The sequence below is a fragment of the Copadichromis virginalis genome, linkage group LG23 (assembly GCF_057382275.1).
Source record: "Copadichromis virginalis isolate Kocher_CV1m ecotype Utaka linkage group LG23, C_Virginalis_male_GT1.1, whole genome shotgun sequence".
In the NCBI taxonomy this organism is placed as follows: Eukaryota; Metazoa; Chordata; class Actinopteri; order Cichliformes; family Cichlidae; genus Copadichromis; species Copadichromis virginalis.
In genome coordinates, this window is record NC_140639.1 from 45443257 (window position 1) to 45568528 (window position 125272).

At 40.8% G+C, this 125272-nt stretch overlaps 2 protein-coding genes across 5 annotated transcripts; one reads left to right on the forward strand and one right to left on the reverse strand.

Moving 5' to 3' along the window:
• Positions 1 to 45966: 45966 nt before the first annotated feature.
• Positions 45967 to 60378, reverse strand: tubgcp3 (tubulin gamma complex component 3). Of its 3 annotated transcripts, XM_085448744.1 has the most exons (23): positions 60148 to 60377; positions 58979 to 59086; positions 58078 to 58145; positions 57419 to 57496; positions 56769 to 56977; positions 54922 to 55100; positions 54254 to 54366; positions 52976 to 53101; positions 52777 to 52845; positions 52557 to 52689; positions 52295 to 52461; positions 50288 to 50398; positions 50063 to 50171; positions 49136 to 49325; positions 48916 to 49051; positions 48755 to 48823; positions 48517 to 48652; positions 48250 to 48338; positions 48023 to 48154; positions 47784 to 47924; positions 47564 to 47680; positions 47357 to 47451; positions 45967 to 46096 (listed from the first exon to the last, which is right to left on the reverse strand). In XM_085448744.1, the coding sequence occupies exons 1-23, from the start codon at positions 60221 to 60223 to the stop codon at positions 46030 to 46032; spliced, it is 2718 nt and encodes a 905-aa protein (XP_085304870.1). In that variant the 5' UTR covers positions 60224 to 60377; the 3' UTR covers positions 45967 to 46029. The 3 variants fall into 3 exon arrangements, with proteins under 3 accessions (XP_085304870.1, XP_085304869.1, XP_085304868.1); XM_085448743.1 differs by lacking the exon at positions 45967 to 46096 and having other exon boundaries at positions 46142 to 47451; positions 52557 to 52683; positions 60148 to 60378; XM_085448742.1 differs by lacking the exon at positions 45967 to 46096 and having other exon boundaries at positions 46142 to 47451; positions 60148 to 60378.
• Positions 60379 to 61464: 1086 nt separating this feature from the next.
• Positions 61465 to 115482, forward strand: atp11a (ATPase phospholipid transporting 11A). Of its 2 annotated transcripts, XM_085447755.1 has the most exons (32): positions 61465 to 61849; positions 88397 to 88519; positions 92533 to 92622; positions 93247 to 93327; positions 93440 to 93547; positions 94015 to 94143; positions 94426 to 94529; positions 94679 to 94726; positions 95530 to 95594; positions 95717 to 95798; positions 97014 to 97164; positions 97247 to 97444; positions 97556 to 97669; positions 98814 to 98873; positions 98952 to 99118; positions 99263 to 99334; positions 99489 to 99562; positions 99675 to 99778; positions 100932 to 101113; positions 101686 to 101937; positions 102021 to 102198; positions 102301 to 102403; positions 102687 to 102832; positions 103089 to 103148; positions 103228 to 103355; positions 104006 to 104141; positions 105400 to 105423; positions 106809 to 106874; positions 106960 to 107063; positions 107188 to 107353; positions 108866 to 108955; positions 110234 to 110298. In XM_085447755.1, exons 1-31 carry the CDS (start codon positions 61805 to 61807, stop codon positions 108941 to 108943), a joined length of 3438 nt encoding a protein of 1145 aa, XP_085303881.1. In that variant the 5' UTR covers positions 61465 to 61804; the 3' UTR covers positions 108944 to 108955; positions 110234 to 110298. The 2 variants fall into 2 exon arrangements, with proteins under 2 accessions (XP_085303881.1, XP_085303880.1); XM_085447754.1 differs by lacking the exon at positions 108866 to 108955 and having other exon boundaries at positions 110234 to 115482.
• The last annotated feature ends 9790 nt before the right edge of the window (positions 115483 to 125272 follow it).

The window sequence follows — 125272 nt, forward strand, 5'->3', positions numbered from 1 at the left end:
TATATAGATATCTAGCTAGCTAAATGAGTGCCTCTCATTCATCTCCAGCTAAGAGAGCTGTGAGCTTGCAGGGCGGCTGTAGATTTGTGTTAAACCCTCAGCCTTCCTGGAATTCGCCAAGGTTTACTGAAGATTTCCCCAAATTCTCAGAGTGGTTTGACTCCAGCTCTGCTCTGCCTGACGTTACTTTGGATATTGTTGATAAGGAAGACGTCTTTGACTGGTGTTGTGATCGTCTCACATCGAAGAAACGTGGATGTATCGTTTATTGACTACTCGTCGTGTCACACTAGGGGTTAGTAATAAAAAAAAAAAGGTTTAAAAAAAGAATAAAAATAAAAATAAACCAGGTCTGTGAACTCCCTTTTTTATTTCTTAATGTGTCCGGTGTTGCCTGTGTCAAAGCAGAACCTTTTTAATGGCGCTATAGAGGACGATGTTTTTGTACTTAACAACCATTAGGAGATACAACTGGTAACAAGGCTCCAGGACAGCAGCTGCTTTTCATTGAATTATTGTCAAGCGACTAATTTGCGCTTCGCTGCTGGCAGAGGGGAAAAAGATCGACTTAGAGAGGGAACCGAACCTTCCTCTATTCAGAGAGCTTGTTAGGTTACCAGCAGGGGTCCCATCCTGTGAAAGCAGCTATTAAAGATCTACGGGACATGCTCAAGAATTAATGATGGCTGAGGCCACTGAAAAATGGCCCGGTTTCCTGGCTACTGACCAAATATAGAGCTTCAATAGTGTTTCCAGGCTGGTAATCACAGCTCCTGGTTCAAACAACGAAGGCACAATTACTGTCAGCTTCTCAGTGAGAGATTCCTCTCCACCGGGTGGGTAGCCGTGTAGCGGGGCTACAGTCACGAAACGTCTAGCAGGCGTCTCAGCACAGGAAGAGAGTATCTGATTTAATTAGAAGCGAGCAATCGCGACAGCCCGGGTCATTTTTAATTTCCACGTACCAGTACCGCTCGTGTTCTTGTGGCAGGTACACATGTAGCCATCTTATTTTGTCCTCTGTGAACTGTAGCTTCTGGAAAAAAACAAAACAAGACGAGACATAGCAGGGCAAAAAAGAAAAAAATGCTTTTGTGACTCGACCACTGCGGTGCAGGTGCACTTTAGAGACACAGGAACATGTAATGGCTAGCACTGTACTCCTGATGTAGCCTGTCTCCCTCAGGTTTCTTTTTTTCTGTTCTACTTTATTCCTCTTACAAAAGACTGCCTTATTACATCTGAATCTGCAACGAGACAGTAAACGCGCTCTCCTCCCAGCTGTTTCTTTCTCTGAACACTCTCATCCCACACACGCAGCAGATAGTCACTCCTCATCCTATTTTACTTTTCAATTATCCTTTGATCCCCAATCTTCTGTTCACTGTAACTATGCTAGCTTTCACTCTCTGCTCGTCTTGTAATCATGCAGCCAGAGAACTTATCCCTCCACAACCACCCCCCCAATTCCTGGTCCTCCTCCACCCTCCCCAGTCTTTCTCACTCTCTCTGTTTGGACAGTTTCTCCACCTGTTGCATGGTTTTCAAAAGAGGAAAGACGATGGGGGCTAATGCATGTGGTTATGTAGGAAATGTGCTCTCGAAACAAAACAAACATTTACAGCATAGCACCGGTGAAGCATTGCCTCTGGCTCATCCCTGCCGTCGGTTAGCACTGGTCATTTATTAAGTATTATAGGATCAGTTTCCAGTGGCATCAGAGACGACTCACAAAGAAATATTGTTTTTTTTTTTAAAACACTATCCATCATTGCAATTTCACTAATATTGTTACACTAATGCAAGTCTTAGTCTTAATACTTTAAGCAGGCCATCAATATTTAATTCAATGCCTGAGAGTAAGAAACGTTACAGTTGTGACATGAAAATAAGATTGTTGAATGAGTGCCTTTGCTTTTAATAGTGATGGCAGATTAGAGATTAGGTTGTTTTAGTTAAACTGTTCCCCCTATTCCTAAAACACAGTAATCTTCTGTGACTCGAAAATAGCAAAGCCAGAATTGACTCAGAAGATTTTCTTCCTCACTCAGTGGCTGGATTGTGGTGTGTGAGTATACTCAGAGGCCAGGCTCTAAAAAAACACCTTTCTTAGTCAGAATATATCATCTCTATGTTACCTGGCACCCAGCTGGTGCTGCTTTTTTCTGAAGTCACAAAGACAACAGCTTTTCATGCAGTTACATTCTTTTCATGCAGTTAGTTATTTTCTTTTTACTTTTTTAAATCAAATAAAACATATTTTATGAGCCAATTAGTGACTAAACTACCCAGGCTTTTCCCACTGATAGCCTTGAAACAGCAAGAGTGTGTATATACACTTACTAAGTTGAACAGATGTAACTCACATAAAAGCAAAGTTAAGATGAAGAATAACAAAACCACAGCCGGTTGTATCTCCCCAGTGCAAGCCATGCAGGCTATGAGCCAAAAGCAAAGTGCAGCTCGTGCTAACTTTAAAGGAGATTCCTCTGTCTGTCAGTAAATGTACAGTTACCTTTACATATATAAATATATATATATATGTATAAATATATCTTATGCAAACAGAGTTTGTCTGCACTGTACAGTTTGTGTCCAATCCATTGTATACACAATGAAAACAAAGATATTGAATAAAGGATTTATAGAAAGGAAGCGTGACTGGGCTGATTCATTGATTGATTTTAAATGCTTTGATTGATTTCTCACATTTCAGTCCACTGTGTTTACATTCATTTATAAAAGCCCCTTAATACTGGGGAGGGATCGATACACCACCACTGCGATATTTTTTTAGAATGGCAATGTTGTATGAATACTTGGGACACCAATTATCTGTATTTTTATTTAATAAATTAAAATACTACAAACAAGAGGGCTCCACCATCCTCAGGTAACGTAAACCATCAAACGCTGGAAACACTTAGCTTGACAAAGCAGTCTGCTAATTCAGCACAGAAGTATAAACAGGACAGCAATCTCTACAAAAAGTAAACAAATAAATAAACCAGTGGTCATTGTAATTATATACATACAACCAATTGCAACTCATTTGGACTACATGGTTGCCTGGAGCTTGAGGCGATTGCACAGGTCGCCTAAAATGAGGCAACCTTTCTGCAACCAGTTGCAGTCTGACTTGGGCTGACTGCAATCGCTCGCAAAAAGTTTTTCAAATGTCTATTTTATAAATGCAGACAGATTGCCAACATGTTGCCATCAGTCTGAATGAATCCTTGTCTATGAACACAACTCGAGGGCACTCGACTCAACTGTTTGTATTCTGGCTATGGTCATGTGAAATAGGAAGGTTGCTGAGTGCAAATGTAATAGTTAAATGTGAATTTCTGTGTGTGGAGACAACAACAGATATGAGTTTTGAGTTAATTGCTGAATTATCAGAAACAGATTGCATGTAATTGCCAACTTGACACATTCAATCACAGACTGACTGTGTTATGGCAACATTTACAGCAGGTTTTACTAACAGTCTCATTTTTCAGCCAAAAAATAAGTGAAGTGAGATAACGTTCTTATTGGATAAAACAGATATTGGTGAAGTTTACCTTTGAGGACATTTTTTTGTAGGATATTGAAAATTTTTTTTAAATTGCAGTAATATTTTATTGTGACTGTCTGATGATTCCCACCTTCATCTAGAAGAAGGTGAAAATACAAAAGCCTGTTTTACATCATGTCTGAACTAAAATTCTCCTGCAAAACTGCCTGTTTCACTGTTTTTTAAATTATAAACGCTTGGTCTCTGGTGCTCAGCCTGATGCAAATGCTTCAGATGCAATGCTTTCAGACCAGAAAACACTGGCTCATTCAAAATACATCGATTCGGAGGTGTGGGACCGGCCTAGACGTCAGTATGTGTGAATACTTTTGACTCATCATCATGAAAGTAAGATGTGGAGTACGCAGACATCGCAGAACACCTGCCGCCACCTCAATTCTGTTGTTGTTCCCCGAATTTCATTAAGCTGTGATCAGTAAATGTCAGAAGAAGCGGTTTTTCTCCTTTACGCAAACCAGTCTCGTATTTTTTTTGAGAAAAAAGGAAAACGAGACAAAAAGAACGTCTAGCACGAGAATTTGAATTTGCTACAAACCTATAATTAATTAAATGACCTCAAACAAATAAACCCAGAGCCTTGGGGGCTACTTGCTTCCTGGCTGCCAGATCAGCCTTGGAGACAGACACACACACACACACACACACACACACACACACACACAGAATTACCATCACTCAGTTTCTACAATGCAGACTTTAATGGAAGTACCACTGAAGTGCTCCACTGTCAGACAGATAGCTGGAAAGACAGATAGACACAGACAGATACTGCAGGTTGACAGATATAACACACACACACACACACACACACACACACACACACACACACACACACACACACACACACACACACACACACACACACACACACACACACACACGTTGCATCACCTGCCTCCTCTAAATAGCAGATGAACAAGCAAATACTGCAATTACAGTTTTTTACAGATGCTAGGACACATTTCTCAATACTTAGGTCACGTTTGCAAAACTCACACAGTGAGCACAACAGAAGTCTATGTGGGCTAAACTGAGGACCAGTTATCATTGTTTTGGCACAAAATGCTTTCAATGACTACATCTCTCAAATTTCATGAATTATCTTCTCACTCAGACACAACAACTGCCAAAAATCTTTGTACGGACAGGACATTTTGCATGTGCTTACATACTGTTTTCAAAACTGTTAAACTCATGGTCAAAACAATAACACAATGCAAAACTTGAAAAGACAGCAAAATCCAACGGCAATATTTTATTGAAACATATTTTAAATCTAAAAATGCAGTTTAACCAGCCACAGCTGATTCTCATTGTAGATGAACATCTACACAGTTGTTACTCCTTCAATTTTTCAACTCCTTCTGGCAGCCAGAAGATTCTTTCCTAGGTGCATTACCCTAGATGACATAAGATGTGATGTGGATGAGAACCTGTGGCCAAATGGAGGAGACCGAGTAGATTAGCATTACTATTGTATGTGTATCAGTGGATGGTGTGTATACAAATTCTTGTATTTTGGGATTACTTAGTGCAAAAAAATAAAAATACAGAAACAAATATTAACGAATTCTGCATGATGTCTGATTCATTCCAGTAACATATATTGAAATTATAAACAGAGATGTGTCCTTGTTTTACACAAGAAAACACTGTGTAATGCTACATGTTGTTAGTGTTTTTCAGGTCATTGTTTTGTGGGTGACAAAGTGTGTTTGTCGGCTGTCAACCTTTGCTAGTGTTCTGGAAGAATGAGTTTATTTGAGACCTGAATGAAGTGTTTTGGTAGTTGTAGTGCATTTTGAATGTGAAATGAACTGCTTTGCCAAGCTGACGGTCAGTTAGGAGGATTGTGTGAAGAGTTTTGCAAAAGTGACCTAAGTATTGAGAAATGTGTCCTAGCGTCTCTAAAAAACTGTAAGTGGATATAATTATAATTTGCATATGTAAATGTAATGTAAATGAAGTGTTCTCTGAAGAATAACACAGTGCTTAATTAGGGGTTAGCTCTCCAGCTTTAACTATAGCATTAAAAAACTGCAACTTCAGCTCTCCTTCAAGCTGAAACTCGTTCTAATTCCACGCAAGTTTCTTTTTAGAACTATGATTAAGAATGATATTTCTTCCATCACACCATAGTTATTTATTATTATTTTTTAGGCATTTTGTTGCACTATCTGGAATATTCTCATGCGCGCAGTGACATTGAGGCTTTCTTTCGTGGTGAAATCAGAGGCCCCCTGCATAAATTTAGGCTTTGACTTCCGTGCTTTCATGGTACCGCACTGTGTAATTCATCACTCTGCAGATAAATTCAATTAGACTAGTTAAATATGAGCAAAGCGATAGTAAGATCAGATTTAGCTGCTCGTTTGGATTTCTTCCATCTTCATGTATCTGTAAGCGTGGACCTCAGCATGGAGCGTTTTATCTTGTGAGGACGAGATAACATATCCTGCTTTATTGATATTACCGTACCTGGAGGAAGTGTCGTCTGCATTCTGGAAACATCCATCTTCCTCCTTTTCGCGTTTATCGTGGATGAAGTTGATGATGAGGCCTAGATATATATAAACAAGGGTTTTGATCATTATACCATTCAGTTTATTTATGAAGCTCGTGCTTGTTTTTAAGCGTTAGTTCTGAAAATATTAAGTGACAACAATGTGGAAAAAGCCAACAAAGAACCCGCCAAACACTACGATTCCTTGGATGGCTATTTAGGTTCCCACAGCCTCCCATGCTAAAATTCTAAACTCTGAAGCAGCAACAAAGATGTTTGCAGACTGGTAGGAAAATAGAGTTTGGCCCCTGTAGCTAATTTCTCCTTTAATGAAAAATATCTATAAACTTCCTTGTGACTATTTAAAGTGGTCTTGATGTTATCATAGCAGATTATCTGATTATCTGAAAGTGGTGAAAAAAGAAAGCTATCTGGCACTTCCGTTGATCCATCTATTGTGAAACCTTCCACTGTGACTATCGGAACTGGTTCTAGGAATAGTAAGTGAAATTACACAAGGACTGCAATCAGTGGCAACAGGCCTGATGGAGTGATGAATCCAAATTGAAAGGTTTTGGTTAAAATTGTCTTCAATATGTACATAACATCACAACAGTGTCCACAGCAATCTCTAAAGCATGGTGGAGACTAAATCATGGTTTGTGCTGCATTTCAGCCTTTGGTGTTGGAGATCTTATCAAAGATCAAGAGATCAAAGGATGAAGCACCAGCTTATTTTGTCAGCATGACAATGATCCCAATCATGGATTGGCCTCCCCAGAGCCTGGACCTCAACATCACTGAAGCAGTGTGGGATCATGTTAAAAGGGAATAGAACAAAGGGCAGAAACATCCAAAGAAGAGCTTTGAATGTCCTTCAAGAAGCCCTAAGATTGTTTACAGATATGACAACCTCTGTTTTTGCCTTATATACTGTATTTCCACATATAGTTAGCCCTAGTTCCCATTTTTCTAGCAAAATATGAAGAAATGAGGAGCGTGTGAAGCATTTTACACAGAATTTTCTAGCCCCTTTAAATTGTATTAATACTTAGGTTAAAGGTTTGGTAACTGTGAGTGACATGTATATAAAAAGCTTTTGATACGTTACAACATTCTATTTTGATTTCTAAATTGTATAATTATGGTGTGAGAGGAGTGGCATTGACTTGGTTAAGGAGTTATTTAGAAAATAGGTCGCAATATGTACATTATCTCGGTAACACCTCTGAAAGATTGAAGATTGTATTTGGCGTTCCTCAAGTTTCTATTTTGGGACCTAAACTTTTAAATTTATATATTAATGATATCTGTGACGTATCAAAAAGGTTAAATTCTATTTTATTTGCAGATGACACAAATTTTTATTGCTCTGGAGAGAATTTGAAAGATTTGGTTGAAATTATGACTTCTGAGATGTTAAGATTAAAAATATGGTTTGATGTAAATAAATTATCTTTGAATCTGACAAAAACGAAATTCATGATATTTGGCAATCGTGTAAAGGAGGATGAAGTCATTATGTCCATTGATGGAGAATTGATTGATAGAGTTACTGAATTTCGTTCTTTGGGTGTAATAGTAGATGAAAATTTGACGTGGAAATCACATATTGAGTATATTAGAAAGAAGATGGTTAAAAACATTTATATTTTGGGAAATGTAAGAGATTTATTAGACTATAAAACAATGCGCATTTTATATTTCTCATTGTTTTTCTCATATTTTAGTTACTGTATTGAAGTCTGGGGGAATACATATGAGAATACTATAAAACCTCTAAACTTATTAAAGAAGAAAGTGATACGAATGATTCATAATGTTAAATATAGAGAACATACAAATAAATTATTTATAAAATCGAAATTATTAAAATTAGGAGATTTAGTGAAATTACGGACACTATTAATTATGTTTAAGGCTAAAAATAATATTTTGCCCTTTAAGTTACAAAGAGTATTTTTATTGTGCTCAGGGGGAGAAGATAGCAGAAGGAAATTTTATTTTAAGCATCAGCTAGCTAGGACTACACAAAGATTAATGAGTCCAACGGTTAGGGGTATACGACTGTGGAACTCACTTCATTATAATTTAAAGAATTGTATAAATTTACATTATTTTAAAAAGTGTTACATGCTTAAAACGATAACTCGATATGAAGAATGTGAATGAAATTGGAGTTCATTGAAAAAGGATCCATTATAATTTTTTGTTTTATTTATTTTAATTTTATTTTTCTCCTTGTTACTATGTGTAGTGGTATATTCTGATTGTAAATTTGTTGTTTGGTTTAGGTTAGGACTGGAGATAAATGTTAATGTTAGTTTGTTCCCTGATTTTTGGTGCCTACTTGTAATATAAATTGGATTGTAGATAGGGGGCAGGGTTTAATAAGAATATTTTCTTCTTCCTGCTCCTTTTCACACATGGTTGTAGTGCTTTTTGATAGAAAGTGTGGTTGGTTTGTTTGAATTGTTGTACCAAGTGTGAAATAAATAAAGAAATGAAATGAAATGAAAAGATGCTTAAATTTAAAAGTTTTTGCACATGTTTAGACATATACAAATAAATAGCTGAATGGATAAATTATGAGTGGACCCAATAAATGTGTCTCGACCCAACCCCCATGAAATCACGCTGGCCACCAGCTAAAGTGAAACTCCATTATTCACAAAGCAAAATGGCAGAGCAGTAATCTCTTATTAAAAAGCAGCCAATTATAGCCAGAAAGAAAAATGGCATTTTGTTATCACATAACACGAAATGTTTCGATTTCCCGTCCTTTTTGATTAATTTCATTAAAACAGCATCGAGTTGGGATTTTCGGTCTCTTATCTGCCTGCCACGCACACGCACACACCCCACACACGTGCAGGGATAGTATGCAGCAGTGTGTGTTTGAGGTGGCAATGAAAACTCACTTGAGAGCCTGTTTCTGTCTGCCTCATTATCATCAAAGACAACAGGCACTCCAGCACACACATACATACACACACACAGACACACACAGGCGAGCGTCATAGACGGTTTCCATTGCAATCATGGCCACTTGAAGCTGCAATGCCCCTCTCCGCTGCCTGTCACGTGAAAACCTTGCATCCCCTAAGCTGTCAACAACTGTGAAACTGAGCAAAGGAGGGCAGCCCGGAGCTTTAACCCACAGTGTTTGTTTTCAGTTCCCCGGCACTGTTCTGCGGTAGGAATTTCCCGAGAACAGAGGAATGTGCGATCCATTAATTTCACTGAAATATGAAGTATGATAGAGCAACATTGTGAGGTTTTCACACAACAGCCGCATTATATAATGACAGTCTGTGGTTTCATTATATCCCCATGGCAACCAGGCTGCTGTCAGTCACTGAAAGGTTAAGATCAAACCCCATACTCTTTTTATCACCATTTGACTGATGTTGTTTTCTCTCCCTCTCTCTCTCACTCTCCGGGCTCTCTTTAGATTATCCCAGGACACAAAAACATCCCAGTGAGGCCCAGGATGATGATCATAATATATAAGACACTGCTACTCATGTGTATTAATATCCAGATTCTTCGTTATATTTGAAAACCCAGTTTTCATTGACAATCTAAGCCTCCTCTGACCGAAAGCATATAGATCAAAGTCTTCAGAGTGGCACCTGTCATACAGTTGCTGTCACTCACTCTTGTCATCTCTTTGCTGCTCTTGCTCTTCCCCACTTCATTCCCCTTTTTTACCCATCTTTCTTCTCCTTCTCAGTCCTCCCTCTCTCTCTTCGTCTTCATAATAAGAAAAGGAAAGGAAAAGTTGATTGAAGAAAGAGAAAGAGGAGAGGATGGAATAATTCATCTCTCAGGTGATAAGTGACATTTGATGGACACACACACACACACACTCTCACACACACACACACACACACACACACACACACACACACACACACACACACACACACACACGGAGCAGGGTAGGGTAGCATCCAGCCAAGCAAGCATGCTATCTGAATACTGATCAGCCAATCAGAGGCCATTTCTGCCGGGCACCAGAGATACTTGTTGGCAACCATGGCAACCGAGAAAGCATCATAGCTGAGAGGAAAAGAAGTGCAGCTGTGTGTGTGTGTGTGTGTGTGTGTGACAGTACATAATGTTAAAATGATCACTTCCACATTGTTTGTTATGAAACTTTCAAAGTTTAAACAGAAGCGCACATAAAAAAAAAATTTGCAGGTGCAAGTGTTGCATTTGGAGGAGAAATTTATTTTGAGTGAAGAAAAGCTGAATTTGAGTGAACAAATTTCATTGCTGTGTGCAAAAAATGTATTTCAGTGTTTGCTATTATCCACACACACACAATAGCAGCCCCTCTCGCTCAGTTTTTGCACTTTCGCAATGTGTTGCTTGCGCTCTCAACATTTCTGCCCGTGCCCGCTCAACTCTTTCTATACTCCGTTATATGTGTGCCACAAAACCAGCCAATCACAGACTTGGATGCAAAAAAATCTGATTGGCTGTTTTGGTCTCCAAACAGCTCGAAATGACGAAATGCAATATCCCAGAATCCATTTCGCCCAAAACTCAAACGAGGCAGTCAACATGGAACACAGAGTGGCGGAGTTTGAAATATTACTCTTTCTGGGTCACAAAATAAACTTTTAAGATATTTTCATGCGAGAATGGTGCTGTGTTAACTTCAAATATCTGCTCGATTTATCAAGACATCACATATTTGCATAAGTGCTCTAACGTTTTCGGAGAACCTGCTACCCACCAGCTGACCGGGTGGTCACTCGGGTTAAACATAATATATAAGGCTGAACTGACAAGAAATCAGCCGACTGCACCACCAGGTATTATAGGAAAAACCATAAAGCCTTTGAACAAAAACAATCGCTGTTGTGACAGTGATGTACACTGTCTTGTTGGTATATATGTATGATTTGTATCACCTTCATGTTTCCCTCTCACCACATATACAAACCGATATCATGACCAGCAGCTTTTACAGCTGTGGCTCCAGCAAACATCAGCTGATACTAGAAAGTAATATTAAATAAATTCTAACATCAGCTGATCAAGCTTAAACATGCTGCTGTTGTTTAGCGCAACATCCGCTGGTTTCCTATTTTGGGCAAAGTGGGCGATAAACAAACGAGAGAGATGATCAGCTGATCATTTCATGATTCAGTTTCATGATTGAAGTAGCAACAGGAGAGGGAGGGGAGAGAATGACAGAAGAAGAGGCAGCTGACAGTGTAAAGACAGAATAACTCCAGCTTTGTGTCTTTTTCCATTCTAGCTGAAGTCCGGGACAAATCACGTTCCTTTTCCCCTCAATACAGATGTATTGTAATTGGTCCAGCCCAGAGTTGATCATGACCAATTGGCTAATCCACCACCTTTCATTGTTTATACCGTTACAAAAACAAACAAACAAACATAAAAATGAAAAATCACCATCGGCCCACCGGGCAAATGAGCGGTATGCACAATGGCAGTCCAGCTCTGCGGTCAGCTAGTGGGTAACAGGCATCTCCGAAAACGTTAGAGCACTTGTGCAAATATGTGATGTCTTGATAAATCAAGCAGATATTTGAAGTTAACACGGCACCATTCTCGCATGAAAATATCTTAAAAGTTTATTTTGTGACCCAGAAAGAGTAATATTTCAAACTCCGCCACTCTGTTCCGTGTTGACTGCCTCGTTTGAGTTTTGGGCGAAATGGATTCTGGGATATTGCATTTCGTCATTTCGAGCTGATTGGAGACCAAAACAGCCAATCAGATTTTTTGGCATCCAAGTCTGTGATTGGCTGGTTTCGTGGCACACATATAATGGTGTACCAGTGTTGCCTACTTAGCGACTTTGTTGCTATATTTAGCGAGTTTTCAGACCCCCTTAGCGACATTTTTTTTATAAAAAGCGACTAGCGACAAATCTGGCGACTTTTTCTGGTATTATTGGAGACTTATTTATGACGACTTTTTGACGTGAAAACGCGTATCGCTCTTACGCTCAACAAGCAGCGGTGCTGCTGTGGGCACCTCGCCGTGCCAAAGCGTTCACAGGTGGAGGATAGTCCTCCCCCAGTTGCTATCAGGGCAGGAGACGTTCACACACCTGTGCGTCCAAACGGCAAATGAATCGCGCATGGGCGAAGCCGCTGCTCCCATACTGACTGTAATGCGGTCAGTTCTTCTTTTACTGTTATGCTGTTTTGTGGATCACAAGGTTTAAAACTACTTATAAACACACACTCTCACACACAAAGTAACTCCACCAGACTGCCAGGTCACTTTTGCCGGTCCAGGCCCGGATAAAGGAGCAGGGTTGGAATTGTGACAATAATTGCTAAAAGAAATTTAATTTGTAGTTCTAAATAAATTCTAACTGCATTTAGGACGTTTTTTACTCACTTTATGTCTCTTCCACGATGTTATTTCTCTCTCCAACAGCGTAGGTTACAATTACATTAGCATGACCGATTATGCAAATTAGGCAATGACGTCATTTGGCGACTTCTTGCGACTTTTCGACAGCCAATAGCGATTTTCCTTACTGAGGAGTTGGCAACACTGCGGTGTACAGATAGAGTTGAGCGCGCACGGGCAGAAATGTTGAGAGCGCGAGCAACACATTGGGAGCAAGCGCAAATGCAAAAAGTGAGCGAGAGGGGCTGCTATTGTGTGTGTGTGTGTGGATAACAGCAAACACTGAAATACATTTCTTGCACGCAGCAATGACTTTTGTTCACTCAAATTTAGCTTTTCTTCGCTCAAAATAAATTTCTCCTCAAAATGCAACACTTGCAACTGCAATTTTTTTTACGTGCACTCAAACTTCTTTTACGTGCGCTCAGAATAGTGGCAAAAAAATAACGCCATACAGCTCCTCCACTCTCCTCTTCCCACTCTTTAGAAGTGCACAGTTACTTGTCAGCATCAAGCATTACTGCAACCGGAGCACCAAGGGGCAACTTGTGCCTGTTTGTGCTACACCAGCCACCTCAGAATGGCAGTGTTTTACGCCCCGGGATGAGAACGCGCTGTTACAATTTTAAAAGAAGGCAGTACGTCAAAGTGTTTTCAGTTCACTCTTTCCCAGAGGCACGTGTGACAGCTAGAAGCGCTCAGTTTGCGCTCCAGAATATTTGGTTTTGCCGCCTTTAAAAACCAAGTTCGACATCCCCAATCCACTGAGACCGATTTAGTTATTCAGCTGAATTTAAACCTAAAAATGATTTGAAGCACAATGAACTCATTTATTTGGAAATGCTGCTGCAGCTTTCTCCTGAAGAAAACTTCAGACTTTATTTCCACTTGACATCACTGCTCTCTGTGATTTGGTGCACGTGATCAAACCTGTTGCTGGCTTCAGTCTGGACAGGGGGTCACGCTTTGATGACTGCGAAACATCCCATTATCTGAGAGGCTCTGAAAGAGAGAAAAGAGAACAAAATTAAAGACAGAGAGAGCCTTTGTCTGGACTGCTTCGGCAATATTGTTCTCAACTGTCATGCAAATGAGGAGCAGTGGACTGAGGAAAACATTGGGGAAACGGACAGAGTGGGAGGGAGAGAGTTATTGAAATTTATTATTCCATATGGAAGCACCATTGTTCATCATTAAAAGGTAGATGTAACCCTGGAATGGCTAACGTTTATCCTCACTTTCCCACAGCATACCTAACAATGAAACGCACAGTAAAATGAGTGCAATTAAAACATGGCACTTCCTTTATGTGTCCCCCAGTATTTTTCACATTTGGAGATTATTATAGCACAGAACCGCTTCATGCACATGCACAAATAGCCTTATTTACTCATCCAATCCCCAAGATTTAGGTTTCTCTGCACACCCCATCCATGCTGGCAGAAACACTCTCTCACACAGCAGTGAGTCACAGGGAGGTTTTCACAGTAATCACGTCCACTTCAAGCCAATGCATCACTTATCATCTCTGTTGTGCTGCGTCGTGTTTAGCTTTGACCACTGAACACTACCCACTATTGTACTGCCAAACAGACAAACCACAAGCATATTTACCTTGAGAATTTGGGGGCACGAGCGGCGTCTTTCACCCGGCACTTGATCAGGATCAGCTTGGTCATGAACTGCATGCACTTTCAAAGGATGAACTGTAAGCCAGGTGGAAATTTGAAGGATTATTGAGTGGAATGTTATCCTTCCTTTAACCCTCAGTTGTAATATCCTCGGATTAACGTTTAACAAGTGTTTCTTTGAATCTTTTGGATTAGCCACAAAGCCCGAGTAGTCAGAGTCTGTCCTTACTACACAAAAAGCAGCACGTATAAAAAGAACTGTGTTTAAATTTATCCGAAAAGAACATCCAACAATGTAGTTTTCTTTTTTCTTCAACTGATTGCTTTTTAGGTCAAAAGTGAACCAAATCTCTCACTACAAAAGCACCAGTACCCAGTTGGATTACAGTTTTTTTCAGTCGCTAACAAGCGTTTGTCCAAACAGTTGTCACATTTGCAAAACTCTAAACACAATTAGCACAGCATCGGTCTGTTGTGGCCATACCATTCACACATTTCATGTCGTGTTCACCCAATATGCAGTCAGTGAACACATTTCCACAATGCTTACATTTTCTTAACAGACAAGCTATACCTCCCAACAAAATTATGGACTGTTTTTGTAGTATGTACGAATGTTAACACACAACATCCCACAATAGCAAAAACAATATTCTAAACCTTAGATACAGTATAAAAACCTCTGCTTCTGCAATGATATCAGTACAAAACCAATATCAATATCAAAAATATATCTCAGCTGATAATAAACAAACAATTGAATAATTGACACACAGCTGATTTATGTTGGGTAAATTGGGCCAACCACAGCTTCTTCCATTCTGGCTTAGACTCAGTGGGGTTTATAAGGCAAGACCTTGAGGAGTGATGTTTTTGGAAACAAAAAAAAAAGACAAACACTGTAATGTCTGGTCGAGGAAGAGTAAGAGCAAAGGGCCCAGGGAGAAGAGCAGGCCCAAGGAGAGGGCAAGGTAGAGGTGTAAGAATGCGTGGTGGTGGCATTCCAAGGGCTGCAAGAACAGTAGTCAGTGATGAAATTCATGCCACTATCATTGACCATGTAATCAACCATGGTCTTTCACTAAGAGAGGCTGGTGAAAGAGTGCAGCCCAATTTGAGGCGGTCAACGGTTGCCTCCATTATACGCATCTTTCAACAAACCAACAGGTAAGTATTGCATTTTACATGGATTGTTTCTATTCTCACTTGACATGTCAATATGGTCATACAGTAATGCATATGTTGAATTTTTTGTCTTTCTAAAGAATGCAACGTCTTCCACCCTCTGGGGGAAGAGGAAAGCTCCTCAGTAATGATCAGGAGCTTGCCATTGTAGAAATGGTTACTGCAAATAATGCAATAAAACTGCGTGAAATTCAAACTAGAATTGTGGCGGACCATGAGATATTTGACAATATCGATAGAATCAGCCTCACAACCATTACGCGGACATTGTCCAAACACAGAGTGCGGATGAAGCAGCTCTACACTGTTCCCTTTGAGAGGAACAGTGAGAGGGTCAAGGAGCTACGACGACAATATGTCCAGGTATAGTGTATATTCAATCCAATGTCCAGTTCTATAAGCTTTGCACTTTGCAAGTAGGTAACCTACACAATACTAGGTTACAGTACAGTATGGTATACAGTAATAACATGACTTACATAAACTTTGTTTCAGAGAGTTATGGAATTGGAGGCCAACCAGGCCCCTCATGAATTCATATACATCAATGAGGCAGGATTCAATCTGGCCAAAAGGCGTCGACGTGGACGAAATGTAATTGGAAAAAGGGCCACAGTTGATGTGCCAGGACAGAGAGGGGCAAACATTACCATGTGTGCAGCAATTGCAAATGCAGGATTACTCCTTCACAGATGTCAGGTTGGACCCTATAATACAGAGCGCTTGCTTGCCTTTCTCAATGATCTCCACCAGCGCCTGGTTCCAGAGCAGGGTCCGGAGGGTGAAAACATGAGGACCTTTGTAATTACCTGGGACAATGTGGCTTTCCATCACTCGCAAGCAATAACAACATGGTTTGAAGTCCACCCAAGACTGGTAAGTCTCTTCCTTCCACCCTATTCACCTTTCCTCAACCCCATAGAGGAGTTTTTTTCTGCATGGAGGTGGAAGGTTTATGACCATCAGCCACATGACCAGATGTCCCTCCTTGAAGCCATGGATGCTGGCTCCAGGGACATCACAGTTGACGATTGCCAAGGGTGGATCCGACATACCAGGCGGTTTTATCCCAGGTGCATCGACTTGGATAACATCAGATGTGATGAAAACATGTGGCCTAACCCTGAAGATCGCAGAGATTAGATGCAAATTTTTTGCCTTTTTTTAGCCCCCCTCCCCCCCTTTTATCTTGGCTTTTTGCTGTTGTTTTTTTGTTCAGAATGCTCTTGTGTGTTTCATGGATATTTTGTTCACTGTAAGCAATACTGTAGAACTTTCTCTGTCCTATCATACCGTGTTTCTACTGTACCTCCTGTAGTAAACAGTAAAGAAACAGAAACTTGTTTGCTTTTTACTGGAATGCTTTTGAATGTGAACATTACTGTACATGTGGACATACAGTTACCAACCAAGACATTTCTGGTGTCAAAATGGTGGATTGCATGTTTCGCATGCAAATACCTGTTTCTGTAAAACTGAAACATAAAAGTCTATGCAGTTTTTGTAATGTCAATAATAGCCAGTATTTTGAAACAAGGTGTACTTTGATTGACTGCATGTACCTTGTGAGGTGAAAACAAGTGTTATTCTTTGACAGACTAATTTCATTTTGAGTCAGATTTATAGTGTTTTTGTACAGTTAGTGTGTGCAGAGAAAGATGTGTTCTATTTTGAAATGAAGAGTTAATATATATTTAACAAAATGTATTTTTGAGAAGAAAATTATCCATTTGGCCAATTGTGTTTTGTAGGTGTGAGTCTGTGTTAAGAGTTTAGAAAAAGTATCTGAAGTATGGGTAGGCGCTTGTTAGCGATTGAAAAAAACTGTAAACCAGAAGGCCAGAAAAAGTCGTGAATAGGTTAAATAATCTTCTTCTTCTAATCTTCTCTGAACCTCTTTGGAGCTAAAGCTAGAACAGTCTTCCTCTTACAAAATTACAGTTTTTTACAGACGCTAGGACACATTTCACAATACTTAGGTCACTTTTGCAAAACTCTTCACACAATTCTCCTAACTGACCTTCAGCTTGGCAAAGCAGTTCATTTCACATTCAAAATGCACTACAACTACCAAAACACTTTATTCAGGTCTCAAATAAACTCATTCTTCCAGAACACTAGCAAAGGTTGACAGCCGACAAACACACTTTGTCACCCACAAAACAATGACCTGAAAAACACTAACAACATGTAGCATTACACAGTGTTTTCTTGTGTAAAACAAGGACACATCTCTGTTTATAATTTCAATATATGTTACTGGAATGAATCAGACATCATGCAGAATTCGTTAATATTTGTTTCTGTATTTTTATTTTTTTGCACTAAGTAATCCCAAAATACAAGAATTTGTATACACACCATCCACTGATACACATACAATAGTAATGCTAATCTACTCGGTCTCCTCCATTTGGCCACAGGTTCTCATCCACATCACATCTTATGTCATCTAGGGCAATGCACCTAGGAAAGAATCTTCTGGCTGCCAGAATTGAAGGAGTTGAAAAATTGAAGGAGTAACACCTGTGTAGATGTTCATCTACAATGAGAATCAGCTGTGGCTGGTTAAACTGCATTTTTAGATTTAAAATATGTTTCAATAAAATATTGCTGTTGAATTTTGCTGTCTTTTCAAGTTTTGCATTGTGTTATTGTTTTGGTCATAAGTTTAACAGTTTTGAAAACAGTATGTAAGCACATGCAAAATGTCCTGTCCGTACAAAGATTTTTGGCAGTTGTTGTGTCTGAGTGAGAAGATAATTCATGAAATTTGAGAGATGTAGTCATTGAATGCATTTTGTGCCAAAACAATGATAACTGATCCTCAGTTTAGCCCACATAGACTTCTGTTGTGCTCACTGTGTGAGGAGTTTTGCAAACGTGACCTAAGTATTGAGAAATGTGTCCTAGCGTCTGTAAAAAACTGTAAGGTAGAATTACCTTAAACCTACATTTCTTCTAATGCCAGCAGGGGGCGACTCAGAACAAGTCCAACTGTATATGGGAAAACTGCCCTACTTGTTCATGGTCGACTCAATGATTGCATGGTGTCCAGGTTCTTTGGAGTCCAAAACAAGCCCAAATCATTGCTGCTCCACCACCGTGTCTGACAGTTGTTTTGAGGTGTTTGTGCTGATATGCTGCTTAGTTTTCTCCAAACGCGCCACTGTGGATTATGGCCAAACACCTCAACTTTGATCTCATCTGTCCAAAGGACATTGTTCCAGAACTTCATAAGGCTAAGCTGTGTTCTTTTCAGAGAGAAGGGATTTTTTTTTCCAGCAACCCTTCGAAACAAGCCATGCTTGCTTAGGCTTTTGTTATTTTCACTGTCATGAACTTTATCATTTAACATGCTAAGGCCTGTAGAGTCTGAGATGTAGCTCTGACTGCAGGGTTTAGCCCACTTTGTTGACAGATGACCTTGTGCTTTTAAGCTGTAATCGCCTACCCAACATTTTATTGCACAAGCAACAGGAAAACCCGGGGAAAATATTCCTTTAAACTCCTAAATTGTGGGAGCTGCTGCTTTATGTTTGGATTTGTGCGAGTAGGGTTACTGGTAGTGATGTGTCGGTCACGAATGAAACGGCTCTTAGATCCGGATCTTTGAAGTGAACGACGCGAGCCCGCTCCTTCTTGGGAGCCGTGGTTTTTTTTTTTTTTCTTTCTCTCACCCTCTCTCTTGCACTTTTTTGCCGCTTCACTCCGCACGTGAGCCTTGCTGCTTAGCGCTGGGAAGAGGGGGGAGGGGCGGTAGTTACACTCGCAGTAGCACAGGAACAGAGCGGGAGGGAAAGAGAGAGGCAGCCGACAGACACAACAGGAGATAAGATGTACCACAACGTAAGGAGTGCTCTGACACGTTGATAAATATGTTTTTTTCCTTTCTCGCAGTCGATTAGATGAGATGATAAGGCTGTATGCCGGAGGTAGCCAACAGGTATCGACAGGCCAAGCGGAATGCGGCTCGAGCAGTGGCTGAAGCAAAAACTCGGGTGTGGGAGGAGTTCGGAGAGGCCATGGAAAAAGACTTTCGGACTGCCTCGAAGAGATTCTGGCAAACCGTCAGACGTCTCAGGAGGGGAAAGCGGTGCTCTACCTGCACTGTGTATAGTGCTGGCGGAGCGCTGCTGACGTCGACTGAGAAAATTGTCAGGGGGTGGAAGGAATACTTCGAGGACCTCCTTAATCCCACTGACACGTCTTCCGAGGAGGAAGCAGAGTCTGGGGATGAGGGGAATGACCCGCCAATTTCCGGGGGCGAGGTCACTGAGGCAGTTAAACAACTCCTTGGTGGCAGAGCCCCTGGTGTTGATGAGGTCCGCCCCGAGTTCCTGAAGGCTCTGGACGTTGTAGGGCTGTCCTGGTTGACACGCCTCTGCAATGTTGCGTGGAGATCAGGGGCAGTACCTGTGGACTGGCAGACCGGGGTGGTGGTCCCCATCTTTAAGAAAGGGGACCGGAGGGTGTGTTCCAACTACAGGGGGATCACACTCCTCAGCCTCCCTGGGAAAGTCTATGCCAGGGTGCTGGAAAGGAGAGTTCGTCCGTTAGTCGAACCTCGGATACAGGAGGAACAATGCGGTCTTCGTCCTGGTCGCGGAACACTGGACCAGCTCTTTATCCTCTCCAGGATACTTGAGGGTGCATGGGAGTTTGCCCAACCAGTCTACATGTGTTTTGTGGACTTGGAGAAGGCATTCGACCGTGTCCCTCGGGGTGTCCTGTGGGAGGTGTTGCGGGAATATGGGGTGTCTGGCCCATTGCTACGGGCCATTCGATCCCTATACAACCGTTGCAAGAGCTTGGTTCGCATTGCCGGCAATAAGTCGGACTCGTTCCCGGTGGGTGATGGGCTCCGCCAGGGCTGCCCTTTGTCTCCGGTTCTGTTCATAATTTTTATGGACAGGATTTCTAGGCGCAGCCAAGTGGCGGAGGGCTTTCGCTTTGGTGGCCTCAGAATCTCATCTCTGATTTTTGCAGATGATGTGGTTCTGTTGGCTTCATCGGGTGAGGGCCTCCAGCTCGCACTGGAACGGTTCGCAGCCGAGTGTGAAGCAGCGGGAATGAGGATCAGCACCTCCAAATCTGAGGCCATGGTTCTCAGCCGGAAGAGGGTGGAGTGCCCACTCCGGGTCGGGGATGAGTTCCTGCCCCAAGTGGAGGAGTTCAAGTATCTCGGGGTCTTGTTCGCGAGTGATGGGAGAAGGGAGCCGGAGATCGACAGACGGATTGGGGCTGCAGCTGGTGAAGAGGGAGCTGAGTGTAAAAGCGAAGCTCTCAATTTACCGGTCGATCTACGTCCCTACCCTCACCTATGGCCACGAGCTGTGGGTAGTGACCGAAAGAACGAGATCGCGGATACAAGCGGCAGAAATGAGCTTCCTCCGAAGGGTGGCTGGCCTCTCCCTTAGAGATAGGGTGAGAAGTTCGGCCATCCGGGAGGGGCTCAGAGTAGAGCAGCTGCTGCTCCACATCGAAAGGAGCCAGCTGAGGTGGTTCGGGCATCTGACAAGGATGCCCCCTGGGCGCCTCCTGGGTGAGGTGTTCCAGGCATGTCCCACCGGGAGGAGGCCCCGGGGCAGACCCAGGACATGCTGGAGAGATTATATCTCTCGGCTGGCTTGGGAACGCCTTGGTATTCCCCCGGATAAGCTGGAGGAGGTGGCTGGGGAGAGGGAGGTCTGGGCCTCTTTGCTTAGGCTGCTGCCCCCGCGACCCGGCCCCGGACAAAGCGGATGAGGATGGATGGATGGATGGATGGATGGATGGATGGATGGATGGAAAGAGAGAGAAAGAGAGCCAGGGACAACAACGTCACATTGGAAAGGTATAGTAATCATCCACAACTATTTTCAGTTGCGGATGATAAAAGATTCACAAAGTTTATTCATGCAGGCCCATATGACAGAGAATGTGCATCTTCTTTTTGTTTTCATATTTATATTTAATTGTGTTGTGGTTTGCAGTGTTTTGTGTTGTTTCACTTTAAATTTGTTTAAAAGGAAAAAGCTGAAAATTTAAATAGTTAAAAGTTGAAATGTAAACATGTTTTTGTATTATATGATTTATTTATTACATTTTATGTGAAGTGAATAAATAAAAGCATATTTACGGTGGCCCCTAGAGACAAAGCACGTACAAATTCCAAAACATGTACAAACACAACAGAAGTGCTCCAGGATGCTAGGCGCAGTGTTGAGCTTTTGTTACCTAGAGGCTACACAAGCCAGCAAGTACCAACGACCGGATTTGGTGTGTGGTAGTAACAGGTAAATGAACATTTTTTTAAATTATTTGAATATATGAGTGCCTGTGTACAAATACACAAACAATACACGTATGCTTTCAATTGTGTAATTTAAATGATCTAGGGAGCTCTGTTTTGGAAGTTCAGTTAATGCTAGAAGTGTGTTTTGGAGTTTGTACATGTTTTGTCTCTAGGGGCCACCATATATATTTATATATAAACATATATATAAATAAAACCACTGTTTTTTTTGTTTGTTTGTTTACATTAGTAATTCCTTTTGTGCATAGTTTTATATTGTTGTTAATAATAAATAAATTAAAGCAACAAAATAACCTGAAGAGCCGGTTTGGAGCCGAAAGAGTCGGATCTTTTTAGTGAGCCGAGCCGAAAGAGCCGGTTCTCTAAAAAGAGCCGGAAATCCCATCACTAGTTATTAGACAGACCGATGGGGGGAGAATAGAGAAAGGGAGGAGTGGATTATTACGAGATTTTGAAGGGCACCTCGGCAGGTTTAATATTGAAGTTAGAAAGAAGCCTCAATATCAGAATTCATAAATATTGTATTTCATTTCACTGTGATTTCCCTGGCTGGCTCTCATCAGAGAAACACACACCAATATCCTATTATAATTTGAGATATTCAAATCTTCTATCATTGAGCTGCCTCATCAGCTCTTAACTCACTAATAAGACGCTCAAACAAATTCTAGTTGGAGTGCTTGGCTTTGTGGGGTCGTTAGCAAGTCTCAGTCAGGGGGCTTCCTAATTTAAAACATCTGGAATGTGTGTATATTCACAGTTATGTGTATGACCAATACACTGCATTCATTTGCATTTCTTTCCTGGAGTTTATGAATATTCCATGCAGTAATATACAGCAATTTCGAAAAGATATATATGAGACATATAGAAAGCAGGTGTGAAAATGGAGCTGTTCCACCAGTAAGAAGACCTCATTAAAAACATAGTTGACCTCTATAATAAAAATGACAGAAATATGCATATGGAAAGATGTGCTCTACATCTATTCATGTAAACATGGAGTGAATTTAATGTTTTTTTTTCTCTCTAAAAAACCAACAACATAATTTTCAACAAGACTTGTAGTCAGCCTGGGGTGAGTGTGGTTGAAGGAGTGAGCACAGGGAAAACAAAGGCAGCTCTATATATTCCCAGCAATGTTTTATTGCTATTGTTATTATTATTATTATTGATTTCTTTTTAAATTCATTTAGGAATAAAATGAATTTATCAATGGGCGGATGGTGTTTCCCCCCCATTAGTAAGCACTAATAGAATTGCAGCAGCTTATGTTAATAATCATTTACCAAACAATAACTCATGGATGCATGCCTCGTGTGTTGCACTGGGAGATAAGAGATGTTGCAAATGTCATTTTGCACATGAAACGTCCTGCATCCAAGGTGCACATTAGAACAGGATGAGACAGGCGCCTCTGCCTTCTTTATGGCTCGAACGACGTAACAATGTTTGCTGACATAAATCTGTTACAGTGGAACAAATGTAAAGCTGTGCCAGCTCAGACATGCTGTGGGTCACCTCCTTAATGCCCACTGACATCTTGAGGTCTTCTTCAAAGTGCTGCCACACAAACAGCGGACAGCACCTCTTAATGAGTGCAGCAATTTGCAGCTTCTTGAGGATGAATAAGGGGTTTGTCTCCGCTGTGGAACGATCACTGTGGGAATGGGAAAGAAGAGCAAGATGGTTCCAAGTGGAAAAAAGAACCAACGACAGGTTAGTCAGCATGCTGGTTCATTCACAAAACAGCTGAGCTATAGCAGGTAGGAGCCATATCGAGCGCCTTTTTTTCCTCCCCACATTTTTAGAGAGGGGCTTTTGAAGTCACAGCTCCGTGGACTGAGAGAAAGAGGGAGGGCGCACTTCCTTTGGAGATTTCTGAGAATAGGCCCGCTTTATTTCTGTCTACCTCTTTACTTCTGCGTACAAGGGGAAAAAATGGACTGAGGAGAGAGAGAGAGAGTCAGGCAGACAGAGAGATCAATGCCTGACTGCAGCACAAACAGCAAGAAAAATAAAGTGTTTTTCTTTTCTGTTAGGGAGCAGTAGGTGTGCGGGCATGGTGACCTTGGCAACCGGGAAGTGGAGCACAACATGATGCGTGTGTGTGTGTGTGTCACGGGCAGGGGAGGAGGTCAACATTTCCAAATGGTAAAATCAATAGTTCTTCACTTACAGACGTGCAACGTGTGTTTTCAAAATAAAAGCCGCTCGGCCCTACATTCGAGCAGCTACTTCAGGCACACAATAGGTAAGAAGCTTTTTAGCCCGATGAGTCAGATGGTTTTGTCAGCTGATGACGATGATGTGAGACACATCGAACCTTCCAGCAGTTTCACCCGTGGGTGCAGCCGCCACTCAACCATTTCAGCCCGTTCACAGCAGGTAATTGTCCAGATCTGTGCGGTGTTTGTTGTGCCAAAAAGTGGTCTTCTTCCAAACACTAATTTCCAATGTTTCCGTGTGTTTTTATTTTTTATGTGCAATGTCTTTACTTATATTGGTTAATATACTTTAGTGAGCAGGATTTACGACGAGGTCATATATGAAAAATTTTAATGAAGATCTCAGCCTGGGTGTTTATTGTCTTATGTAGTCTGGAAGATGAGTGGATGGTGGGGTGGGTGCAGTTTTCTCTGTGGTGGGGTTGGGTGGACTGTCCCGGGCTCTGTGGGGCCGGGCGGCGCTGCTGCACTGGGCCCGGTCTGGATGGGCCTGGGCCCCCTTTCCCTGGTGGGTCGCGGAGTATGGGGGTGCCTACTGGGGTCAGCGGGGGAGCTGGCCCCAGGGAGGGGTCACTTGCCCCTCCCTTCCTTCCCTCCCCATCTCCAGCCGCCTCCCTCTTCCCGCTCCACCACAACCACCCACACATGCAGGGCCTTGGAGTAGGGGTATGTCACCAGGGTGCAGAGGAGGCTACCCCCCCCTCTGTCCCCTTCTGGCTGCCTCTGCCTCAATTTTATCCCACAACTTAGACATTCACATTACTCACACTCTCATTACACATACATATAGGATCTTGGGGATGGGCACGATACACGGAGTCCAAAGTACCATCAGGGTGTACACCCCACCCCTGGCATCGTTGCCCACCTCTCAATTTTAAATACACGTAGACATTGAGGGCTAGCAGGAGGGACCATGCGCTTACCTGCTGCTCTCTGGCAGGTAGCTCCAAGCCCTCCTGGGTTTTAAATGCACCTTAGAACACACATGCATCAACATTACAATGAGCGGGTGGAGGGAGGTTCGGAGTCTTCTCTCACCCCCGTTCTCTGCGACCTGCTGGAGCAGGGGGGCTAGGACTAGGAGGAGGAGTTGGCCGTCCGACTGCGGTCTGGAGTGTGGAGCCTTCCTGCTGCTGCGGAGTCGGGGCGGTCTGCCTCCCCCCACCGCAGGGAAAAGGGAAACACCACCTGGGTCTGGGTGCAGTTCCCCCCTCCAGGGGCGGGGGTACCTAGACCCGGTTTGTAGAGTACGCTTGGGGAGTGTGATCGTGTGTACAACGTCTCTTTATGTCTGTCTCCACGTTGGTTGAGTGTGGAGTAAGTGCATATGAGAGCATGAGGGTGGGAATGGATGTTTGTATATGTGTGTGCCTGTATGTCTGTGTCTATATGTCAGGTTGGGTGTCAGGCGCCACCTCTCTGGGGACATCTCAGGCCCTCCAAGGTTTGGAGGCCTATCTCCCCCTACCACCACTTCCCCTGCCAGTGGCGGACTCCCTCAGACATCGGTGCGTTGGTGGTTCTTTGTGTCCGGGGATGGGCGTCCAGGTACACACCGGCTCACTCCTTGGCGGCCGCTTATCGGGGCCTGGAGCCTGGGGCTCGCTCGGGCCACTTCGGTGGTGGGGTGCCCCCGGCCTCTCGGCCTGGGGCTCGGTCACTCAGGCGCAGCTGGCTGCCGGCGGAGCTCACGGGCGCGTCACTGCAACTCCCCCTGGCTTCTGCTCCGCGGCTGCTGAGTGAGCCCTCATCTGGGACTCTCCTCAGCTCTTTCCGGGACAGTGGCGCGGCTGCCCCTCTGTTGGTCTTCCTTGGTCTCTTGTGTTCTGGGGGCCTCTGGATGTCTGGAGTTTTGATCTCCTCCACACCTGCTTCACGCCCTGGAGGACGGGGCTGTGGCCCCCCCACACCCTCTAGCAGATTATTACATGAAGGAACCTTTTAAAAAAAAAAACAAGCGCGTCCATGCTCACAGGTGTACACACGGGTGATCACACCCACAAACTACACCCTTTTTGGCTCCTACCTCAAAGCACACTGTGTTCTGTTGATCTTATGTGCTGCACAATAATGTTTAACATTTAGTATTTACTGTCATATTCCCATATATCATTGTGATGTTGTTTATTCTATTACTCTTGTTCTCTTCTGCTTGCTTTCTTTTTTCTTTCTCAGCAGGTGATCCAGGTGATTGATATATGCATTTTTTTTCTCTGCCCGTTCTGTTGGTTTTTGTCTTTTGCCCTTCTCCCCCGTCCCTCTTCTCAGCTGTTTCTCTTTCCCTCTTTCTTTCTCCCCTTCTTTCCCCCAGTCAAGTCTGTCCCGTATTCAGTAAGTGAAAATAAAATAAACAATAAAAGGTGAATCAAATGGACCATTACGGCAAGGCTGGGATGGTCAGTTTGGTAAAGTAAATCCGTTGGGCATCTTTCTTTGCCTTTAGACAACAATTCTGATGGCAAAAGAGCCAAACGGGACAGGCCAAAAAAAAAAAAAAAAAAAAAAAAAAAAAAAAAAAAAATTTAATGGCCTGTTTTCCAAGTATCTTATCTTAGTATCTGTCTATTATTGTATCTGCATTATAGCCAATCTGGTCCTCTTTGGCCACTTATAATTAACTTTACAGAACTATTGTTATATTTGTTACAATTTCAGCTAAAGTCTTGGCCAGATCACGCTTAAAAATACATTTTTAACATCAAAGAGATTTTTAAACTGGATAAATAAAGGATATCTAAAAGTCACTTTGCCAAAAACTAATTGTGGCATTCTTGTGACACGAATATTGTTTGTGGCTCAAGATGACTTGATATCATTCATGATGGATACATTTGACATATATTTCCCATATTACTTACTTACAGCAGTTTAAATACAGACAATAACTTTGGCAAAATACTGGAAATCAGTTTTTGGCACAGCTGTTATGCAATTAGGTAAAATCGTAGAAAAGGAGGGGAGGGGGAAATAAAGAACCTAACTTTGTTAAGCTGCTCTGGTTGACATTTTTTCTAACATTTCGCTCGGGCTGTTGTCAAAGCCATGAGATGATTTGGGGCTTTGGAAGAGGAGGTAATACATTAACAGGTACACTGATCACAGTTTGTCTTCAAAACTGCCGGAAACACAGCATATAACAAATCACTGCCTCTCCAGCGGATAACACATGGAACCATTACGGAGACAGTCAGCAGCATTTATGGGCCTTTGTGTTGAGCTGTATTACAAGAAAATCAACTTAAGAGCACCTGCAATACTTTAGAATGATGGACTGCTGTTCCGCATAATCATATCAGCCTAGGAATAAGACTGATGTTTAAAACTGTGAATATCTCTGGCATAATACTTTGAATCCTTTAAAACCCTTAATGCTCTTGTTATTTATTTATTTTTATTAAATACTTTGTAATCTAAAGTGTTTTGGTCTTCAGTGAGTGTCACTCTGAGTCTGTACCTAATGCAGAAAAGGTGGCAGGAACAGTGTAGGACTAATATTACATCTTAGTCACACCTTTGGCTGTACAATGGCTGTAATAAACTACTTTTGCTGTGTTACATGTTTGGATTATAATGTAACTGCTACACTTCCATCCATTCATCCATGTTAATTAAATGCTAGGTTGTAGCATATCCAGGGTTTTGGAGGGCAGCACAGATGGAGCCAACAACAACAGCTTGGTGGAATCGATTCTAAATATTATTTGTGTTATGTAAAAGTGGGGGGAAAGTATTTAGAATGTACATGAATAAAAGTTATAGAAGCTTAGTTATATAATAAAAATACAGTCAGTGTATCAAAAGTAAAAATACTCATTATGTATGATGGCACAATTGAATTGGATAATAATTATTGATCCACTGATGTCTCTTCAACCATGCAGCAGTCGATGATTTTGATTACTTTTATAGTTTAATCTATGCTAATGCAATTAATCTGCAAAATAATAAGTAACCTGACCTTTAAAATAAATGGTATGGAGTAGAAAACACAATATTTGCATCCAAATATAGTAGAGTAAAAGCAGAAATCAGCAAATGTAAAAACACTTAAACATGTACTTCAGCAAGGTACCTCTGTAAATTGACTGTATTATGTTCCTGCAGGTCCTGTCCAGGCTCTCATCCAGTGGTGTTGGGCACTGTATAATTAACAGTACTCTAGTCCAGTGGCAGACATACAGACACACCACTGAGAGTATCCCAGTTGTCATAGGGTGAACGGTGTGGAACACCCTGGACAGGTTGGCAGTCTATCGCAGGCCCAACACGGAAAGACCAGAATTACCAATTAAACTCACAAGCATGTGTTTGGACTTCACAAGGAAGCTCGAGTATCCAGAAGGAAGCCACGCAAGCATAGGGAAGAACATGAAAACTCTACACAAGAAGGTCCCAGATGACTGGTGGATTCAATCTCAGGACTCTGTATCTCAGGACACTTCTTCTTCTTCTTAAAAAAATCTCACTGTTGTTGCATACTTTTGAAATAAAAGGATCAAAAAAGGTTTTCATGCCTCATCACCTTTTTTTTTTTTTTTTTTTAAAGGTTTCTTCCTGTTAAAACTGAGTTTTTCCTTTCCACTGTTCAGGCCAATTGCCCGATCATATGAGGTTGTATAATTGTTTGGGTTTTCTCTGCATTATTTTAGGGTCTTTGCCTTAGAATATAAAGTGTGTTGAGGCAACTTTTGGTGCTATATAAAAAAACTGAACTGAATTGAAATTAAAAGGATTGTTATGGGGAGCATATCAAAAGCAAGATCATTGTAGCATATTTACCTTTCTTGAATAAGCAGTAAACACAAAGCTGAGGTGATGCAATTCCTGTCTTCAGTCATAAACAACTTCAAGTTCTGGACAATTGGACCACCTTCTCAGAAAAATGAGTGTAGGTTTCGGATCTAACCAGTGTCTGTTTGACTCTGAGCTTCGACATTAATGTTTTGATTTAGTGCCTTTGTACCCCAGGAGAATAACACACAGAGAGTTTCCCCCTCATTTTCCACTGCGTGATAATTAGCAGCTGCTGTACAAACTAGACATGTGTTGAATATTTTCTGAGTAAACTAATTATTAACCAAATGAATTCGTGTGCTTATTCCCAGGACGCCATGCCAAGAATGTATATTTGTCAAAATGACCTTTGCATTTGTCTCGTGTGCACACAGATGTATCATCCTCATGTATAGCCCTCGGACTGAACAGTAGAGGAACAATGATGACATACCATCTTTTGTTTTCACTGCTTAAAATATGCGACAGATAGGCAAAACAAACCCACCCTTTTCCTCCCACGTCCCTCTGTCTGTCGATCTGGCTCTCCCTCTGTTTTTGCTGTCTGTCAGCGTTGGAGACGATGGCATTTCCAGTCTGCAGACAGCTTCTCCCATCAGGCCTCATGACTGACGCTGGAACTCTTGTGCATGCGCATGAATACAAGAGCGATAATAAACGATTCTCTGCTCGTACTTTAATGTGTCCATCAATCCATTTCGCCATCTTGGCTGAATAAATATCTTTAAAGCAGCTGCGGCTTGCCCTGCACAAATGTCACACCCAGTAACTGAAATCGCACTGGCTTAATGGGCGGTGGTGTCAATCAGCTGTTTGTCCATCCAGCACTTTGTTCCACTGCATTAAATCTCAACAACCTTTTTTTCACTAGATGTCATGAGTGGGATACAGTATCAGAGTTCCACTTCAGATTTATAGCAGTGAATATTGGGCAACCTACTGAGACTAATGCCTATAGAAAGAAGTTGACTTTTCAGAGACAATTCTCATTTTCCCGCCATCACCAACACTCTGTGCACCGGCTGTCTTCATGACCTTTTTGAGAGTATCACACCTGGAGAGTTCACAAGATGATTTGCCTCACACGCTTTACTCTGGAATATTTGAACAGCGAAGTTGCATCATTCCCAAATGAGCACATGCACAGTGCTGATAAACCGCAGGTGGGAAACAGCAGTGAAAATGTCACCAGTGCTTCTTCTAGCTCCAGAGTAAAGGTAGATTTGAAAAGGAATGACACAAAGAGGGTTGTCTAAAAAAATCTCTATTCATCAAGTGCAATCAGACAGTCCAATCATTCATGTCCTCCATTTCACAGGCACAGTGTAAAAGTGCAACTCAATCAAAAGTCAGTCAGTCAGTGCATTCTGGCATTCATGCAATGTCCATATATAGCCCTAGATCTATATTATACAGTTTATAATTTCATTTTTTATATTTTTACCAATATGTTTGATAGTTTTGGACAGTCCCAAAAGATATATAGTCTCCCACCCAGCCTCAGCTACATTGCATCTTTTTCGCACAGACTGTAGATCTTTTGAAATTTTTAATAATTAAACGCTGCTCACTAATTTATAACTATTGACCCAGTCTGCACATATGGGGGGCATTACAGTTTAGCTTGTGATGGGGTTTTTTTTGTTTGTTTTTTAATCAATCTAATATAATTTACAATAATACAGAGAAACCCCAATAATCAGACAAACCTCCATGAGCAAGAACTTGGTGAGAGTGGGAAAGAAAAACACCCTTTTAACAGGAAGAAACCTCCAGCAGAACCAGGCTCAAGGAGGGGCGGGGCTACCTGCTGTGAGCGGTTAGGATGAGGGGAGGGAGACAGGACAGATACGTTGTTAGATTTATAATTAAATATGGATGCCAAACAAAAACGTGGCAATAAAGAGGTTGATGTGAAACTTCAAATGTTTAAAAATCTGTGGCAAGAAGACAACAGGTACAGTATAACACAAGCACACCATCAACTATTCACTGTTCCAGAGGAAATGTCTTGGCTTCCTCTTCTCCCTGCTTTCACTTTTTTTTTAACAGAAACAGGAGGAAGACAGAAATGTGAGCTTCTTAAAAACTTCAGCTGTATTAAAAAAAGCAGAGAAAGAAAGAAAGCTCACATCAGTGGGACAGCGAGAGGAATCTGTCACAGCTTTGCACAGCAGGGCAAATTGTTTTCAATGTTGTAGCTCATTTTTCATCAGGAGGAGTGAGATAAGAAATTATTTAAATTCTGTAAAAGTCTCTTACCAGATCTGAACCTAAGATACTTTATATCAGGCGTGTGAAACAGCCAGAATCGGCCCAGTAAACAAGCTAATTTGCACCCCTGGACTGCTTTAAAAAATGTGAAGGAGGACTTTTAACATCCATCCATCCATTCGCTTCCGCTTATCCTTTACAGGGTCGCGGGGGGTGCTGGAGCCTATCCCAGCTGTCATAGGGCGAGAGGCGGGGTACACCCTGGACAGGTCGCCAGTCTGTCACAGGGGGACTTTTAACAGTGTTTTTTAATACATTTTTTAGCTTTTCCTGCTGACAAAGATCTCTCACGTGGTCAGTCACACTACAACAAAGTAATCAAGTAATACATAAAATGACAGAAAAGGGTTTTTTCACATTCTAGTATAGAAGTTGCAGCTTTTTCTGGGTTGTCAAAAAAAAAAGAAAAAGGGCATTTTTCACAAATTAACAAAAACTTTCTGTTTCATGATTACAGGACAGTCGATGTGTGATGAGCAACCAGAACCTCTAAGGTCATAGTTGTGCTGACATATTTCTTTAATTTACCACAGCATCATTATTTTTATCATGTCAAAAAACTGAAATGTACTTCTGAAATTATACTTCTTTTTCTTATATTAAGACAAAATGCATACTTAAACCAACACAAAGAGCAGTGTTTACTGGTTTGGCCCACTTGAGATCTATCATCTCACTTGAGTTTGACATCCCTGCTCAACATGGACCATCTACAAGTTACACCCACAGGAGCTTTTCAGCCATGGAAGCACATGCCATGAAGCTCCCGGCACACGGTTTTTGTGCTGATGTTAATCCCAGTGGAGGTTTGGAGTTCTTTGTGTCGCTACAAAGCTGTGTCACTGTGGTTCCTAAACATTTCCACTTTGCAGAAATACCACTTAAAGCTGGTGTGGAACATCAAAGAGAGGAAAAAAATTCACAAACTGATTTGTTCCAGTGGTGACATGCTGTTATAGCACCACACTTTAATTCACTGAGCTCTTTAGAACAACCCATTCTTTTACAAATGTTTAAAAAAGGTCGTCTAAATAGCTGAATTCAAAGATTAAGATGTGTGACCCAATAGTTTTTGTCCATAATGTTTACCGCAGATGAGGTTTATTACTTATCAGTGACACTATCGATGTCACAATGAGCCCTAAATCAGCGGCATGCTTACTCTGTATTTATTACAGGTTTAGCATGTGAGACTGTAAGGCCATATAATTCACTGTAGTAGGAGCAGCACACTGCAGCCATGAGTATAACTTGACAGCTCCCAGCCAAGACTGCATTGTCACGGCTCTCTGCAGCCTGTTGACAGGCAGCTCTGCTGTCCTGTGGACACTGAGGAGCTACAGCACCATCCACAACTGAAAATCATTTGATCCGGGGGTGATGGCAACTCAGCTGGAACTGTCGACATGTTGTCTGCTCCACGTGTTGAATAGTCTTCCCTTGTCTGAACGGTTGGCCGCCCACAGAGGTGGCCTGATTCTTTTCCAGGCTGAAAGTGAGGAGGGAGATATCATCAAAAATGAAAAGCTGAAAGTACGCATTTAGAAGCGGAAAACACCGTCCTCTCCTTTGAGTTTTCCACCCAAATCTACCGACCTCTCAGTTGTTAAATCAACACAGCACATTTGGACTAAGTATCAGAGGAACCAAACAAGGTCTCACTGCTTTTTCCAAGAGAAAGAGATGTGGTGATGACAGCTGAGACAAGGGCTTACTCAAAGAATCCAGAAGTGCCGGCGATGGTACGGGTGCGTGAGGCTTGCTTAAAATTCAAAATACAAAAGTACAGAGCGAAGCTGTCAAGAAGTAGATGTGTGCAGTAGAAGGGTAATGCAAGAGAGAGAAGGAGCAGAAAATATAGTAACCCTGCTGCAACATGAAGAAATCCAGCTGAGCTGAAGTAAGCTCACCTGCCCAAGTGTTTGAAGGTGGAAAGCTGGTGAGATGAGAGGCAGAGAAGAAGCACGTAAGATGGAGCAAACACGGATTAACAAGTGCAGGTGAAGGGCTCCTTTAATACCCGAGCGTCTCTTTATGAGTTATCTCCCGAGCCTTCCTCGTTCTGGTCTGAAGTTTTGTTTCAACCTTGTTTTTTTGGGGTTTTTTTGCTGGGTGTGTTCTCTGATCTGATTCTCTCCAAAAATTTAAGCTGTCAGCAACTGGAAGACTCAAACGAAATCATCCCCCCTTTCTAGTGTCCCTTTATGTGTTGTCTTTAATATAATGTTTGTCATTTTTTTCCCTTTTGAGGAACTAAAGAAATGTACACCTTCTCTTGTGAGACTTCAAAGAAAAGAAGGAAGCGCTGCACATTCAGAGTAACTCTGCTGCAATCTTTTCTGGTTTCCACACACTCCCACCTGACTGACACTGACAGCATTTACTACATCATATGTGGTTTTCAGCAATGATCAGAATGGATGCTAGTCCTATGTTTTTAACCACACATTGAATGTTACCATTCATCATTTATGGTAAAAATGGCAAAAATGGCAGAAAATTACCAGGATATTTCTCTTTTTATTCTTTTCTTTAAAAAGAAATATTTAATTTTTTAAGCTCTCAGATGCTTTCTTTTTCTTAAATAAGAACTCCCAAAAATAGACTGCCCTCTGCACGAGTTAAAACTTTCACAGTTTTGTTATAATAATAATAAAAAAAATTTTTTTAACAAAAGAAACAAAGTAACAGTTTTTACATAAAACTAGAGATGGCACGATACCACTTTTCTTATGTCCGATACGATACCGATATCATAAATTTGGATATCTGCCGATACCGATATGAATCCGATATAGTGTTTTTTAATCAATAAAACTGTTTTTTAAATATCTTGCTGCATTTTGTATAAGTTCATACTCAAGTTTAAATAAACAACAACACTAAAGCTATTCTGCTATACCTGTATATAAAAAAATACACTGCATCTCAAAATATTTCATAGTTCAGCAGTACTGATCAATCTAATAAACCTAAACCTACTCAATCCTTCCTATTCTGGTATTTTAAAGAGTACTTAGCAGAAATATTAAGCAACCTAACTAATAGGGTTGCAAACTCCCAGCAAAAAAAAAAAAATAGGGAACCACCCTCCATCTCATGATGCTTATTCAACGTATTCAACTTTAATTTGATGCAGTGTGAAAAGCAAATACACAGAAATCAATTTATTTTGAAGAATAATTAAATAGATTCAACATCTTTCTTCATCTGAATTGCAGACTGCACAGATCACACCTTCCTAAAGGAAAAAGTACTATAGCTTACTAGGGTATATTAGACTTAATAGTTACTATATAGGGAGTGCAGAATTATTAGGAAAGTTGTATTTTTGAGGAATAATTTTATTATTGAACAACAACCATGTTCTCAATGAACCCAAAAAACTCATTAATATCAAAGCTGAATGTTTTTGGAAGTCGTTTTTAGTTTGTTTTTAGTTTTAGCTATTTTAGGGGGATATCTGTGTGTGCAGGTGACTATTACTGTGCATAATTATTAGGCAACTTAACAAAAAACAAATATATACCCATTTCAATTATTTATTTTTACCAGTGAAACCAATATAACATCTCCACATTCACAAATATACATTTCTGACATTCAAAAACAAAACAAAAACAAATCAGCGACCAATATAGCCACCTCTCTTTGCAAGGACACTCAAAAGCCTGCCATCCATGGATTCTGTCAGTGTTTTGATCTGTTCACCATCAACATTGCGTGCAGCAGCAACCACAGCCTCCCAGACACTGTTCAGAGAGGTGTACTGTTTTCCCTCCTTGTAAATCTCACATTTGATGATGGACCACAGGTTCTCAATGGGGTTCAGATTAGGTGAACAAGGTGGCCATGTCATTAGTTTTTCTTCTTTTATACCCTTTCTTGCCAGCCACGCTGTGGAGTACTTGGACGCGTGTGATGGAGCATTGTCCTGCATGAAAATCATGTTTTTCTTGAAGGATGCAGACTTCTTCCTGTACCACTGCTTGAAGAAGGTGTCTTCCAGAAACTGGCAGTAGGACTGGGAGTTGAGCTTGACTCCATCCTCAACCCGAAAAGGCCCCACAAGCTCATCTTTGATGATACCAGCCCAAACCAGTACTCCACCTCCACCTTGCTGGCGTCTGAGTCGGACTGGAGCTCTCTGCCCTTTACCAATCCAGCCACGGGCCCATCCATCTGGCCCATCAAGACTCACTCTCATTTCATCAGTCCATAAAACCTTAGAAAAACCAGTCTTGAGATATTTCTTGGCCCAGTCTTGACGTTTCAGCTTGTGTGTCTTGTTCAGTGGTGGTCGTCTTTCAGCCTTTCTTACCTTGGCCATGTCTCTGAGTATTGCACACCTTGTGCTTTTGGGCACTCCAGTGATGTTGCAGCTCTGAAATATGGCCAAACTGGTGGCAAGTGGCATCTTGGCAACTGCACGCTTGACTTTTCTCAGTTCATGGGCAGTTATTTTGCGCCTTGGTTTTTCCACACGCTTCTTGCGACCCTGTTGACTATTTTGAATAAAACGCTTGATTGTTTGATGATCACGCTTCAGAAGCTTTGCAATTTTGAGACTGCTGCATCCCTCTGCAAGATATCTCACTATTTTTGACTTTTCTGAGCCTGTCAAGTCCTTCTTTTGACCCATTTTGCCAAAGGAAAGGACGTTGCCTAATAATTATGCACACCTGATATAGGGTGTTGATGTCATTAGACCACACCCCTTCTCATTACAGAGATGCACATCACCTAATATGCTTAATTGGTAGTAGGCTTTCGAGCCTATACAGCTTGGAGTAAGACAACATGCATGAAGAGGATGATGTGGACAAAATACTCATTTGCCTAATAATTCTGCACTCCCTGTATACAGTAATGGATTTCTATACATTTTACATCAGATTAAAACTTTGGGTGTAAGATTCAGATAATCATTTATTAAAAGCTACACTTTTTATATGAGAATAAGAAAGAAAAGTATGTCTTTATGCCCCCTTTTCCCTGTTCATGCCCTATCGGCCCCCCTGGCTAAACTTTGCTAGATCCGCCCCTGCACAGTTAACAGCCATCAGCTGCATAGAAAAGGATCCTGGTGTAGAAAGTAATATTAAATAAATTCTAACAACAGCTTATCAAGGTTAAACGTGCTGCTGTTGTTCAGCCACTGGTTCAGCTGATCATTAAGCAGTTTTGTGATTCAAGTAGCTACAGGAGAGGGAGAAGAGGCAGGCTCCATATATCGGTTGTTAAGCTTAACGCTGGAATGCTTTACAAACATTCAGAGACGAACTTACACACTTGCTTTACGTCTCTCTGGGATCACTTCCTCAGAGATGAAATGCTGGTTTGGTAGCGAGGCTACAAATACACACAGCTGCTCTATGTGAGCACACTGCTCCGACGTGCTACGGTTATGAGCCGAGTTACGCCATGTTGCAAGTTTTGTGAGGTGCTTTTTTGATATTTAATGGATCGGATTACATTTTTTATTTCTCTCCGATATCCGATCCAGTAATTTATGTCAGTATCGGACCGATACCGATACGTAATATCAGATCAGTCCATCTCTACATAAAACATCAATATGTCAAAAATGGTGAAATACACCTTTAAGGCTATGACTCAGATTGAAACACATCATTGATCAAGGTGATTCTAATATTGAGTTTTGTGATTTTTTCTGTGCATTCCAGCAGCTACAGAAGACAGAAACGTTGCCATGTTAGATACAGTCAGTGTTGATCACATGCCATTCAAAGATAATACATGTTGGCTGTGATGGGGTCTGACATTTTGTGGGGTGGGATGTGTATGAAAATGTGTTTTTCACTCATAAAAACACGAGATGGCATGATATCTGTTTTTCATGGAGAAACGTGTCCTCCAAATGGCCAAACGTTTTCATTTGAGAACAAGATCCTTTTTCATGTTTTTCTCCTGTGATTTTTTTTTAGAAGTGTTTCTGGAAGCAGCTGAGGCAAGGTGTGAGTGGGAGTCGAAATGTCTGGGAAGGGGTAGGTGGCTGATATCAACCACCTACAATGTCTTTAGATCCCTTCTAGGGTGTTTCAGCCCCCACTCAAAACTTACCTCAGGTGCAGGGCAACATATCACAGAGATTTCACACCTTGGCCTCGAAGATGGGAATGACCTTTGCCTTTTTTGTGATGACCACATCCCAACAAGTCACAAGAACACCACATTTCACACAAGCTGTCACAAAAGGTTGTGACACGTGACAGAACACTTGGAGAATTTTTGTTGCTTTGCACTTCAGGGCCACTGTGATATTTTTACACCATTTAGCTGATTGTTTGATACTGAGGACACAACGCCAACATCGGCTACACAACGAAACGAGAGGAGATTGTTATTAACAACATTCCTGTGTGCAGCACTTGCCACAGCAATCTGCTTTGTGCACTTCGTTTGGGCTAATCACACTCGGAGGAAGGATAGCAAGAAAAAGCATTCCCAGTGCTTCCACTTCTTCTCACACTTAATTAGACGGTCACAATTAGGGAGACTCTAACCTGGGAAACCACTTCAAAAGGTGAAAGTTTTGAGCTGGATGAGGGGACAATTACTGCATCCTCAGCTTGGAGCGTGTTTTCACACCTTGTTCTGTATCCGGGCAAAGCTCTCAGACCTAACTGTGATCTGCCGGGCTAATTAGCCTCATTAAAATCCAACAAATGCAAATGTCCAATTAATTCAGCACTTCTATCTTCGAGACTATTGTAAAAGCAAACTGTGAACAAAAGGAGGTGGAGGTCTTGGACGTGCGGCCTTCAAGGAGCAGAAAGTAGTAGCGGCTGTGTTGTTTTGCTCTCTGCTGCAAACTGGGGTCCAGCTGGCGGTCATCAGAGACATTAGGGATCAAAAGAAGAGACAGGAATTCAGCCTTTTTTCTTTTTTTTGTTGAAAAGATTCTTTCAAATACACCTGCTGCCAGAAATGCCATTAAAATGTCAGCTGTCTGTTCCTGGTTTGACAACACACACATACAGGTTTTTTTCTCTTTCCCTGCCCTCCGTCTAGCCTTAAAACAGCGGTAGAAGGTCAAACAGGGCTTGAGTCGGTCACAGGAAAAGGAAGCTTTTCCTTTAATGACATTCACAGAGGAAATAATGAGGAGCACGGAGGGAAAAGAACGGCTGGCAGACTATTCTTCAGATCGCATTCATGCACTTGCAGCGAGCCTTGTGCATGATGGGACACGACAATATGCTTTGTTTCCGCAGGTCAAACTGAGTTTAATTCCTCTGCGGAAATGGAAGGGGCGTTACATGCTGTCCTCGTGTATCCGTTATTTAGTGAAAACTGGACCCCAGATTGAACTAACTGTCCCACTATTATCTATCAACTTTGAAGTTGTAGGTTGATGTTAAACAGAAACTGGAGCAAATATCTAAACACAACATTATAATTAGTAGAAATGTATCAGTCAGATCAAATAAGAAGAATGAAAAGCAACTTTCACTTTCAACTGCTTTCCAATACTATCTGTGCATGGCAGGCAATGCAAACTATCCATCCATAGAGCTGGAGCCTATCCCAGCTCTAACAGAGTGAAAGGTGAGGCACACACTGCTGATATTCTCCATGTGTATAATTCATTATACCAGCCATGTGCTTTACAAAGTCTCTGACATTTTTCCATGTAGACACAGGTTGACCTTGCACCATCATGTGCTCAGCTGTGATGCTACTCTCCTACACCTGCTGCAGACAGTGCTGAGAGCACTGTAAACATTAGTAACAATCCAGCTATGTTTTTTTTAACACACAATACAGCATCAATTCAAGTTGTTCATCAGTTTCAGCTGCTTTGGTGTTAATGAAGCTAAAAGCAGGTGCACTAGAAGGGAAAACCCCTACCCCTAGAACCCCTAAAACCCCTAAAACAGCAATGATTTTTACATCTGGAAGCTACTAAAATGTTTTCTCTCCTCATCTTTTCTGACTGTTTTTTTTCCAGTAGTTTTGCATTTGGCTAGTATCAGTGTCACTACTGGTAACCACCTACAGAGGTTACACAGGTAGTCCAACTCCTCCAGGATGGCCATTGCCTGAAAGTTTGCTGTGTCTCCATGGAAGGGCTGTATAAGACCCTTAACCCATCAGCTGACTGGTATCTGCTTCTTTGTGCAAGGAGGAACATGATGAGAACTGCTAGAGCTACAAAATGACCTCCAGCAGGACGTGGATGTCTCTGACCAAACAATCAGTAGCAGACTTCATGAGGGTGGACTGAGGGCCTCTAGTTGTCCCTACGCTCACTGCCTGGCACTGTGGAGCCCGACTGGGATTCGTCATAGAATACCAGAATTGGCAGGACCACCAGTGAAAATGGACTAGCCTGCTGCATGTTTTCACTCTGTTTTTCAGTGTGTTTTGATTCAGCCCTCTGTAGGTTGATCATTTTCATTTCTATCAAACAATGTGGCATCCTTTCATTCCCAGTTTATATCAGAATAGATATTCAGCATGACTTTTTTCCCACTGAGATGTTTCAAAGCGTTCCTTTATTTTATTTTATGTTATTTTCTGAGCAGTGTATTTGTGATAAAACAATGAAGTAGCAGCATGTCCAATATTTCAGTCAGGCCTAACCAGCATTGAAGAACATCATCATCATCAACAATGAAATTCAATCAGCCTTTAAAAGGCTGTTAAAAATGTGAAAGGAGAGATTCTACTAAACACACGACTTCAGTGCATCCGTGGAAGATCTGACCATCACGTCTGAGTGACTGTGAGCCCTGCGGCTGCTTAAAGTACAGACGTGACTGTTGGGCCAGCTGGATCTATGTGACAGGTATTAGAGAAGGTTCACTGCACATAGACAGATGTGAGGATACACAGGTTTGAAAAACACAGCATGCAAATAAACTCACAAATACAATTGTGAATTGGTCCTGTATTAGGTACCAACACTGAACAGTTTTTCTAAAACTGTGAAAGTGAAAATGTATTTGCTTTAAAAACACCAGTGCACAAAGAATGAACCAAAACCAGGCCAGTTTTTCAGGGAGGGCTTTCTCAATAAAAAGGTCAGCAATGAAAAGCTTTCTTTTCTGAGGGAAAAATGACATGAGGGGCCTTGGGAATACTGGGAGAAATGTTTGGAATGATCAGAAACCATTTCGATGTCATAGACCGGGGCTGACAAACACATCTGTGGGCTTAGTTATAACCAATACAGACATGTAGAGAGGAAGGAGCACAGAAAAGGAAAGAAGAGAAGAAAAAAAGAATGCAGATCTGTCTGTTCCAGCTCAGCAGTCAAGCCTCTCTGCCTCTCTGTGCTCCCGCTTCCCAAATTGACAATTTCTTCAAAGTGTTATCTGCAAATATGAGAGGCTGTTTTTATAAAGGGCTGACGAGAGAGCGCTCTGGACAAGAAAACAGGTATTGACACACAAGTATACAGAACATTCCAGCAACTGTCTGAGCAAGTGACTCGTGGAAAGAATTGGTTTTTCAGAAGAAAAAAAAAGGAAAGCAGACAAATAGAAAGAGGCCACATGGACACTGTGTGTAACAGGATCTCGGGAAGAGGGATCTTTTTTTTTTTTTTTCAATCTGTCCCACAGAAAAGGTAGGACGTTTAATTTCTTAATAAAGAGCAGCTGAAGTAATCAGATCTCGCACACGGGCACGCTCAGAGAAACTGAAGCCACACAGAGCTGGAAAAGAGAAGCTGTTCCTCCCTCTAGTGGTTCAGCTTTTGCATAGTTTGTTCTAAAACATAAAGTGAGCTTATTACATGGGTGAGACAACGAAAACCACTTCATTGTCCTTTTGGACTAAATTTCATCTGCAGGTAAAAGTCTCTTAGCTGTTCACAAATTTAGAACTAAACCTAATGGGGGAGCTCAGAGTTGCTGCCTCTGAAACATGCTGCCTGCTGAACTAAAAGCCATCTCAACTGAGGCCCCTTTCAAACACAAACCGCATTTGAATATATATATATATATATATATATATATATATATATATATATATATTAGGGGTGCAACGATACACAAAATTCACGGTTCGGTTCGGTTCGATACTTTGGTGTCACGGTTCGATATTTTTTCGATACAAAAAAAATGTTCATGCCTTTTTAATTTGTCATTTATTAAAATTATAAATATATATTTTAACTCAAAAGTACAGTTTTTAAATTTAACCCTAACCCTTGTGCGTGTTTTTTATTTTGACAGCGAATGCGCACCTGCGGACCACTTATGTGCAGCCCTGGTTATTTAGCTCATCATATTGCAGCCACAGAAATTCTTTTGTCCATGAAACCATAAAGCTGCACTTTCTTTTTGCCTTATAGTCTGATTTGTTATAACTTCTCCGTTTTGTGGTAAGCTTTTCTTTGGCTGTCACTTCTTCACCCTGACCTGTCTTATTTGGCTCAGCAGAACTAAAATATATATCTGTCTGTGAAGGTTCTCAGTCATCCAGGTCATCGTAGTCAAATATATATCCTGCTGCTTTTACACGCGCACTCACATAAGCTCAGCGATTCTCTGCGCGATCAACCTCTCACATGTTTAAGCTGAGGGAGATTTCACTTGTCATGTTTGCATAGTAAGCTAACGATTAATAAGACGATGTCAGAGGAATTGGTGCACAAATTATCATCACTCACAGATCAGTGCTGTCGCTCTCTATACACAGTTCGCACGATTGCAAAGTGAAAGCAAAAAAACAAGCGCAAATTCAAACACGACTTCAATATGTCACATATTGACAGTGGCTCACCGATGCCAATGACATAATTACCCAGCTACATTTCTGAAAGAATGCAAAAGCATTGACATATATTTTTCCTACAATAGCCCGACGGGCAGGGCAGAGATAGATTTTGGTAGCCCGACTGAAAAGATCGCTAGCCCCAGGACGTCGGGCTAGCGATATTGCGAGCCCTGTATCTGATTGAGGAATCACTCATCTTTGGAAAAGAGAGTTTATTACAGAGAAATGGCTCTTTCCAAAATAAAAGCTATACTATCCGCTTCTTCTGGGCTATATTCTCAGCAGCATATTAAACACATAAGGAGAATCATGTGCTAACAGCTGTCTAAATGACTCGGCTAAAGTTAGTAGCATGCTTGTTGTTTTTGTCTTTGCACTAGGATGATGTCGGCGTAAATGTGCAGTCATATTCGTTGTGTTCCCACTAGTGCTTTCAGGTTAATCTCGTTGAAATGACCTTAACGCCACAACACGGCAAATCTCCATTAACGAGCTACCTCCGATCACTCCGTGCATGGGGCTAGATGGCCAACATGTTAATGAGCTAACTGCGCTAACACACTAGCTCCCACCCATGTAATTGAGCATTGCATGGCAAACATACTGTTTTACTTTAGTCCATGACTCGCTTACCTTCAGGGTCATACGTCACATGAAAACCAAAATAATTCCAAACGCCAGATCTGAATGAGGGTGGGGAGGTCCACTTCTGTCTCGCTAGCTTGCCCTGCGCTCTTCCTTCTGACCATGCTGTCTGTGTTGAGCGCTCAGTGAATCTGCGTTCGACTACTCCGCCTAGGCTGCACTGTCGAGCCTAGGCGGAGTAGTCGAACGCAGATTCACTGAGCGCTCAACACAGACAGCATCGTCAGAAGGAAAGTTGATAAAATAAATTAAAAATTTTGTATTGTTCATACATATGCATACCGAACCGAAAGCACTGTATCGAACGGTTCAATATCGATACGAATATCGTTGCACCCCTAATATATATATATATACATAGATATATTCACAGATGGTGATTTCTGCAAGTGTTCCTGAGCCCATGCAGGGATTTCTGTGATAATGCTGCCTGAGGGCCTGAAGATCACAGTAACTGATACTGATCTTTGGCCTTGTTCCTTGCACACAGAGATTTCTCCAAGTCTTTGGACTCTTTGATATTATGCACTGTAGTTGATGAGATATTCAAAGCCTTCACTCTACACTGAGGATCATTATTCGGAATTCTTCTTTAATAAAGCATACGAGTTTATTTACATTCTAATAAACTGAATAAAAATTGCAGTTCTTATTTTTATTATTCGAGGAGTCTGAAAAAGGTCATGCTCAGTGGAGCTTTTACTGGAGTGCACTTTTCTCGCTGCGTCTCACTCCTTAAGACATCTTCTATTTATGGGCTTCTTTATCCAATATTGAAGATACTACAAGACCTCAGTGTGCTCCCTTATCCCACAGAATAAGAATAGAAACGGGTAGAAAAATAAAGCTGACGGTAATCGTTGCGACTTGGGGACTATACTTTTGGTTAGCAGGTTGCTTATTCTTTGTTCTCTTTGGCTTCAAGCTTAATCCAGGAGGCTTCTCGGTCTCCTGCATGAATTATCTGCAATGACAGTTCCATAACACACTTCTGGGTCATTTTAATAAACGTGTTGTTCCACTGTTTATATAGCAAGACTGTGTCGCTGTCCTTGGTACTGAACTTAAACACACTCGTGACAGAAACTCTTTGATGCCTGTGATTGGGCAATACCGTCACCTCTCGTCCTCCGATTGGTGGAAACGTTAACTGTGCTTATTATATGTGGAAACAAAAACCTTTATGTTTTAGTCAGTTATGTAAGCACTTTTTTATGCACACCTGTTGTCAGTAGCTATAATAGGTAAAACTATGGTTAGCCACTTTATTAGTTATACACCTGGGAAAAATGGCAATGCATCACAACACAATCACATAAACCCAAAATTAATTTAAAAAAAAAAATCAAAGGGTTTTTAGGGCTGGTCATGTCTTATTTGATGAAACAGAGCTCTGCAGTGATTTGGCTTCAAAGAGAAAAGCTGGTCTGGTGTTAGTACAACATGGCCTTTAAAATATTATTTTCTATACTTTAGAGAAGATTTTCCCAGGTAAAATGAAGGCGAGGCCTAGAGTAAGTAAGAAGGATGCCTAATCAGGCGAAGCATATTCTTCTGGAATGTTTACCTAGACAAGGTCGATCCTTTTTGACTCATCCCCAGAAGGTGGCAGCAAGTTCAAACAAATCCAGCCCAGACGCAAAGCTGCATAGCACCACGTCCACCAAAGTAGAAAGCCACCACACATTGATATAAAAGCAAATTTATTAAAGAAAAAGCGGGACAGTTTGTATCCCTTTTTTGTTTTTTTTTTAACTATACATTATGTGCTATACAACATAGACAGAAACATACAGCCCATAACCGCTGACCAGGTTCAGCTTTAGAGTGATACTTCATCTTTTTATGTCTATTTGAAGGAATTCATTGTCCCAAAGCATTTAAGTGGTCTTCAGACCATAAGCAGCACCCATGTGTTTCACTGAAAATAAAAAAAACAAACAAACCACACATCGAAAATCAAACTTGACTATCGCACACGTTCACACAGAGGGGCCAGAGCTTCTCAGAGGCTGTCACAAATACTGACAGTTTACCAAAATTGGAGTATAAATCAGCAGAAGTACATATTTTCCCTGTGAAATATTTTTCAGTCAGCAACACTGCTTCAAAACACAACTTAATATAAAAAAACAAACAAACAACACAACCAAAAAACCCACTACTAACAGATGTTAAAGTACTTATTATTTGAATGTATAATTAAACGCTAATGAGGGCGGGGCTAATAAGGGATTTGACAGTGACTGTAATTTGGGCCGTTAGTGAGCCTCTATCTGCAAATGTCAAAACTTTCACCTCACTGCACAAATCTGACTGATAATTCACCGCTTTGGACTTAAATGTTTTTTCAAAGCTTTTCCTCCTTATTAACAAAAACTCAAAGGTTATGAACACGAGGAGGACTTTCTGAGATTTGAAAACTAATAACTGACACATTTCCAGCCTGAATCAATGCTACAATACTTTTTCTCATATGAGGCACACCTCACTTTAATAGACTATTAAACAGAACTCTTATCTTTATAAAATCAGAAAAGCCTCAGAAAATAAAACAGACCAAGCTGACATTTATAAACAAATTATTATTTACACTCTCTTCTTAAAGAAACTCAGAAATCAGAGCGTTTTATATTTCCTGTGGTTTTCTCAGTGAGGAGGAGTGAGGTTGTTGTGGTTGCTGCGAAGATTGTGTTCCTTAAGATGATGCATCTCTTTCGTACGGACACAAAAACACAAAACTAAGGAGAGAAATAAAGTGAAACCCACACTTGCATATGATCTAAATCAACCCTTAACAGTCTTTCCATCGGCTGATACTCAGGTAATCTGATTATTTACAGAAGAAACCGGGTAAAATGAAACTAATGTTGATCCTTAATAAATAAAGTAGTCTGTATGAACACATTCTGCCTGCAAGTGCAACAGTCTGTGTGTGATGTGTGGTCAAGCTGACACTTTAAAAAAACAAAACAAAAAAGAAACACCCTGCACTGTAAGTAGGAGAGATTGGAACACTAGGGTTAGGCCGATAAACGGGTGTGCCAACTCTGATCACACTTCTTTAATATTCGATTCGCCTGTCAGTTTTAATGCTCCGACGCCTGCAGAAACACTCTTGTTGAGAAGCAAAGAGCACAAAACTGACAGTGTTATGAATATCGGCTGTATCGGCTGAACCGTAGTGAGAGCTCGGAGAGCAACAGGTGTCGCTGTGTACAGATGCAGAAACAGGTACAGACATTTTTGCATAAACACTATGTACATACATTATGTGTGTTGGGACTAGATTTGGGAACCCTGCCAAGAGGAACAAAGGTTTGTTGTTGTTTTCTCATGAGTAAGGCATGCCATGGAAGGTGGCCCGCTGTGACCCGGTGTGGTGGGGAGCTCAGTCGGACAGCAGCGTTCGTTACCTCCTCCTCCAGTTTTCCCAAAGTTCATTTTAGAATTTGAAGAATTCTCACTGGAATTCGAGCGCTGGACTTGCTTCCTTTTTTGATCCCGCTCAGCTGATTTCATTGAAGCCGTCTGCTTTGATGTCATTACTTGGCAACTGCCGCTGGTCCAGCAATCCCAGAATGCTTTTTGCGTTTCCTGGATCGCTCCTCCAAGGCATGACATCATCACCTCGACATGAAGCGCCTGAAGTCAGCTGTTCAGCCCGTGTCAGTGATGTCATACCCTGCACTCCAATGTGGGAAGCAACCAATGCTGCTGTTGCAGGATCAGATATTTGACAGTCGTCGCCCTCTGGTGGCACCAATTGAGGCGCGCAGCCTTGGCTCTCTGGCCCTGAAGAGGAAAGGAGTTGATCACACACACACACACACACACACACACACACACACACACACACACACACACACACACACACACACACACACACACACACACACACAAAACCCCCCAGATGATCTAATATTTTCTCTGTAAACTATAGATATGTTAGCAGTGATATCATGAAAGAAACCATTTCCCTTAGCAAATAAATAAATCACTGTTAGAAAAAAAGAAATATAAAATGACCATCAATTGCACTCTTAAGCTCCACGCAAGATCTCGCCTCCTGAACTGAGGGTGATCATGAGAAAGGTGGTGGATCAAGCATAAACTACATGACAGGAGCCTGTTAGTGATCTGAAGGCAGGTGAGCCAACACTCAGCAAGAACACCACTGGTAACCCACCATGTGGTAATTTCAATGGAACGCTCAAGGTCCTCCCTGATCATAAAGGCACATGCACAGGCCCGTCTTAAGTTTGCCAGTGAACATCCAAAGGATTCAGAAAAGGTTTGAGAGAAAATTCTGTGGTCAGATGACACCAAAATAGACCTCTGATGCATGAACTCGACCGACTGTGTTTGGAGGAAGAGAAATGCTGAGTGTAACCCAAAGAACACCATCCCCACAGTCAACCACGGAGGTGGAAATATTATGCTGTGGGGCTGTTTTTCTGCTAAGGGTAAGAAGAACCCAATGAACCTCTGTACCAACTACATTGGTAGTTGACATTCAAATCAATGTATAACTTTAATGTAATGTGAGTAATGCCTCTACATTAAAATGAAACTACCATAAAAAGTAGAGATTGTTCACATCTTTGAAAAAAGATTATTATTATTGTTATTTCCAGATTATTTCCCCCACTGGCTACATACTGTGGATGCAGCCTCAGACGCATTAGGCCGATTAGGTCATATCCTGACATGCGATTCATATCCACTGAGACCTGGCTACTGTAAGTCACATCAGTTATTTCCATTTAGAGTCCATCTACACACTCAAAAGGCTAAAGCCTCGAACAAATTAACCACTTCTCGGAAAATGCAGGAGTCATCAAATATTTGCAACATCACATGATGCATGATTTTCTGCATTTTTATGCGAGAACAATGCGCATAATTTTAGATTACAGTCACAGATTTAAGTAAAATTTATAAATGGACCTACTAAGTATTAGAACGGTAATAATTACAGTTTCAAAGGACACCAACTTAATGGAATAAACTTTGATATAGGTCATTTTGGTTTTGGAGTCTTTAAAGTCAAACCTGTAGTGCTCATTGAAGTCCAGTCTGAAGCTGAGGAAGCGCAGACTCTCATCGGAACTGGTCATCAGCAACACCAGGAACTGTTGGACGATGCTCTGAGAGGGAGAGATGAAGGGAAGGAAAAAAGTGAAATGAATTGCAATGGCTGATTCCACTGAATACAGTTCATGACGAGCAGCAGCTTTAGGTGGTGGCTCGAGCTGGTACCTGATAGAAGTGTGTTAGGATCCGGAGCTGTGAGCGCATCTTTGGTATGGTTTCCTGGAACTCTTGAATCCTCTTCTTTTCCTCTGCTTCCTGCTCGGCCGTCACTCCCCACTGACCCTGAAAGACGACGCAAGAAACAGATGACATAGCATCACTCACTATGCATCCATCTCCAGCCAAAACAACAACAAATATACCTCTCTTCCCTTTCATTACTTACCTCCTCCTCTCTCTGCCGCCTCTTCTCCTCATACTGCAACCTGAGGCTGAGTTCCTCCAGCGCTGAGCGGTAGAGGGAGTCCTGGGCGCTTTGAAATTCAATGATTTGGTCAAATATGGCCCTCAGCTGGTTCAAAAGAGACTGGAGATACAATAACAGAGTTTCATTAGGGGTATGCAAAACAGGGAAACAGAGGAATGACTAACAGAACACAGAAATCTTGTGTGTTTGTGTGTTACCCTGCTGTTATTGTCCAGCAGGCATCTTGAAATAATGGTGTCTAGGAAGACGTCGTGGGCAGCGATTATGTGGTCGAGGTCCTGAGCCTGACGCACTTTGCTCCACAGCTCGTCCCAGGAGCACTCCAACACCTGCGCACACATCACAGTTTACTACTGTAACTGATACGGTTTACTGAGGTTTTACAGCCTGCGATAGTAACAGCGCTGCTGCTAATGGACCTGACCTCAAAGGTGATGTAGTACTGCATTTGGTGGATGAAGTGGACCATCTCGGAGGCCAGGATGTGACACTGATGCAGCACGCCGGACAACTCTGCAGGGTAAAGAGCACAAGGGCGGGTCATGTTATACAACAGGAAGTAGGCATGCTATCAAAATATAAATATATTTTGCCATAATGCTGCAAAAGATTACGTACAAAAAACCTGAAAGAAGGATGAGAGTTAATTTCAAGTGAGTTCTCCACTAAGTATGTGTGTGCGTTTAAGTACCAGGCATGGTTTTTAGTAACTTGGCGTTACACATCTGTCCCTTCCAGATGTCAGTCAGCGTGTACTCCATCCTCTTGGCCCTCCACAGGAAATTGAACACCCGCAGGTAGTGGCCCATGCACTCCCTCGTAAACACCTGACAATATACACACAGACAAATGGTAATACTCACATCTTCAAGCTTCCACATGCAAAAAAATAAAATAAACAGAACATGTAGGAGGCTGTGTGTAGTCACCGTTGAAATCGGTCCATCAACATGGTAGTCCAGACTGAAAACATCCCAACCTGTATCACCAGGAGACACCTGGAGGCCACACAAGATGAGCCATAGTGAGAAAAAGGATCATTCTTCATTATTAATTCAATTACTTCCTAACAAGCAGGTGATGATGCTACCTCTAGCAGGCGTACGTCCAGCCTCTTGAGGATCTCAGCGTTATCATACTGAGCGTTGGTGGCCCTGACTGCCGTCTCCAAGATACCAGTCAGATTGTGTTGGTATAAAGTGGTGGCAGGACGGGCCAGCTCTGGTCTGCGATTAAAACATGTAGCATATGAGAAAATTAGGACTTGCAGCTTGATCATCAGTGTTATAGATCAGGAAGGAAAACCATACTTCAGTAGGTCCATAAGGTGTCTGATGAAGTCTCCCTGGCCCAGCAGCAGGTATCTCCTCATGGCCTGCAGGTGCTCCAGCAACAGGTAGTTACGGTTGAGGACATCCAGCAGGTACTTGCTGGTGTCGAAGTAGGCCGCGTCGATCTTCTCCTGGAACGCTCCCTCCAGGTCAGACAGCAGCTCTGCGGCTACGTGAGCAAGAAGGTATCAAATGGAGTTTCTCTGCTGGCTACATTTTACACATTAATGAATGGCGGTCTTTTATATAAGATGAAAAAAATTTATGAAACATTTTTAAAAGAATTTTTTTATATTAGAGTTCAAAACTGCTGATTCATGGACAAATATTAATATGGATTAAAAAAATGTACCTTATTTATCAAATTATTTATTCCTAAGCGTTTAGATTTTTGCTGTAATTTTGGACTAACCCTCCTATTTTCCTTTGGATTCAGGGTCAACCAAGTCTTTGAACTGTTCTACTAGACAATAAGAGAGAAAGAGAACGTCCTTCAGCTCATATTCTAAAAGCCACAGATCAAACTGGTTAGATGAAGTCCTACAGACAGAATCAATAGACTACAGCTGAGTATACCCAGTTCTTCTCTCCAGTCAAAAGGAGAGAAGGACAAGGCCCAAGAGCATCGACCAGTGTTCACTAAAAACAACAAACGTCAATACAGTGTAATGAAATCAATACGATGAAGACAGAACACACATATACACAAAAGGAGGCTCCAAGTTGGTTATGAGCGTATTTCATGAAAACACTAAAATTAAACCAACACAGCACTCTGAAAAAGCCAGCAAACCTCTATTCACAACTTCACCATACTGGTTTTTCTTCTTAATGTCCCATTATGGGCTGTCAGAAACAAAACAAATGGAAGTATTATCTATGAATTTGCTTTCCTGAGACGCTTACCATCTTTTGGAGTGTCTGCAGATTTCGACGCTGCCGTGATTTTGCCTGGCGGCGTTCTATCGTGGCAAACCTGATGCAGGAAGTTGATGGATTTGCCGATCAGCAGAACCTAAAGGGATAAGAGAAAGGGAGGAGATAGCAGCTCCTTTTCAGTCATTTCACAGTCTCGTCTACAAAAGCATGCTCTCTGGCATCCAGTGAAGACATCTGTGATGGCACGCGTACCTTGCGTGCCTGGTCCATGGTGATGAACGAAGGGATCATCGACTTCCTGAGGGAGTACTTGTCGTGCCACAGACGATCGGTCTTCACGTTGGGATCTGATGCTACAAAGAACTATGAACACACACATAGAAAAACACACACTTAACAGTTTTATTTTGCCTGCTGGGTTTAATATCCGGTGTAACAATCAGATAGGCGCTGGTACGCATGTTGACTTTGAAGGTATATTGACATACGCTACCCCACATTCCCAGTGATATTGATATAGCCTGAGGTTGCGTTACATAATCGTTTCTTTTAATTTCTCTATAGCCAGCACAGTGGTTGCATTTGACATTTTTTCCCATTACAACTAGCCCTCACTGTCCTCCATCAGCAAACAAGCCCTTTCCCATTCCCTCAGAAGTTCTACTAGATGTTGCCGACTTAGTCACCTAATATTGAGACACCTTCATCCACAAAACAAGCAACTTTTTAGACAAACTTCAGCTGCTTTTAGTTGAAGACCAGTACAGCCATATGAGCACAGTTTTCCCTGCATCTACTCCTTTCACTGAGTAGCAGCAGCACACTTAGCTGACTGCATGGCAGCTGATATGCACATGAACGACCAGTGGATGTGAACTAACTGTACTTATCCAGACAGGAAGAGGCGCTTGGCTGAACAGAGTCTAATGTAACATTTGTCACTGAACAAGTAAGTCTATAGTCAGTGTCCAGACCATTGCAGAGGTTTCCATCCTTTGTCACATTCACTTAAATTATCCATTTACTTCAGTGTCAGTACAGCAGCCTCAACTGGCCGTCTAATGAGGGCGCTGAAGGCTGTGTACAAGGATACATTTTAAAAACTGATATCAACTGTCAGGCTCACTTTAAATTCATCGTTATGAAGCTGTGTGTGGCTGAAATAAGACTTTCACAAGCAGTGTCACTATGAAAACCACAAGGATGACATTTAAATGCCTGATCTACACGCAGAAGCAAACAGCCTTTTTGAATTCTAAAGCCTTAAGTTGGATTAAGTGTTTTTTAAGTAATTATTAAGTTATGAAGGTTTAAAAATGCTGCAAAAAATTGTATTAAAAAAAAGTGCCAAATTTTGATCTACCTGTTTGTGTGCATGCATTGGTAAGCTATGTGATGCTAATGATGTGTAGCTCCATGTCAGCTACACCAACTACACATTTACTTCATACCATGCTTGGTTAGTTAAGTTGATTCTTGATCGTTTGTTGTTTAATGACTCGTACTTGCCTGAAATAATGAAAAATGTCCTACTACGCTCCAACTTCAAAGTGACAAGTTTTCAGTGGTAATAAAAATGATATGTATTGTTCTGAAAACACAATGTGGCTGATGCAATAAAGTTGGGCCTAATTCTAGTTTGATTATTAATAACTGCACACTGTCAAATGTGCGCAGTTAAAAGGAGAAAACAGTGCGAATAAGCATTTACTGGCTCATTGCCTGAGAGTTCTGCAATGTTACAACCTACAGTGCCTTATTTATTTAAGCCTTTCAGCCATAATTACAGCTGTTGTTTAGAGTGCGTTTTCACAGGCTGTGTGAGATCTCCTGGGTAATTTCACTCCTGAAAGCTCCAGTAATTTCTAACTCTGTGTTCTTAAACACAGCACTTAAAACCAAAAGTCCAAGCGCTCGGTAATGGTCCGCGCTGGACACATAAATACTGTGTGCGCGAGAGCAATAGAAAGAGAGAAAGGGCGGGGAGAAATAAAGGAGACACATTCATCACTGTGGTCTCCATTACACTCCTCTCATCAGTTCTCATTTAAGGGGCCGTCCTGGCTCTCCTCTCTCTGTAATGTTCCCTCTCATTGGGGTCAAACATCAGAGCAGTCAGAGAGAACATGCGCTGTAATTCTCAGATTCTCTGTAAAGACATTCATCTTTCTCATTGAATTTTGATGCACTGCTCTGCATTTATTTTGATTACAAGAGGTTTTTATTACTGCGCAGAAAAGATCAGAGAGGCATGTGTACCTCGTGGTAGGTGTCTTCTAATTCCCCGTCGTATATCCACCTGTAGAGGAAGTTGAGAATGGGGTGTGACACCAGGCTGAGGATGTGTTGAACAAGCGCTCTCATCTGTGGGTCTCCCGTTTTCCCGTAGGCATGAACTGCTGAAGCCAGCTCGCCACCCTTACGACCTAATGACACACAATGCGGGGACACTTAGAATGCTATATTCAGTTTAGCATGTTCACCCACCTACATTAAAACCAACAAGCACACGTCCACACACCCTGGCAGAAGTCGACGAGGGCGGCGAGCGTTTTGAGCCTGACTTTAGGGTCGTACATCCAGACCAGCAGCCTCCTGAGGGTCAGACTGCTCTCTGTGCACACGGTCACACCCTGGTCATCCTCCACCTGCAGCTACAGCACAGAGAAATTACCTTAGATCAAGCGTCTGCTGATTTTTCCATTACACATTTCCTCATTGTCAGCACTAATTTTGTTTACCTGCGAGTGGAGGACAGAGAGCAGCCTGTAGTACTCCTTAAGCTCCTGGTGGAGTGAGGCACAGAAGCTCTGAGTGGAGAGGAGAGGTCGTGGGTGGAGAAACACAGAAACAGAAAGGTAAGCATTAGTTGAGGACTGTGTGATAAAACTGACGTGAACAATTAATTCACATGGCAAATGTGCACACGCACTCACATACCTGTCCAACCAATCCAAAGGCCCGGTCGAGGCTTCTGGCATCAGTGTACTTCCTGACTTTGTTGTGGAGCCAGCCAAGTTCAGCCAGTCTGCTGCTGGTGTCCCTGAGGGACTTGCACAGCACCACCTAGTGAGTCAGAGCACACATTACAACACATATAACAACATCTGCTTGTTTATTCTTCCACCAAGACCAGAGCGGAGGCAAAGCTATGTCCGTTTGCTAATTTATCAGCAGGACTTGGCAAAAACTCACGAGCTGTATTTCATTAAACTTGGTAGAAAAGTGGGCAAAAGTAGAACCCATTAAATTTTAGTGCAAATTCTGAGATGCAGCACTGGCTTTGGAAGACGACTGCATTATCATATTGTTCTTCTAGTTAAGCGTATGACAAAAAGGGCCAGCGTGATTTTTAATGCCATGTAGTAACTATTATGCATGCCATGATTTGACCCTGACAGTGATCCAAATACTGGAATATTTACTCTCAGCTTATTTTTAAACTATAGTATTAGTTTAATATTAGGCCTATGGAAAGGAATCTCTAGCACAGAGTTTATAGACATAATCAAGGTATAATTAAAATCTTAATCAGCCACTTTCATTAAATCGCTCACTATAATTTACGCAACACATCTATGACTAACAAGGCCGTCTTGCAGCAGACGACCTTGTTTCCGGGCTGAAAAGTTCGCATTAAATTTTCATCTGCTTAACAAAAACCTTTTATCACTGGAGCCTTACAGAGAGCTTAAGTGGCCAAAGCAGCCTCCAAAATATCTCCATCCTTGACTAATATATCTGTGCTCTCAGTGGCTCCGTCTCCATCAGGTGGACGGTGTCGGCAGATCGAACACAAGTCTAAGTTTAGCGTCACGGAGTGAGAATATGGGACAAGTTCCATCTATGGCCTTCCCATCAATAATGTGGCAAAAAGGGGAGGAGAGGGGGAATTAAATAAACTGACAGGACAGACAAAAAAAAAAAAATAGGAAAGAGAAAGTGGGAGAAGATCGATGTGACTCAGAGCCAAAAAGCTTTATATTGATCTGTTGAATCTTGGTTCTAAAGTTCAGTCAACAAAAACAGTCTTGATTTCATATCATCTATTATGCCTAATAAAGAAAAGTGATCTTTGAGCAGCTGGAGCTCCAGGACTTGGATCCGCTGCAAGTCACTGTGGGATGGTGATGATTATTACTCTATGAAATGTGTGTACCCTGCTGAGCTGATTGGTCTATTAAGAGCTTTTACAAAGCTAGACGCCAGTTTGGGTACCTTGCTGTCTATTTTGTAGCAGTTATCCTGCGCGCTCATCTTGATGAACTTGCCGTCAATTCCCTGGAAGACGTAAAGGATGTCCCGCACCAGCGCCGCCTCGTTCACCTCACCTGCGCACGCAGAATGTGGAGGATTATATTGTGTTAGAGGGGAAGTGAGAAATGAAAATGAAACTTTAAGATCTCATGGTACATGGATTTCTCAGATAAACTCAAATGTACAACAGGACAGACTGAATGAATAATGCAACACATGACACAACAATGGGAGACACAAGGGGACGTCTGGCTATGAGTGATAAATTGAGAGAGATCTGCTCAGAGCCTGCTCCAGGATACTTCCTCTGAATGCAACATGTTATGTATTTAGAATGTATGGAGGTCAAAAAGAGTTAACTTTTGTTATTAAAATGGTAAATGGCCTGTATTTGTATAGCGCTTTTACTAGTCCCCCATAGGGACCCCAAAGCGCTTTACACACCCAGTCATCCACCCATTCACGCACACATTCACACACTGGTGGAGGCAAGCTACAGTTGTAGCCACAGCTGCCCTGGGGCAGACTGATATTCAGTGCATAGTAAATGCACTGAATGTCATGGAGGGTTTTATTTTTTTGGCACGGTCGTGCAGACCTGAAACCCACACTGTATACATGTCACTCACCGGCTGGGTCACCATCTCGGCGAGGACGCACTACTCTGGCAGCGGGGACCGGAGGCCCGAGGGGTGGCCGAGCGGCGGGCGGAACCATAGCGGAGCTGGGCGAGGAGCTTACAGGCAAAGTCCAGGCTAACCGTGAACCCAGAGGCTGACCGCCTCCAGCTGCAGGCTGAGGTGGCTGGCTGAAACACAACAGCACATTTACTTTAGTTATGGCTGAGCCGTTCTGGATTTTTGTATATACATTTACTATGCACTGAATGTCATAATAATTAGGGATGACGCCATGTTCATGTTTACAAAAGACTGATACTCTTTTCAATGAAACAGTTATACTGTTCTGATCGAGTGGCGCCTTCTAGGGCTGAAAAACTAAACCAGCATGGGCCACTGTAGTTCCTTTAGTGGCCACTTAAGGCTCACATTTGCCAAACTATTCCTCAAAGCCTCGTTAAACATGTTAAAACAACCAACTTAACAGCATCAAAACCCTTCTTCCAAAAACATTTTCAGTCTAACCAGTCATTAAGAAGGGTGTGGTTAGCTTAAAGTCTAGGGCGTTTCATCTGTTTTTGCTGACAGTTTTGCAACCACAGCCAGCTGTAAGCAGCTGCTGTCTGCTGGACCTCACCTTAGATAAGTGGAGTGACTGAACTGAAGCTCTTAACTGTGCTGTTGGTGCCTTTTAAAGAATTTTAAATGCAATTAACTGACCAAAATGTTTGTGCTTCAGTTTTGATGAGTGAAATTAAATTATTAGTCCATTACTAATTAGCAGGTCCTTGTGTCTATACGCTGGTTACAGCTCCCTAACTAAGCTTCCTAGTGTTAGCTATTAAATTACACTGATTCTAAAAAACACAACGTGGCAACAGCCAGGATGCAAATATTGACAAAATAAGAGGTCATGCGAGTGAATACAGGATTGCCTTAGATGGATGTACTGTGTTGAAGTGGTTAGCACTGCAGAGTAAGAAGGTCTTGGGTTCAAATCCACTGGCCATCTGGGCCCTCTGTGCAACCTCAAGCTGGTGTCGCCGCAACCGCAGCACGTGTCAGTTTTTTATGCAATCGTAATCTGCCAGACTCACAGATTATATAAAGGGAGATGTTGAAACGTTATAAACAGTATAAAGTGCGTATAAATGGTATGGAGCTCACTGTTTGCATAACGCATAAATGGGACCTCAGCCCTGCAATATACTGGTGACATGTCTAGGCTGTACTCTGCCTCTCATCCAATCACAACTGGGACAGTGTCCCACCTTCCCCAAGACCCTGAATTGGATGTGGAAGAAAATGGATGATGTGGCTGACAATCACAGCAAAGAACAGAAATCTCACAATCAAGATTTGAGTTCAAATTTGGAATTTCTTTGGGAATTCAGCAGTTACTTTTTGATCCCTTGGAAAGTACTGGAACAGTCATTAAATAAAGCAATCCCAGCACACATCTTTGTACTGTTACTTAATTATCACTGTGTGTTGTCCAGAGCCATGGGAAAACTTGATGTTTTCAAGAGGATAAATTGCCTTTTAAAGACGCAAAGGTGAACCCAGACAGCCCAATGATCATTGTTTACTAAAGGCCCACTGCATTATTAATAAGAAAAAAAATGGGACTAAATGGCCGTTAAACTGTGTTATAAGGGGTCAAGCTGAGAGGAAAGAGGCAAGTTCACTTTCTGCTACTAAATGATACCTCTTGTATCTGACATAGGGCTTCTCACACAAACACATCAGAAAAACAACCCTTCACTGCAGAGCTTTTCGGGGCTGCCTAAAACCTCTGGTACGTGGCTTTGACATGGAAAGCTGAAGTTTTAACAAGCTGATATGAAGATGCTCACCCTGCAAGCAGTGGCTGTGGTGTTGGTGTAGGTCCGTTCAGTGTGTAAACTCCTAGACTTGAAATCCCACTGGTCCCGACACTAGCTGACAGGCCGGTGCTCCTCTCCCCATAGCTCAGGGCCAGGCTCTGCGGACGGGTGCAATAGAATGGGGTGGAGTGGGCGTCCCTGGGGAGGGCTTGGGCAAACAGTGCCCCGTAGTTTCCAACCTAGGAAGTACAATCAGACATTGAAGGTCTCCAGAATCAAGTATCAGTGCATATACACACGTAATCACTATGATCCAAAAGCTCGAGCTTTTAAACATTCAGTTTAATTTTCTTTCTACTCTTGGCTTTGTATGATATCACAGAGAGGGGATATCCTTATATATTCATCATGGCTCATAAGTTGCTATAAGCACTGAAGCTTCCACCATCTGCAGTTCAGATCATCTGTTTGTAAAGAGGTAGCCAGTCTGATGAAACCTCACCTGGGGTGTTGACCCAAGGCAAATGTAAGATATATAAGAATGACTTTTAACTCTGATTCATGTAAAGCTACTCTAATCTAAAAGATTTTGTGTGTGTGTGTGTGTGTGTGTGTGTGTGTGTGTGTGTGTGTGTGTGTGTGTGTGTGTGTGTGTGTGTGTGTGTGTGTGTGTTCCCCACCCTGCTGGATGGTTTGCGGGGGTCTTCAGAAAGGCTAAGCAACAAGTAGAGAACTGACCAGCGATGCTTTAGAACACCCTGCAAACAGGAAAACAACATTAAAAAAATACCACCTTCAAATCAGTTCAATTCGATCTCATTTACATAGCGCCCAATCACAACAACTGTCACCTCGAAGCGTTTTAAGGTAAAGACCCAAAATCAATACAGAGAAAACCCCAACATTAGACAACCCCTTATGGCCAAGCACTAGGTGAAAGTGGGAAGGAAAAACTCCCTTCTAACAGGAAGAAACCTCCAGCAGAACCAACCTCAGGGAGGGGCGACCATCTGCCATGATTGAGCAGGGGTGAGGAGAGTGAGACAGGACAAAAAGCACCCTTTGGAAGACTCTTTCATTTAATAAACAAAACAGTATTATTATCTGGAGGGGTGACTGTGGCGACTAGTGAGACTTATTAATAAACAAATAAATTAATATACAATTAATGACCAGTACTGTGTTATCAGCCCTTCAGAGGCTTACTCTGAACCAAATTAAACAGGTCTCTGTTTTATGCAAGCAGGCTGTATCATGCGTCAAGTGGGAAATTGTTCCATTAAAGCTTTAATACCTCTGTGGGTAATAATACCTTTCAGAGAGAAATCCAAATACCAACCTGTGTCTGAAGTTTCCTGTGCAGCTCCGAGAACAGAGCTGCATCCGCTTCTCTCCGCTGCTTCAGCACTGCAAGAGCATTAAGACCGACTGTGTTAGGTGGCGTTTCTCCTCCATGAATGGCTCATTTAACAGATGAACAAAGCTGGAAATGGTTCTGTGCCAAACAGGTTTTTAAATAACAAAAAGAAACTCTCCACAAATGGGATATTGTTAAAACTGCAGACCGAGACAAAGAAAAGTAGGAAATGTATTGTGGAGGTTCAAAGAGAAAGCCAGCAGACTGCAGCGCCCTTCTGAAAGCCCAAAGTTGCTCATCAAGATAAAGCATGCTGTGTTTGTATTTATAACTGCCCTCATATTGACAACCAACCCTCCAGCTCTGGTACACCCTGTCACTGCTGGCATTTAGAGCTGCAAGACAAATGCTATTTCTTTAGCAGTCACTGGAATACATTATTTCATATGCTCAAACTCACTCAAAATTAATTTCATTTAAATGTCTGACTGTTTCACATCATTAACCAATATAAAATATCCAGTTATCACTTTTGTGGCAATGTTGCAATTAAAATACACAAAGACTAAGCAAAAACTTCTCATAAGTCCACCTGGGATAAATAAATGCTGTACAGTAAGTGCTGTGCTATTTTGGTTTCACAGTCTGCAGCAAAGCTTGGATCAATGTTTTCCCACTAATGGTGTGACCTTGCTGCCATTTAATTCAAATGGGATTCTGTAGTATGGTGGAATAAAGATTTTCCAGCACATGTATTAAAGCTGGCATTCTGACATAAGGGGATCAGATGTCACAATGACTAAATGAAGTAATATACAGTGGATTATAATGGATTTGCTTTCACAGAGGGAGGGAGGAAAGCATCAATCCAAATGCCACTCACGCTCTTTCTTTATCTTCTCTGACACCAGGAACTCGTCTCGTTCAATAGTAGGGGCATAGTTACTGCCAATGACTCGTACTGCGTACTGGAACTGGTGGGCAACTTCAGCTGAAAAAACAAAACAAAAAACAAATATCAAGACATGACTAACAGCTTGAAGGAATGTACAAATGACAGCGTGTTGACTGGGGGATTTTTTCCCCTGTTACATCATTACTTTACTTATTTTCCAAAAGCACAAACAGGATATAACAAAATGAACTTGCAGACCAGGAGAATGCAGATTTGCCATTACTTTAATAAGGATAATGTATGATGGGACAGTGTTACTAACACTTTAGATACATATTTTAAAAGCTAATTTTCATTGCAGTTGCTAACTACAAAGGTTTTGGGCCTTTGATCAAAAGTGACTTAAAAAAACAAAAACAAAAAAAAAAACACTGCTTCTGCCTCTATCTACAACAGGGGCCTGCAGCTAGCCAGGCAAATGCATCCAATTTACCACACAGATTAGAAACAGAGCTAAGTGGCTAGCAATCTAAAAGATAACCGAGAAAGGCGAAGCACTTTATTTGAGCAAAAGTAACGGTGTAAGACAGCGACTCGTGGAAGTACCGTGAAGCTGTTCAGCTGGATGTGCAGCATCTGGCCAAGCCAATTGGCTGACAGATACGCGAACCGAGCCCCCGCTACGTCCCGTTTTTCCTCACAGCTAAAGCGATAGCCACATAAAAAGAAATCAATATATTTTCTTAATAATTTAAATGTGACATTGTAGTGACATGTTTACTCCCGAAGGCCTTAAGAAATTAATAAAATCCTATCTTCAATTCGGCAATTGCCCGAAAGACTGAGCAGCAGTTATTTAAGTAAAACTTCAACCGTTTTCTACAATATTCAGTCTGCAAAACAAACCTGGTGAGTCGGCGCCCGCTGCTTAAAACGTTTAATAAACAGAAAAATCAGAGCGGTCTAATGTGAAATATTAATGCCGAATTTGCCACTGGAAGTTAATCACTCACATACTGCTTCGTGTGAAGCATGTATGATTAATAACAGGACGCGAAACAACAAAAAATAGATTTTTTGAATGAGGTTAGGTTTGGCAGTTCCTGACTACTACAGTAGTGCAGTAGCGCGAAGCTTGCTAGCAGTAACGGATGTACCTTCGCTTTTCCCCGTGATTCTGCAGCAGAGGCTTTGGAGAAGGACGTTTGGCGATTTCTGATCCAGGGTTGCCATGCTCTCCGTGGCAAATGGGCAGTGTGTTCCCCAATAAATGAATAAATGTGAATGAATAATATGAACTAACTCAAATCCCCCACTACGAGCAACGCCATTTTGACAACTTCAGGCAAGCTAGGAAGAATTTGACAACGACCAGCGCCATTTGCCTTCAAAATAAAAGCATACATGTTCTTACCTATTTCTTTTAAAAACTTGCACAACACTAACGAAAGCTCAATAAATAATGTACACATTAAAACTAGAAGCACTGTTCCGCAAAAAAATAACAAGACGATAATACATACGACGCCAAGAAAGACGAGGAAGACAAGATAACCAGATAAATCAATATGTAAGGGGAACTTGTAATGTAAAAAAGAACCTTTTGACTGGTAAGACCAAAGGTGCAACATGTATGCCGGATGTTTAATTATCTACCAGTCCCATTAATAAATAAATAATGAACGGCAAAAATACCAAAACAACTAAAAGCCTATTTATGACATATCATTAATAAAGTTGTTACAGTTTAAACCAAAATCCATCACGTAGGTTTTATTTTGAAGGTTCAAACAAGAAACCGTGGTTATTATTTCTATTTTTACGGCGGACTTTCAACAGAACCCGCCGAAAAGCGTCTCCAGGAAACAGGGCGCGGACAAGTGGATGAAAATATTTCCCTCCTGAAACGTGGTGCCATGAATTATTTTGTTCTGACCCCGCTGACCTGCCTGTTACAAACCGATGCGTCACGACAGCAGTAATAACTTGTAATAATGAGTCTAAAATATTATGAAAATCTCTTCTCATTTTAAACCGAGCTTGAAAAAGTGGATGAGATTTGAGATGGAAAAGGAATATAAATTTTACCTTTCAAATTCCTTATTTGTTGTATCACAAAACTTTAGTTAACCTAAGTAATAAACAAACAAATGAATAAATAAATAAATGCGATTATGTGTAAGTTATGTGTATTTCTGACATTTTCTGTAATGATTTCAGCACCATATCTATGGATAGCACCAGTCTGTTTTATTTTATTTTATTTTATTTTATTATTTTTTTAAGTTAAAAAAAATACTAAATATCCCACAGTTAACTGAAACACCCAATCAATAATTACTCTTCACAAACACTAGAGCGCGCATGCGTTCACCCCCGGTGCCAGAGCCACCACCTGGCTCCACGTGACGTAGATGAAAGAAAATCTCTTTTGGCCGCGGCGCGAGACAAGAAGATTATTAGTACACGCGCAGAGGGGGGAGAGAGAGAGAAAGAGGGAGCGCGAGAGAGCTGGATATTAGTTTGGCTTCTAGTCTTTTAGGAGGAGCAGCTCGCTGCCCGTGTGAACTGTCTTCAAACTGTAGAAGACGCACAGACAGACACTCCCCCGTTTAAAGCCCGTTGCGGGGTCCGTAGGTGAGTTTGGAAGCGAGTCCTTTTTTTCCAATTCAGGAAGAAGAAGACGGGGGAGAAGAGAAAGTCATGGACAGAGGAGTAGAATTAAAAAGAAGCTAGCGCCCGCAGTAAAAATAACCTTTGGAGGAGAAAAAGACAGAGAGCAGAAGAAGTGTCCGGAGAGGGAAGAGGAACAGGATGGGGATGGATTTCAGCACTCTGCGTACTCTTATCAGCCGATATGTAAGTTTGTTTTTCCTTTTTTCTTTTTTTAAAAATTAAATACCCTTATGTTCACATTAACACATGCGACTAGTTGCCTACAAACCAAAGATATTTCCATTTTAAATCAAACCTGTGACCTTTTTTGTTATCACCGTTGGTTTAAAATTCCGACGAAGCGGCTCTCAGAGGATTAGGTTTCAATAAAGGGAGTGGAAAGCAACTCACTGAAGAGTGGTTGGGAAACTTCCCGACACTTAAAAATCGTGTGACTAATTAACCTTTATCAACTTATATATTTTTTAACTTTTTCCCCACGTCCCTTTATTTCAACTTCAACAATGACATTTCGGCAGTTTTAAGTTACTTTTTTAAAGTTCATTGCTCCACAAATGACACTAGATCCCCACTACTCTGATCTTGAAAGCACATGTAAAATGCATCTTTCACTGATATTCTTTAAATATATATCAGCTATTTATGTTGAAGCATGTGTTAAATAATAAGCTCCTCACATATCTGTTAGTGCTGAAAAACATTGTGTATCTATATATATATATATATATATATATATATATATATATATATATATATATATATATATATATATATATGTCGAAATGTGAGAGAGATATTATTTGGTATGTACAAAATTGTTCCAAGTACTTTTGCAGATACTGTTCAGACATCTTTAAACAACAAACGCGGTGTGATTTGAATGAGTGAAAGGTTGAGTCACCTCACAGTATTGGTAAGTGGTGGGTGGGTGACTACCTATCTGCTCATGGCAGAACATGCCAAAAAATGCAGACAGGCAGCTATTATCATTCATGTCATCGTTGCCACTCAGTCTCATTTATTATGCTACCTCCCAGTAGAACAAAATGGAACATGAATTATGTAATCCACTTGTTTTCTCCCTGCTAGTCAAATCGATGGGCAGCATCTATATGGGTTACATTAGGCTCGGCAGTAATGTGCTTGACAATAATCCAGACAGTGCGAGCCCTGCTCACATGAGAGCCAGTGAGGTTTATACCCCAGCTCCGTACTCAGCTGAAGCTTAGGCACTGCTTCCCAACTGTTGCAACTAGCTGATTAAATACAATTCCCTGCTGTGTGGAGGGTGAAATGGAGCCATGTAGCTAGAAGCATGAAGAGAGAAGCCGGTGACTGGTGTAGGATGTGGGATGCTGATGAGGTCTGCTGCTGTAATTGGTCTGGATAAATGCTTTAGGTAAATGGGTTAGGGCTAAATTGATTGCATTGCTGCTGTGGTGGAAAGAGGCTGCTGAATACTTAAGATCAGGGTCAGGAACATCCATCTGTTTGTCAGATGAAGGATTCTCCCTGTGACCAAGTCTGTAAAGTAAAGCTAAATGTAAATTCAGGCTTTATACTATTTCTGCTATGATGTAAAGAGCCTGTGGTACGAACAGGCTGCTAAAAACATACTAATAACAAATGTTTGTAGAGTATTTAAATATGACAATTGGTTTAATTTTCAGGTGTTTATAATGACATGTAAACACAGTAATAATATGCCTAGTATCTTAGTCATGTTCTCATCTTCTGAGTTTTCTAAGTATTTCATGTATAGACTTGTTTGTGGCTGTAATTCAGAAACCAGTCTCCTTTGAGTCTCTGGGCTTTGGGCACGTTGAGATTTGTTTCACAAATAGACGTAACAACTGTGACAGATTTTACAGCCTGATAAAGGATCCCTGTGATTTCACAACAGCTCAACAATAAACTGAACTGAACTATGAGAGAATTTTCATCATTAAATGTTAGTGCGTGTTTCTATTAACATGCCGACACGTGCAGTAAACATTTAAAAAGCAGCCAAAGATCAGAATTGAGGTTGTGTGAATTTGTTAATTATGATGCTTCACACAGAAACATTAAAAGGCCCGCTGTGCATGTACTGAAATTTTCGTTATTCACTCTATAAATACATCAATGTTTTCGTGCAAACAGAGTGCAACTGACAGTATTGGGTTACGTACAGTGCATCTTTGTTCTAAAAAAAGTAAATATTGTGTCAAGGCTCATTGTTTCTTTAAATGAGGTGGTGTGAGGAATGTTTAGAGTGGACGCATGATGAAAAATATATCTGTACTGTGGATAATCTACCGCCTTGTGTTTAAAAAGCTGTGCCATCCGTCTTGTGCGATGTCAGTAGAAGCCACAGTAAATTTTATTATTGCGATTGTGCCAAAACTTTCTCTGTTATGCTACAGGCTTGCAGAGGGAAAGTACAAATGAAATAAACAGGTTTAACTGGGGTTGCTTTGTACCTGTTTGTTACCTTTTGCTCTGCAACAGGGTGTGGATCGTGGTGGTGAAAGTCAGTCTCGTCAGTCGCTGCCGCCTCAAATTAGGTAAAAGCTAAATGATGTCATATAAGCCTACAGTATAGCTCTCTTTAAAAGTGTAACATGCAGAGTTGTTCATGTAGTGGCTGCCTGTCCTGTCTAGACCAGTTTAAAATCAAATGTGATGCTGGTAGCACCAAGAGCTCTGAGATACAGTGTAGTTATTCCAAAACAGGTGGCTCACCCTGTTTTGTTCTTTTCCTGAGTTAATTTTAGTCACTGAAATTCTTAGAAGTACTGTTTTATATATTTTCTAACCTGTCTTCAGTGCTCCTCCTCAAGTCTTTTTTTTAGGAGATATCAGGAGAAGCACTGTTTAATTGGATTATATAACAGAATTATAAAAGAGTTAGGAAAAAGCACAACGCTACGGTCAGCTTTCTGTCTCAGGAGTGGCACAAAATACAAAGTTAAGTTTTCTCCAGAATTAAATACTTAGATCCAGTGACTTTGTGTCTATCAACGCAAATCACCCATAATGCTGTATATTGGGTGTAACGTCCCAACAGCAGACACAGCTGCTGGTGCAAAGGGACAGAGACAGATATCAGCAGAGCAGCTGAACGTAAATGGTGTTAAGTTGTAATATTTGCCCTTTTTCTCCCCTTATAAATTTCTTGTGTTATAAAGAGTCAATGACAAGATAACGGTTGCAACAGTAGGTTAATAACACACATTAGTAATACACTGGAGCATATGCTGAAAATGTAATGGACAGGAGTTGCACAGCATCTCTTTACTTTCACTATCTGAAAATGATACCAAGCCAGCTGAAACTAGCTAATAACTGAACTTTAATGGTGGCAGAGAGTTCTCAGCTCCAACTGATTCATCCCACACAGCACGTTTGTATTGGTTTGACCTCTTGTGGACACAATACAAATATTATAATCATTTAACACTGTGCAGGTGATTTTCTTTCTTTTTCTTAAGGAACAATGAAATGTTATTTTGACAGCCTATGTTTGTTTGCTTAGCAAACAGAGTTCAGTGCATCTTAGCAGAACTGGACTGTTACTGTTACTGTTACAATGAAAAACAGCAGAGTTGCAAATACCAGGACACTGAAATGTAGAACTGGAGCAGAAATGAGATCTCACTAGTTTCCTGACAGTTGCCCACTAGCCACTTTATTGGTTCTTCTGAAGGATAAATACCTTGCTATATTTTAAAATAATATTAGTAGGCATTCAAAGCATTAACCATCCTTTTGAAGGTATTTTCCTAAATAATCAAACCATATAAGACTAGAAAAAAGACAAACTAAGATTATTTTGGCTTACAGGCTGAGTAAAGTCAGACGTCATATCGGGTTGACATCTTTGGAACTCGCAGTTTGGGAAAAGGGTTAAAAATCTTTAAAATGTGCTTTTCAGTGCTTTTAACAAAACCCATGCTTAGCCAAGTGATTTTTAGTGTAAAAGCATTGGGCTTGTGCAAAACCATACACTCACACATGGACCAATCCCATATGGAAAAGAAATAGTAAAAACTTATATGATTTACTCATGAAAGTGGCCACTTTCAAGTGAGTTTTCACACTTGTATGCTTTTCATACAAGTTTCACACAAGACAGATACAAACTTTATAAGATTTATATATATCTTTTCCATATGGGATGGACCAAAATCAATATACAGCATTTGTATTATTTAGGACTACAATTATCATTTGGTCAGTTATTTTTTTGATTAAATAAGTAAGCTACTTTCAGCTGCCCTCTTGCCACAGGGGGTAACTCTGTGGGATTTGGTTTTACACTGGATGTCCTTACTGACACAACCTCAAAGGAGAGATCGGTGACTCCGGCTGGAATCTACGGTAACCAGCGATCTTTTTCCTTTCCAAGCAAATTATATCACCAGTTTTTATCATAATGTTAGAAAGTGGTTGTAAATCTTATTCAGAATAAATTTCATATTGCTACATTACACTACTACTAATACTACTTTGTAGACTGTAACTGTGAAAATCAAACAATATTGGACGAATCCAAAATGAAACAAACCGGAGATATCATGTTCGTGTATTAGGCGTGTTCAAGAAGCCACCCAGCATTCCTCTCCAGCTACCTAATGTGGCTCTCTGAAAGTCCCGCTGGTCTCTTTTTGGCTTCCTGCCTTCACATACTAGATTAAAGGGTTACTGCTGTTCACTATACCTTCACCCACTTAATCCAGTTTGCAGCTATACTTTCAGATCTAAGCTTATCACTAAACACCTTACTACTTATATTCAGCCTAGTTTTATTTTCTAATTAGCTCACTGATCAGCAGGCTGTATGTGAAGTATGCTAACTGATCCATGCATATGAGGCCATAATAAATGTTCACGTCAGTAGTGGCTGATGATCATGTTGCTGTCTCTATAGTGTCATTCATGCACATTAGTAAGAAGCAGGTAGATGGGATAGTTGTAGCCAGTTGACGCAGAGGGCATCAGATCATATGAACTCCTTGGCTCCAAATGCTTGTCAATAATTCATTAGTAGACTGGCTGACAATGAAGACTGATGTTTGTGTAACTTGTTTAGGAGTCTGCTCACTGTGGGGGCTCAGGGATGCCCCAGGTGGCTTGATGGGATTCCAGAGGGTCCCCATCTAACCACTGTGTTTTAATCACTGCAGGATATAATTTTACAACCGAGGTTTGGTGGAAACTGCAAAAAAGTCCTATGCTGGCTTTTCTAACTAATGCCCTCACAGAAGAGTAGAGATGGAAGACTTCATTGTGCAAATAAAGTCTAACTTGGCTTAACCATAAGGAAGTGCCTAAAGGTTAAACTAAGGTAATCAAGCCTGAAGAAAGGGTTACAGTCGTGAGTCCTACTTAATACTACTACTACTTAATAGTACAACAGTCCATTTAAGATAAGATAAGATAAGATAGAACTTTATTAATCCCTCGGGTGGGTTCCTCTGGGAAATTCAACTTCCAAAAAAAAAAGCACAGCAACGACCGAAGTTAGTTACAGAATTGTTATATATATATATATATATATATATATATATACACACACACACACACACACACACACACACACACACACACACACACACACACACACACACACACACACACATATATAAATACAGAGACAATATAAATAAAATATACAAAGGGGATAAATAGAATAAATAGGAATAAAAAATAAAAATACAAGTGAATTGCACATTTCAGGTATTGAGTCTATTGCACTGTTGACTATTTACAAAAAGTATTGCACAAGGTATTGTACAGTGAGGTGAAGAGGCACTACAGCTTAGTTGTTCCCCCCTCCTTTGTCCTCCTGTTTCCTGTTTCCCCTCCCTCTCCCCTCCAGAGAGGAGTTAAACAGTTAAACATTTTTACGTGCTTGGGTTCAAACAGCAGAATTCACACTTCAGGAGTGCCACTGCTCTTCAGATTACAGCACTTGTGAATGAAACGACTTGTAATTTCCTTCTACATTGCATAGGCATGCCATGGTATGCCAGAAAAAGGCAATTTTTATGCTAAAGAAGAGTCAAGTTGTTGTGATGCTCAGTAGCGGCTTTTGAAGTTTACTCACGTGTAGCTCCTCCTGCATTGGCGGGTTTCCTCTTAGTGACCCCCATGCTAACAATTAAACAGCTGCTCAGCCATAATGTCGCAATCCACAAGGTTCACCTGGGTTAACCTCTTTAGGTGAAGGATTCACAGGCTCTCACTAAGCCATCTGGCCTCAAGATTGTTTTGCTGCTTCACTAGTTGCTGCTTCTTTGTTTATCTGCATTAACTCCCAGGACTTACTAGAAAACCTAGGTGACAAGGAGTAGTTTGGAATTAAAAGTACCTTCTTAATATGTGTAGATTGCACAAATATGCCAGATTCAGAAGGCAGGGAAAATTTCCAATTTTATTTTAAACGGTTGATCATGTAAAACTATTATATGAGTCACATTATGTTTTTCAGTATTGAGCAGATAAACCTTCTGCAGCCATGTTGTATCTTTACAACAACATTCTACATGTACTTTAACAACATCTTTCTTTTCTATTGGATATGGCAACATTTCCTAAATTCCTTCATTTAAAATGAAGGAATTTCAGCTAGTAGTCCATCATCACCTGCTGCATATATCCATTGATATGTGACAAAGTGAAACAGAACATTACTTCTTTCCTTGTGCTATTTGGATACGTATTCGAAATCCATAGCCGTTCAGTTCTGAATTAATTCAAAGGAGTAAATAATTTTTGTTGCATTAATGTTTCTACACCAGCTTGTTAACATTTTTTCTTTATGTGCTGACACTTTTGAAAAACATTTTGGCTCCTCACGATACTGTCTAAGCAATACCTGCAGTGGAGTGCTATAGCTCCATTAAGAGCCTGTATCAGTGTCGTCGCAGTAACATTACCAGTATATTACAGCTCAATGAACAAGTAGACAGATGATAAATAGCCTTAGGTTAATGGTGCATAGAGACCTCTATCCAAAGAGAGAGACCGATAACAGATATGGAGGGCGAGAGATGTTGTTTGAACTTGGGTCATCATAATAACATTGCTCCAGGTTGCCAGTGAAAGTGCTGAGGGAGGCAGGTGTGCACCTTAATGTTCCCCCTGTCTGAGGGAATGATAGCCGGTCGACTCTCTCCTGGAACACCATTCCCCACGGCCCGCGTGTCAGAGAGGAAGAGAAGTGAAGTGAGCCGCCTCCCCTCTTTCCAAAAAGCTGATGGTGCACTATAAATATCACCCCACCCCACTTCCATTTAACCATAATGCCTTACCCCCTTTCCCCACTTCTCCATTGCTTTGTTGGTTGGAGACATTAGCAGACAGTCATAAAAGGCTATTGATCATTTGGATTTTTGGCAGGTAGTACTTATCTATAAATGTGATGTCACAGGAAGTGAAGCAAAATTTTCTCTACTTCAAAAGTTTGGTTCCTTTTGTTGATGTTCTCCACTGGTCTAGGAATGAGCATCTATCTACAATGCAACGTTTAATAAAAGTCTAACTGAAACAATTAAATCTTAAAACTGTTACTTTACTTTTTTGTAACCTGTCCTTTGGGGCTGTACCAGAATATTTGATCTTTAAGCTTTAAATTGTTTGAAGGGGGCATGTATTTTTTCTAAACACTTTTTTACCTCATTGTTGCCAACTTAGTGACTTTGTTGCAATATTTATTGACTTTTCTATGACCTTTAGTAAGGGTTTATTATATATATATATATATATATAAAACACAAAAAAACAAAGAAAACTGCAAATTCGTCCTTGCTCATCCTGTGCAGCTCTCGCTGTCTCCTTTGTTTTATTCATTAAAGTCACAAAGCAGCAAACTGCAGCTCTCTGACCAAATTCTTCCATATGGCTCTACAAGTGGAGCCAGCTTAAATCACTGCATGGAACAACAATTAGAATATTTGCTGCTGATCACTGCTAAAAATATCATTTTTTTTGATGGCCTAATTCTGCTTTGAAATACACAAAGGGTATATCTCCAGCCTTCTACCACAGGTGCATGAAAACAGTAATTGTGGTATGATCTTTGGACAGTGATTAGGTATACATTTGCTGACATCCCAGCTAGTGCAGTAATGTTGTATTGGTACAGAATTGTAAGTATAATGATCAGTAGTTGAAGTCATCTTATCTTTCTTTTCATGAATAATAATAGTAATTATTGCATGGTACCAGCCTCCTGCACTTTCAGGGAAAGTTAAAAGCTTTTCAAAGACGTCTGAAGAGAGCACTCGTAAAGCTGTGTTTACAGTTCAAAGCCTTGCAGCATTCTTTTGTGCAACAACTTATCAAAGACACCAAAGCCCCCTCCTGAAGATGCATTTGTTGCTAGGCTACAAAATACAAACTAGCCAATATTACTATCTGGGAACCAGATGATACATACAAGTGAATCTCATGTTGGTGCTCAACATCAAGCTACAGCTAGTGGTTTCTTAAGTGGTTTCCATAGTTGAGCAGCTGATGCACATTGAAACAACATGAATTATAATATTTTGAATGCACTTTAGCAGGAACCCATCAGTAGACGACTGTGATCTAACTGCTCAGACTGTCAGTCTGCCAGAAAACATTCAGCCCCAAGTGATATAATAGTTAGGACACACAAAGGACTGTGCAGATGTATTTTCAGTTTCCAGTGACGCCTTGATAATGCTTAATTATGAACTGTAATATATGTAGTGCTGCAAATGTCTTATATCTGACAGTGGAAAGGACTGGAAGAAGGATAGCACAGAATAACAATATAGATATAGCTCTGATTGCAGAATTACTGTGATAAAGTAAATCCCTGAAACACACCACATGCAGCATTTTAACATGAATAAATAATCACCACATGAATATTTGAGTACAAATACCACAAGCAAAAGAGGGCACCTATAAATCTGCAACCCAACAATATTTCTCATATTGTGGATCAAGATCAGGTATTAAATCTAAATATGCTTGATTGATTTGCAAGAATGGATAAAGTGCTGTTGTTCGATCAAGATTTGGAATTATAGTTAAGCAAAAACCGAAGACAAAACATATATTTAATAATAATATACAGGGCCTGTTGCTGGGTGTGTAATATCTCCATAGTACTGTTATTTTCAGCTGAATAATATATATTTAAGGAGGAGTAACTCTTATAGTTCACACAATGTATGTACAACTCAACTACAGCGGCATGATAAAAATAGCAGAGGCTACGCTGGCGGTGGAGTAGATGTGCTCCTGAGAGGACTGGGCTTGTTCCAGGATTTATGCATCAAACCAACACGATGTTCTTCCTACAGCAAAGGCGACGGTGCATTTTTTAATATTTTAACTGCTTTATGTTCAGGAAGTCATTCACTTTGTTTCATGGCTGGTTGGTTTGACCCGCAGCTGAAGCATCATCCTTCAGTGAACAGCCAGTAGAAAGGTGTTGAGAGCCACTTTATTCATATTATGTAATTGTGACTATGCATACAATATGAAAAGCTACTACACTGGGGCTCTTATTATCTGAAACCCACAGAGAATCCATGCAGAAGAAGCAGTTTAGGAATGTATTTCCACCATGCTGCTTGGCCGCTGTCAGGTGATTGATGTTATGGGAGCCACGTGATGTCATTAGCTTCCCTCCACCCACTGCCCTGCTATGCTGTGAATTTTTTTTTTGTTTGTTTTGGGGGGTGGGGTTGAGAAGCTGGGAATTGTTGCTAAAAAGTTTATAAAACATGTGTCGTCCTCTTTAATTGACCACAAAATTGACCCCACTGCTTTCAGTAGAAGACAGAAAAGAGGATTTTAGAGGATGGTGGATGACAGACAAAATGATGATTCAGACATTAAGATGCAGTAATAGAGTCAGTGGGTGCAGAGGATGAGAAACAGGAAGACGTAATCTCATGGTTGTCAAGGAGATGAAGAACAAACTGACCATATAGTAATTTTCTCCTTTATTCGGGTGCAGCTCACTCTCATCGAGTGTGTGTGTGTGTGTGTGTGAATTTGCCTTCTTAGGTGACATGGAAGGGCAGCAGGATTCATGGGGGTGCATGAGAGTGTAGCACCACGAGTAGCACAGAGCAATGAAGCTCAACTGAACTGAACAAAAGTGAAAAGAAATGTACCACATCAACACAAAGCATAGAACAAATACACAATACCCCTAAAGAGCAGAACAGCCATCTCCAAGGATTACCGAGACATCAGATGATGATCACAGTCCAGCAAAAGTTTGAAGAGTCTCAAGTTTTTGTGTCGCCCTGTTTTCGTTCACCGAACTGGAGCGAGCCACTCTTCTCTCAAAATGTAATTCAATGTAACAGACTATTAGATATCTGGACCTAAGAGAGCACCTCAGTGATTTAACACTGCACTGTCAGAATCACAACAGCTAGTTTAAAAATAAAATGCCTGAAGCGCTGGAGCAGAGGATGCTGCGTTTTCAGTTCCACTCATTCTTCTTACTTGTTTAACCAGGAAGACAAAGGAATGGAAGACAGGTGTCATTATTGTGGTAATTTACAGGATTTTACCGTATGGAAAAGGCTTTATGCAACTTTTTTGCACAAATTGTGATAATACTCCATAGCACATGCTCCACATGTTGCTGAAGGAAATTAGTGGGTTTCCACTTAAATGCGTAAGAATACTTATCAGGATATAACTTTGAACGATGTCCACTCAAACAGAAAAATTTATATTGTTAAAAGAGAACATGATTTCTGCATGATTTTAATTCAAAATCTTTAAATGTAAATACAGTAAAAACAGAAGACACAGCATTCATTCAGAAAAACTAATTTGACGATCTGTTAGGAAATACTGATACTTGTTTAACAGCTTTTCAAAAGTTTCATTAAACTTGAATGGAAACAAAAAGAGAGAGGCCTGGAGCAGGTTTTGACTCCAGTTTTTTATCAGTTGAACATCATGTGATCGATTTAAATTCCACTGAGCCTGGATCAGTTCAAACAACTGGAAAAATGGAGCAGTTAGAAATAAGTTCAACAGGGACACATACACACACTTACTCCTCATAGCACAACCTAAACTACAGCTTAGCTACAGTTTCTGTTTGCCAGAGAATGAGTGGAGTTTGAAGGCCAATAAGACTGAAGAGGATGATTCATGCTAGACTTTATTTCCCTGAATATGCTCCACTGTGGCACAGTTTTATTAAGACAGCAGTAACCCAGGGAGCTGATGACACGCTGTATGGGAAGCTCTCCTGAACCCAGATTTTGGAAAGTTTACAAAAATGCTGAAATATTTGAACAATGTTTTTTAAGTTGGGTTGAGTCACACAGTCAGCTTATTTAGCTTATGTTGCTGGGGAAGTAATGACGTGTTTAAAGATGTTGTAAGATGAGTCACTTTGTCTTTGTATAGACAGTGAAAACTGGAAATGATTTGTTTTGTTTTTTCTCAGTGATAATTCTGCAATTTTGAGGGTATTTTTAGTCGATAATATTAGTTTGTTTTTACTTCTTTTTATTTGGAGCAATTAAACACTTATTTCATAAAAGTGCTTTGGGCTGTGGGAGACCATAGTGGAAATTTTCACAGTTGTGCGATATTAATTAAGTTTAAAATAATGATCACTTGGAGCACTTATAATGGGATGTGAAGGTGCATTGGTAGACAGAGATTTCATATACTCCCTGTGTGTGCACGTGTGTGAGGATGATTGCTGCTAAGACAAACAGTATAATAAACACCATTAGGAAGAGGTGCCCCTAGGACAAACATTAGAGAAGGCTCCCATTAACGAAAGGGAAAGAGACGAGGAGAATGAAAAGTTGAGAAGTAAACATGTCGGAAGAAGAGATATAAAAGCATTTTGGTAGTTTTCTCTGATGTCCTCAGAGATTCGTAGAAGGTCTGATGTTACTGCAGGAAGTGAAACTGAGAGAGGTAAAATACGTGTACACTAATAGTGCTGTCAATTTTCTGCAATTTCTTTGCAGTTGGACGATTCACTCAGGATAATATAACACCTGTTTAAAAAAACATGCAGTGGATGACACTTTTTTTTGTATATTTTGTTCAACCGAACTGCAGTCAGTCCTGGTGCTAAGTTAAGCTCATCTTCTAGATGTGGTTTCAATCATCTTATCTAACTCTTAGAGGAGAGAAAATGTTCATGATTCTCCCAGAAATGTGGATATATGGAGTACCTTTCTCCAGCTGGTTGATGCTTCATATTTAACCCTGTACCATACCATGAGCTCATGTGTTTACTCAGGCTGGGCTGCTGAGCCGTTATCCTGCTTACTGCACAAAGTATTCTGCATGTATTAACAAAATGCCAATGACGATACTAGAGATGGACCGATCCGATATTACGTATCGGTATCGGTCCGATACTGACCTAAATTACTGGATCGGATATCGGAGAAAAATAAAAAATTTAATCCGATCCATTAAATATCACGAAAGCATCTCACAAAACTTGCAACACGCCGTAACTCACCTCAGAACGTTAGCACTCGGAGCAGTATGCATCACGTGATAGAGTGGCTGTGGCATGCGGGACCTGTCGGTGGTCTGGATAGCATTTGGAGCTTCGCTAGCAACCCGGCATTTCATCTCCGACAAAGTTATCCCGAGAGAAGTAAAGCAAGTGTGTAAGTCCATCTCTGAATGTTTGTAAAGCATTCCTGCGACTGCCTCTTCTTGCTGCTACTTCAATCATGAAACTGCTTAACGATCAGCTGATCGGCTTTTCTGTCGCGAGTCCGTCTCTCTGGTTTGCTTTTGGCCCACTTTGCACCAGAAAGAGGAAACCAGCGGCTGAACAACAGCAGCACGTTTAAGCTTGATAAGCTGTTGTTAGAATGTATTTAATATTACTTTCTACTCCAGGATCTTTTTCTATGTAGCTGACGACTGGTAACTGTGCAGGGGCGGATCTAGCAAAGTTTAGCCAGGGGGGCCGATAGGGCATTAACAGGGAAAAGGGGGCACAAAGACATACTTTTCTTTCTTATTCTCATTTAAAATGTCTAGCTTTTAATAAATAATTATCTGACACCCAAAGTTTTAATTTGATGCAAAATGAATAGAAGTCCATTACTGTATATAGTAACTATTAAGTCTAATATATATACCCTAGTAAGCTATAGTACTTTTTCCTTTGGGAAGGTACCATCTGTGCAGTCTGCAATTCTGTTGAAGAAAGATGTTGAATCTATTTAATATTTCTTGAAAAATAATTGATTTCTGTGCATTTTTTTTCACACTGCATCAAATTAAGGTTGATTACGGCGATTAAGCATCATGAGGTGGAGCGTGAGGGGTGGTTCCCTATTTTTTATTTATTTATTTTTGTTGTTGCTGGGAGTTGGAACCCTATTAGTTAGGTTGCTTAATATTTATGCTAAGTACTCTTTAAAATACCAGAATAGGGAGGATGGTGTAGGTTTAAGTTTATTAGATTGATCAGTATTGCTGAAATATGAAATATTTTTTTTTGCATACAGGTATAACAGAATAGCTTTAGTGTAGTTGTTGTTTTAAACTTGAGTATGAACTTATACAAAATGCAGCAAGATATTTAAAAAACAGTTTTGTTGATTAAAAAACACTATATCGGATTCATATCGGTATCGGCAGATATCCAAATTTATGATATCGGTATCGGTATCGGACATAAAAAAGTGGTATCGTGCCATCTCTAGACGATACCCAGTGACACAAACATTTGTCAATGTATGCACTGCCAATTGTGTTTTTGAAGCTGTTGATTTCCATGCAGATATTTAAAGTGTATTATGTTAATTTATGAATTGTATTCTATGTTTTTATTTTGTCTCTATTCTAATAGCTTTTGCAAAATGATTCTTTTTTTCTAAGAGTTATGTTGGGCCTTGGTGCAGTCTCTCAGTTCACCATCTATCTGAAACAAGCTATTTTAACTCCGTCCTTCCTACATTTAGGTACACTTGACTCTGAGTTAGTAGCCGCTCACAAACAGAAGGTTTGATTGGAGGGTGAGTGTAGGTGACATAGTAGCGATATCTGTGACATCATACTCGGAAACAGTGCTAGGAGCATTTTGAAAAGCTTGAGCTCTCACATTTTTGTTCAGTATGAGCCTCCGTCATTGTAAGAGTGTATATTCATCCATTTTCTTAACTGCTTATCCAATTCAGGGTGGGCTGGAGTCTATCCCAACTGTCACTTGGTGAGGGGAGGAGTAAATCCTGGAAAGGTTGCCACTCACAAGTTCATTACAGAACACATGGAGACAGATGACAAACTCTCACATTTTCACATCTACCACTTATTTAAATACAGAGGTGTTTGTCTTTTTAGCTGGAGTGCTCAGAGAGAACACATGCCAGCATAGTGAAGCCCAGGAGCAACAGTTTCTTACCGCTATGGCGCCCATGCTGCCTGTGTGCGTAGGGCATAATATGTCCCCTTTAAAAGTCTGTTTTGACAAGATGTTTAGGCTTGATTGAGATATCCTTAAACCTCCTGCTAGCTTTAGTGCACCTCTTATTATAGCTCGCCCTTTTGCTCAGAGCTATCACTGCAAAAGCTGAGCAGCGCTACCAAGTCATAAGCACCCACTTCCTTTGAGTGAAAGTGCTGCAGTTATTTAAAGCCAACTGAATGTCCACAGATCAATGCAGGCACTTAGTGTGACCTGGGTACTCAACACAAACACTGACATGTTTAACTTGAGAGGAAGGAGATGGCAGATGTTGTGGTATAAATGCTTTTTCTTTTTGGTTTTAATGGTTCTCGCTGGATATATGAATTCACTGTTGTTGGTTGGATTCAGTGATATTTTGTGTTTCTGTTCTTGAACCTGTTGTGCCAAAAAAGGTTTCTGTATCGAGATTTGTTAACTGGTTTTGTTGATATTCATAGACTGCTTATCTATACAGTGATCTATACTGCATTCTTGTGTGAATAATATTGTATATTAGGATATTAGGCTTTATCAACCTCCTTTTAACCATTATAACATGTATTTATTCCCATGTCCTTTGATTTACAGCATTGGGTCAAGTCATGGGAGGGTCATGTGACACCTAGCAGTGCTTTCCTCCAGTCCCTTCCTTTCACACCCACACAGCAGACAATAAAGCAAGCTTGAGCACTGTGTATGTTTGCTCCCTTGCTATCCAAAGAATGACTGTGCTTATCTACAGGAAATCCACAACAATGGCCTTCTGTCCAGCTCTAAGGAGCAGCACAGTGGTTGGTCTATTAGCTCGTCTGCCTTCTGCCTTGTATCTCTCCCGCGTTATCCTCCATCCACTTCACTGAGGGCAATAACTGCCCAACAGCAGCAGCTATATATGTTGCCCCAGAGATTTCCCAAGTCTAACTCCAGGGGAAAGAAGGAATATTTGTAATTCTGGGTCATCAGAGGGGGTGAAAACAGAGACTGGAAGACAAGCGTACATTGTGGTAAAGCAGGTATATTATCTCAGTCCCCTACCGAGATGTGCTCTGTGAAAACCAGGCTAATGAATTTCTCTGTTTAGCTGCCAGAAGCTGGCTGAGGTTACCAGTTCTTCTCCTCTCTTCCTCTGCTGCTTTATCTTGTCCTTTTCCCACAGTCCTCAACAGTTTATCAAGGAGAGGAAATGATGATGGAGCAGGAAAGGTCGGCTACGTGGCAGTGGTTTGTGTGGCTGTAGAAAGAGAACATCTTCTACAGAATAATTTATTTTTTTTAATGTAATACATGAATGTAGATTTAATTAAGTTTGCTCAAGCTCATTTATGTGGATAAAATGATTATATAACACTTTTCACAAACCAAGTTACTCAGCTGTTTAAGCATTAACACCACCAAACAAACCATCACATAGCCTCTTTCTCACATCCACACACCCACCCACACAGCTGGTGAGTGGTCTTCTGACCTACATAAGGAATGGAGACAGGTGAATGTCTATTTCGGCTCATTTTATCTCAGTGATGGATGATCTCACGAGAGTTTTCAGCCCTGCTGTTTACGCTCACATACCTCCCCTTAGGATTCATTTATTAACACGAAACATAACATGTATTTTATTGAGAGTTTATTAAGCTGTAATTGATTTATAGTTCAATTTTAATTCTAGCTCAACCAATTATGTGTTATGTCTTAAGTCTTTTTATAAAAACAAGCTGTGGACTAAACGTGCACAAGACACTAAGACTTCTTTTTATATTATGCGTATTCATTAAAATCAGAAAACATTTAATTTTAGTGGATTTATAGGAGGTTTCAGTGAATATTGTCACCAGGAATCCAGTATAATTATGTTTTCCACTTAAATAGTAATAACTTCTTTTAGTTCAAGTATTTTTGTGGAGTGCTGTACTAAATCTAACTGAACCTCAGTCTTTTAAAAGTCATGCATTAAAGCCACACAGTATACTATACTGTTGTTCATCACTGCAGTAATACAAAATGTCAGATTTCATTACGTATCCAGACAATCAGTGAATGAATCAGACTAGATTTTGTACTGCAGAAATATGCATTGTGCCTCTTTATAAGCATTGCTTAATAATTTTGCATTGTGTTGATAAATAGTGCATGTCTTTGACAACTGACACTGTCTGTCACTTTGAGTGATGCGTTCAGTCAGTAATAGGCAAGAAGAGTTGAGTGAAGCCCTGGATGCTCAGTTTATTATTACTTTGTGGAGTTGCTGACTGAGACAGTTTACTGAAATTTTATTGCATGAATCTTGATGCGTAACCTGTAGATGCTGATAATAAATTTTGACTAAATAAGCATGCTGAAAGCGTTGGGATGAGAAGTAGTCCTTAGAACTGGTAACAAGAGCAGTTGTTGTTAAAAAAGAGGTGTTACTAAAAACACCTGGTCACAGCAGCCGTTGCAGTTAAACTATTAGTTGTAGCTTATGTAGCAGATTTAGAAACTGGGGCTACAACAAAATGATTATCTTCTGATTATTTATTTGGTCCATGCAAGATCAGAAGAATGATTTTTAGGCAAACATTACTTGACAACTTTTTTCTGGCAATTATTAAAACTTTGTATGTAGCTGTGTTAACAATTATGCAGCAAATGTGACAACTATAGTTACTGCAGTTGCATTAAAAATAGCAAGTAAGTAAGAAAAGCACTTAATATTTCCATTGTAGTGCAAAGGAGTTCATGCTGACCTGAAGAATACTGGAAACTGGCGCTCTTTGTCGCTACATCGTTCCTGTGTTTCCCTCCTTTTTGCTCCTGGTTTAACTCAGTTCTACAGATGCAAGAGTTTTTAAGGACATGCAGGTGCAGAGTTACTTTAAAAACAGTTCTCTCTCTCTCACACACACACACACACACACAAAGGTTGAACAACTGCTGAATTGTAAATTCCACTGACTCTGATTAATACAAGTAGTGCTCTCATGTGATCAGGCCATTGTGTGTGTGCGTTTGGTTGCGTATGTGTGCATGTAGAAGGTTACAAAACACTGACGAGAGCAGTCAGATCACTAAATCCCCCGGAGACACACAGAGACACAGTTAGTTTGTGGGTAACTGATTATTTTTCTGTTGTCCGATCTCTATGATGCCATAGTGGCTTGGTATTTTACCTACACTCTCTCTCTCTCTCTCTCTCTCTCTCTCCCTCTCTCTCTCTCTCTCACACACACACACACACACACACACACACACACACACACACACACACACACACACACACACACACACACACAGTAGTGCTTTTTCAGAATTAAAGTGTCCCCATTATGCAGTTTTGCAAAGCTACAATGTTCCAGGTCTCTGGCAAAATTAATTCTTCTCTCACACCATAAAGCACTGCTGCTACAATGTTTACTTTGTGAGTTCCCCTTGCCACCACAGCAGGGGGAGGCCAGAGCGATGTGTAATGCTGATGGACAAAATGAAATTGTGGAGACTGGGTGCAGATTGTGCTATAGATCAATTAATCAATTTTGTCACTGAGATGGAGCCACTTATACATTCCCTTTAACTTTTAAGAGCTCATTCTTAGAGCCTTTTTCTGGTCTCAAACATGGGAAAGAAATTTAGTGGTGGGTTACTTGATGGCAAGATCAGCTCTATCACACACTCTTAATTAACATAAAGTCCAAGCTGCTTTGTCATGTTTAAATGCATAAATTCCTATTATGGAAACAGTCAGCATTTTATTTCGAGTTTGTGTTAGGATAAAGTAGTGTAATCTTAACTACAGGCTTCTGGATCACTTTTCCCAGACACTCAGCTCCAAATGCATGACTGCTAACTTCTCTCTGGGGTGAACACAGCATTCAATCACAGCGTTGATTGAAGGCATTTAAGGCTGGATGATGAGGATTTACCATTATCTCATTTGGCCTGGCCAGGGCGGCCTGGGTGAGGCTAGACAACATTGTGACAGCTGGTCTTTAATCTGTAACTCAGGTAACACACATGCCAAGCTGATTGCACACACATATCTGTACCCTTATCAGAACATCACAAACACATAAAGATTAAACTACAGACAGCCGGGGTGAGTGAACCTCCATATCATCTGTGTGGTGTTTTATTTTATTTTTATTTTTCTGGACGTGCAACAGTCAATCGTTTTATTACCCTCCCCACGTAATTCTGAAACACATGATAGTACATGCTCACTGCTATTTCTGGCTTGCTCTTTTGCCTTTTCCTATCAAGTCCATTGAGAGAAACCCCGCAGGGATGGTGTGAAAAATCTTCTTGTGTAGAAAATGGGAAAACATTCATGGGTTCAGAGTTAGTATGAGAATCTCCCCGCTTCTGCACGTTATCAGTTATTTACCTTTCTACTCATCTGACTCAAGTATATGAGTAATTGCTAATGCACACACACACTTTGCATTTATCGGCTAGTGATTTAGACAAGAAAGCTTGGTTTGCCTTATCGCTGTAGCGCAGTGGCAGCTGAGCGATAATAAACACTCATGACACACGTGAGGAATGTGTTTCCACATGCAAACATGATGTATAACACAGAACGTAGACCGGCTTTATAGCAGAAAGCTGTTGACTAATTTTTAGCGCTGCCTGTTGCAGTGGGAGATAAAACAATGTCGGGTTGGTCATCGGTGGAAACGATAAACTCAGCCTTTAAATCTGCAGAGGAACAATAGTTTGTGTGTTTTGTGGTGATTTCCTCTTTTGCTGCTCAGTGTCCTGTAAATGTTATCTTTACCTGCCAGGCTTCATACAGCACTGACTGAGTGCAGTGTGGAGGTTGGTTTCTGGATTGTGCAGTTAGTACAGTGAGTGAGTATGTGTTAATTTGACTACATTCAGCATGGTCATTATAAATTATTTCTTTTAAGTTGATTTTATTTATATAAACCAAAATCACAAACTGCGTTACACACCTTCTAGCCCTCTAACCTTACAACAATGGTTCAGATTAGGAAAATGAGTAAGAGAAGAGAGAAGTGGCTCCACTTCCTCATTTCTTGCGCAGCTCTTAATAAGCTCCAGGCTTTCTGGAACAGATATGTAGAGTGGATGTGCTCATTTTTCTCATGTGATCAAATGTGAAACACTCAGTCATGAGTTCAGTAGTGTGGAGATGGGTGGAAGTTTAACCAACTCACAGACACCAGAGTAACTGGTCAGTGCGCCCCAGGGTGGCTGTGGCTACAATGTAGCTTGCCATCACCAGTGTGTGAATGTGTGTGAATGGGTGGATGACTGAATGTGTAAAGCGCTTTGGGGTCCTTAGGGACTAGTAAAGGGCTATACAAATACAGGCCATTTACCATTTTACTTAATCTAATGTAGTTGACACCAGATGAGGTTGTAGAGATTTAGTGGTTTTCCTACTGTAACAACCTTTGTGTCAGTCATTAAAGAGACCAAATTATGACCTTTGTTCACCTAAGGGTGCATTCGTCATAGATTTAATAAAGATTATAAGATAATTTTAACTGTCAGTTGAGTTACAGGTGACAATGTTGATGTGCGCTCTATTGTTGTCAATCTTAAAATCACGTCTCGGCCATGTGCTGCTGTGATTATGGATTTGTATGGATCTTTCTGTATTTACCAGCTGGGCACATACCAAAAGAGCCCGATAATGAAACAATCCACGTAATGAAAATCCTCTCAACAGGTACTCCAATGTCTCGTTGGAGAGCAAACACATAGGTATGTCTTATCTAATCAAAATAACATCTCTTTTGTTGGTATTGATGGAAGGAACCATATCAACTGTCTCTCTTCTCTGGGTCCTGCCTGTCGAGCATCGTCTCTCGTTCTCTTTCACACATGAATTTGTTGCTCCTGTGTGTCTTGGTTGGTGGGGTCAGGGGTGGGGTGTGTGTCTGCTGCAGGAAGCGTCTTGTGTGTGAGTGGGTGGGTCAATGTTTTCCTGTTTACAATATGGCCCTCTGTTACTTGTCACAGTGGGCCTTCAGTTTCTGCCTCTCAAATGCTGCGTTCAGTTCTCAAGGCATTTTAAAAGTGTGCGATTTATTAAAACTCTGACGTATTCACACATTTAAATGAGATCTAAGTCAGGATAATGTGAATAATGTGATGCACTGGATGACCTTTTCGTCTCCTTTTTTCACTTCATGTTTATCTTTTAACATTTTAAATCTAACAGAAATACAGATACGCAGGTACAGCTGATTAAAGGTATTATATGTATTCACTTTGTTTGTGATTATATTATGGTAATGTGGGTGCTCGTAGTCAGTGCCTGGAAACAATCCTGTTTTAATCAAGTAGTTTTTTTCACCCTTTTCTGCCTATATTTTGAGTATTCAGTCATATTTTCCATAGGGTGTAAGTGATTAACAGAAAATCAGAAGTTAACAGAAACAATGAAATGAATTTAATTTATTTACTTTTATATTACTTTATTTTTTTTTGCAATATCAAAAACCTTAAGTAATCATATCCAGAATACAGAACGAGAGCACAGAGGAATGGAACCTAGTATTATATTTGTTGCCCTTTACTAATAATAATATTACTAATACTAATAAAAACAATAGTGACAGCTGTGACGCTGTCACTTAAAAAGCTATAATACATAAAAGATAACATTCGAAGAGCTAATTTCACTTCCTAAAACTCTCAGAGACTTGTGCCGCTGATCTTTGCACCTGTGTGTACATTCAGGCGCTAAATCTAAATGTGAAATTCCTAAAATAAGCCCGGTGCCTGTTACGTTAATGTTGACACTGGGTGGGCTTACCTCATCATTCTTGTATTATGCAGACACACAGACACAGACACACAATGACAGCACAAGTTAGGCTTGTCTAAATATACCTTGTGTCTGCACAGGTAACGTTATATGCCATTGTTCATGTATGGCTTCTCAGTTGTCTTTTGATGTTGCAGGGATGTGTTAGTCCTCGTATGTGAGCCTGTCGCTTTCCACTAACATTCAGGAAAGTGAATATGGGTGCTGAGTGAGACAGACACGAACAAAGCCTCTGAGCTCTCTCCATCTTTCTCTCCTGACCACAAATGTTTCCCTTCCAACTATAAATACGCCCCTGAAACCTCCCACGTCCTGAAACGTGAACCTCTGCTAATAGTGATTATCAAGGTCCAGAATAGCCCGAAGTTTCCAGTTACATTCAAAGTCGAAAAGCCAGAGCTAATACGGCAGAGCTTTATTTTATAAGCCTCGCTTTTATTTTGTAAAGATGCTATTTTATTTGATTAAACGCAGACAGCCTTTGATGTAAAAAGCTCAAATCTGGATGAAAGCTAAACATAATCGATAGGAGAGAGAATGTGGACTTAGAGGCCGACCGGATTGTGGTGAGAGACAGAGAGGAAAGAGGTGAGAAAACCAATAAAGTTGCATTACCGGCAACATGGACAGCGAGAGAGAAGGCCCACTGATTCTTGTGGAGTGCCATCTGGTTAGACTAAAGAAAAACAACACTGATCAATACAGATTTCTGAAATGATCATAACATCCAAACAAATTCATTGTTCTGCGCAACTTTTCGCTCAGCTTTTAAACAATAGTCATGCAGCATTACTGCACTGGTAGTAATAGTGTATAGTTAGTATAGTTGTGCAGTTGCTGATCTGTATCACAGATAAGACGGCTGACTTTATCACTAAAAAAAAAGAACAATTATCCTGGGATTCATCCCTTTAATCCATTCAGTAGTTTGGATGAAACAAACTGAAGCAGCGCAGTAATTTAGTCTAATTAGACCAAACTCTTCTGGGACTCTTCTGGGGACTGTCTGAGGATAAGTACCCTCTGAGTAGGTCCCCTGGGAGCTATTTGCCGTCGAATCCTTATTTATTTTTAATTTTTGCTTGCATTTGCCCCACGAATAGAAACTCTGAAGTAACACAAAAGCTGGCCAGCAGCTAGTTTTCCAACATCGCCTCTTGTTTTGATCCCTTTTTTTCATTTATCCCTGTTTTTAATCCTGTTTCAGCTTCTTCAGTGTCGCTCTTTATTGCTTCTCCTTGTAGCAAGTTCAAGTGTATTGCTGGTAAATATTTTAATATTTAATAGGGTCAAAAAAGCCTAAACTTTTCAGCTTGTTCATTTCATTTAGGTTTAATTCTGATTTTTTTCAACAGTAACATTAAGAGCTGCTGATGTTTAGACGCACATCTGGAGCAACCATTTTACATCTACAACACTCAAACTTCCTGTTACACTAGGAATGGTACTATGAGCTAAAAACACACAAACAAAACAGCTCTTAGTACTGTGATGGTCCTCAAATCCATAGTGTTCACACAGAAGAAAGGGGGTACTGCCTCCTGTAGGTGCTACATTTGTGAACAAGATCCTAATATTAAGCTTAGGCGCTGCTACCAATTATGAGTTAATAATCGGAGCATCTCCTACTAACTGTTATTATGCAACATGTTTATATTGGGCCACATTACGCATTGATTGATTATAAAACCACAACAACATTAACTGCCCCCTTCCTTCTGTCTTTTTTCATTAGTAACTGTATGACAGAAATGAGAAATACTTTCTGCTGCATGCTAGATATTATATAGTTTACCAGCCAGAGTCTTGTATAGAAATATGGCTGTCTTCCATAAGCAGACAGCTAACAGGAAATATGTAAGAAATGTGTGAGGTGAAGCAGACGGAGCAGGCAGGTGGGAGAGAAGAGGAGGAACAGCAACACTGTGTGGGTGTCAGGATTGGCAAGCTGTCCGTGCTATCTGGTTTTCATCCCCTTCTTCACAGAGATATCAGAGTGTGGTGATTGTCAGATATGATGGATGATGTTGGTTTGGATTTATTATAGAACGGCTTCTGAGGCACATGATGTGAACCGATCTAAATGTCAACACAGAAATTAAACTCCGGTTTTAGCACCTTTGGTCTCAATAGGGCATCGACAATAGCTTTTAGCAAGGAAGAGAGGGAAGTAGGCAGATGGTTCAAGCTTTATATGCCAGTTTTCATCAGTTTCCATTTTGCTTTTAGTCTTCCTGTTCCTTCCATTTCCATTATTCCTTTACTGTGTCACATAGATAATTGGAGGTCACAGGATATAAATGGACCTTCATCCTAAACAAGGTAATCTTAGAGCTGCGAGTTAACTTGTTTCTCTGTGTGTGTGTGTGTGTGTGTGTGTGTGTGTGTGTGTGTGTGTGTGTGTGTGTGTGTGTGTGTGTGTGTGTAAAAGATAGATAGAGCAAAAGTAAAAAAAAACTGGGCCATGCAGCCTCTTGACACACAATCTCATTCACTGGCCACAGATTACTGTCACCTCTCGTTAGCCTCTGTGTGTGTGTGTGTGTGTGTGTGTGTGTGTGTGTGTGTGCGTGCAGGCAGATGATTTGTGGACAAATTAAACGACTCGCTGTGTTTATTTGTTGTGATTGCTGACACTGACAGTCGTAATATGTGCAGGAAATGGCTAAAATGAGAGAGACAGACTTAGGTGCCCAGGCCTGCTTTTCATTCTGGTTACTTCAGGTCAAAATGGCCAGATGGCTGCTGCCTGCCATGACATGGCTGTCTAGATATAATTCAGACTGTTTGGTTGAAGCTTTGGATGACCCTTCTCATCTTAAAAGACTACAACCACGGTTATTAAGGACATTTTTCAAACAGTAATATGAAGGCTAAAATAGTATTTGTTCATTGTTTTTGACAAAGGAAATAAAGGTTGATGCAATGTTTGGCAATATCGCCTCAGAGCAGGAAGGCTCTGGGTTTGAGGCTGCTGGCCATCAGGGGCATTTCTGTGTACAGTCTGCATATGCAGGCTGGTTTCTCTCCTGTATGCCTCCTTCCTCTCATAGCCCAGAGACATGCGTGCTAGGTGAACTGGTGATTCTACATTAGAGTAGATGTGAGGGATTGTCTGTCTGTCTGTGTTAGCGCTGTGAGTGATTGGTTACTTGTTCAGGGTGCTCTCCAGCCCTCCTCTGACCCTGAAAACAGATAGATTGTTGCAGGTATTTCAGATGTAATTTCATGTCATGGAAGCTACCTGTACTTCATTGACTGTAAACAAAGTGTGTTATCTTCTAATCATTTTACACACCTGGACCTTTTTATACAGTAACTATACTGTGCATAAATCTTATGATTAGAGTACTTGTGGATAAGAAGTGAAGATTGAATCATTGAAATTTTAGAGAAAATACAAAGAGCTACGTGTGAGAGGACTGATGTTATATTGTGTAGAGCTCTGAGGTTGCTGATATTCAAGTTCAGAGGTGAAATATATACTTTATTTATGCTCAAACGTCACAGTAGCCAAAATCATGAAAAGGAAAATAAAATCCCAATAAAAACAAATACAACATCACAAAACAATAGCTCAGAAAATGTTTAAAATTGCACAAAAGCAGCTCAATAAAATATAAAATGGAAAGAAAGGAAGAGGTCAATAAATCAAAAGTGAAATATGATATAATATAAGCAGCTGTCCTTGTGGCAGCAGAGCTGAGATGTCAGACAAAATGCTCCACGCTGAGATGTTCAGGGTCACCCATTTGTTATCTAAAGCCATTAACCGGAGCCACAGTCATTTGTTGATGGAGGAATCCAAACAGCCTGTTTTGTATGTAAATGCTTGCTTTGTAAGTGCCTATAAATTTCACATAAATGCAGCAGAGCACAAAGCACAATGTTTGTTTGAATTGCGGCACTTCCGGGCCTCTTTAAATTGTGTCAAATGAAAATGTCAATGAGCACCAAAAGAGGATGAAAATAGTTGTAGAAAGGTGCTCTACCTGCATATTTGTGTTGGTGTGGATTTGAAAAAATATTAGGCAACTGATTTCTTTCTCAGGGTTAGTGGGAAAGATTGTGTTGACATCAGAGGTAGCAAGTGTGTTTCTCATGCAGGTCCAGACCTGCCTTAAATATTTTAAACCAGTTTGCCTGACATTTTGAGCGTTAGAACGACATGCTGAATGATTGAGTTTGTCCTCTGCATTCTCACCACTGCTAATCTACCACATGTTAACTTTGAGTATTCAAGTTTGTCTTTATCACATATAAACTGAATGGCTGAAAATTTTTTCTAGTTTTCATTCAAACAGTTGTGCAAAGGAAATCTAGACTAAGTTGAGTGGTTTAGATTAATATGTTTTGTGTAAAAGACATCACTTTTTACAAAAAAATAAAAATAAAATATTAGCATTAGAGGCTTTAAAATAAAATACTACAAGGAAGGAGTTTATGTATTTAGGAACTATATGATTTAACACATGTTATGGTAATTGTGATGAAAATATTTAATTTTTCTACCCTGAAGACTGTTAAGAAATATACTCTAAAACACTTCTTCAGTAAAGACTCAGAGAAGAGAAACACACAGAACGTCTTGCTAGCAAGGGCAGCCTCCAGCACTGAGGCTCGCGCTGAGAAACTGCCCCGGTCTTTATTTATACTTCAGTGAGTGTTTGTTCCTTACATTGGAATGTGGATGTGTGTGTGTGTGTGTGTGTGTGTGTGTGTGTGTGTGTGTGTGTGTGTGGGGTCAGAGTGTGGCCCCATAAACGACTTCCCTTAACCTGCTGGTCTGGAAAATCCAACAGTTCATCTATATGTAAAGAAGCACTTAAACTAAAACTGACATAGCTACGTTAATCCTACCGTAAAAAAATAAGACAAGGTACGACCTCTCCCATGCTCCTAGGGTGTGGGGGTGAACACCCTAGAATGTTACAGACCTCCTAGGATGAGACATTCTTTCAATATGCCACCAACTATATACTTCTACACACAAATGATTACATGCAGCATTCTACCATATGCAAACTTATATCATTAAAAGATTATACTGACTACTAAGTACAATTTTCCTGTTAACAAAGACCAAAAAGAAATAAAAACAACCAAACAAACAAACAAAGGGTTGTCAAAAATAACAAACTAGCAGCATCAGCGCAGAGAGACACAATCCTGCTGTTTCATCTGTGTTTGTGTGTGTGTGTGTGTGTGTGTGTGTGTGTGTGTGTGTGTGTAATGCATTCCAGTCTTAGTCACATGCAGGTCTGTGTATCTGTGGCAACAAAGGCTCTCATTGATTGAGAAGAAATAACTCATTCATTGTAATTCTCTCTCAATGTTTGTGAGTCTGTTTTTGTGTGTCCCGTACGGTACGTACACACTAGTCCTCACAGACGTCTGTCAGCATACCGCATACTGTCTAAACTAAAACAATGACAATATAAACTGATACTACATGAAACCATCATGTATGGTGCAGGGTAATCAAACTTGTTCTGTGTCTTTCCTCCCATAGTGTGTCGGGGAGGAGAACTGGGTCGATAGCCGGACAATTTACATTGGACATAAGGAGCCTCCTCCAGGAACTGAAGCTTTTATACAGCAAAGATTTCCTGACAACAGAATAGTCTCTTCAAAGGTCAGTGAAACACCCACCCACACAGATGCACACATATTCAAAGCAGGACTTGCTTCATCAGGATCTGCCTGCAATATCATGAGAGTTTAGAGGTGAAGAGGTGAAGCTTTAAAATCAATTATGATTTGAGCGCAGCATCAGTGTCTAAACAAAAGGACACAGCAGAACAGAGCTGTTAGTACTCCAGCACTATTCATGCTTTGTTTTTAAAGCGTGGGCGACCACTACTTGGTAATGGGACAAAGACCAGTGAATGAGCTGTTTTGGGAAAGAACACTCTGTGCTGTGTTTTAATTTCAGTGATCAGTTTAGACCCGCTCCAACTTTTTGAAAATGTCATATCTGTGGTTCGTAAAATATATATTGTATATTTACACTGGAATGCTTGATTATACCATCCCCCCCCCCCCCCCCGCTGTTAAAGCAAACAGCATCAGGGACTGGTAGAACCAGCTGGTATTTATGCTGGTTCCAACTGCTAAGCTGGTCTTGGAGTGGACTTTCTGTTGATTAATTCTGTCCCTCCAGTCTAAATGTCAGCTTGTTATAAACTGAGGCTATGCTGCATGAACATTAATTTTAGTTTTACAAGCTGTAAATGAAAGAAGCCTAGATTTCTGACCTGGATGTAATATTTGCATTGAGTCGTAGTATGAAGAAAGATTTTGCTGATATGGTCCAACTGGCATAACTATCTATAACTAAGTCTCACTTACTACAGCACGTTAACCAGGCCTCTCTCAACTGTTCATCACAGGTCCTTTGAGTGTTTGAGGTTTGAGTTTGTACCAATAAACATTATTTTACATGTTGCCAAGAAAAGCTTCCTCCTGCTGCCTGATTTAAAAAAACAAACAATAAAAGGAAAAAAGGAAAAAACATTTAGTAAACTCTACATTTCTCTGTTTTATAGCATATGTGTTCATGTGCAAAATTATGATTTCCTACCTATTACACGCAAAAACTACTGCAATTATTACTTTTAGGCGGGACTACTCTAATTCGTTATTATCAGGATGTCCTAAAAACTCCCTGGAAAGTGTTCAGTTAATCCAAAATGCTGCAGCAAGTGTACTGACAGGGACTAGAAAGAGAGAGCATATTTCTCCTATACTGGCCTATCTTCACTGGCTTCCTGTTAAATCCAGACTTAAAATTAAAATCCTGCTCCTCAAATACAAGATCTCACATCTTGAATAATCTGACCCCATCTTATCTTAATGACCTTATAGTACCATATCACCCCATTAGAGCACTTTGCTCTCACACTGCAGGCTTACTTGTTGTTCCTAGAGTATTTAAAAGTAAAATGGGAGGGAGAGCCTTCAGTTTTCAGGCCCCTCTTCTATGGAACCAGCTTCCAGTTTGGATTCGGGAGACAGACACTATCTCTACTTTTAAGATTAGGCTTAAAACATTCCTTTTTGTTAAAGCATATAGTTAGGGCTGGATCACGTGACCAATGTTCCCTCTAAGCTGAGCGCGTGAGCAATCGCGCACTGCTGACATGGTTTAACCACACAGAAAATCTCCGCTGCGCACAAAAAAAAAAAAATCCAGCCTGAATTGGAATTAAAGTAAATACATGTATTTATTTTATTTTGCTGATTTTCTGTGCGCGGAGACTGTGTCAGCAGTGCGCGATTGCTCACGTGCTCAGCTTAGAGGGAACAGTGCACGTGACCCTGAATCCTCCCTTAGTTATGCTGCAATAGGCTGCTGGGGGATTCCCATGATGCATTGAGCATTTTTTCTTCAGTCACCTTTCTCTTTTTTTTTTTTTTTTTTTTGCCTGTCCGGTTTGGTTCTTTTGCCATCAGAATTATTGTCTAAAGGCGAAGAAAGATGCCCAACGGATTTACTTTACCAAATTGACCATCCCAGCCTTGCCGTAATGGTCTATTTGATTCACCTTTTATTGTTTATTTTATTTATTTTTTATTTTCACTTGCTAGATACGGGACAGACTTGAATGAGGAAAAGAAAAGGGAGAAAGGAAGAGGGGGGAAAAACAGCGGAGAAGAGGGACTGGGATAAAGGGCAAAAAACCAAAAACCAACTAAATAAGCAGACAAAAAAATACATATATCAATCACCTGGATCACCTGTTGAGAAAGAAAAAAGAAAACAAGCAGAAGAAAACGAGAGCAATATAGTAAACAACATCACGATGATATATGGGAATATAACAGCAAATACTAAATATTAAACATTATTGTGCAGCACGTAATATCGACAGCGCACAGTGTGCTTTGCCAAAAAGGGTGTAGTTTGTGTGTGTGAGCACCCGTGTGTACACCTGTTCCTTCATGTAATGATCTGCTAGAGGGTGTGGGGGGGCCACAGCCCCGTCCACCAGGGCATGAAGCAGGTATGGAGGAGATCAAGACTCCAGACTTACAGTGGCCCCCAGAACACAAGAGACCAAGGAAGACCAACAGAGGGGCAGCTGCGCCACTATCCCAGAAAGAGCTTCAGTCACCTTTCTCACTCACTATGTGTTAATAGACCTCTCTGCATTGAGTCACTGGTTATTATTAATCTCTGGCTCTCTTTCACGCCATGTCTTTTGTCCTGTCTTCCTCCACTTACCCCAACTGGTCACAGCAGATGACTGGCCCTCTCTGAGAAAGTTCTGCTGGAGGTTTCTTCCTTTTAAAAGGGAGTTGAACTCAGCTGAACTCTTCTACTGGCTCACCACAAGGTTGTTGTCTCTCTCCTCTACTGTATATTTTGTACACTAATGACTGTCGCAGTACACAGGCCAACAGGCATTTCATTAAATATGCAGATGACACAGTCATTGGAAGCCTCCTTCATGGTGAAGAGGATTCCCATGGGTCTGTTGTGGATGAGTTTGTTTCATGGTGTGATCAGTCCTTCTTAATGATTAACACCTTGAAAACCAAGGACATGGTTATTGACTTCAGGAAGACATCCCCCCATCCTGCGCTAACAGTGGTAAATGGTGCAGCCATTGAACTGGTGGACAGTTATAAGTATTTGGGGGTTGTTCTTGTCCTAGTCTCTGTCCTTTGAGTAACATCTTGCTGCTACAGTGAAAAAGGTTCAACAAAGACTGTACTTTTTAAGGAGGTTGAGAGGTTTTAATGTTTCATCTGAAATGATGACTCTTTTTTATAAAAGTTTTATTGAATCTGTTTTAACTTTCTGTATCATTGCTTGGTACGGTAATATGTCCCTGAATAATAAGACCAGACTTAACAACCTGGTTAAAGTGGCGGGCAAGATTTCAGGGAGGTCTCAGGTCCAGCTTGTGGACTTTTATAACAGGCAGGTGCTGAGGAAGGCAACCTCTGTCCTGTTGTGTTCAGATCATCCTCTCTTTAATGATTTTCAACTGCTTCCATCAGGTCGTCGTTATAAAGTGCCTGCAGTGAAGACAAAGAGACATAGATTGTCTTTTGTACCTACTGCTATTATCATAGTTAATAACACTAAACCATAAGTGTTGTTGCCATTGCACATTGCACTTTTTTGATGAAAAATCTAGGTTGTTTTCTCAGGCTTGTATTATATTATATTATTTTGGTGAGTGTATGTGATGTGTTGGTTGTCTGTTTGTTTGTTTGTTTGGACGGACATACTGCAAATCAATTTCCCGTTAGGGACAATAAAGTTACCATTGACCATTGACCAAAGCACTTGCTCATAGGGGGTTATATGATTGCTTGGGTTTTTTTCTGTTGTATTATTGTACGGTCTTTACCTTTCAATATAAAGTGCTTTAAGGTGACTGTTGTTGTGATTTGGCGCTGTATAAATAAAATTGAATTGAATTGAATCTTGTCACTGTGCTGTCTTTGTTATTAGCAGCAGTACTTTTTTTTAATGCCAAAACCCAGTTAGTAATGGCACATTATGTTAGGGAATCTGGTCTTAAGCCTCTTTGCTTTTGTTTCCATTATCATGGATAGATGTTGATAACACTGTGGGATCTTTTTAAACTCTATATCTTTTTAATTAAACATAAGAAAATTTCTTGTTTCCAGTACACGTTTTGGAACTTCATCCCAAAGAATATGTTTGAGCAGTTCAGGAGAGTCGCCAACTTCTACTTTCTCATCATATTTCTGGTTCAGGTAAAACATTTTCTTGCTCACACTGACTGAACTTCACTACAAGGCTTCTGCAAAGCATGTTGTAAAGATAATTCATATTTTTCCTTAAGGGAGAGTTTTCCTTGTGTGCTGTTTATCTAGAGACGTCTGCTTTCTCTTGAATTTAATGGCACTTGCATCAGAAGCATACATTAGAAAAACTCAGCAGAAACATCTCTTTCTATGAATCATTATAGTCAATCAAAGAAATGTTTCACGTAGAAACATATTTTTCTTTATGCTTCATTATTGACATGTGCAGTTCAATATACAGAGAATGGTTTCTACCTTAAATTGCTCAAAGCTGGGAGACTCACACTAAAACTGTCGTGATAGACCAGAGGAAAAACGTGTATATGGGATTTCAGAGTGAGATGTCACTTTTACTATACTTATTCACCACTGTGAATAAGGGAACAGCTTAAAGTAGCTCCACTAATCATATTTATGTTATGTTTATATTTATGTTTAGTGCCATAAAGCTCAGACATGTTTTATTGCCTATTTACTGCTGTCTGTCATTTCTATATATTCTTCTTCCCCCGAAACCTTTTTTGCCGTTCATTTCTCTCTCTCACTGTATGTTCATGTGTGCGGTCACTTCAGTTGATTATTGACACTCCCACCAGTCCGGTCACCAGCGGACTGCCACTGTTCTTTGTCATCACAGTCACCGCCATTAAACAGGTGAGTTCACCTAATGTGACTGTTGACAGTAAACACTACACCAGCAGCCACACCTGCAGGCACACATGTTCACTTTTACATCCTCCTCTCTGTCTTCTCCTCTCTCTCTTAGGGTTATGAGGACTGGTTGAGACACAAAGCAGACAACGCTGTCAACCAGTGTTCTGTCCACGTGGTGCATCATGGCAAAGTGGTCCGCAAACAAAGCCGCAAACTCAGGGTGTGTGTGTGTGAAACCAGATAACTCACTCACCCCATCTAACAGAGCTTTGGTGCATTTGTTTTAGTGGCTCACACTGAGGAATTTTCCTGCTACTAAGCTCTCTGTACGTGTGTGTGTGTGTGTGTTTGCCTGCATTTAAAAGCAATTTAGCTTTAAAAGAACTTAGATTGATGTATGTTATGTAACGACATAAGACTGAAATGATATGAGCTTACTGCTGGTAAGTCATTAGGTGTGTTGCATTTGACTGCATTTTCCGTTCAGTGACTGTATTTCTCTACTAAAGTGCTGCTAGGACTCCTCACTGATATGCTCACTTAGGTGGTCAGAGCCAGGACGGTAGTGGCAAATTAGACCCCGGTGAATTAATTTAAATATGCAAAAAGCTCCAGCTGTTGGCTTCAAGGTATCAAGGCCCTGCATGTATTAGAAGTAAACATTTGTTGTCTCGGTCTGTGTGACAGGTTGGAGATGTGGTCTTGGTGAAAGAAGATGAGACTTTTCCCTGTGATCTCATTCTCCTCTCCTCGTCTCGAGATGACGGGACCTGCTTTGTTACTACAGCCAGCCTGGATGGAGAGAGCAGTCACAAGGTGTGCTGGATAAACTTAATCCACTTAAATATGTACTAGATGCATTATGATTTGCTGTGATTTATGTTTTTCTCTGTCCATTTATCCATTCATTCATCTAACTCTTAATCCATTCCCTTATTGCTTTTCTTATTTCCCTTCATCTCCCTTCCGCCCTCTGTCACCATGTGTCTTTAATACTTCTCCTCCTGTGTTGCCTTATTACTTACACTCCCATTATCTTTCTCTCTTTTTTCATTTACCCAACCATTTCTTCTGTTTTCCTTCCCTCTTCCAACCTAGACATATTATGCAGTTCAGGAAACCAAAGCTTACAACACAGAGAAAGAGGTGGACACGATCCATGCCACAATAGAATGTGAACAACCGCAGCCAGACCTGTACAAGTCAGTAACACACACACACACACACACACACACACACACACACACACACACACACACACACACACACACACACACACACACACACACTTGAACAAAGTGTTCTTGCAAAATAAATGTGCCTTATCTCAATTATTTTCCTACCCACACAGATTCGTGGGGCGTATCAACATCTACATGACCAATGAGCCAGTGGCAAGGTAAAATAACACAAAATATTACACTTTTATATTAAAGATCATTAAAGAAATCAGCATGTGTCTATTGTATTCACCCATCATTCAAAAATAAAATTCAAAACCATCCAGACATGTATTAAATTTCTTTGATGACAAAGTGTGATGCTGCTCAATCTTTCAAAGAAGATTTCGCATTTCTGCAGAATGACGACTTAGTGCGAAGCTTACTTGTTTATCTTAATTTGATTTAATTGAGCACAGCATTAGTTCACCTCAGCTGCAATGCCAGCAGATCAGCTGATAACAATCCAAGCCCCCATCAGCTGATGGCTCACCTGATACACCTCTGCATCCATTTGACAAATCTCTTATGGAGTACACTACTATTTTTCCTTTCCCTCAGTTGCTGCACTGCTGCAGGATGCTTTGAAATCCACTTTTACTCTGCAGCTGACTTTTTAAGTGCCATATCTGTTGTTCTTGAATTATGCTTTTCCTGTCTCTAGCTTTCTGTATATGTGCATGGAATGGTGGGGAATTCCCAGAACAGAGCCATGCTGCCAGATATAAAGTTCTTCAGATGGAACCTTATTTGCCTCTTACTAGATTCAAGATTCAAGATTCAAGATTCTTTATTTGTCACATGCATAGTTATACAAGTATAACATGCAGTGAAATATAATATAAAATAATAATAATAATAATAATAATAATAATAATAATAATAATAATAATAATAATAATAATAATAATACAATAATAATATTAGATCTTTTTGTTTGTGAAAGAAATACATGATTGTTTATCATCTGGACTATCTGCAGGCCGTTAGGATCAGAGAACCTGTTGCTCCGAGGAGCCACACTCAAGAACACTGAATATATCTATGGTAATTCTACACAATTAATGATAAATGTTAGAGATTACCTCAACTTTATACTTTTTAATATTCTTTTTTTTTAATGTACAGTGCAGCATTTTGAATGAGACTTTTCCTTTTCCCCCCTGTAGCTGTGGTCATCTACACTGGCATGGAAACCAAGATGGCTCTCAATTACCAGTCCAAGTCTCAGAAACGATCTGCAGTGGAAAAGTAAGCTCTTTTCGTTTCCTCCTCTTTCATTTTTATATTATATTATGAATTGTTTCTGAAAGGAGCCTATTAGCAACGATCAGTGCTCTCATGCAAGTTTCACAGTCTTTGGCTGTTTCTGTGCTAACCAGCTTAGATAATAACTGAAATTTTTCTTACCCGTCCTTAGAGCCATCTGTTCACTTCTCATGTCTTGGTTTATTCATTGAGACTTAAGCGTCTGTGTGTGTCTCTTTGGCTCGCTGCGCTGACTGGATCAATTTTCTTTCCATCTGGCGTAGACAGTGTCTTTGTATCCAGATGTATAAATGAGTGACTGTAGGTGGATTACATTCACACTTGCTCACTATGTGTGTCTCATTAACTCGTCGGCTCATTGACTCAGCTCAGAGTAAATGTCTTGTCTCAGCTGTTCCCCTTTTCAAGTTTGAAGATTCTGACGAGTATACTGAGTTGTTTTCCAAGTTACCTTTTACATGGTGGACTGGGTTGCAAGTTTTTTGGGGTTCTAGTGCTTTTATTTTTTTAGTTCCTGTTTGTTAAAATCGCCAAATAGCTGACCGGCAGTCAGAAATCTCTTATGGATTGTTTCTAACTCCCTTTCAAACTACTTTCATTTGCACCTGCACACACTTGTGCTTTTTACACTCTCAACCACAGTGGGAAATGGTACCAAAATAGTAGAAATAGTACCAGGGCCTCAAGCTCCGCCCCTTATTTTTTTGTGTTTGCACTCATGAGAACGTGTTATCACCAAGAGAAAAGAGGGATGAAACACAAGAAACACAATCATAGCAGTTCAACATGTGATACAAGACACTTAAGCACATGCTACACAAAGTCTAAAGCTTAGAACCTGTATATGTGAATTATATAAACATGTGATCTGCCACAAACTGCCATGCTCCATCTCTCCACTTAGTCATATTAAATTCTACTCTGGAGGTTGTGCGTAATCTTTCAGGGAAAGAATAAAGCACACAAGTCATAAAGACAGATCAATGCAGGAAAAATGTAATGAAGTCAATGGAATGTTTTAAGGGAGGCACAGACTCCTCCATCCTTGGCAGATAGTTTCCATAATCCTTTTTTTTCAAATGGGGTTTTCAATCCAAATTTTTGTCCACATTGTTCAAAGCAGATTAATGAAAAACTCATCTATCTTTCACTATCATGAAGAAATATGTCACAGATCTTTAACTTCTCCCTCTGCAGGTCAATGAATGCCTACTTGGTGGTCTACCTGTGCATTCTCATCAGCAAAGCTCTCATCAACACGGCACTGAAATACGTGTGGCAGTCCGACCCCAACAAAGACGAGCCCTTTTACAACCAGAAGACGGAAGTTGAGAGACAAAGACACGTTGTGAGTCTCGAATCCTGGAAAATAAAAATATTTCGATCCCCTCTTTATTGTCTCACACGTTCTTCGTTCTCCTCCTCCTCAGCTAATCAGGGCGTTCACAGACTTTTTGGCCTTCATGGTTCTTTTCAACTACATCATTCCCGTGTCCATGTATGTCACTGTGGAGATGCAGAAGTTCCTGGGCTCCTACTTCATCATGTGGGACGATGAAATGTTTGATGAGGAGCTGGGGGAGAGAGCTGTGGTCAACACATCAGACTTGAATGAGGAACTGGGGCAGGTAGCAAAGTGTACTTCACTCCGGGCAGAATAATGAGCAAAGAAACATTACTGTATGGAAAAGTGAGTTAGAGATAAGAATAAAAAAACACTTACCCTGCTTTCTTTCCAGGTGGAGTATGTGTTTACAGACAAGACAGGAACGCTAACAGAGAACAACATGGAGTTTATAGAGTGCTGTGTGGATGGACACGTTTATGTACCTCACGCTATCTGTAATGGACAGGTAAAACGTTCAGTCCCACTAGATTGATCTGTTAAGATATTCAGCTTCAGCCATGAACTTTTCTTACTACAAGTCTCATTCATACACAGTCCTACAAGCACTTTCTTTTCTGTGCTTAAGCACTTTGAGCCTGACGTTCACATAATCACACTGCAGTGGATGCACCGGGGGAAACTCAGTTCAGGGTTCAGGTATTTTGTCCAAGGATACTTTGGCATGCAGACTAGAGGATCAACGGATTGAACCACCAGCCTTCCAATTAGTAGATGTTGTGGGTGTTTCAGTGTATGCACGAAAGAACCACAGTTTGTATGGATGCAGCTTGCTAAAAAGACTTGCTGGATAATGTTGTGCATTTCTAAAGATACAAATAAAGGCACTCTAAAGGAGATTCCAAGGGTGGTTCAAAACCATTTTAATGATGCCACACTACTTCCATCCTTTATATACAGTCTCTTTGGACAAGGTAAAGATGGATCAATGTTTGTGATTGATTCATTTATAGCCATTCATTTATTTACAAAGAGTTCATATTTTTATGTAACGGAGGTGTAAAAATCAAATGACAGAAAGGCAACAGTTTAGGCCTATTTTAGGGTTTTTTTGTTTGTGTGTTTTATCTAATAAAAATCTGTGAGAAGAATGTAACATTCATGCGTTTAGTCATTTCTGTGTTTTCAATGGATTATTACAGATTTCCTGACAATAAAACTCCTGGGCATTGTGCGTTTAGTGTAATCATCTGTGTTCAGTGCTTAATGGTCATATGAGGAAATCAAATTGTGCCTGCAAGTCTTGCTGCTGTTTATTGAGCCATATGTCTATTTATGTTTGCCAAGTAACTGATCATGAGCATTAATTGACAAGTCAGCAGCTCATACAACCTTAAAAGTGCTGAACAGACGGTCTGTTGTAATTTTAGGAGGGTTGTTGTGTTGTAATATTATTACAATTTACTCCTTTTAACATAGGACTTCAAGCATCAGAGTAAAGGGGTTCCTGTCACATAAACATGGACATCGTGCTGTATATGTCAAGTCTTAGAATCAAGCTTTAATACTAAAATGCCATATGTACATATCATCGTAGGCTGTGTTTGATAACCAGTGACCCCCAGAGTGATCTGTGGTCTGTATGTCTGTAGGTGATGCCTGGAGCTGCCGGTATGGACATGATCGACTCATCCCCAGGTCCTGCAGCCAGGGTAAGTGCAGACTCGCTTTGAATGTGCGTTTGTGGTTCGTGCGAATGAGGGTAATCTAGTGTCGGCCGTTCACTGCAGGAGCACGAGGAGCTGTTTTTCCGGGCGTTGTGTTTGTGCCACACGGTGCAGGTGAAAGAGGAGGATACTGTAGATGGGATCAAACATGGCATTCACCAGGGCAAGTCCACTTCCTTCTACATCTCCTCTTCTCCTGACGAGGTTGCACTGGTGGAGGGCATGAAGAGGTGCAGCACACACACACTCACGTTGCACACAATGGCAGCAGTAATCGCTGCTGCATTCAGAAGAATTTAGTTTTCCCATTTTTCTATTTCTGTGTTTTGGACATTCATTTTATTCACTCCAATAATGGTTGTTCTGTGCTGCAGGCTCGGTTTCACCTATCTGAGGCTCAAGGACGGTCAGATGGAAATCTTAAATAGGGAGGATGAAGTTGAAAAGTGAGTGTGCCGCTTTAAGCAACGTTATTGTTCTCTGTGAACCTTGAAAATGAGATGACTATTGTTATTTTTATCTGTTTTTAACTTCTTTAATTGATAGTTGGCTATTATTTTTTCAGTAGCATTTGTGTGATTTTCTTCCTGTTTTTATCAGGTTTGAACTGCTAGAAGTTTTGACATTTGACTCAGTCCGACGGAGGATGAGCGTTATCGTCAAGGCCAGCACTGGTAATGCGCACAAAACTATATATGTATATTCTTTATATTGATTTCTATGTGTCTGTGTTTATGTTTTTCTTTAATCCGATCCTCTTTTTTTTCTGTGTATGCGTTTGAGCAGGTGAGGTTTATCTCTTCTGTAAAGGTGCAGACTCCTCTATCTTCCCAAGGGTCATCTCAGGCAAAGTGGATCAGGTCCGAGCACGAGTGGAGCAAAATGCAGTGGTGAGAGAGCACAAACACACACACACACACACACGTGCAGGCTCACTCTCATCTTTCTCATATCGTTATAGGCTCATACAATATAACAGGAAGTTGTTTTTTCCTGAAAGATCGTGGCTCAAGAGTTTGGAGTTCGCCTTATAGTCGGAAGGTTGCCGGTTCGAGCCCCGGCTTGGACAGTCTCGGTCGTTGTGTCCTTGGGCAAGACACGTCACCTGTTGCCTACTAGTGGTGGTCAGAGGGCCCGGTGGCGCCAGTGTCCGGCAGCCTCGCCTCTGTCAGTGTGCCCCAGGGTGGCTGTGGATACAATGTAGCTTGCCAGCACCAGTGTGTGAATGTGTGTGTGAATGGGTGGATGACTGGATGTGTAAAGCGCTTTGGGGTCCTTAGGGACTACAGGCCAATTACCATTATCTAAGTTCTTTGCATGGTTACAGTTTACACAACCACATGAGAAGCATCATGTAGTTCCAGTAAACAGAACTTCTTTCTAGGTGGATCTGGTGTGGCCTTTAATTGACAAAAGCACAAGTCTATTTGTTTTTTTACATTTTTTATTAACATGTATTTAATAATTGTATCAGCACAGTCTTTCTATCTGTGGGACTGGCGTAGGATTTGGTCAGAAGATGGAAAGAAGAAGATTTCTTTAAATACTGAACAGAACCATAAACAGTGATGGACTCTGCATACTGTTTTCTTTATACACCCACAAAATCCTTGTGGGAAAAGTAGGAAATGCTAATAAGTAGACAGATAGTAAGAGAGTGCACCTAACTAAGCAGTCAACTGCAAAATCTCATAATGACTTCCAAAGTGCGAAAATAAATATCGCAGTCTGAATAAGACTATTTAAAGTTCAGTTTACACATGAAAATACCACGATAGCTTCAATTCGCATGCAGTAAAAAGCAGACGAGTGACACAAATGTTGCTGTGGTTGCAGCTACAGATAAATCACAGGTTTCTTTGGAAACTGAAAAATATGTGGTGAGTGTTGTACTAGTGAGGCTGAATGGGTAGTTGGCATCCACCCACCATACACTCACATTCAGAGGCTGTATTCAAGAAACAGTGTTTTATGTAGATTCGTTTTTATTGAGTCTTAAATATATACCAGCCTGACCTTGTGTGAATCTCTGTTCTCCACCAGGAGGGTTTGAGGACACTTTGTGTTGCCTATCGCTCTCTGAGCCCAGAACAGTACGAGGAGGTTTTCCAACTGCTGAACAGAGCTAAGTTAGCATTACAAGACCGAGACAAACAGCTGGCAGAGGCTTACGACCTCATCGAGAAGGACCTGATACTGCTGGGAGCAACTGCTGTCGAGGACAGGTGCTGAATTTTTTTTGGTATTAAGGACACCTAAATGACAAATTATATCAACATCCTGCACTTTTTTTTTCATCAAAGGTTTTCCTGTACAGCTGGTAGCTTGGCAACATAACCACAATTTACATTGCATGCTGTTGTCATTTCAGTTATTTGTCCTTCTCAGTGCAAATTTTACGTGAAATGCCCTTTCAAAAATTACACTTATGCACCTTTTTTTCCTATAAATGTCTAAACCTCTTCAGCTCAAGTGACTCTTAACATTACAGTAATTCTGTGTCTGCTGCCATGGACAGTGCTGTCCTAGTTCTGAGTGAACCAAAGTGAGTGAGGGAAAGTGGCAGTTTAACCCTCCAATCACACACGTGCCACTAAGGCAATTATAGTGCAGGCTTAAAACTACTTGTCAGCCCAGAGGGCGTTTCACCCATCCAGCACAGAGAGGAAATAATCCACGTGCTGGAGTACTGCACAGTTGAGCTGTTGTTGAATAAAAGGCAAAGAGAAATAAAACAAACCTATTTATTTAATGCAGCTAAAAACATGCCACCTCTTGTTTCTTGGCTGCGTACCAGGCTACAGGAAAAAGCAGCAGACACCATTGAGTCTCTGCACAAAGCTGGTATAAAGGTGTGGGTGCTGACAGGAGACAAGATGGAGACTGCAGCTGCAACGTGCTATGCCAGCAAGCTGTTTCATCGCAACACCCAAATCCTGGAGCTGACCACCAAACGCACTGAGGAGCAGAGCCTTCACGACGTCCTGTTTGAATTGAGCAGGACGGTCCTTAGGCAGCATGGGGGCATGACCCGGGACACCTTCTCTGAGTGGGTATTATGTTCACAGCATGCTTCAGACAGTGTCATCCTGCAGTTACTCGTATTTGACAGGTTTTGTGTTTTTTTCCCAGGCTATCAGGTGATTGCACCGACTATGGTCTGATCATTGACGGAGCTACCCTCTCTGCTGTAATGAGGCCCGGCCAGGAGGGCTCAAACTCAGGGAATTACAAAGAGAAATTCTTGGAAATCTGCCGGAACTGCAGTGCCGTGCTCTGCTGTCGAATGGCGCCACTTCAGAAAGCACAGGTACGAAGGCCATCTGTACTCTGAGTTTAACTGTGAAACAGATGTTCTCACTCATGTCATTAAGATTCAGATGGACGCTAAGCTGAAATCCACAACCTGCAGATTGTCAAGTTAATCAAAGCCTCGGAGGAGCACCCAATCACGCTGGCCATTGGAGACGGAGCTAATGATGTCAGCATGATCCTGGAGGCCCACGTTGGTATTGGTTAGTATTCTGTCTATTCCTATGCAACATGCCACACTCTGGTAAAGTTTGTTTCCTTCTTAATACAGTTTCAATTTGAAGAAACTAGAAATTCTTAAAAGCAGCCCCTTGTGTACAGAAGTCAGCAGTGTGTACAGCACCTGCATTCACACAAAATCCTTTTCCACACAAAAACTGTACTTTTGAATTTCCAAAACTACATTTATGCAGAAGTGTTAAAACTGTTAGAACCATACTATTATCATTGCAATAATACTTTGCCCTGTAAATGGTCACAACGCAGGCATTATGGGTAAGGAGGGTCGCCAGGCAGTGAGGAACAGCGACTACGCCATCCCGAAGTTCAAACACCTCAAGAAGATGCTGCTCGTCCACGGACACTATTACTACATACGCATCTCTGAACTTGTACAATATTTCTTCTACAAGGTAGTCGCCCTGAACATGTTTTGAGTTTACTTCTTTTTAAAACTTTATATAGTTTTTTAAATTTGTTTTAAGATGATTGTAATTGCGGAGTCTGTGGCTTTAGCCTAAGTGTGCAGGAATGCTTTGTGTGAGATTTAATTTATTAATTTGTTTAGTTCATTAATTTTCATATTTTTGATATTTATACTCTATAAAATTAGCGTTCAGCAACAAAAAGACCTGTACACATTTAAATTGTTGTTCTTTCTTTTCGCAGAATGTCTGTTTCATTTTCCCCCAGTTCCTCTACCAGTTCTTTTGTGGCTTCTCACAACAGGTGTGCACTCACAAAACCTAAATACCATAAAAACAACAAGAACAAAAATACTAACACGGCTCTCTTTCCCAAACCCCAGCCGCTGTATGACACGGCTTACCTGACTCTCTACAACATCAGCTTCACCTCGCTGCCCATTCTGCTCTACAGTCTCATCGAGCAGCACATAAATATGGACATCCTGAAGAAAGACCCTTGTCTCTACAGGTGGATTTCTGTTTAAGATTGTCATGTCAGAAATGTGTCGTTTAGTAAGACTGAAAATCGACCAGCTGGATCGACTCTAATATCACATGTTCTTCAGGAACTTGTTCTCATGACATGAAAATTAGAAAAAGAAATTATCTCCATGTTTCAGTAATCCAGTCTTCTGCAGCAGATAATGAACCATCTGTTTTATACAAAGCAGACTGCGTGGTAGTTGGATTCTTCCGGAGATGTACTGTAACAAGAACAGTGTTGAGTTAAAGTCGTCTAAGCAACAGAAAATATAAATATTTCAATAATTCTTTAGACACTTTATACACGGCCTCCAGGTGCAAAGTAATAGCAGATGATTTGGTGTTTTACTCTGATTAATTTATATTTACATTACAGTTTATTTTACATCCATCATATGGCAGATAACCGCCTTCTTGGATTTGGTTTTGCATGTGTTCAGAGTTTGAAAAGCTACGTTTTTAGCTTTACTCTTAAGTTGTATTCTTCCAAAAAAGAATCAACCTTTCCCACAAACAATGACGCTGTCTGTATCGATGTATGTATTATACTATTAGAGACTCATTGGCTGTGAGGCAGGCAGTGTACTGTGATATTAATCTATAAACATGTGATCTCTGTTCTGTATATCTACACAGAGATATTGCTAAGAACTCTTTGCTGCGGTGGCCCACCTTCATATACTGGACAGTCTTGGGCGTTTATGATGCCATTGTGATGTTCTTTGGTGCTTACTTCCTGTTTGACAACACCACCTTCACCAGCAATGGACAGGTAATAACCATGTGGCTTTGACAGGCTCTTTAATTGAAACAAGGAGAAAAAGGCCTGGAAAATATTTAAAGTAAAGTTCAAAGTAAAGGAAAAATAGTAACTGCCTATTTTATCTATAGGCTACTTCAGTTTTCCACAAGCTCCATCTGTTTTCTGTTTGTCATCTGACTTTTTAGTCTTCTTGTGGTGTTTGGGGTTAGTTAGGGAACATAGTGACAGTGTTTTAGGTCTCAGCTTGTTCCTCAACCACATTTTGCTCTGTAAGCAAAATGGATTTACTTTTAAATATACTGGCTGTACTGTGCTTTGCTGACAGGTTTTAATGGCCTGGCTAATGCCTGACACGTAGCTTATTGTATTGCTTGCAGAAACTGATCAAGTTGTAGCACAAACTAACATTAACCCTGTAGTGTAAATGGATCTGGTATTATAAATGTGTTTTCCTGACACTGCACATTATTGTGTTTGAAAAAGTAACTATCTGGTAGTTACATGTAGTTATGAGATAATTATGGTCAAGTAATTTCTCATAATAATGACCTTGTACTGGATGGTTATTTATGTCACTTGAAAATGCAGGTTGTTGGCTGATAAAGTTTGAAGACTATTTTGTCTTTTAGTAAATAATATTTAATGTCAGTTGGATAATTATATATATATAGATGTTTAAGTAAAATCTGATGACGTGTGGTTTATATCTAAGGCCTTATTTAGACTTCTGCGGGAAATCTTTTTAGAGCCCATAACATAACCTACATAAGTGGCCGATGCTATTGGCAGGATTCACACTCGTGCTGGTGCATTATGTGGTAATTACCATGTGATCGTGTCCCAGATAAAATACTGGGATTTTTTTCCTTCCCACCGAGGTCCACGCCAGGTTACGCCATAGGCTTTAGCGGGGTTTGCGGTTACGCTGCAGGTAACAGCATAGATTTCCCGCTGAAGCATAAATCTCTAGTAAGACACGACAGCATGGCGGGGTTCCCATCATCTTCCTCTCTGTTCTCTATTTGGTTTGTTTAATTTCTCAAGCTGCATTACTCTCCCAGAAACATGTTGAACTGTTTTTGAGTTGCTTGATTTCACTTGGGTTTTCTTCTTCTTTTTTTTTGCATCCAATTCTTTTCAATTTTTTTCCTTTCAGCCATAAAACTGTTTATGTTATTATGATTTTCTTCTGGTCACATGCTCTTCTTCTTCCTATCCTCTTACCTTTGTGTTGCTTTTTCTTTTTGCTTCTCTTTCCTCCTCCCAGCTAATGACAACCAACACACAGATGGTAAGCCTGTCGCTGTCTCTCTGTCGTCTCTCCTTAGTTTCACTTCCCTGTTTCGCCACCGTCACACAGCCTGATACAAACTGCTGTTCATCTCATGTCCGGCCCTCAGTGCTTGCTGTAGATACGTCAGCTGTAGGCTTTTCTGTAGTGACTCTCTGTTTCCCAGACCCATGCTCATGTGTCCAGCTGTCAGTGACCAAACACCTTAGTTATACATCCTGTGTGCTTTGTTTGTGGCAGATGTTAGGCATAAGTGCTCCTGCTTCCATTATGTAACAGTTAGAGATCATTGCCTAAAGCATTACAACTTTTTATAGGATTACTTATAAACACATAAACAGGAAGCAAATCTGAAGCTTTTGAAATGTTAGAAAAAGAAAAGGTGAAAGAAAAACATTGAAATGCATCTGATCAATGATAAAAATCATTTTTCTGCCTCATGCGAGTGTTTCTGTAGCGCTACAATTTATGTTGTAATGTATCTGATAGTAGCTTGTACTATACTTGTACTAACAATGTAAAAATCAGAGCTGCATTTGGAAGCTGCCTCTGAAAAGCTTTTATTTTATCATTTCATGCTCATCATTTTTATTTTTTAACTTTATTTATCACGGTTCACCCAAGGTGCCTGTTTTTAGCAGAAGTATAGTGTAGCCCAAGCAGTTAGATGACCTTCAGTGTACCCATACTTTAAATTTTATGATACTAGTTCATTTTTGGTTTTGGGCTTCATCTTATTGCCACAGGCCTGTGAAAAAAGAAAATCATGCAACGGTCACTTCTCAGTTATGGTGTACTAGAATCACTATGTTCCCCATGTACCTCTTAATATAACACCTCCGAATAATTACAATAAAGGGAAAATATGCCAGTTTTAGTGCTGCACAAAATGCTGAAGGAGCTCATTGTGTAAGTTGTAGTGAAGAAGCTGCCCTGCATCGTGGTGGTCTTAAATGTGCACGATGACTTTTTTAGTGTTCATGTAAAAGGGTTTCACTCACAGAAGAGACTGATAGGAATATTCAGCTATACAATCACATCATCCTCCTGTTTTCCATCCATCAGTCATCTGATAACCAGCTCCTCACCTGAATGTTGCTACCTGAGCACACTGCCATCTGTTTGATTGATTGATTCCTTACTTGAATATGTCAACTTTTACCTCGTAGCCTAGTCATGTCATCTGAAAAGCATGTTAACGCAGGTGTGCTGAGCATTTAAGTACTGAATAAGCACAAGTCAAATTATTTACTTTAACAGGTGCTTAGAATCTGTTCACATCAAACATACAATAAAATAAATAAAACAAAAAAACAAGAAGTTGAAAGTGTTTCATGCACAAATCTCCTGATCAATAACAGCAGCTGCTTTTTTACCTTCTGCAGATGTTTGGAAACTGGACATTTGGGACACTCGTCTTCACTGTGCTAGTCTTCACTGTTACATTCAAGGTAACCACACAGACACATCAGAACATCACAGAAACACCCAGGCAAGTCTGGTTCCAGTCTCACTTCCATCGTCTCTGTGTCGTAGCTGGCCCTAGATACTCATTACTGGACTTGGATCAATCATTTCGTTATCTGGGGCTCACTGATCTTCTTTGTGGTATTCTCCCTGCTGTGGGGTGGAATCATCTGGTATGATTAAAGAAATATTTTTGTATTTAAATGTTTACTTGATGTAAAACTGTGTCAGTCAGAGTGACGTTTTATTAGATGTTTTATTGCATTTGTTTTCATGCAGTCGTTTCCTCTCTTACAGGCCATTCCTCAACTACCAGAGAATGTACTATGTGTTCATGCAGATGTTGTCCAGTGGCCCAGCCTGGCTCAGTATAATCCTTTTGATAACAGCCAGTCTGTTGCCAGATGTGGTGAAGAAGGTCATATGGAGGACACTGTGGCCCACCACTACTGAGCGCATACAGGTGGGCACAAATGCTTGCAGAAATAGAGAGTAGTTGCATAAATAAAAAAAACAAATCTTTTTTAAAGTATTATGGATATTTTGGAATAATTGCAGTAATGCAAGAAGACTGATGACCACACATCCCGTAAATATTTTGCTTCCTGCCAAAGTAGGACGTGTTCGTTAACCATTACTTCATTTGTTCTTCAATAAAGGTCGCTGCTTCTTTTCTACATGAATATTAATAATGAAAAATGCAAGAAAGCTCAGTTTACACAGGTCAAACAGCGCCCCCTGCCTTTTGCAAGGCAGAAATCAATTTTGTGTATTTACCTACAAGCTACCTGCGTTTACTGTTTATTATTCACTGGGATGTTTCAGTTCCTGACATGTCGAACTGACAATTGTGGGTCAGCAGAGGTATGCAGGGTGTGGCTACATCCCTGCTTTGGTAGTTAAGCCTCTGTGTCTGTGTGCAGCGCTCCTTTAATTTTTAAGAGGAATGCGCACAATAGTGTGTATTTTTTTTAGCGGTTAACACTCAGAGTTCTGTGTTTTATTAATGGAGAATAAGAACAGTGTCCTCTGCTGAACCAGGAGTGCCTCTAAAGGCATTAATTGTTAATGGGTTGCAGTGTGGAAATGTGCATTAGAGTTTCATAAACAGTGTATAAAAGAAGGAAAATTGCAATCGAAACTTTATTTCAGAGCAGTTTTGAAAATGAACATTAAATAATGCTGCACAGTAAGAAGGAAGAAGGAAAGATGGGATAAAAAAAACATCCTGCTTATGTAAAAAAGAGAATAAACTCAAAGCTATGGACTGATTTCAACTCTGAGGCGCTGAAAGAGCAGCGTTAACAGCAGTTATTTATCTGATGCATACTGATTCATCAGGACTGAAAGATTGGACCAGAAAAACACGATTAGGTGTATAAACACTGACATGTGGCTCAGAAATAATGAATGGCAGAAGGCATTCATTAGCAGCAAAATACTGAAATATTCAGTATTCCACTGAAAGTTGACAGAAGAAATTATGTCCATAAAAAAACAAGACGATATAATGATACATAATATATGAAGCACTGGGATCCAGTTACAGTGGAGTTACTGAAAAACACAACACAAATGTTTTTGTATGAGTAGGTGCATTGCATGGATAGCACTAGATGAGTGATGTCAGCCTTTCTGGGAAGGCTGCAGTGCAGTCTGCTTCACTTCCTTTTCCTACAGATGCTAATTATTTCTCCCTCTACATCCCAAACTCATTTTCCTATAACCTCCCTGATAACTGTGGTTGTGGAGAGCTAATAACCATCACCAAAGACTTTCCAGTATGATCCAGTCTCTCCTGAGAAGCCTAAGAAGAATGTTTACATGCTGCTGTCTATCTCATAAACTGATCATGTGGCATTTTGGAAGATCTGACATGTTTCTTTCCCAGCTGTAACTCTTCCCTGCCTTTGTTCACCCCTCCTGATCTCTTGCTTCCTCCTCCTTCTCCCTCTGTGGTTCTCCTCCCTGGCAGACTAAGCGTCGGTGCCTTGCCTCCGAGCCTTCCACCATCTTTATGCTGTCTCAGACCTCCAGCAGAATCAGTTTCTAACCCAGCCCTTCTGTAGGTGACCCTCAGCCTTTCCTACTGTCTCGTCTTTCTCTTTATTTTCCTTTCAGTCTGTATCCTGTTACTTTGTCATTTCCACTGTTTTGCATGAAGTTACAGTCTTATCTGACTGCATGCCTTTGCATCTACATCTTGATTCAGTGTGGCCTTAATCACCTTTTGTTTTAGAAACCACTCTTACTTTGATGCTTCAATTTTGAGTCCTTATGGTAGATGTGTTTGTCTTCAAATGTGTGTGTGTGTGTGTATATTTGCAGCAAGGGAGAGATAATAAAAGGTATGAGAGGGCCCTGGCCTACATGAGCTCTGATTCCTTGTTGATGGAGTAGCTGTCACAGAAGCCTACAGGGCTTCAGCACGGTAAAATGCACACGTTGCTGCTGTGTGATGGTGGGTTAACTGGTGTGGTTTGACTTTGGGTTGTTGTATTTGACTAACACAAGGGTTGGGGTGTGTGCTTTATTTGTATGAAGGTCCTAAAAGCTCAACCATTTTCTTCAGGTATTTCAACTGACTTTACTTCCAGCTGGGTGATTTCTCACATGGAGCTTTAGCACCATCTAGTGGTATAATGTGTTGCTACAGAGACAGAAAAGTAATATTTGCAGAGGAAATGAACGCATGTTTAGCTTTTTGTTGACATTTGCATGTTTTTGGTGTTTATGATTTATTATTTTTTTGTTGCTCTTAACATGCTTGCTTTTAAACCTGAACAGAATGGATGGAAAATTTAACCTCACAGCTGGCAAATTAAACTAAAGGAAATGAAATACTTTATTCATTTAAAAACAACTGAAGCTTGAGGATGTAGCATTGTGCCCAGGATCAGGTGCCTGCAGTATGCAGATGTATTCATATTTGTTAGTGTTAGGTAATAAATATATAATCTTAAATGCTTATATGCTGATTATATTGGTTTATATAAGAGAGGCCCAGACTTAGTTATAATGAGCATTAATAAGTTGCTCTAACAGCACATAATGCTCATTGCTCTCATTAAGCCTTGGGGGCATTGATGGGGTTGATGGCTATCAGGTGAAGAGTCCTGGTTTACAGGCAGTTTTGTAGTTCAGGACCTCACAGAGGCATTGTTACAGGATGGAGACTTGACTCCACCAAGTCACATGCTATCTGTTCAAACTATGGCCAGCTGCGACGTGTTACCACCTTCTTCTTTTGCATTACTCCACAAGTGCCATGTTTTATTCTTTACTTTCTCTGAACTTTCTCTTCCTCCTTGTCCCCTATTCCTCCCTTTGTACCCTCATACAGAATGCAGATAAACTCTACAAGGGCCAGCTGTCTGAGTTCACCCCCTTGGCTTCCCTCCACGCTCCGTCTAAGGGTAGCAGCCACCGGCGAGGCTCGGAAAACCAAAGGAACCCTCGAAGGTCTGAACCCTTTACCAAGAAAGTCATGTTCACACGCTGGCAAAAAGCGCCAGACTACTGCACCTTCACCCCCCTCCTCCGGTTTGCTGATAGCTCCCGCCATTCAAGGCAGGGGTACAATTACAGCGGGGCCGGGCCTGAGACCTCAGTCTAATTTATTTCTTTTTCTCCGGGGTATTTTTTTAAAATCTTATATTCTAATATCAGAAACAATGTCATCCACATGGAGTTACTCAGATAAATTGGTGGAAAGCAATTTTGGAGCTTACTTACTTGCTTCGACGTTACTGAGTTGGAGTAAAATAATAAACAGTTGAGGAGACTGCAATGCTAAGTGACCTTCATAATTTCTGTCAAGTTAGCAGCCAAGTGTGGCGCAAAGCACTGCTGGACGGCTCTGGAGTGGACCCCGTCGGCAGGGCCTGGTTCGCTGCCACAACGTGCAAAGGGCTCAGTGTAATGATGTCACAGCAAACAAACTGACTCGAGCTTGTGTTTCACATGAAAAATATGTGCACTGGCCCTTTACGCCTGCCTGCCTTTGATGGTAGCTGAAGTGTACTTTACTCTGATTATTAGGGTGTTTTAATGGCTATTGTGATAATCATGCTGATGTTCTATGACCGGAATGATGATAATGAGGACGACTGTAGACGTGCTCGAGCTAGCTTAAGCTTTCTGTGATCAAACATTTTCTTGTCTTCAGTCGCTGCCATCTGTCTTTATTCCCTTCTGTCTGTTTTGCCTCTTTTTAGGACTAACTGGTGTTGCCTGTGTGCAAACATGTTATCCAGAAACACTGCTTAGGACTCTGGGATCAGAAACTGCATCATTGTAAGGAGGGTTGTAGTAGAAGGAAGAATAAATGTTGAAAAATTAGTCTATGGAGCCCGGAAGTAGCCGTATAGGGGAATTAAATTATTTTATATCGGGATGAGATACAATTTTTGCTTAATTTCTGATTCATTTGTGCAAACGATACAGCAAGCTGATTGTCCTAACTTTGATTAGATGGCAAACGGTGGTCAAGTCAGTTAATAATGACAGAAAAGCGTAGCTCATGGTGCTTTCTGTGTCACAATATGTCTGGTTTAAAAACGTGTGGGAGCTTTGAAAGCTCTTAAACTAGCTCACCCTTAGCGACAAAACACAGAAAAGCCTCTTGGCTGTCATAAACATGAAGCAATAATTTAGAGAAAAATGATCTTGAAATAGAAAAAGAAAAACAGAGGTTCATTTATTTAAATAATTTGACATTAAGAAATATATGCTGGTGACAATTTAACAGTTTACTTAAATAACAAAAATACATGGAAAATTTACATGTAATCTGATTACTTAAAGTCAGTATTTTGAGCATGATTATGTTTTTTAAATGTAAGCTGAAATGCAACAAGTGCAAATATTGTAGGCAAATTACAATTTTTCACATTTTTTTTATCCTGTTTCCATGGTAATTTGTTACTTTGATAGTAAAATTGAAACACTTGATTAAATGTGTGTGTGTATATATATATATATATATATATATATATATATATATATATATATATATATATATATATATATAATAGTTACATTTTGTTTTATAAAGTGAACAAAAGCAGTGTTTACGTCGATACCAAAGCCAACATGTATGCATTGAGATCATCATCATACTGTACAGCACATAGGGTGTAAATACAGAGAATGCAAACGGCACAAATAGACCAAAACATGGGAATGCGTCATATTGCACGTACGTATCTCATTGGCTACTCCTGGGCTCCAATAGCAGAGTCAGTAGGAGTTGGTCTTTGTGAACATGTCATACAGCCAACATTTAAACTTTCAGAGTCACATTTAGGTAGCTTAGAGCTTTGGTGTGTTAGAAGTTTGCGTGCGTATCTGTGTGTGCTGATAGAAGACTGTGTGTGTATCTGTTAATCTCCATCTGTCCTATCATCTTGAACATAGATTGTAAACTTACCTTATCTTTGGATGACTAAATGTCTTGTAGTAGAACACAGAGGAACTGCTTGTGTGACCGCTACCTGGCTGTTTCTTATTGCCTTAATGTCGTCTTGTAAACTCTGCTGTATTTTTCACTGATATCATTTACCAAAGAAACAGCAGGTAACGCTTTATGATCACCTTTAGATAATAGCTGGTTGCTTGTATTTACTTTGATTGAAGCACTTTAAAATTATATATATTTCTCCTTTTAATATAATTCACTCAAAGTGCCCCAAATGGTTTGATGCCTTAAATAAATATCAAATCATTGATAATGTATTAAATTATGAAACAAACAGCCGGCACAACCAATTCAAAGAAAAAAAAGGAATCGAGATAGAAACACTTTTTTTTATTGGCCGTGAGACGACCTTTAACTGACCAGTAACACAGCAAAGTGTCCTCTCATATTCTGTGTACAGTAGAAAATGGAAGAATAAGTATATATGGGGTTCTTAAGTGTAAAAAAAAAAAATTGCATGTACAAAAAATGTGAAAAAAATCTATTTTAATAATGTGACAGAGAAGCGAGCGTCTTAATATCCTTTCATACTCATTTTCCACCTCATCTCAATAGAATAAGATGCTTTTTAGCTCTGCAGATCAGGTTGATTGTAGCATCTAACAGTTTAGTGCTCCCGCCCTTAAAAGCCTTATAACGGTGTTAGAGAAATCTAATGAGATTCTCCAGCTTAAAAAAAAGGGCCTTTACAGTGCGCTCTTTGAATTCTGTCTCACACTTTCCTGTTTCAACTCGTGCCCTCTGTCTCTGTCTCTGTCTCTCTCTCTCTCTCCCTCACACCCTCCCTCTCTTGAAGCGATGTTGAAGCTGTTCCTACCTCTGTGACAGTTGTCTCCATCTGCCTCATCATCATCATTTCATCCATCCCCTTCTGCGTCTTCTCTGTCGTTCCTCCGTTCATACATCGACTCATCCATCGTGAGACAGTAGATCTGATGTTTTTAGTTCTATGAACCAAAGCCTTGTTGCTGCTAGAGATTCTTTAGCTGCTTTACATTAGGTGCCTTGTGCTAGTTTTCACAGCCTGTCTTTGCTTTGCTTTGTGGTCAATTTGATACTGTTAATAGGCGCTTCAATGGTACAAGGGCACAGCAGATGATGGATGTAACTGGAGGAATGAAATAACTACTGTAGGTGAAAAGGCGAATGTGAAATCGAGTTTTTATGCAGACTTCTACTGAACAAGCAGAACTGACACACAGTCAATGAACAAATACCACTTATGTTTAGTATCTGTTTTTTTTATAGCTTGTATTAAATTTTTTTTAAATAAATGCCCATGAGGGCATTTGTCTCTGAAATGTTATTTTTTAATTGTTTTTGATTATGTACAATGTGGAAAATTCTCCCTTTTATGACCACAGACTTGAAGAGCTCCAGCTCTGCTTTTTCAAATCAGCTACAGGTGATCAATGGTAGTTTTTCTTTTCTTTTGTTTTTTTCCATCTCCAAGTTTCGGAGATTTAAAGTTGATGGTAAAGCAAAAGGGTTTCTTGTACTGTTGGAATTGTCTAAAATGAAGGGTTGGTTTGGCCAAATTCCAAAAAAAAAAAAAAGGTATTTTCTGTTGCTGCTTTACGCACCAAAAAAAGAAGAACATTCCAGATTGATCTGCTTAGTAGAGCAGATTTCAATATTTATCGAATGATATTAGCTATTTTCCGATGTATTGGCATCAGTATTTGTAACAGCCAATAAGACAACCTTCAGTTATGCTATGAGGACAGTGCATAGTTTGTCCATCAGAGGGCACTGTGCAACATCCCTTTTGGCAACAAACAAACATAATAAACAGGTAATCTGAGCCTAAATAAGCAAACTGATAACTACACGTGACAAATATTAGGGGAATGTGTTTTTGTACTTGAAATGGAGAAAAAAATCAGCACATATATCAGAAAATTGGATTTTTAAATCACCATATATCAGTTAAAAAAAATCATATATCCGTCGGGCTCTACGACTTAGAACAATTGAAGTAAGTTAGAAAATACTGGATTTTTGTTGTTGTTGTTTTTATTATCTGAATGAAGAAAACAAAGATCCTGTCTCTCCATTTATTGTTTGCCCTGAATTCTGATTGGCCTTTGGACTAGAAAGATGTTTTTCATTGTAAACAATGTACCAAGGCTTCAGTACCTTAACTGCTAAAGAATCACACAAATAACACAACAATTGTTAATGAAATGGGAGGGGGGAAAAACAAAAGTCTACAATATAATGCCATGTGAGAGCTGACAGACACTATGACCACAGGACTAAACTAGCTGGGAGAAGCAATAAGTATAATCAAACTGAAGCTGCTTGTAAATGTCTCTCTGCAACAAATGTGACCTCTTAGCACTAGCTAAGCGACAGAGAGTCACTTATATTCAAATGTCAACCATGACAGTGAAGAATCCATTATCCTGTCTGAGATCTCAGATCAGTACTTACACAGTGGTAACTAAGCATGGTCCTTGGAGGCATCTGGAAGTCTCAATAACTTACAAAAATGAAAAGTTACTGCACTGCTATTTTGGGGGAGGGGTATCTGAGAAACCCCTCTTTTTTTGTTTTACTTTTCAGAGACAGTATTTAATGTGTGTCTTCTTTATATCTCAGAATATTCCAACAAACAAACTGGATTGTGGCAAAAAAAGTGGACACTTGTATGTCTGTATGCATAGCTTTAAACAAAAGGACAAAGAGATTTGTGGTGTTAGTTGTTTCACGGAGGTACCCCTGCACTGAACCGTCATTCCTGAGGACCGACACCTCGCTGTAGAAACTTTGAAAGCCATCAACAGACCTTCTGTACCAGTCCACACTGAATCTTTGAACTGACGGCCTTTCAACTCAAATGTTATCTTTTTTTGGAAAATGTGTTATTGTATAGCGAGCTGCACTTCACATAACCGGCAGTATCTACGAACTGAGATACAGTACTGTATATACATGTATGAACAATATTTAAATGTAGTTATGTTACTGAATGTACAGTTTTTTGGGCTCTTTTTGTATACAGTTTTTAAACGGTCATATCTTGTGGATTTTTGCCAACCTTTCTGTGGCTGTAAATGGCGAACATCTGTACATTTGCTTGGAAATAAAAGCGAAAATGTGTTACAAAATTCTTCTTATGAAAAAAGCTGCACTACACGCTTCAGCCAGGAGGGTGCAGCCGAGTGCTTCTGATGTGCTTTTGATGTGCTGCTAAAGGCTGAAGGAGCTGACAAGTCAACATATGTGAAGCTGATGAAATTAATCAAAAGTTTCTTTAGTAGAGAGATCGTGTCTGTGTGTGTGTGTGTGCACGCAACCCACCTGTGTGCACGCCAGTGTTGTCTCAAGCTCAAATACTGGCTGTGTTTAAAAACAACACAGGAAATGGTTAAAAAAGTCATTTTTAAAAATTTATTTATGTTTTGGATTTAATATGTTCCCCAAAGTTGCTCCAGGGCTCCTGTCTGCACCATCTGAGGACGTCAACAAGATTAGGATGGAGGTTTATGGATCGATTGGTTTCCCTTCATCCTTTTCACTTCTCATCTGCGCTGATCTCCACGTCCTCTCCTCCACAGCTGGCAGCCGATGAGACCTGCAAGTGTGTCTGACAGGGATAGAGAAATATCTACGGCAAGACTGTCAGAGGTGAAATCTGGGGAAGAAGAAGAAGAAGGGGGGAGGGGGGGGGTTGCACAGAAAAAGAAAAGTAGATATGAAATGCTGCATCGCGTTTATATTGTATAAGGTTGTTTTTTTTTTAAATAATGTTTTTTATCACGAGTTAAAGTGCAGTGACTCATGCAGTCACCTTTCAGATGGAAAAACCAAAAGTCTTCTGAAAAACTTCAACCATGAATACGCAGTGTGAAGACCTTTTTAAACGAATCTTTACGGTGTCTTACTTAGTAGAGACTCCAAAATTATATAGAATGGTGGGCGGTGTAATTTAAGGTGTAACAGAGTCCTTTACAACCTCCTCATCACCTGTTTCCTTCTCGCGCTGCTTGAGGTTGGATTGCTCGGAGCACTTTGGTGTGTGCTTGCGAAGGTTTCGTGACAAAGACGGGAGATGAATTCACACCCCCAAGTAATGAAACGGTGGAGACAAAAATGGGACTGGCAGAGGAAAAATCTGGATGTGGCTCCCAATCGGAGACGGCGTATCTGTCACATATATAAGGGCCACACTTATCTCCCCGAAGCTGCAACTCTGGAAGCAACAGGTGACTGTTTTAAAAATACAAGCTTTCAATAGGCGCTAATCCTGTAAGTCCTCTTTTTGAAATAAGTGTTGAAGTTTGACATGTTTTTTTTTTTTGTTGGGAAAAGCACTTTAGCCCAGAGTTAAAACTAGACTGCTAACTCAACTGAGCACAAAGAGGTGGAAATAGGCGGAAATGGCAAGCGGTCCAAGGGTAACAAAATCCACCTACTAGTGCCCCTAATGCTCATTATTCAGCAAGTTGTATCTCATTTGCTTAATCCTCACAAAAGCCTCCATGTGGAACCGCTTCCCCCACCCAAACGGGAGACTCTGGGATGTTCATGGTCCCCAGTCAGGAAACACTTCAACCTCCAGTAAAATTTGGATTCGTCTTTGTTTTCCACTTTGGTTTTTGTACGGATTAAGCAAATGAGATATAGCATGTTAATTAGTGAACTTTACAGGTGCTGGTAAGCTTTTGTTTTTTTTTAACCTGTCTTGGTGTCAAGTTAAAGTAACCAACAGACATTTTTTTTCATTGAGATGAAAGTGAATGTGTGTGTGTGTGTTTGTGTCTGTGTGTTTTCTCATCCTATTTATCTGTGGATGGAGGGCTCTTTTTCTCTTTCGGCTGTGATGGCCCTCTTTTACAGTCCCAGTGCCACTACACACTGCCACATTCTCCTCTCCACCCTTAGATGGGTTAAATGTCTCGGGCTCTTCACACGGACAGTTTTAACTCAACTAGTTGCTCCCAACAGATGGCACAGAAAGGCTTCACTTCTACACACACCCAGGATGTCCCAGGACTCAAACACACATGCAATGTTTTTTTGGGGGGAAGCACAACCTGTTCTCTCTATAGAGGCCCTTTTAAATATTAAAGTAGACTTACTGTGATGATTTTAGTCTCTGTATTTAATTAGATTTGTATTATTCAGAGTTGTATTTAGGTTATACGTGACCTTACTGCAGCCTCTCTCTTCTCTCTCTTTTAGACCACCCTACTTTCATCTCATTGGCTGCTCCTCACAAAAAGAAGGTTTGAACAACAGGTGGGAGGGGCTCCTGTGTCTTTCTTTCCCTCACAGTGATCACTTGCACACAAGCCGAACTCGTTGTTTGAAACTTTGGCCATGTTTAATGCGAGGATTCGCCATTATAACAGTTACTATACAACAGAAAATAATGCAGGAAGTGATTGTGTGTCCATTTGCATGGATTTTATTGGCTGACCTGTTGCCAGCCAGCTTTTAGCTAGGTAAAACTGGCAAGTGCAGTAACGGGGAACAAGCGTGTTTTGCTGCACCCTGCAGTTCATACACTCAAGCTAGCCTTAAATTATTAGTATAGACCTTCCACCTCCACCTCCACCTCCCCACACACACACACACACACACACACACACACACACACACACACACACACACACACACACACCCTGAGTTTGATCTCATGGTTATAATGTCAGCATGTATCTATTCACAGCATTAAATGGAGGGAGGTGATGCAGCCATCCACACGTGAAATCTACGAATTAGCTGTGAAATTGCTGTTATTTGCCACTGATTGTTTTTGACTCGGTACACAGGGTTTTTTCTTTTCTTTTCTGGCCTTCTCTTTTATCCGCACAAAGGGTTTTCTTATCATTATTATGGTTTTCAAAAGGAGATGTTTTCAGGATGGATGCACACACTCATAAATGGGAGGAACACCAAGGAAGGTTTTAACATTTTACCTATATGTTGTGCTTCAGATTTAGCTTATTCTTTCTCCATCTTATCGCCATCTCTAATGTTTTCAATCACCTTCTGCCTGTGCATCTTGTCTAAACGAGGTAAATTGTGCAGAAAGCCCCCCCCCCTCCATCTGTCCTCTCATCTCATCACGTCTTTGTCACTCTTGTCAATGTCCTGACACGCAATACAATGAAATACAATAGAATACAATCTAAGCTGCAAAGACTTCTAGTTAGCTGAAGGCTGAGGGGGCTGTAAGCTTCATTTAAAGTGCACGCAACCAATTTATGTATGCACACACATGTTTCTCCCAAGGTTACTGCTAAATTCTGTGTCTCACATCTGAACTGCAAATGATTTCATAGCCTATATTTTATGAGAACTGCTATAACAAAGGCATGCAGTTTAAAGCAGTGATTAATGATTGTCTGGAAATAAAACACACACACTTGGGTTAATATATATTATGAATTGTACATATCAGGAGTGCCAAACAAAAGGCCCGGGTGCCTGAATTGGCCCAGCAAGGACTCCAATCCGGCCCACTGAATTGTTTCATAAAATGTGAAGGAGGGGTTGATTTGTGGACTTTTAACTGTATTTTCATAAGTTTTATAGCATTTCCTGCTGATAAAGACCTTCCCCATTCCCGTTCATAAACACAAATGTTATTATGTAAAATATAAACAATTAAACGACAGAAACGTTTTTTTCACTATCTGCTATAGAAATATCAGTTTTGTACAGTGGGTGCAAAGTAAGAAAAATAGAGTATTTTATTTGTCTAAAAAGACAAAAACCTAAGGAGATAGTGTGGAGGCATGGTACAGACGACACAGGAGCTGTAACTTTCCATTCCGACTTTATTCATCTCCAAACTACAACTGGGCCATTTATATGGATACACCGTAATAACATGGGAATGGTTGGTGATATTAAAGTCCTGTTTGTGGCACATTAGTATATGTGAGGGGGCAAACTCCTCAAGATGGGTGGTCATTTAGAAGTCGGCCATCTTGGATACAACTTTTTTCAATAGGAAGAGGGCCATGTGACACATCAAACTTATTGGTAATGTCACAAGAAAAACAATGGCGTGCTTGGTTTCAACGTAACTTTATTCTTTCATGAGTTATTTACAAGTTTCTGACCACTTATAAAATGTGTTCAATGTGCTGCCCATTGTGTTGGATTGTCAATGCAACCCTCTTCTACCACTCTTCACACACTGATAGCAACACCGCAGGAGAAATGCCAGCACAGGCATCCAGTATTTGTAGTTTCAGGTGCTGCACATCTCGTATCTTCACACCATAGACAATTGCCTTCAGATGACCCCAAAGATAAAAGACTAAGGGGGGCAGATCGGGAGACCTTGGGGCCATTCAACTGGCCCACGATGACCAATCCACTTTCCAGGAAACTGTTCATCTAGGAATGCTCGGACCTGGCACCCATAATGTGGTGGTGCACCATATTGCTGGAAAAACTCAGGGAACGTGCCAGCTTTAGTGCATAAAGAGGCAATCACATCATCATGTAGCAATTTCAAATATCCAGTGGCCTTGAGGTCTCCATTGATGAAGAATGGACCCACTATCGTTGTAGCCCATATACCACACCAAACCATCACGTTTGTTGTTCCAACAGTCTTGGAGGGATCCATCCAATGTGGGTTAGTGTCAGACCAATAGCGGTGGTTTTGTTTGTTAACTTCACCATTCACATAAAAGTTTGCCTCATCACTGAACAAAATCTTCTGCGTGAACTGAGGAGAACCGTCCACTAGTCCAAAGCACGGGGCTTAAGCAAACGGCCAGAATGGCTGAACCGGGGAGGTGAGAACTGGCTGTGGGCCCACTAGCTCAGGCCGAACCTGCCATAGGTTCCATGATGATGATCACCATCCAACAGTCCGGCTGTAGATGGGCGGCCGCAGTGAGGGGCCTGGGCCCGCACCAATGGATCATCCTGCAGATGTTTAAGCCGGTCAACTGAAACTACCTTCTGCCAACCCCCGAAGTCCAAAACGAAGTGCTTGTGGCTTGGCTTAATAACTCTATATGGGCCATCATCAGAAATGGGCAGTAACGCGTTACTGTAATCCGATTACTTTTTTCAAGTAACGAGTAAAGTAAGGGATTACTATTGCAAAAAAGGTAATTTGATTACTGTTACTTTCCCGTAAGTACGCTGCGTTACTGCGTTACTAAAACCGTGATTTGTTTGCAAGAGTGTCTCATGACAATGATATAAGCGAGTGCGACGTTCGTGGCAACAGCTGTGTGCAGATCAACAATGGATAATATATCGAGTGTGGGAGAGCATATGACAGTGCAGCGTTTAAAGAGTGGAAGTACTGACCTTACTTTGAGTTTGATTCCGTAAAAAGTGACAAAAATATTAGCGTCTGCTGTTCAATGAGTGGGAAGAAAACTTCTTTTTTTCAGCAAAAAGAACCCCTAAACTTCAGAGCAAGCACCGACAGTACGCTGCCACGGGAATGTGAAATTCACAGAGAAACTCTCAGATCCTTCCACTGACCGCTACGACACACCTGCACCAGGGTAAACCTCTGCCTGCCCCACTCCTGCTATACAGGTGAAAATAGAGCAACAGGACTGCTAAGTCTTTGATTTAATTTATTTTCTGCTGTGTTTTACATGCATCTATTTGAAAGACTGAGTGTAAACACAAAAAACTATTTTATTTTATATGCTGGAATATGCAGAAAATAGGTTCAAATGTTAAACAAATTTCTTCCAGTCAGAGAATGTTGCATATAATTTAATGTTTGCTTGATGCATAAAGTTACAAGATTAAAACTAATAAAACAAGTTTTAAAAAGAGACTTTTTCATTTGATTACATTTTATATGATGGATTATGTAGAAAATGTAGACTTGGGCTGAAAGAGCTATCGCTTTATCACCTATTCAGGTTGTAAATCATTTTTTAAAAATAGTAACTAAGTAACTAATTACGTTTGAAAATAAGTAATCAGTAAAGAAACGGGATTACTTTTTTGGGGAAGTAATCAGTAATTAGTTACTGATTACTTTTTTCAAGTAACTTGACCAACACTGGCCGTCATAAAGCGGACGCAAAGGGGGTTGATGAGCATCGTGCCTGACAAAAACAAACTGAGAGGAGTCCAATGATTTTGGAACAAAAACGTCAGGCAGGCAGTGGTGCACGGGGCCCGGAACAGAAAAGGGCGCTGCGCAATCCCAATAAAACCCAGGGAAGATGGTCAAGCCAGTTGCCACCCATCAAGGAAGCCCGGAGCGCGGCCTTGAATGACCAGTGAAATCGCTTGCACATGCCGTTAGCCGGTGGGTGGTACGCCGTGGTGTGGTGGACCTCGACCCTCAGGCCATCAGCCATGGCAGACCAAAGCTCCGAAACTAACTGAGGGCCCCTGTCCGAGGTAATGTCAGCGGGGGGACCAAAACATGAAACCCACGTCGACACGAAAGCCCTGGCCACCGCCCCTCGCCGTCGTGGAGGCCAGGGGGTTCGCCTCCGGCCACCTGGTTGTGCAATCCACCACAGTCAAAAGGTGTGTTAAACCCTGAGACTGCGGAAGAGGGCCAACCAGTATGACATGCACATGGTCGAGACGCCGACCAGGGACGCGGAGGGGTTTGAGGGGCAGAACTTTGTGGAACACACGCTGCAGCCCAGTCCTTCACCAAGTTCCGCAGCCCTGGCCAAATGAACCTGGCGCTGACCAGCTTGACTGAAGCACGTACGCCCGGATGAGAGAGGGCATGGACGGAGTCAAAAACGCGACGGCGCCACGAAAGGGGAACAACCGGTCACGGGCGAGGACAACATGCTCTCCATCAGTTCGCCCCCACCCAGGCCCGAGAGGGAGAAAATCTGCTCGGCTCGCTCCGCATCGGAGAGGGTGTATCGCAACAGCAGCTCCTTCAGAGCGACATATTTCCCGTGTGTGGGAGGGTCCTGGAGGATGGTCATTGCACAGCGGGTGGCTAGCGGGTCGACTGAATCGCCACGGCGTCCAAATCTAGGGGCACCAATGTGGAGGTATGGTACAGACGACACAGGAGCTGTAACTTTCCATTCCGACTTTATTCATCTCGAAACTACAACTGGGCACATTGCGCCAAAAAACAGCAGAACCCCTCCTCCCGACCTGGGTGTGAGAGGAGCCCTGTGGTGGGCCACCACAATAGCATGATATTGCTATTAAAATCTCTTTGTACTAACATGATATAACACTAGTTACCTTAATAACAATAAAAAAAAAACGTCTTGCTTATTTTTCTTCTCTTTTATTTATAGTTTATTACCAATTTCCCACCAAAAGAGTGAAACAGTGCCTCTCTGGGTTGTAAAGGCTGCATATGGTAACCCAATCTTAGTGGTCAAAGTGGGTACTGCAGCCTTGACTGACGGGACGGAGGGTCAAAGTTGACATGCTTGACTTAAAAAAAAAAAAAGTAAAACAGTTGCACTATGAAAAATTATCAAAAGTAAACACCGGCATCATAGCGTGAATTGACAGGCCACTGGAAAAGAAACTCGGAGGTGAAATATTCAGCGTAAAGTGAAAAGAAAGTAACAGAACGTCAACAACATCATTTAAATGAAGCTGCCGCTAACATTAAATCAGCCATGGCGCCTTTGAAAGCAAGCGGCACTAGCAAGGAGAGGATAGGAGGAGGTCTGTCAACAAACAAACTGCACATGAATACTGCATTCATGACCTGAAGGAGAGTGTTCTTGAACATCAAATGTGAGTCAAATACAGGCTCTGTTCGCCTTTTTCCTGTATCTGCGTGTCTCTTCGCTGCTGCTCCTCCTACCATAGCGGGCTTTCTTTGGTGATTCAGTTCCTTGCTGGGTACTTTTTTTTTTTTATACCAGCTGCAGGTCTTTTATGCTGATTGCTGTTTGTCTGAGGCTGTAGTCTTCTTGCTGTTGTCAACACAGAGAGAAGGAGCCTGCCGAGGCTTTGAAAGTATGTGATTTCTCCCAGTTTTGTTGTTTGCTGGTTATTTTGTCACCTGTTGTGTTGACTGCGAGATTGGTCGGTGCAGAAGGAGAAGGCCTCAATTTCTTGTTTTGTTATGCTATGTAATGTAACTAACGTGTTGTAAGGCTTGCAGGTCCTGGAGCTCAGTTTTTTTTAAAATCCCAGTAATATAAATGCAAACCATGTATTTTAGGCAGCTACACTGCTGGCTGAAAGTTGGCTTTACTTTAAAGTAAATACTAGCTTGTTCATTTTAAGTTTGCAGAGCTGTATAATGCTCAAAGAATGTCTTCTACAGTGACTTGGATTATTTGATTTATTTTTAGCAAGTAAAAAGTAGGTAATTATAAAATTTCCACAAAGAAAAGGAATTGCTATGAGTGTACTAATAGTAAAATTTATGTCATTGTAAGCCTACACAGGTTTTTAAGTTGTGTATATAATTAAATGTGCTGTAAAAATAAAATAGCAGTTTTTGAGCCATTTGAAGCCAATAGCAAAAAAACAAACATCCCATTTTAACGCCTATAGTTTCAGACTCTGCTGTCCCCAGCCTGGCCTCCGTAGTTTAAATGGGATGCAAGCACCAGTAAACAGAAAAGAGGTGATAGCCTGTTTCATGTTGGCGGTGGCTAAATATGGGACACCGTCTGCATCACTCTGCTGACTGTCTCCTTTTACAAGTGCTGAAACAAACTAATCTGATTATCGTGCATCACCCTCTTCAATGCTGAATGGAGTCCAAGCACTCGAGGCAAAAACCTGACATTTCTCTGCTAACTCACTGCGATTCCCTTTCACAGCAATAGCTTAATCGCTGCTCTGAACGTGAATTATGTTTTGAGGTTTTGAAAACACCCATTCCTCTCCTTTTCTTCCCTCAATCCTCCTTTATTTCTTATAGTCACTCCTCTATTTCAGCACCACCATTCCTCTCTAGCCTTCTTGGCGCTCTCCTTTCCTCCCTCCCTTGCTTCATGTTGTCTACCAATCAGGTTGATTGATTTTATGCCTCGTCTTATCAAGCGGAGCAGCCGTTGTCAATAAATATCGTCTGTCATCTGTCTGTGCTCAGACCTGTGCACGGCAGGGAGAGCTGAGAAATTCAGTTTAGCTGCTTTTTTGAAGTTCATGCCGAGTCCACATGGTGCGCTTTTCATGAAACTGTCTTTAATCATGACCTTTGTAGTCCAGTCAATCACATCTGAGCAGTGATTATGTGTCTCTGTCAATCAGGAGATCAATCAAATCTCCGAACAAATGTTTGGCAGGAGACGTTAAGAACCACCCCATTGTTGTTATCCAATGAAAACCGTGTTTGCCAAATCAGATGTACCTACATAAGCTCCACACTACTTCTAAAGCTAAAGAATAATTTGGAGCAGCCAAAAAGTTACTTACGGTGGACATACGTTTGGCTTGAAGAACATTTTAAAGTGTCATAAACTGGTAGAAGGAACTCAAGAGCAGAGTGGTTTGATGTCTCCAAAACAGTTTATTTACAGCACCAGTGCACGATATATACAGTGAAAGGAAAATCCAAACTCCAGGGAATCATGGGGAAGCTCTCTCACACTTGCTCACGTCTTCTTGCCCAATATCACACACGCTCACACGGCAGGGAGGTCACAGATTCGGGGAGGAATGTCTGTAGCAGAGGAAAGGGAAGTCACTCACAAATCACGAATCACAAGAATACTAAAGCACAAGTTCACAGGAGCTGGGCGAATCACTAACGTCTGTAGTACAATCATCCAGCGATGAGAGGATCTGTGTTCCAGCCTCAAATAGTGCTCCAGGTGATGACAGCTGATTGTTGTCAGGTGTGTGGGGCAAGGGCGGGAGCCCACAGTGAGCTCCACCCAGGCAGAGAGGGAGAGAAAACCAAACACCACATGTAGCCTTGTGGGGCTGGCCGGGCAGGCACAGAGACCATGACATAAAGTGTTTGAGTACCCGGAGTGAACA

What these genes read in the sequence shown, in the direction of transcription:
- tubgcp3 (XM_085448742.1), bottom strand. Translation starts at nt 60,223, where the DNA reads ATGGCAACCCTGGATCAGAAATCGCCAAACGTCCTTCTCCAAAGCCTC. An exon ending in GTTACTAAAAACCATGCCTG is followed by an intron (nt 48,339 to 48,516) that starts GTACTTAAACGC and finishes TTTACCCTGCAG; the next exon opens with AGTTGTCCGGCGTGCTGCAT. An exon ending in AGTACTACATCACCTTTGAG is followed by an intron (nt 48,155 to 48,249) that starts GTCAGGTCCATT and finishes ATGTGTGCGCAG; the next exon opens with GTGTTGGAGTGCTCCTGGGA.
- atp11a (XM_085447754.1), top strand. Translation starts at nt 61,805, where the DNA reads ATGGGGATGGATTTCAGCACTCTGCGTACTCTTATCAGCCGATAT. An exon ending in TGAATGAGGAACTGGGGCAG is followed by an intron (nt 97,445 to 97,555) that starts GTAGCAAAGTGT and finishes CTTTCTTTCCAG; the next exon opens with GTGGAGTATGTGTTTACAGA. An exon ending in TTTGTGGCTTCTCACAACAG is followed by an intron (nt 103,149 to 103,227) that starts GTGTGCACTCAC and finishes CCCAAACCCCAG; the next exon opens with CCGCTGTATGACACGGCTTA.